Source organism: Mustela lutreola, chromosome 4 (assembly GCF_030435805.1).
Source record: "Mustela lutreola isolate mMusLut2 chromosome 4, mMusLut2.pri, whole genome shotgun sequence".
Taxonomy (NCBI): Eukaryota; Metazoa; Chordata; class Mammalia; order Carnivora; family Mustelidae; genus Mustela; species Mustela lutreola.
Window position 1 is genome coordinate 108419022 of NC_081293.1, and position 142175 is coordinate 108561196.

At 56.9% G+C, this 142175-nt stretch overlaps 2 protein-coding genes across 3 annotated transcripts; one reads left to right on the forward strand and one right to left on the reverse strand.

Annotated features, from left to right (window-relative positions):
• The first annotated feature begins 3056 nt into the window (after positions 1-3056).
• Positions 3057-5900, forward strand: CCDC201 (coiled-coil domain containing 201). Its single transcript, XM_059172527.1, has 2 exons — positions 3057-3650; positions 5673-5900. The coding sequence occupies exons 1-2, from the start codon at positions 3057-3059 to the stop codon at positions 5895-5897; spliced, it is 819 nt and encodes a 272-aa protein (XP_059028510.1). The 3' UTR covers positions 5898-5900.
• Positions 5901-9925: 4025 nt separating this feature from the next.
• Positions 9926-103450, reverse strand: ADCY1 (adenylate cyclase 1). Of its 2 annotated transcripts, none has more exons than XM_059170663.1 (20): positions 102767-103450; positions 86833-86982; positions 67095-67213; positions 63065-63176; positions 53735-53862; positions 49680-49838; positions 47499-47640; positions 46370-46525; positions 37054-37248; positions 36824-36921; positions 35969-36053; positions 34894-34983; positions 34164-34420; positions 33779-33905; positions 27021-27137; positions 26387-26533; positions 25779-25877; positions 20614-20728; positions 19306-19430; positions 9926-17115 (listed from the first exon to the last, which is right to left on the reverse strand). In XM_059170663.1, exons 1-20 carry the CDS (start codon positions 103433-103435, stop codon positions 16777-16779), a joined length of 3429 nt encoding a protein of 1142 aa, XP_059026646.1. In that variant the 5' UTR covers positions 103436-103450; the 3' UTR covers positions 9926-16776. The 2 variants fall into 2 exon arrangements, with proteins under 2 accessions (XP_059026646.1, XP_059026647.1); XM_059170664.1 differs by having other exon boundaries at positions 26387-26506; positions 102767-103365.
• Between the last annotated feature and the right edge of the window lie 38725 nt (positions 103451-142175).

The window sequence follows — 142175 nt, forward strand, 5'->3', positions numbered from 1 at the left end:
ACCCAACACCGAGAAGCAGCCTCGTTTCCTAGCTTATTTCTGTTTCTCTGTCCTTCTCTGTGGATTTTGCTCTTTGCCAACGCTGTGGTATCTGGAGCAAAGGTACTTAGAGCAGCAAACTGTCGACTTTTATTTTTTATCACACTGTATTTTTGTTTTTTGACTCATCTGATGTTTTTTTCCCATGAACTCAGCCTCTTCCCGTGTTAACCGCAGAGGCACTCCTGCGTTCACCCATCCCTCTGGGCTGTCTTTGCTGCGCTAATGCTCTGGATCTTTCCCGAAGCCCTTTGTCTCCGGGGCAGCCTCCCATAGGTGGTGAGGAGCCCATGAGCTTGCTGACCAAGGGCCGGACTGTTAATAAGCGAGCTGATTCTGTTTGCTGCTGCTGACAGGGTACTACAGGGGTTCAGCCTCTAACCAGCCAAGAAGATGTACATGCGGTGAGTTGGCGGTAATTCCGTGATAAGATGCTCGCCGTCGCTGGCCGTGAAAGGAATGTGCATTAAGCCCCCCACCACCCTTGCTCACATGTTAGAAAGCCAACGATCGAACACCTTGTGTGCCCGCGAGTCTGGGGACCGCGCAGCCACTCTGGGAAACGCTTTGGCCCTCTCTGATCTGACTCATTCTCTGGAGGGCATCCCAGCTTTTCAGGGTGGTTGGAGTTCACATTCATCAGTTTCTAAAGGTTTTGCGAAGGGAAACATTGTACCAAGAGCACCCAGAGAGCTACAGAGTAGCAGCTCTGGAACTGACCCCCCCACCCCCACTTCCAACCACATGCAGGGCTCTCTGCCTGACTTTCTAGCCCTGGAGGCCTGGAGACTCCCCTGCAGACAGTCCTGCTGGTCCGGATGTGAAGCCAGACCTGTTTTCGGTTTCACCTGGGCTGGCACTTCTCCCAGCTGCCTGGCGATGCTATACCCACCTTGGAAGAACGCTGGGAGAGCTCACTGGGGTCCAGCTGTGAATGCTCCAGCGCGCCCCGCTGAACACGGTTACAGGAACAATGCTCCCTTCCCACCAGACTGCACTGGCAGACCTCTTCTGCCTGGCTGACCTCCAAGCCCCTCTGGGGAATTTAAACCCCTAGCTCTGCTCTTGTGTTTCCGGTGCCACGCTCAGATAAGTGACTTGACGTGCTTTGTTCAGATTCAGGGACGTGGCCCATTGTCCGGGAGGTGACAAGCCACGCAAGCATGCGTATCAGGATTCCATTAATGAAATACGAACTTCTTTTGTACACAGGATGTACATTCCACATATTTTTTGTTTTTTGTTTTGTTTTGTTTTACAAATCACTAGCGTTAGCCTCCGAGAGGAGCTGGACTGCAGGAAGGCTAACATTGGACTGTCCAGTTTTCTAAGTTGACAGCAGCCCCATGGGAGAGCCCAAGCTCCCCACCCACAGAAACCGTGATCACCTATGTCTTTCTTACAACCCCCGGTGTGTCGTGATTTGTTACACAGCAAATGCTGGCTACGACGCTTCCCCACAGCCTTGTAGCATCCCTGATCAGGTTCACGTTTAAGGCAACAAATGTATCTGTTCTTGGTTCTAAGAGAAGTTTACCCCTTTATTACTTCACTATCATTAATATGCTTTTCATCTCTCCTTCCCCCCAAAACTCACTACCAGATACATCCCTTCAGGCACAAATGCACAGCAGGAGTTCAAGGAAAACACCTCACTAGTGCCCTCCGCCAACTGGTGGTACTGTTCTCGCCCTGAGCAGAAGCAGCTGCCTGCCAAGACTGTGAGCTTCCAGGAACATCCCAGTCCCTCTCCCTCTGTTGGAGAAAAAGTTCCAGTTCCTCCCATACCATGCAGGGCAATGGCTTTCATAATACTTTTGGGAAGCATTGCCCACAATGGACATCATCACCAGAAACTATCATTCCCGCTGGCAAACAGGGGCATGAGATGGTCCCATTGGAGTGGGATTCAGCAAAGCGTGGCTGTTCGTGGTGAACGAGGCTCAGGGAACATGGCAGGGCCTGTGGGTACATTTTTAGAATGATGGTTTCTTTTCCTGTTGCTAAATGCCCGGAAGTGGAATTATTGGGTCACATGAGATTCCAAGTTTTCATTTTTTTGAGGAGCTTCCATGCTGTTTTCCAGAGTGGCTGCACCAGTGTGCGTCCCCAGCAACCAGGCACGAGGGGTACCTTTCTCGGCCCCTTGTGGTGTTGATTTCAGCCATTCTGACAGATGTGAGGTGGTATCTCATGGTGGTCTGATTTGTACTCCCCTAGTGATGAGTGATGTGTAACATCTTCTCATGTGTCTGTTGGCCATCTGCATGTCTACTTTAGAGAAATATCTGTTCACGTCTTCTCCCCATGGAAGAACCCATTGGATCATTTGGGTTTTTGCAGAGTTGTATGAATTCCTTGCATGCTTTGGATATTATCCCCTTACTGGATCTGTACTTTGCGAATACTTTGCCCCATTCCATCGGTGGCGTTCAACATAAAATCAGCATTCTTTTGAACGTTACCTAGACTGGTAGGGGATTGGCTCAAAGCCAGCGTTGATTAACAGCATGAATTAATACCTCTTTAAGAGACTCACGAGGACTTCTTTCAAACAACAAGCTGCTAAGTCTGTCAGGTCGTTTTGACACAACAACTTTTCAAGGAGCACGTGGAGACCACGACCTTATAGCAAGCCTGGGGCTTGGGATCCAGGAGCTTACAATCAGGGGCTCGAGATCTGGGTGCTCGGGTGTCCACACCCCTGCCCAACTCGCCACGCCCTCTGGACAGGGAACAGCCGCGTCTGCCCACTGCTCTGCTCTTTCATGTTGAGGGTAAATGTCAAGATGATTTCACTGACAACATTTTACAGTTTTCTCCTCAAAAAAAAAAAAAAATGGCATTTTTACCTGGAAAGCACTTCTTTTTCATTTCCATCATTAAGACACCACATTTTGCCAATGCTTTCTTTTAAGACCGAAATATAGAACAGGTGACGTGGGTGGGAAGGCAGGCACAGTGGAAGCGCGCTCTGGGTGCTCCCAGCTCCCATGGGGGGCAGGACTGGAGGCCCTATGCCCAGGGCAGAGGCTGAGGAGGTGGCGGACGAGGAGGACGGGTTCTGGTGCCCATCCCAAGGCTCCTGCCCAGATCTTCTAGGGAGTGACATCTGTGTTCTGTCTCAGCAGGTTTCCGGGGTGAGCTCCTCCGAGGAAGACGAGGCCCCTTCTTCACCAAGGCGTCAGCAGTCCTTGAGAAAAGTCCTAAAGCACAGGACCCCGCAGGAAGCCTCCCCCAGCCCACGCAGGAGAACAGCAGGCCATGCCCCCTCCCACCCAAGAGAAGCCCCTGAGGCTGGGTCCCCACCGCCCACACCCCTCTCCTGGAAGCGCCTGGTCCCCCGAGCAGGGCTCAGCCCCACGGCTGCTCTCCAGACTCCGCGGCTTCCCAACATCTCAGCCTCTGGGGCGGCCGGTGGGCAGCCAGGGCCCAACCCAGAGCCCCCATCTCCTGAGGAAGATCCACCTGCACCAGCCACGGTCACCTGGCAGCAGCACCAGAGAGCAGAGTCCCACGGAGAAGGGAGCTGGCCTCAATCCTTGGGGTTGCCCGGGATCCCCAACATGGCTGGAAGGAGGAGACGGGACCTGAAGAAGCTGGAGGCTATGGTACAATGTCTCCAACCTGACCCTGACCCTTGACCCTGACTGTGTCCCTGACCCAGACCTGTCCCTGACCAGTCCTCTAACCCAACCCTGACCCTGTCTTTGACCCAATCTCGACCCCAACCTTGTCCCTGGCTATGTCCCTGACCAGTCCCTGACCTCGTCCGCATCTGGGGGCTCAGGGTCCCATGGAGGTGGCCGGTGACCCCTGAGAGGAAGGGCAGCTTCCCTTCCCTCACTGCTCAGGCCTTTCCGATGTCCTGGTCCTGCCCCACCTGCTCTGAGGGGTCATGTGACCCTGTGTGGAGCTCCTGTGCACCGCCACCCCCCCTCCCCATTCCCATCTGCTCTCCAAGCTCCTGTGAACCTTCCTGGCCTTCTCAGGGGTGTGTAGCTGGGCCCAGAAAGCTGTTGGTTCTTTCCTTTCAGGGCACACCCGGGCCTCCCTCCATGTTCCCCTGGCCCCCAGAGGCCCTTTCCTTCTTTGAGCTGTGTGTCCCGGCCCCTCAGCTCGTTCACCCTCTCCTGTGACACTCTGTAGTTCTAGAAAGTTCTGAGAAGGGTACTGCTAGGGGATTTCCATCTTGCCTCTCACGTGGGGTCCCAGCTGATCCCGGCTGTCCAGGTCTGCTCCCCTGAGGTGGAACGTGTGCGGTGGACCGCCTGGCCCGTGGGCTGGGCACCCGTGGGCCTGTTGGTTCCCTCCCTCTGTGGCCTCAGAGGCCCTGACTCGGCTCCACCCGCGGGGACTCCATGGAAGTCAGGTGTGGCACAGCCTGGACGGCTTCTTCCCGTCTCTTCTTTCTTCTCTCACCCCTCGTCTGCCCCTCGGAGGGACCCTGGGTTGCACTTTCCAAGGTCACTGCAGGGCACCTCGGCTCTGCTGCTGGCTCCCTTTGAGGCTTCTCAAGGCTCTCTGCTCAGTCTTACTCACACTTCTGGGGCGTTGCTGGCAGGCAGCTTTCCTGACGCCCCCTCCCAGCCTGTCCTCTGTGGCTGTGCCCGGTCAGAGCTTCAAGCTGGGCCTCGCCGAGCTGACCGGCACTCTGCCTGCGTTCCTGGCTGGGGTCTCAGTGCGGGGCCACCCCCAAGCCCCAGGTGCCTCCCTACTGCCGGGTCCCACGGGCTGATACTCCCACCTGCTGCCAGGAGAGGTGTGAGCGAGGCTGGAATATTCTGGAGCTGACGAAGGGAGGGGCCGGGGGTTCTCACCGTGTTTCAAAGACAGTCCCATAGGTGGGGCAACCCCTGCAGCCATGGGGTCCCTCACACAGGCCCTGGGCTTCCAGCCGTTGTGCCGGCTCTGGGCTCTGGAAGGGGTTCACGTGCTCGCTGGCGGCCCCTCCCCTGGCCCTGCTCTTCTGGCTTCCCCTTCCGCCACACCGCTGCAGGCAACACCAGCTTCTCCTAGCCCTCGTTCACCTCCCCCCACCGGGGTTTGCTTCTATTCTTTACATGTTCAGGCTATCGATGTGCAGGGGACCCGCCATGGAGCGGCTGAGGACCCCAGTCTTTCCACGGCCAACCCTGTCCTCTGTGATCCTGTCCCTGCACATGCCCCTTGTGGTCTGGCTCAGTCCCCCTGCCTCCCCCCAACCTCTGTTTCTGTGAGGCCAAGGCCTCGTCTTCATCGGAAGCAGGGCTCATCCTGCTCTGTGTCCCCAACCCCGGCCTGGGCCCTTCTCGTGCCGCAGCCTGGGAAGACGGTTGTCTACTCCGCCCCGCGGGCACGTTCCCAGCACGCCCCCAGCTGGCCTCCCCATCCCTGTCCCCAGCCGTCCTGCTGCCACTCTGCCTTGTCAGACTCAGTTCCCTGGGTCCTTAGCCACCTCTCCGGTGCCCACAGAGACGCAGCCCTCTGGGGCGTTGCCACTCTGTGGTGCAGTTGTGTGCCCAGCCCGCGGAGAGCCGAAGGGCAGGGGTGGGGAAGGGTGTGTAGCCTGGGGGGACCTCTGCTGTCCCCGGGCAGCTGTGGCAGGTGTTTCTGCAACATAGGCCTTCTCCGAGATGCCTTTCCTCCCCCAGGTGGAGCGCAAGAGGCAGTGGGAAATCCGCCTACTTCAGGACATCGAGGAGGCCACCCAGCACGAGCTCACCGTGGAGGATGACTGCCCCTCGGTGCTGGAACCAGGGGCTGAGGCCCTCTGGAGCACCCACCTCAGCCTCACCGACTTGTCTGGCCCTCCATCCGTACGGCCTTCTGCAAACCCCAGCCCTCCCCAGGACTTGCTCAGGTCCCCGCACAGTTAACGAGGCTTTGGGTGGCGCCACCAGAGCGTGGGGCACACAGGGAGCAAGAGCCAGCAGGCGACGTGGATGCCTACCCTAGGGGTGCCTGCCACCCCACCAGCTTCCCCCGACCGACCCAGGGAACAGGATGACATTTTGCATGTAGAGACCAGAGAGCGTGGTGACCCAGCCGCCCACACAGGGCTGGGCTGCACACCCAGCAGGCTCAGGATACCATTCCAGGGGAGTCAGACCTAGGACTCCAAGTGGGAGGCAGTTCTGGCAGCTTCCGGGCACTGGTTTCGGTGGGGGTGGGGTGTGGAATCCAGCGCCTGGTGCCTGTGCCACTGGGGCCCCACCGCAAAGCTGGACACGCTTCCACGCTGGGGCTGTGGTGGGTCACGGGGCAGCGGGGGGGCAGGCACTCCAGCTTGTGTAGAAAACACGCAGCAGCCTCCTGGTGCAGATGGGCAGCTCGGGCACTGCATGGACACCGCACGATTATTGGCACAGAGATCAATTTTTGTCTTACACATGTGTTCATCCCCCACTTTATTTAAAAATGTTTGGTGCTTTGTCTTTAGTCTTTTTTTTTTTTTCTTTCTGAAACGAAAAGAGAGTGTTTGTTCCCAGCCCTACCCTGGGCCATCTCCGGGACTGAGCCTCCAGGCTTGGCGGCAGTGGCCTCACCCTCAGACATGAAGATCAAGCTTCTAACTGAATCAGAAGGCAGCCTGGATGCAGAACACCCCAGACGCAGGGCACCCCAGAAGCAGGGCACCCTGAAAGGAATCACAGACAGGATGGACCCAGGAGGATGTGGTGGAAGCCCAGGATGGGCGAGCTCAAGAACCAGGCTCTCCCTGCATTTGTCTGGAGGCTTCCAGAAAGGAAGGAGGCCAGTCCTCACAGGGTTGGGGGCCAGGTGGGGGGGCAACGGGCTGCAGTCACGTGGTGAGTCACTTCAAACGCCGTTGCGTTTGCGGGAAGAGCAGGTTTACTGTCCAGTGGGCTTGCACAGTACTAAGCGTCCTGACCCGGTTCTTCCTTCATGATAACATTATTGGATTATGGAAATGATAAATTTACTAGTTTTTCAAATACCACAAAGCAGAAAGTGTGCCTGGAATTGTGCGCCGGGGGATACATCAGTGCAAACCCTTTGCACCTGTAGTACTGGAAGCAGGTTCACAGTTCTCCTGAGCATCTGCATCTGATGCAAAAGGACTCAGATGTGTCATCACGTGGCTTCTCTGTCTCGCTGACAGCACTTGACGAATTCAGATGCAGAATGAGACCAGGGAGGAGGAAGGCATGATAGAGGGACTTCAGGGAGGTTGTCTTTGAAAGCTCGGAAATTACAGGGGCTCAGAAGGAAATGGTTTGTTGGTAAGATACTTTCCTAGATGTTCATGTTGCATGTCAGCAGAACAGATTCTTACATTTTTGCACATTCTTACATTTGTGCAAAGGAACATGTGCAAATGGGGCATAGGCCCTCTAGCTGGTGTTTGAAATGCAATCCTGCAGGGCGTTTCACAAGTAAAACAGCATGGACCGTGAGCGTGTTCTGGCCATGCAAAGATGTGGCGGGGAAGCAGGCCAAGGAAGGAGTGAATCCACCACCTGAAGCCGGAACGTGGTGCATGGGGAGGGTGTCCTGTCCACGCCGACCACCTCTGACCTCCGTGTCCCCGGGACCCGGGCTGTGCATGGGCAGGAGGGCAGCCTCAGACCAGCACTCAGGATGTGGGCACTGCCGGCTCAGGCTGCACAGACGGGGACCTCATGGGGTCTCTGAGCAGGGGTCATCTTCAGGACCATGCCGGCACCGCAGCTAGCGACCCTGTAAAATGCCTCTCCTTGTGCGGTTTCTGTTTAACCTGAAATGAGAAGGGATCCCCTTCTAATCTAATCTCTATCTAAATGGTACATTTTCTTCCTAAAATAAGCTATTTACCCAGGGTGTCTGTATTTGATGTTCATGGCCCTTGTCACTGTGTCAGAGATCTGGTTTGAGGGGCTGCCGGCGTCCGGGGCTCAGGTGGCCTCACTGCAGACATCTAGTTTGTGCAACGTTTTTCACTTAAGTCTTAGCACTTGGTGTTTTAATTTTCTGCTACAAAACAAAGGCTGAAAACAACCTATGCTCACCTCCGCCTGGGCTCTCTGAGCGGACACCAAGCAGATGCTCACTCTGTGCATCTGGGCAAGAAAGAGGAACCTGGGGCGCCGTTCCTTTGTCGATCGCCGCCGGGCTACACAAGGGCCCTTGGCCCACCCATGTATGCGTGGCTGCCTCGGTGGGACCCCACCTGTCCATGTTGTGGATCCCCTGCTTGAGGGCTGGCTGGGCCCCAGCGTGCCCAGTCACCTCACCGAGTTTACAAGCAGGGTATGCTGCACCCCACTCACAGGGTTGGGGATGGCGGTGTGGGATCTTGGGATCCACTTGTGCAAGTCCACACGAGAGCCCCCTCGACACAGAGCACTTTGTACAAATGTCTACCAATTTTGTTAGCCTCCTACAAGTCATTTTGTGGGTTAAAAGGTATTGGTGCTGTGCAGTCCCCCAGCAAGGGGTGGAGGCCCATGAGCGGTGTCTGAGGGAGCTCTCAGATTTGCTAGTTTGATGATGGCTTTTAAAACATGTACCAAATCATAAAAACTAAATGAAACAGGTACCAACTGGGAAGGTGACACGGCTCCTCCATGTTCTCACTGTGCATTTGTCTCATGGATGGTTCTGTTGGACAAGTGTCCACCTGTTTCCTGAAGCCCTTTCTCGGAGGAGTCCATGCACGCCCGGCTTCTCCGGTGATGTTATGCTTTTTTCATAAGCATTTTTTAAATTCCTTTACTCTGGATTGCTTTTATTTGAACCTAAAGATACAGGTTTGTGATTATTTATGTGTCAGCTTGGCTGGGCTGCTGTGCCCAGTTTGGTCAAACACCAGTCTGGCTGTCAGGGTGAAGGTACAGTTTAGATGAAATCAATACTTCCAGCAGTGGACTTTGATTAAAAGCAGTTTGCCCTCCATACTGTGGGTGGGCCTCATCTAATCAGTTGAAGGCCTTAAGAAAAAACGCCTGAGGTCCTCCCAGGGGAGGAGGGGATTCTTCCTCCAGGTGGCCGTCAGACTTGGGATGCAACATCAGCTCCTCCCTGTGTCTCCAGCTGCCGCCCATCCTGAAGACTGGACTTGACAGCCCCGTGACTGGGGGAGCCATTCCTTGAAATTATGGTTGGTCTCTCTCAGACACACACCCCTCATGGCGGTGCATTCCCTGTGATGCATCTGCCAGACCTCTAAGGGAAGATGCCCAGTGAGTAGGGGCTGGAAATTTGCCCTGGGGCTCAGGGTGTCCTCAGAAGAGGCAGAGCCCGGCAGCTCTTCCACCCCACTCCCCGCCAGCCCTCCCCTGCTGATGGGGTCTTGGGCTCTACCAGATGTGCTGAGCCTGGGCCACATTATCATGTTCCCCAGAGTCTGGCCCAGTCCCTCCCCTCCCCACCACCTACAGGTCCCTGTGATCCCTGCACCAAACCTGCTTCTCTTGCCCCCTCTTGGGGGTAGGAGGGGGCTTCTCTGGATGGTGGCATTAGGTGCATCCTGGTGGAGGTTGGCCCGTGGCAAACCCTCCCTGACATTCTGGTCTGGTGCCTTGTGGCCTCTTCTCTGCTGGACCCCAAACTTCACCTGACCTTGGCCTGTGGAGCCCAGTTTTAGGAACCATCCTGGCTCGGCCTCCTGATGGCCTGCCCCCACCCATGCTATCCACCCTCGGTCTGCCTTCAACAACAGTCCCCGACCAGTTAGTCCGAGACCAGTCTGAGAACCCCAAGGAGTACGAATCATATTCCGCAGAGTCTCTGGCTGGGAGCAGAAGCCGAGCCCCCACACCCCCCCACCCGCGGTCACAGGAAGAGCAGAGCCCAGCCCAGAGGACAGCACCTACTCTGGAGGACACCACAGTCTCCCCTGAGGAAGGCACGTTTTCACACAGGCCACATGACCCTGTGGTTTGCAAGTAAAACAGCCACAGGGTTTAGTCAAGCAATTTTTTTCCTTTATTTTTGTTAAATAAGGTTCCAGAAAGTATAGTGCAAACACTCAGTAGAAAAGTCGCAATTAAGAAATGTACATTCACGTTAACATTTCAGTCCATTCACTGGTTTTTTAATAAAAATAGGACCCATTATTCAGTGACTTGTCTCGGTCGAACAATCTTGGAAAAGACTGGAAGGTACAGTGTGGGCTGGCGTAAAAATAGACCCGTATTGATTATACAAATCTATCGACAGAAGCTACCTGGTGACCGTGAGCTGCCGTCGTTCTGACCCCGTCCCAGGGTTCTGGGTCTACAGAACCATTCTCGAGCGAGCTCCGCAGGCGGCGAGCGTGTCCCCCTGCCCACCCCCCGCCCCTGCCTTCCACCGAGTGGCGCGGCCATCCTCCAGCTGGACAGGAAGGGTGCAGGGGCGAATACAGCCTTTCTCGGCGAGGCAAGAAAATCCGGGGTGGGCCATGGGTTGACCTTCGGTGAGAATCAAGCTACTTTAAGGTGTTTGTGATCGATATGTCACCTTCTTTGTGCAAGATGGTATGCAATTGTGCGGCTGGGGCGGGGGGCGGGGGCGGGGGCCTCTGGGCTGGGAGACGCTGTGTGGCCAGTGCAGACACCACCACACGGGTTGGAGCCCCAGGCTGCGTTGGGTCGCGGGGACGCTCTGCGGCCAGCCGGCAGATGGCCCAAGGCGGGCCCGTCCCTCTGCGCATGCTGCGTGTTTCCGAGTTCAAAGTGGGTCTCACACACGTGGGGATCTCAGGGCATGCAATTCAGGGTGCACATGCGTGCGAGCCCAGTTTGTACAGGGGGAAGGCAAGCCCGCGTGCCCCTCTGGGACAGGCACTTGGGAGTGCGGGTGCTCCCATGTGTGCAAGAGGTGGTGGCAGGCTTCCTCGGGATTCCCACAACTGGGGGCCAGTCCCCGGAGACGTGTGCTTCTGGGCCCACGGGGCTTGGGGGTGCTGCTGGTGGGAGGCAAGAAATAGTTCTGGCTGCTGGTGGGCCCGTAGCCCGCGCCGTGGGGAGCGCGAGCCCAGAGACGTGGCGCTCTGCGTGGTTGTTCCTGCACACACCCCCACACACGTTCAGGGAGCCCCAGAGTCGCCCAGCAATCTCGCGCGTTAGTCTAGGACAACCTCTCTGTTTAAACATCAGCTCTCAGGGCGGGATGCGAGCTGTTTGCACATCGAGCTTCTGAACCAACTCTGAGCTGCCCAGAGTTGAAGCAGTCGGGGCCGAGGAGCCCCGTTTCCTACTAGCTTCCGCGACCCCCGTCTTGCCTTCCACACATTCTCCAGGAAACCTGACCATGGCCATCCGACCCGCAGGAAGGGGCGCTGACCACCCACCTCGTGCCTGTGGCGTGAGACCTGGATAGCTCGACCACCAGGAGAGACAGAGCAGAGACGGCCAGCTTGACCCATGGCCTCCCAGGGCTCAGGTGCTTGCGGACCAGCACTTGGGGGCCACCTGGCTTCATGCACGTGGGTAGGCGTGTGTGGTTTGGGAGCTTCTGGGGCCCCCTTCCCCTGTTTGATGCCAGAGAGGCCGTGCAGAAAGACATGGGCAACCATCCTTCCTGCTGAAGGAGGGTCTGTGTGTTCTCAGACAGGATAGGCTGTGGGCATGACACAGATTTAGGATTTAGGATAGAAAGCGACACAAGGTGGGACTTCTCAGGCTAGCTCTGAGTGTCCTTGGGGGGTCCACCGCTGAGGACAGCGTTCTGAGCTCCCCAGGGCGCACCCGGGAGCAAGCAGTGGGGCCAACACTCCAAACCAGCCTGCCAGGGTCCCCACCACAGTGGGCACTTCAGTGCAGACCAGCCGAGGGGTTCCATCAAACCCAGTACGGTGTCAGCAAAGAGCCACTGAGTAGGATGGAAAACCAAGGGCTTCGGACAGGCTGGCATGGGTCTCGGTCCTGCGACTAGTGCTGTGTGACTTTGCTCAAGTCAATAACCTCTCTGAGCCCCAGATTCCTCACGACACCATGGGGGCCGTAAGCGACCAATGGGTGACAGGTGGAGAAGGTGCTCTGGGGCTACCAAGTAGATGTGGGTCTTGGTCATGGCGGTTCCCTTAGTTTGTGGCCACATGGAGAATTCCAGAAGAGAGAGATTTTCACTACACGCGCCAATGACTACTGGCCTCTCCTGCGGCTTTAGCACGGAACCTACACAATCCGGTGTAGGAAGGAATGCATGGATTTCATAAAGGGAGAAAGAGTTGTGTCTAGAACACCCTCCCCTGCCAGGTGTGGCATATACTCATGCATGCACACACCCACATGTGCACACACACACACACGTGTGCACGCATACACACATACATGCACTGTACAATCACACAAGCATGCAAGCACGCGTACACACATGTGCACATGCACACACATGCACGTGTACAATCACATGCTCGCAAACATGTGTGCACACGTTCACACGTGTGCACACATGCACACAGATGTGATCGCAGCATGGCTCCAGCAGAAGAGTTACTGTTTCTCTCCATGAGCAGATCTGACAGGGAGTAGATAGATGACAATTTTCAGGGAAATTTAAGAAATGCAAATGTATGAGTCATTACCATGAGGTTGTTTAGGGAGGTCTAGTCCCGAAACGTGGCCTCTGAAATCAGGCTTACTTCGCTGAACTGGACATGGAGGTGACCACGCGCCCCAGCATCCCAGGACCGGCTTCCAGTGTGCGCACACAGGAGCTGGTGTCTGGAGCCGGGGTGTCCCCGGGAGCGCCCTGAGGGTGTGGAGTCTGGCCCTGGGCACAGGGAGGAGCTAAGGGGCCCTGCCTCATGCTCCTGGCCACAGCAGGCCATCCCTCCCACTCTGGCACCCCTGCACACCCACCCCTGCACCCCTACATTCACAGTTGTGGGGCCCACACCGTCTCCGGGCACAGGGACTGCCTTTGGCTCCTCGCTACCCACCACCCAGAATCAGGGACTCTGTCTCACATCCCGGGCGGCTGCCTGTCAGTGCCAACCCCCCACCGCCTCAGTCCATCTGACAAAATTCACAGCTGGAGTTTCTTCCTCAAGCTGAGCCAAACAGCCTTCCTGACCATCTACCTCATTCCCACCCCGCCCTCCGGCGGGGGTGGGGAGGAGTCCTCAGGCCACCCCTAGCAACCCAATCCCTGAACCAGACTTCAACCCAGCCCAGTCTAAGACTCACAGGTGGAAATTAACTGTGAGAAGAGGTCGCATCCCCACCTGGTCTCCGCATCCCCTCGGAGAGTGCTGGGGCTCCAACTCCCCACCCGGCTTTCCAAGCACACTGCGGGGGGGGGGGGGGGGGGGGGGAGGGGTTGAGGACATGACGCTGGTGCAGGGGCGCAGCTGTGCCCTCCGGCTTCCAGCCGGCCACTCCCCAACCCTTAGTCATCCCCCAAACCAAACATTTTGAAACCAACTTCCTGTAAGGAGGTTGATTTGTTGCTTTTTAAGTTTTGTTGTTTTTAAAACTGAAGCCGCTACAAAAGCAGGTCATGTCGGTTTCCATGGGCGACTTTCTATGGACCCAACAGGCCCGTATGCTTCAGAATTACAAGTGTTGTCAGTGCTCTGTGACCCGCTGAGTCAGAGAGCTGCTTGGTGTGCAGCGGGGCGCCCCCAACCCCCGAGACCCGACTCCCACACTGCAGGGCGCCCCCCATCTCGGAGACCCGGCTCCCACGTGGCTGGGCGCCCCCCCACGCCCAATGTCCGGCTCCCACGCAGTGGCAGGTGCACACTTAGGGAGCCCCTGCCTCGTGGGCTGCGCATGCATGTCATGGGCGGAGACGGCCACACAGGGAGGGGCCCGTAGGACCCCAGACTTGGGGAATCCCGGGAACACATGCTGAAATGAAGCCAGGTCCACCTGTCGGGGCACACAAGCATGAGGCCCACAGGGCCCTTCCTTCTTCAGAAGCAGGACCAAGGAGGGGTTCATACTACTTCTGGGTGCTGATGGGACGGGAGCAGGCATTCGTATCATCTGGATCCCGTCGGGGCCCAGACCCAACACACAGAGCAGGCTCATCAGGCAGGACGGGTGTCCCAGCCCAGAGGCTCACTGCACCCAGTGCGCGCGGTGAGATGGGTTACAAGGGTCGCAGGTGTGCACAGACCTGCATTCGCCCCGAGGGTGACTTCACTGACAGGGCTGAGGCTGGCCCTCCGCTCCCTGTGCCTGGGACACCGACAACAAACTGCACAGAACCCGGGGCCTGAGCGGAGTCTGCAGGAGGGGCTGGGCGGCCACAGAGGTGTCGCCCCCCCGCCCCATGGTGTGGTTGAATGTGGGCAAACTTGTGTGCATGGCTTGTGCTGGAATCACCATTGGCTTTGGACTGGCCTTGTCTCCACAGGTTAGTTATTGCCTCTGGAGACAGGAAGTGTCTGGAAGCGCTGTGGCTCTGGGGTCTGACTAATGTGCAGCCTGGGAGGGCCTGGTATGGTGGTGGTGGGGGGTGCTCCACGCTGTAGCTTACACGCACCATGCAGCGGACCCCCCAGGCCCAGCGGTCTCTGGAAGCGCCTGGAAGTTTGGTGCTGCCTTCTGCACTACTGAGGTTGGGCATAAGTGGTGCACGAGGGACACGCGGGTCCCCCTATAGTGCTGAGGCGCCCCCAAGCAGGGGCGTGGTGCCTTAGGGACGTCACACATCTGGATAAAGAGTGCCATGCGCACAGGAGTTGGGGGGCTGTTCTCATTTTTGGTGGGAGTGAACAGGTGTCCCCTGAAACAGTGCACTATTTACAGAGTGTCTTAAATAATTTAGAGAGAACCCTACTTGAAAGGCTAACATTTGCCCATGAATACTGTACGAGATTAAAAATAAATAAGGCAAGATCATACAGTCTCATCACAAATAAAGAGGAAGACATCGTGCACCCGCCTCCGAGGGTCACTGCGGTGGCTCTCGCGCCCTCAGGAACGGTAGAGTCTGGACTGCTGATGACCGACGTGTCGCATGCTCCTGGGAGCTGGGCCTTGGCGCCGTGAGTGGTCTCACGGCCTCCCGCCACGGCCACGCACAAGGCAGGGCTCCAGAGCTCCTGGTCCTGTAGACCCCCGGTCTGGGACCAGCAGGGCTGGGGGCCACAGAGACTCTCGGTGGCGTCCACATGACCCCAGGTCACTTGGGTGGACAAGGAGTCCACGGCGTGTCTCTGCAGGGGCAGCCAGCTCCTCTCCCCAATGGCTGATGGCTGGATCCCTGCATCTTTAAACAGCAACCTCATCCTTGGGCCATCCTGACCACCCTGCCTCTGAGTCCACTTCGAGGAGGCAGGCGGCCCACCCAGAGAACTCAGGATCCTGCCCCTGGCCTAACCCCAACCTTCAGTTCTGTCTGTGAAGTCCCTTTGCCATGCAATCAAGCACGGGGTCAGGACCTCAGTGTGATCCACTGCCCCCCAGACTGCCCTGGTGGAAGCCTGGCATCCACCGGCAGGCAGGCTCCAGGTCCCTGGCCAGGTCCTCAGTCCCGCAGCCTGGCACAGACGGGCACACCACATGGGCCACATGCTCATGGGACTCCCAAGATGACTCGGGTTCCCCTGAAGGAATCATGCCATGTCTCTCTAAAGGCTGAGCGGGGACGGCTGGGCCACAGAGTCCTTCTCAGTAGTGATGGTAGCAATGGCCTTCGGTGGCCCCGCGCAGAGCTGGTTCTCAGGAGGGAGGCCGTCCACCCACCCATCTCCATCCTGAGTCCCGCATCGCTGGCTATCCACGCACGGCCCGGCAGCCGACCATGCTGCCCCACGGCCGGGCAGGGCTGAGACCTCATGAAGGACATCACGCCTCGCGGGTCCACCACAGGAACAGCCCGGGGACATGCACAGGGGCTCAGCCAGAGTAAGCCCAGCCCCTGCCCGCCGGTGCCAAACTGCCTTCCTCCTACGGTCGGAGCTGCCACCCAGCGCCCCTAGCAACACATCCCACGCGTCCTTGGTCTGCACCTGTGCGCGTGTGAGACCCCCAGGCCTCCCCAGAGTCCCCTGCAGTCCTCTCCCTGCAGGTGTCCCCCAAACTCACTCCGAAATCCCACGTCCAGGAAACAGCCTTCTCCGCAGGGGGCTTTCTCTGTGGCGAGGTATGGTTCGCTTGTTTCAAAATCCATGCAGGTTTGTGCTGTGAGGAGAGCGGGAGCCCCAGACACGGGCGCAGCAAGGGCCCAGCGGCCCCGATCTTGGTTCCTTCCCTGACGAGTGAGGCCAGGGTTTGTAGGGCCGAGGCCATCCGGGGGCTGCGGGACATCTCGGGACTCGCAGGCAGAGCAGGGATGATGCTGGTCGCAACACAGAGACGTGGCTCGGGGCCCCAAGAATTCCAGAAGACCCGCCTCTGGCCCTCGAGAAAGGGCTCCCGAAGGAAGCCAGCAGCCCCCCTCTGTGCTGCACGGCTTCTCCCCAAACCGCGCGCTGGAGGCCTGGCCCATCTGGGCCCAGGGGCCCAGACACACACGTGAGGCCTGGCTCCCAGCCCGGACTGCTGCAGGCCTTCTCAGGGCGTGCTCCCGCTCTGCCGGCCACAGCTCCACGGCTCCCGCTGAACCGAAGCCTGGGGTTGTGGCGGATGTTCCCAAGGTCCCGACGCTGGACGCTGAGCTGGCCAACCCCAGGCAGCCGCTCCTCGGCCACCGAGGAGAGGACCGAGGTGGGCAGCATCCAGGTGGGCAGGGCTCGCCCGGCCCGTCACTGCCCAGCTGCTTCAGGTCACGCCGGGACGGCACCCCTTCTGCAGCCCAACCTCTGGCTGCAGGCCCTGCTCTGTGGGCTGGGCTGGTCCCTGCTGGAGCCCCCAGCAGCCAGCGTGGGCTCCACTAAGCCTCCTTCCCAGCTGCTCCGGGGGGCGGGTGCTGGCCATGAGGGCCCGGCGGGAGCCCCGAGCCCTGCAGAGCCCCCAGCCCAGCTCTGACTGGGGGACCAGCCATGGGGGCCATTGGTGGCGGGCCTGTGCCCAGTCTGGTCTGGAGGCCAGGTCGCCCGTAAGCACACATTTTCCGCTCTGCGTTTAGGGACCTGGCCTGGGAGCCATTTCTATCGGTCCGGCCTTCCAGGAAGTACGTTAGCATCTCCCCCTTGCCCTTGACGCTGACCTTCCCACGGCACACGAAGCGGTAGGTGCCCTTTCGCAGCAGCCGGTGAACCTCCTCAGTCACCTGCAGCAGAGGAAAGCAGGTGAGTGTCCCCGGGGTCAGCAGGGGAGGATCCCGGGGGCAGGGCTGCCAGAGTGCTCCCTCTTCCACCCCTGGGACCTGTCCCCAACATCAGAGAGCGCCAGGGGACGCGAGAGGCCCAGCCGCCCACTAGGCCTGGGCAGGCTCTGGAAAGCAGCACTCTTGGCGGGGGGAGGGCCCAGGGTGCACAGAAGGCTGGACAGGACACAGAGACGTAGCACCTGAACGGAGTGTGAGCCCCAGGGCACCCCAGGCACACGCCAGAGGCCCGGACACGGAGGAGTGGGACAAGCAAAGCTGGATGGCTAACCGGCGTCCTGCGCACCCTTCAAGGAAAGGACCAGAGGCGGAGGAAGGACTCCCAAAAGGAGCAGTGGGGTGGGGGCGTGCTCTTTGTCAACGGAGGAGGAGGCACGTGCACGGGGCCACTGGCGGGAGTGGTGCCTTGGGCAGAGAGGGTGTAGGCAGCACCGGCGGCCCGACGGACAGACCGCATCCTCCCCGCACAGACAAGGGTCCCACCCTGGCGCACGCACCCGGGACACTGACACTGGGCCTGATGGAGGGGAGAGGCCCCGTCTGCACAGAGCTCCCCTATCGCAGGGCCTCTGGGGCACGGGGCGTTAAAGGGGCAGCTGAGTGCTCTGTGCCTCGGGGAGTCCAGACACAGACACGCAGGGTGGCAGCAGTGGGGGGCGTGGGAAGACCACCCCAGCACGCAGAGTGGCCACCTGGGGGGTCACAGGGCTTGTGGGATCCGCGGGACCCCGTGTGGCAGGTGCCTGGGTCAGAATGGGGGCTCGTGGGGCTGTGGTCATCCAAGGTACCCCCGGGGATCTGCCCTCGCTCTTAATCCACAGGGGACCCGCGAGCAGGCAGGGGGCGGGGCGATGGCAGGGGGTGCCCTGCGTGCAGCCGGGGACACAGACTGGAGAGGCACATCGCCTACAGCCAGGCAGCCGGGGGAGGCCAGGCCTTGAGCAGCAGCCACGTCACGGAGAATGGCCCTGGGGGCCCACCGGGGACAGGCCTGGTGCTGCACCCAGGAGGGGCTCACCACAGTGTGATCGTGGAAACTATGAACTTGCATGTGAGTGGCTGGAGAGTGGATGGGGCTTTGGCAAGTCCCCCCCAGGGGTGACCTGGCCCAGGGGTGACCTGGCCCAGGGAGGCCTGGTGTCCCAAGACGGGCTGTGGGACGGTGGTGTGACTTAGCACCTCCAAGCAGCACGCTCACGCATGGTGAACTTGGTAAAAACGTTGTGTGTGTTTCACAATAACACAAGAAACTCAAAGGAAGGACTACAGCTGGGGCCACTGTGAGCAGAGCCTCCTGACAGTTAAACTTTAACGAGACCCTAAGGGCCCACCAAGCACCCGACAGGGAGGCAGCGCCCTCCAGCGACCAGACGGGGCACTGAACACACGGCCCTGGGAGAGCGGGCCGGCGCCAGAGTACACCCGGGGTCCCGAGGAGGACCTCATCAGGGATCTGGCCCGAGGGAGAGGCCAGCACTGGACCCAGTGTCGCTCAGAGTGCCCAGCGGGAGCCCAGAGGCCAGCCGCTGCCACACTAGGAGACAGGCTCCTCCTCCTCTGAGGCCCCCCGGGGGTTGCTGTGCAGGCCCCGGCAGACCTGGGTTTGCATGGCTGGAAGGGGGATCCCGAGAGCCGCTCATACCTGTGCGTGCCTGGGAAGGGCAGACACCGTCCCAGAACCTTTCGGGGGGCGGAGGAGAGGGGGCTGCTGCAGAGTGTCAGAGCTGCCCACAGCCTCCCAGCCAGGCAGCCCCTCAGCACCCACCCTCGAAACCCAAGGAAGCCCCTCCGTGTAAGGCAGGTGGGCAGGTGGGCAGAGTCCTAAATGCTGGACGGGCTCGCTGGGACGCCAGCACTCACCGTGCCCCTGACTCAGCACGCGGCCACGAGGGAGCCGACCCCCAGGGCCACAAGACAAACCAAACCAAGACCACCCCGGGTCTCGGGTCCTGCCTTGCAGGGCACAGACACAACGCACTAGGCAGCTTCGGCTTTGTGTCCCTGCCCGGAAGAGGCAGGCGGGGGAGGGACACTGAGCTGCTCCCAGGCCACCACCTCCCTTCCCCGGCCTCTTGCACCTGCCTCACACCTGCAGGACGGCACCCACGCCCCAGGCAACTCTAGCGGACTGACCTGGATTCTGCCCTGGACACCGGTGCTGTCCATCCGACTGGCTACATTGACCGTGTTTCCCCAAATGTCATACTGTGGCCTTCGAGCCCCAATCACCCCGGCCACCACGGGGCCAACGTTGATGCCTGGAAGACAGCCACGGAGTGCCGTTAGCACTGGCAAGGCTTCGGGGGAAGGAGCTGCCTCTCTCAGGGCCATGGATTCCTGGGGTCACCTAGCCCAGGGCCCCTTCCCAAAGTAAGGACCCACCTCATTGGGACAAGGTAGTCCCCAGTCCCAATGTCTGCTTACACATGAGCCCCGGGGAGCGGAGAGAGTCCCATTTCCTGGACCAGCAACCCCGCTGCCAGGAGGCCTTTCAGACTGCAGAACAGCAGTGTGTCCCCCCGCAGTCCCCTTCCAGGAGGCATAGTGGCTCCTGACGGTTTCCTAGGCTGCCACCATGCAGGGCGTTCAGGGTGTGGGGCCCACCGCTGTTCGGTCTTCCAGGATCTCTGAAGTAGGGAGCAGAGGCCCCCGACTTGCTGGAAGAGCGCCAGTCACCCCTGCAGCCATCCCACAATGGGACTTCCTGGCTCTGCTGACACTACGTCACATGTCCCCTGTTCTGCATCCACACACAGACTTTTCCAAGTTAGGCACGGGTGCTAATGATGTTGGGGCCACTGGCCTCATCCGTGCCTCAGGCCCGGCAGTGGGATGGCCCTGGGGCTGAGCTGGGGACCCGACAGGGGCCTGAGCAGCTGCTCCCCCCACACCATCCCCCCACCGCGTGACTGCAGGGGCGTGGGCCAGACAGAGCCCACCTGCTGGGCGGAAGGGCCTGGGCTCGCACCCCACCAGGTCCCCGGGGGCAGGAGTGTCTGTTCCCAGCACATTGCTGCATGGATGGTGGAGCTCCGGTCTGAGGACAAAGCCGGAACGCGGCTCGCAGGCCAGGCAGGCACCCGGACGGGCACCAGGCCTCAGACAGAGCTGTGCTCGGAGCCTCAGAATGCCTCCGGCTCTGGTAGCCGCACTGCCACCCTCACGCCATCCTGGATCTTAGGTATTTCTCTGGACACTGGATGTCTGAATTCTAGAACCACCTCTGGGGGCATTTTCCTCCAGCCGCATGTGGACGCAGAGGTGTTTCGAGAGCTGGACGGTGCCCCTTGGGGTAGAGGGTCCCTATGTCCCCAGGCCTGCCCCGGGAGGCCCCACCCTCGCTCCTGGGGCCCTGACGTAGGTGGGGGTGGGCGTCCCCCAGCCCCGGGTCGGGTGGGCGCAGCATGCTGGCCTGAGTGGCGGCCGCCCGCAGCCACGTACCGACGCGGAGCACAAAGTCGTTGTAAGACTGGTAGTTGATCTCATCCAGGACGTCAAACATCTCGATGGCGAAGTCGGCCAGCGTGCTGAGTTGTGAGGAGATGCACTTCTTTGCCTGTGCGTGAGCAGACGGGAGTTACCATGTTTGGAGGAGTGAGGGCAAAGCTGACAGCTGGGAATGCTTGGGAGGGGCCCTGCCATCCCCGCAAGGGGTCAGGGACCAGATCACACAGGCACAATCATGTCCACCGCATGCAGGCTGGGTGCTGGCTTAGGGTCGGCCGCTCGACAGGCTGCACACCCCTGCAGGCAGGGGCAGGGGCTGCCACGGCCCAAGGTGCACAGGGAAGCAGGGCGGTCTCCCCTCACGCAGAGCCTGTGGCTCCCACTGCTTTGTGCTGCTACACGACCTCTCTCGTGCCAAATAATGACAACAGTCCATTGTCTTCCTTTGGTAAGAGTCCTGTCGGCCACCTCCCTCACATGGTTCCCCTCCCGGTCACCTCCTGCGTTAGGACCTTCCTTACCACCGAAGCACCCACAGTGACCCATGATGGTTACTAACTACAGGTCACACTGGGCTTGGAGGTATGTGTGTACATCCTGTGGGTTTCCACAAATGCATAATTTCGTGCACCCACAACTGTACCATAACACAGAGCAGCGTCACTGTCCCCCACCCCGTCCCCCATGCCCGTGTGTTCATCCCCCTCCTCCAGCCCCCTGGCAACTCCCGATCCTTCCACCATCTCCACAGTTGTGCCTCTTCCAGAACGTTCCATAACTGGGATCCTCTAGCATCAGCATTTCCGGATTGGCTTCTTGCCTCCGGAAAACGCATCCAAGTTTCCTCCACGTGTTGCCATCATGTGACGTGTTGTTCCTTTTCAGTGCTGAAGAGCATCTCCTTGTCTGGATGGACCGCGGTGCATTATCCCTTCACCCAATGAAGGACACTCGAGGCTTGCAAGCTTCGGCAGTCCCGAGTACAGCCGCGGTGAGCACCCAGGTCACATATTGTGTGGACACACACTGTCCGCTCCTTCGGGTAAATGCCAAAGATTGTGATTGCTGGATCGCAGGGTTAAGAGTATGCTTCGTTCTGTAAGAAACAGCCAGACTGTCTTCTAGACACACCATGCCCCTCTTCATCCCCACCAGCCATGGGGGCGTGTTCCTGTCACTCCGGGTCCTTGCCAGCACTGGGTGTCCCAGGGTTCTGGATGTTGGCCGTTCTGATCCATGTGTAGTGGGGCCTTGCTGTCTTGATTTACATTTCGTTGATGACACGCATCTCCCTACACTTACCTGTCCTGGGTGCCTTCTTCGGGAAGAGATCTGTTCAGATCTTTTGCCCACTCTTTAATCAGCTTGTTTGTTTTCTTACTGCTGAGTTTAAAAAGTTCTTGGTATCTATTTTGGGGCCCAAAGCAGGCCTTGAACTCACAGCCCTCAGATCAAAACCTGAGCGGAGATCAGGAGTCGGACAATTGACCGACTGAGCCACCCAGGTGCCCTGGGGGGTTCTTTGTATATTTTAGATCCAAGTCCTTTATCAGATAGTGGTTTGCAAAGATTTTCCCTCGGTCTGTGGGTTGTCTTTTCATTATAGTATCTCCCACATGGAATTTTAAATTCTTAATTTACATCCAGCAGAATGATGCTTTCTTCTGCGGATCATGCTTTCAGTGTTGTATCTAAAAACTCATCACCAAACCCAAGGTCACCTAGATCTTCTCTTACTCTCTCTTCTAGGTCTAACACGCCTGCCTTTTACACGGAGACCCAAGATCCATTATGAGTTAATTTAGCACATCTTGAGTTAATATCTGGCTACACAGACAGATGTGCCGGGGTCCCAGCACTGTGTGTTGCTGGCTACCTCTGCTCCATCTGCCCTCTTGTCGGGGATCTGTTGACTCTCCTGACGGGTCTGTCTGGCTCTATTCTGTTCCATCAATCTAGCTGTTTGTTCTCCCCCAGCATCACACTGTGTTGATCACGGCACCCTTTCTGGTTGACCTTGAAGTCAGGAGTGTCAGTCTTCCAACCCCGTTCTGTTCTACTGTACTGTGTTAACTTACTCTGGGGCTTTCACCTCTATGTAAACTCCAAAGCAGTTGGTCAACATCACAGAGCAATCTGTTGGACTTTGGAGTGGAACTGTGTAAATCCAATGCTCAGAGGAACATTACGTCTTCACTTACTTAGATCTTCTTTGATTTATTGCATCAAAGATTGTTTTCCTCCCAGAGATAGCATTGTAGCTACATGACCTAGTATTTAATGAGGGGGGGGGGGCTACAATCAATGGCACTGTGTTTTTAATTTCAAATTCTACCTGCTTATTGCTGGTGTGTAGGGAACTGACTTATCTGTTAATCTTTTTTTCTACTACCGCCTTAGGGTTACTTATCACAGACATTCTGTGGATTCTTTTTCATTTTCTACATAATCATGTCATCTGTGAAAAGTGTTTTATTTCTTCCTCCCCGGTCTACATACACTTATTTCCTCTTCTTGTCTTATTGCACTAGCTAAGACTTCCAATACCAAGGTCACATAGGTGTGATGACAAGGGGCATTCTTACCATGCTCCTGATCTGAGGGGGAAGCTTTGTTTCTCATCAGGTGTGTTGGAAAACTACCGGGCTTTTGTGGAAGTTCCTTGCCCAGTTGACAAGGTTCCTATTCGTAGAGTTTGCTCACAGTTGTTTTTTTAAAATCAGGAAGGGGTGCTGGATGTTGTCAAGTGACTGTTCTGCAGAAATTAAATGACATGGTCACCTGTGATGTCTCTTCTTTATTTGGTTGCTATAGTAAATTTCATGAACTTCGAAACGTTGCTCTAGCTTTGGTATCTTGACATCCAACTCCAACTTCCTTGTGCTCTATGGTTTTCATACAATGTTGGATTCAACCTGCTAATGTTTGTTGAGGACGCACACATCCCTACTCATGAGAAATACTGACCTGTGGTCTTCCTTCCTTGTAGTTTCTTTATCTGACTTTCTTATTATTGTAATACTGGACTCATAGAATGAGTTAGAAAGAAATGAGTTACAAAGTTCCACTTTCTGGAAGAGATTTTAGAGAACTGGTACAATTTCTTCCTTAAATGTTCAGTGAACCCATCTGGGTCTACTCCTCTTTTGGAAAGTTACTAATTATTGATTCAATTTCTTTAATAGACATGGGCCTGTTAAAATGTTTAATTTCCCCTTGTTGAGATTTTGCCTTTTAGGGAATTGGTCCATTTGATCAAAATTATGACACTAGTGGGCACAGAGTTGTTCATAACATACTTTTTCATGTTTCAGTTCAGTACACATGGCCCATCTTTCATTTCTGATATTAGTAATTGTGTTCTCTTCCTTTCTTGGTTAGCATGACCAGAGGTTATCAACTTTATTGATTTTTCAAAAGCCCACGTTTTAGTTTCATTGATTTTCTTTTTAAAAAATATTTTATTTATTTATTTGTTTGTTTGTATATTTTTAGCACGAGCAAGGGGAGGGGCAAGAGAGAGAGAGAGAGAATCTCAAGAAAAATCCACGCTGAGCAGGGAGCCCAACGCAGAGCTGGACCTCACAGCCCTGACGTAATGACCTGAGCCAAAATCAGGAGTTGGACGCTTCACCGATGGAGGCACCCAGGTGCCCCATCATTGATTTTCTTTAGTGCCTACCTGCTTTCAATTTCATTGATTTGTGCTCTTTTTTCCTCCCCATTCTTACCGGAGGTTTCTATTGTTCTTTCTCTAGTTTCCTACAGTGCGAGCACAGATAACTGGTTTTGGATTGCTCTTGTCTTCTAATATAGTACTTCGGTGACATAAATTTCTAAGGGCTGCTTTTGCTGCATCCCGCAGACCTCGATAAATTGCATTTTCCTTTTTATTTAGTTCAAAACATGTTTAAACCTCTCCTGAGATTCCTTCTTTGGCTCGTGTCATTTGGACAAGTGTTGCTTAGCCTCCAAATACTTAGGAATTTTCCAAGTTATCTCCCCACTGATTGACTTCTAGTTCAATTCCATTCTGGTCTGAGAACACACTTTGTAGGATTTCAATGGTTTTACATTTGTTAAGGTGTGTTCTGTGGCCCGGGATGTGCTCTGTCTTGGTGAATGTCCCACCTGAGTTCGGCAAGAATGTGTGTTCTGCTGTTGTCGCATGGAGTCGCCGGTAGGTGCGGATTTTATGCAGGTGCTTCGTGATGCTGTTCCCTTTAACCACCTTCGCGGTGCGCAGCCTGCTGGATCTGCCCGTGACTGGGATGGGTGCTGATGTCTGCAACTATGACAGCAGGTCCGTCTGTCACTCCTCATGTTTCCATCTGTGCTTTGCCTTGTGTATTTTGATGTGTTGTTATTAGGCGCGTACATGTTAAAGACCGTAACGTCCTCCTAGGGCACTGACTCCTTTACTATCTTGCAGTCTCCCTCTTTATCTGATCATTTTCCTTGATCTGAAGTTTGTTTTGTCTTAAGAGTGCCACCTAAATTTTGTTTTATGAGTGCTAGAATGCAACCTCCCTCTACATCCTATATTCTTAAGGTATCTGTGTCTTTATATTTATAGTGTGTTTCTTGTGGCAAACCTAGTTGGGTCTTGTGTTTTTGGCCACTCTGTCAGTCTCTTTTAATTGGCATATTTCCTTTAACATTTAAAGTGATCATTGATAGAGCTGAATTAGTATCTCCCATATTTATAATCGTTTTCCATTCATTGCATTTTTTTTTTTTTACATCTACAATTCTTTTCTTGCTTTTTTTTTTTTTTAATGGCAACCAGAGGGCTTTATTCACAATTCTGCTTTGGAAAAGGGGAACACTCCATGGTGCTGCACTGGCAGGGCTGGGGTGTGGCTGGTAGGGAGGGGGCAGGGCCAGTGAGGAAGAGGCAGCGCTGTTGAGGGAGGGTCAGTGGGGCAGGGCAGGGCCAGAGCAAGCCCCCTGAGACTGGCCTTGGGGCTGACTTTCCATACAACACAGTCTGGAGAGAGCTGGCCCCTGAATGGACAGCCCAGAGGCCACTGTCCTGACCCAATGCTAGGACAGACTGGCGCCCAGATCAGGGAACACGCACAAAGTCCCAGAGAAGTCTGGGGCAGAAGTCAGGGACTACCCAGTCCCTGAGCAGCAAAGCCCCCGACAGCACCCACCTTGGACCCTGTCGTGGGCACTAGCCCCACCGCAGCCATGTAGGTGCTCCCGATGGTCTTGATCTTCTCCAGGTCCTTGTAAAAGTCTTTGTCCATGAGCTTGGTATAAAACACAAAACTGTTAAACATTACGTAACAACCAAGAGAAGCCACTGTGGGTACAACCCCAGGGCAGACGGCGAGCCTGTTTTGGGAAGCAGCATGTCTCTTATGTTGTGGGCACTGGACAAGGCCTGGGCCGATCTGAGGGGCTCCAGCAAGGGCGTGGGAAAGAGGAGCCCAGGAGGGACCAAGCCGAGCACCCCGCCCTGCAGCAGTGGCCTGAGACTCAGCCTGAGGAGACGCCCTGGGGCAGGGAGCAGACCCCAGGCTCCTGCCCGCCCCTCCCCTCCATCTTGGAGGTGAGGCCACCATCCAAGCCCAGCCTTTACTAATTAGGGGACAGGAACCAGCACCCCCCCCCCACCGGAACTCAGTGCCTGCGGGTGGCAGAGGCCCCTCCTGCATGGTCAGGGCCGGTTTGGACCCCCCAGGGGATAGAACACATGCGCCTCCTCTCAGGTCCGTATGCGGGGGACATGCCACGCTGGGGGCCATGGCTCGGTCACCTCGTCAAAATCAGCGATGATCTCGTTCAGGAGGCGCAGGCACTCCACACCCATGTTGTTGCCGTCCAGCTCGATGTAGAAGTCGTCAAAGTTGGGGATGGAGGCAAACATGACGCCCACCTGCGAGTAGGACTGGTAGTACAGGTCCTGGGGGCAGAGGCGAGGTCAGCTGCGGCACCGGGCGGCAGGTGTAGGCAGGGGAAGGGGGCGGCGGGGGAGGACGCATGGGCTCTGAGCTGCCCCGGGAGCCCTGGTAGCTTCGGAGTAAAACCGGTCAGGCTGAGATACAAGCCTCTTTGTATCTGAGTTGGCGCGTGTGAGCCCTGCTCTGTGGGTGGTTGCAGTCTCCCTCCGCAGCAAGCTCGGACCCCTGGCTGCCCTGAACGCGGGTTCCTGAAGCCCATTCTCCCTCCATGCGGGGTGGCAGGTGCTCTGCTCTGTCCCGGGACCGAGAGAGCCTCCTGGTGCCTGGGCGGGTGGATGCAGGGGGTCTCACTCAGGCCTCAGGGCGGCCCGGGCTCAGAAGAGGCCAAGCTTGGCCATTCCAAGCAGAGACGTGATGGGAGGGTCCCCCCGGGTGGGCGCCCGGCCGCAGGCAGCCCCGCCGGCAGAGCAGGAGGCTGTGCCCGCTCACCATGTTCCGGGGGTTGGACATGAGGAAGTGCTGAGCGACGTGGGCCGGCAGGAGGTTGAAGAGGATCCGCTTGTTGTCCAGCTTCACCCTCTCCATGTCGTCCCTCTCCTCCTCCGCCTGCGGGCAGAGCCTCCGTTACCCACGCGGCTTCCTCCCCTTGCCAGTCACCCCCGTGACAGACTGCCCCAGACCAGGCGGACCCCGACCCCACCCCTTGAGCCGAGCGCTGCGTGGGCGTCTGAGAGCCTCGGCATTGCAGTCGGCAGAACCAGGAGTCCAGCCCGACTCCCCCCCCAGACGTCAGACGGGCCTCCCCAGCCCCTCATCCCCAGGGGACACCCGACAGCATGCGCTGCCCCCAGTCGGAAGCCTCTTAGTTCAGACCCTCAGACCCCACACCCCTGACATTTCCCCTTGGCGATTTTCTGTCTGCCGACCCCTACCCGCTCCTCAGAAACAAGCCCCTACTTGCCCGTGCCGCACCTGTGCTGATGGCTTTAAATGACATCTGTCCCACACCGGTCATGGGTGCAGCTTTCCTACAGTACTCGGCTCTTTGCAATCATCCAAACGAGACCCCAAGGGCGCCGGCCCATAGTCTACACAGGCTCATCTCCACATCCCGCCCCAGGCAGAGCCCCTGCATGGACATCCTGGGGGCCTAGAGGAGCCACAAATTTCTGGGCAAGTCCCCACCCCAATCAGTTGTGACTTTCAAAGGACAGTGGGGGGTTCACCCCTTTTCCAGGGTATACTCCCCACCGCCTTCTGGGACCCAGACCCCTGCAGCACCTGAGGCTCCCCCAGGCAGCCTCCAATGTGCCCCAGAACATTCACAGGCATCTGCCACTTGTGTCAGTCACTTGGGACGCCCAAAGCCAGGCAGCCAATCCCATTTCCTCTAGAATCTCCGTACTGCCAGCACCACTGACATCCTGGGCCCTTAGACAGGGAGACCTGCAGGGACCTGGGGTTGGGACAGATACAGCATCAACAGGACTCAGCTAAGCGCAAACTCCCCAGAGCAGGTGGTGCGGCCCAAGGGGGCTCTCCCAGGGTATGCTCCTGGGCAGCTGGAGGACCTCTGGACCACAGGGCCTTTGCACAGACTAGTGAAGCTGGCAGCAGTGACTCCCACCCTGCTGCAGCAACCACGTCAGCCCTCAGACACTAAAACCACCAGAAGGCCGTTGGTCACTCACCCGAGCTCCCAAACCTGACACCAGCCCAATCTGTGAAAAGAACAGTTTGGAGAACATTTCTGGGGCTGCCTCAGGCTTGGGGACACTGTCCTCTACAGTGACACAGGGATGGCTGTTGGGCTTGGAGGCAACCCTCCCCAGTTCTGATCCCGCTTCATGGCCACGTGACAGGCTCCAGCTTCCTCATCATAAAATGCAGGGAAAATGCTCCATTTCAGGATCACACTCTTACTTATCAAGGGTTAGGGAGCGTGTACTATTTACTAAGCCCAGAACTGTCCGTTACTGTTAACTCAGTGCAACGTCCACCAGTTAAAGCGAGAAGTGGCGACTCCCAGCGGCAGAGCTGCAGAAGCCAGGCACAAGGACAAGGGAGCCTGGAGCACAGGGGATGGTGTGGCCAGGATGAGGGGTGCGGCCAGCAGCCCTGGGCCTCCTCTGGGCGCTGTGCTGGGGAAGGCAACAGGACGGGCTCTGTCCCCCTCGCAGTGCGCCATTGGGCAGCAAGGGGCACGGGAGAGGGAGCCCAGAAGCTACAAGACTGGGTGGAGACGAGCAGGCCTCTGCAGGAGGGAGGCCGCGGCCGTGGGAGAGAGGGAGGTGCCGGAAGGAAGCCGGAACCTCTCCCAGGACACGTGCAGGTCATTACCTCTCAACACACGCACACCGACAGACGCAAGAGAAGCTTTCTGCAGGGTGAGATGAAGAGGAAGTCCGTATTTTTAAGGGAGAGGTTTTATTTGTTGACGGCACTAAAAATTTTGCTCTCCCCCAAATATCGTTAGTGCTAAGATTCCTTACAGAAAACAACGCAAGTGAAGGCGCTCGAACTTTGCAAAATAAAGAATCTTGGTTTATTGCTTTGTGATCAAAAGTTTTGGTTCTAAGTTCAGTGTCTTTCAAATGACCTAGAATTCACTGACATTTATTTCCAGCAGAAGAGCAAAAAATTACTGTTTTTTTTTTTTTTTTTTTTTTTTTTTTAAGATTTTATTTATTTATTTGACAGAGAGAGATCACAAGCAGGCAGAGAGGCAGGCAGAGAGAGAGGAGGAAGCAGGCTCCCTGCTGAGCAGAGAGCCCGATGCGGGGCTCGATCCCAGGACCCCGGGATCACGACCTGAGCCGAAGGCAGCGGCTTAACCCACTGAGCCACCCAGGCGCCCCAAAAAATTACTGTTTTTTAATGCATCTCCACATGCAAAAGTTTACGTGACGTGTGTTGGATAAGTGTCCATCTTCTAACAAATTAAGCAGAAAAAGTTGTTACTGTGTTTTTAACAAATATGAGAAAACCCACTGAAATTCTCTTTTTGTGAGATTTTCCTACTAACCCGGAAACCCTAAGTATGGGTGAAAAAGAGCTAGTGTGGGCGGCACGCACTGTCCCTGTCACTGCGTGAGAGATGCAAGCAACACGCTGTTTTCAAGCTGTCCCCTCCTCAGCACAGCTCGTTTCAAAAGGCATTTGCCTTCCGTGCACAGGCACAGTGGGAGGTTTCAACATGATTCTCTCAAAAACCAGCAGGATGGGCAGAAAGTCTGTGAGGGCCTGGGGGGCTGAGGAACACTCTCGGCCGGCCTGATACTTAAAAACCCACCACCCAATAGCGACAGAACGGAGCACGGAGCATAGAAGAATTCTCAGGACGTTTAAAGGATCCAAGGCTACAAGGCATAAGGTCTGATCACAATATAACTAAGTAGAAAGTCAAAAACAAGAAGATCGCTGGGAAACCTTTGAAAGATGAATGTATTTCTTCGTAACTTTTGGTCCAAAGAAGACCTTAAACGCACACACATGCACACGTACACACACAAAACCAGAAAGTCCTTGTATCAAAGAAAATGAAATGACATACAATGTCAAAATTGGTGGGATTAAAGCAGCTCTTGGAGGAAAATGGGTAACAAAACCCCGGAATCAGAGAAGATACGAATCATCTTAGGAAAGTAGAAGGTAAGAGCTGAGTAAACCCAGAGTCATCAGAAGAACATAAAGATGAGAGTGGACTCCACTGAAACGGGAAACTCAAAAATAACAGGAAAATCGATAAAACCAAATGCTAGCTCTTGAGAAGATCAGTAAAACGTATGAACTTCTGGTCACGCTGATCAAAAAAGAGTCTACACAATTCTACCTCAGCAGGAGAGAGGGGACGTCACCACAAATCCTATAGATGGCAAGCGGGTAAGGACAGAAGAGTAAAAACAATTTTGTGACAACAGAATGAACAACGTTCAGGGAACAATATAAATTTCCAACGATGCCTCGGAAAGAAATGGAAAACCTGATATCAGCCCTTTACCTTTAGAAATACTGATTTTGGTTAAAACCTTCCCACCCTGGACACATACAAACAAATCCAAGCCCCCAGGCTTCACGGCCCCAAACATCTGAGGAAAAAATGGTACCAACTCTACGGGCTCTTCCAGAAACCCAAAAAGGAAGCCACGTGTCCCCACTCGTGAGGCCTGCTTCACTCGGACCTCAAAGCCCTCTCTGCCCTCCAAGACTACAGAACAACACTCGTGATCTGGAATGCAAATAATCGTACTGAATTTTGGCCAAGTGAATCCAACCATACGTAGAACTGTTCTACAACACACGCAAGTCCCTCCTGGGCTGCCCTCCCTCTGAGCACCACCAATATGGTGCCAGGACCCATGGGAAACAGCCTCCTGAGTCAAGCATTTTCTGGTACAGACATCCGCTGCCCTATCACCATCAAAATTCCTGGGGAGTCCAAAGAAAACACGGTTCTGGAACAAAAGCACCATGACGGCCACACAGAGAGAGGCAAGCCCGAGCACGCAGGTTTTTGCAGACAGCCCAGGGTCAGTCATTCATTAACCCCTCGGCTCTGGCCTGGCCATTTCACAACAATGTGAGACTCCGTGATGTCTGCGAGACAGGCTTAGGTACCCAGAGGGTAGACAGGCGAAGTGTAGACATGGCCTTGTTTTGCTGGGTTCACGGGAAGGTGAGGTGGCATTTCCCATTATGCATCCTTGGAAAAACACGTCCATGGGTGGTTGCGTGTTGGCGACCGTTCCTGATGACACGGGGATGGTCTCTCTAGCACTGAAGTCTCTGGAAAGCTTGCTTGGAGGCGGGGGCCAGGTGTGGCACAGGGTGCTGGAGGACCCCAGGGGTCAAGGGCCGGGCTTACCGACATTTCAAGGGACGCCAATGCCCAGAAATGCGCTTGCAGGATCAGATGAGAGCACACGCTGCCTCAGCCTGGGTCCAGGAGGGCAGCCGCGGAGCAGGCGCCTGGTGAACGAGCTGGAGGCCAGACTCGCAGGCCCCTAGCCCGTCCCTTTCCCCGGCTCCTCCTGAGGCTGTTCTCCCTGCTCTGAGCAGCGAGTCACAACCCAGACCAGAAGCCGGAGGGGCCCGCGGACCGCGGGGTGGGCACCCTTTCATACCAGCCAGCCCGGCCACCCTGAACAGCCAGCCAGAGCCCGACAAGACCAGGTCCCTCGGCAGAGCCCACAAAAGGGGCCATTCTCTGTGACCCAGCGAGACTTTGGCCAATGGCCGCAGTCAGGCCTCCCTCCTGGGAGCCCATGTACGCAGCTGTCGGCGCTGGACAGCCCCTCAGGAGCGGGGTCTCTCCGGCACAAGGGGTGGGGAATGCCTGGAGCGGACACACACTGAGCACACGGGATGGAGAACCAAAACAGGCACCTCCGCCGGGACAGTAAGGAGATCGGGGTTGGGATGGCAGAAGTTGGGAGCGACCGCTGATGGGTACAGGTCCTTTCTGGGGCCGTCCCGTGTTTTAACGCTGCCTGCAGTGAGCCACCCCACCGTCATCGAAGTACACCGAAAACCGCCGAACCGCATACTTCCCAGGAAGGAGTAGTGTGGAGCAGGAATCCTACCCCGGGCGGCCATCACGTAATACAGAGTAATTAAGCCACATCCTCCCCCAGCACACGTGTGTCTATATGTAGACAGACGCAGATACACGTATGTCTGCAGAATAGACGTGTGCATACACACGTGCCTGTCTTCTCTCTCGTTTGCTCAGAGTAACAGAATCCTCGTTCAGGATCTTGGATAAGCATCCCGCCCTGAGGTCCTTGGCCGGGACCTGTCTTTGCCAGAAGTATTGGACCAGCCACTGCAGGCAAGGCATCCCTGGAGGTGAGCAAGGCAGGGTCCCACTCTGCCGCCCGCTCTGCCACCAGAGCCCACCTGCCCCGCACCAGGACCGCCGCCAACCCCATCCTCATGGAAAACTACAGTGACCGTACCCTACCCGGGATGAACAGTTTACGTGCCACCTGGCCTGGGCCACAGGGTGCCCAGACGGCCTGCGAACATCGTTTCTGGGGGTCTGCACAGGTCTCAGGAGGGGTCAGCATTTGCACTGCTGCCTGAATGAAGCAGATGGCCTTCCCCGGCGTGGGCGACCTCACCCCCAGTCCTCTGGGCTTCCCCGTTCTGTGTCGGGCCGCAGGTGTCCCAGTGCCCTGACCCCACCCATGAGGTCTCTGGCTGCACACGGGGCTCCCAGAGTGAGGAGGTTCCCAGCTGCCACAGACCCCATTTAGACCCCTGGTCATCCCGGCTCAGCTGTGTCCCAGCCGCCTGGGTGCGGGCCCCGTGCCTCCGTGCTCCACTCCCCACCTGCAGGCCCCACCCCTGTGAGAACAAACACAATTCCATGCCCCTGACACCGAAAAGCTGCTTCTGGATACATCAGAAGAAAACCTGGAGGGCTAACACTCCTGGGCCTCCATCCTGCGGCACGCCTCCTCCCCACACCAAGATGGGGGAGCTGAGCAGAAGCAATCTGCCCAGGGTCAAGAAGTTTGCATGTGGCACAGACGGAGTCTGAACTTGACCCCGAAAGCCGGATGGCCTCCCCATCTGAAGGCTGAGGACGCAGCAGGTGACGAGCGGGTCCCAGAGACACCAGCTCCGCATCCTAGGAAAGGCCCAGAAGTGCTCCGGGTGCTGGTCACTAGGCCGGTGGGCAGAGCGAGCCTCCGGTGGTCGTTACCTCCCTCCCCGGGGCCAGGGGCCCAGGGACAGCTCCCGCATCTGCACCTCTCAGCCCCCTGGAGGACTCTGGTGCGGGAATTTGCCAGCGCACTTGGAAATGACGGAGGTCCCCACCCTCCCCCACCCACAGACCCACTAAATCTGGGGTGCACGGTGCAGGCGTCAGTGTTTTCCGGAGTCTCCCATGACCCTGAGAAGACCCGCTGTCACAGGCAGCCCAGAGAAGGCAGGGCCACTGTGCACCGCAGCCCCACGGGCCCGAATGCCTCTGGGGATGGGCAGCTCACTGCTTGAAACACCACCACACTCGTGCGCCCGTGAGGCAGAGCCCATTAGACGGTCACCAGCTGCCCAGCCCTGCCTTACCCTGGCCCGTCCTCCTCCTGGGCCCCATCCCTGCCTCCTCCACCCACACAAGCTCTATCCCCGTCCTGAGGGGCCCCTCTGTCGCACAGCTCCCCACAGGGCAGAGAAGGCGCGTCTTGCCCGAGCCACCCACCCTCCCCCCTCCACGGGGCAGAGAGGGCGCGTCTTGCCTGTGCCGCCCACAGGTAATCCAGCCGCAGCTTGACGTCCACCTGCCGCGCGTGCAGGGCCAGCGTGCAGGAGAACAGCAGGATGGCCACGATCGGCTCGAAGCTGCGCCCAGACACCGCACCACCCCTGCAGGGCATGAGGAAGGGAAGCTCGTCAGCACTAAGAGCCCCAGACCTGGCCCTGTGCGGCCCGGGACACCACGCTCACCAGCACCTGCCATGGACCCAGGCCTGAGCCACTCTCGCCCGGAGACCGGGGCCCAGACAGACACATAGAGAAGCCGCAGAGCCCAGGTGCTTCCTGACCCACGGGCCGGAGCAGGCAGTGCCCCAGGGGGCGCAAACGACCCCACCCAGGCATGTCCCGCTGGGGGAGCGCACCTACCCCGAGGCCTGGGTGTACCCGCTGAGCTCCAGGACCAGGATGTAGGACGCCGTGAGCACAAACAGCAAGATCATCTTGGGCAGCGAGGACACCCGCAGGAAGACGGCCAGCGGGAGGGTGCCCACGAGGCCGCACAGCAGGGCGTGGGGGGCCGACTCGCAGGGCGCGGCGGGCAGCAGGGCGTTCCGGCCGCCGGGCGCCAGGACCACCAGGGACCTGTTGGGGCTGGAGCTCCAGGCCCAGGGCAGGCAGCCCACCTGGAGGGGACAGAGGGGCGGGGAGACACCTGCTCAGGACCAGCCCGCTACAGGCCCTCTCTCAGGACAGGCACCCCAGGTAACTCCCACCCCCCATGTGACCCACACCCCTACCCCCACACAGGGCCTCAAGAGGGCCTAGGACCTTCCCTCCTACTCTGCCTTCCAAGCTCCTCCCAGCAGGGTGGGCGGGGCCAGGGGCTGGAGACCCCTGCCGTCTTCCTCAGACCACCAGCCTCCTCTGGGTGTCCCGGCTCCTCCCCTATTGTTCCTGTAGCTCCCTGCTCCCCTGCACTCTCTCCCCACCTCCTTCCTGGCACTCCTGCCCCAGTCTGTCCTGCTTCTCTGCCCGAGAGAGAGCTTCTGTCATCTGCACGTGTTAAAGGAGCTCGGTGTCCCTTCACCAGGAGACAGCCGCCCCCTCGACCTCCACATCCCACTCCTCTCGCCCTGCTGCCTCCCGCAATGCTCACCACACAGCCTTGGGCCACGGAGTAGATTAGGACCACGATGAAAATACACAAGACGGTGCGGATCTGGATGGTCAGGCATCCTGGAAAACACTGAACCACACAACAGGTTACTGTAAAAACAGGCGTTTACGAACAGGCACGAGGCAGACGGTGCAGAGCGCCCTGCGAGTAGCCGGGACCCCGGTGCGGCTCCCCCCAACCCTAATCCTGGGCTGAGCTCCTGCTTCCCCCCCGAGGTCAACAAACTGCCCACATTAAAAAAAAACAAAAACAGGGCGCCTGGGTGGCTCAGGTCATGAGCTAAATCCTCTGCCTTCGGCTCAGGTCATGATCCCAGGGTCCTGGGATCGAGCCCCGCATCAGGCTCTCTGCTCTGCAGGGAGCCTGCTTCCTCCTCTCTCTCTGCCTGTCTCTCTGCCTACTTGTGATCTCTCTCTCTCTGTCAAATAAATAAAATCTTAAAAAAAAAAAAAAGAAACAAAAACAAAGCTCTTTAATTAAAAAGAACCCCACCTGCCATCACGTACCCCACGCTGTGACTCTGGCGCTGAAAGGAACAGAACCGGCCAATGTGACATTTTTGTCCTAGGAAATCCTTCCATCCAGAAGTAACCAGAAGTTACACGTATTTAGGTCTTCTTTTATCGGCTTCAAGTACATTCTAACATTTTTGTCATAAAGGCTTCGCAGTCATTTTTGTTACGAGAAATTTTATTTAACCCATTTAGGTACATTTTGCAATATTCAATGGGTGACTTCATGGGTAAAAGAGCCAAGTTCTTTTCAGAGTCACACTCGTGAAATGTGAAACAAAAACCCAAGTAAAGATGGCAGGGAGTCTGCACAGGGCGCTCATGAGACCCGCAGCCGGCCAGGGCACCCAGGGCACTGTCAGGCTACCCCCCAATCCCGTCCTCCCGCAGGATAGTGAGGACCCCGCTGTCCTCAGTCTGCAGGTGAGCAAACGCGGCCCCGCCAGCCAGCCTCCCTCATTCCACGGGGCTCACACAGTGAACCGGGTGACGCGCTGGGACAGGACTCATGCGCACAGAAACACACAAACGCACACACGCACCTGGACACGGGTGACGTGCAGGTACAGGACACAGGCCACCAGGAAGCAGATGCAGAACACCAGCAGCAGCAGGACAACCACGCTCCTAGGACAGAAGCCACAGGGTCACTGAGGGCAGGGCTGAGCATGGTGTGCCCAAGGAGAGCCTGTGATTCCAACCCCTGAGCTCTCTGCCAAGTCCGTTCCTGTCTCCACCCCAACTTCCCTCCACCTGGGTGCACCGTGAGGTCCTCCCTCCCAAAGGACGGGCACAGCCCTCTCTTTGGATGTCATCTGGGAGCAGCTTTTCTAGAAAAAGCTGGTCCCCACACAGGGCTTGAGGTGGCTGCTGTGTTCCCAGGGTCTGGGCACAGGGCAGCTTCCTGTGCTTTCTGGAAACTCTGGAAACACAAAAGGGAATGACTCCCCTAGGGATGTCTTGTCAAGAAAGTGGTTTGTCCGGAAGGAGAGTGGGTCTTCCCGCCGAAAACAAGCACTGCCAACCAAGCTCACTTTGACTTCGATAACCGAACGCCATTAAATTCCTACACTTTCCTCCTTTTCCAGAAACCACTTTTCCTCTTTTTTAAGTGTCCAAAATGGATGCACACCCAGAAACCCGTGTGCCTTTTCTCCCTCAACATCGGTCCTGGAGTCGAGGGTACACGTGGTACGGATGGAAACGCCGAGAACGGCGGGTGTCTTACGAGAGTTCGCCTGACAAGGGACAAGCCAGGAGCGAGCGCCCCCCACACACGGGTGGCGGGGCAGCTGGCCAGCGCCGTCCCTGTGAATGGGGACCACGGAGGAGCCGGCGGCAGACACAGAGGGGGCTCCCGGCCCAACTCCCCCCACCGCGGGGCCCGCCGCACTTACTGTGGGATGATGAGCAGGTAAACGAGGCCGAACACAGCAGCCAGGACGAGCGCGAGCACCACGGCACAGGTGAAGTAGTCGTCCTGCAGCTGGTGGTACTAGGAGACACCGCGCCCGGCCGTCAGCGACAGCCCGAGCCATGCGGGGGCCGCCCCAAGTCAGCAGGACAAGCACGGGGGCTGCAGCCAGGTCCCCCCCCCCCCCCCGCACGCACCGCGGCTGGCACCTACCTTGCGCTCGCGCTCCGCGTGCTTGTACTTCAGGGTGAAGAAGTCCAGGTCCGCCATCTCTAGCTCCATCTGGCGCGCCTCCAGGAGGCGGCCGATGTACCTGTTGACCCGCGTGCCCGGCGCGGTGTGCACGACGTTAGCAGAGAAGGACGAGCGGTTTCTGAGTTTCTCCGATGCGGTTCTCAACGCCCTCCGCTGCGGCCACGGAGGAAGGAAAGAACGTCACCCCACCTGCTGCGGAGAAAGCACCCTCTGGCCCGTGGGCTCGCCCGCTGCAGGCTGGGGGGCCGGGCTCAGGGCTCGGACGCGGTCCGGGCTCCCCCACCTGCTGGCGCTGAGATCCCAGGTCACCGAGCCTGTCCTCCCTGCCAGGACCCCCGCGTCTGCAAATGGGGACACACGATGGTCACGTGGCACCCCGCGTCCCGTGTGAGACGGGACCCAGCAGAGCCATGAAACAACGGGTTGGTCCTTCAAAAATGTCAATAAGATGGACAGATGTCTCGCAGGCGTGACAAAGAAGGAAAGAGTACGGCACTCACAAACGCGGGAATGACATCTGATTCCACTACAGGCCGCGCAGACGTCGGAAAGGCAAGCAGGAATCACTGTGAACAGTGACACGTGCTGATTTGACGACTCGGATCAATGAGCTACTTGAAACACACGACCACACCTCACCCGACACGGAAGAGTACACAGTTAGTCCTATAATTACTAAAGAAATTCAATTTCTAACCAGAAAACTCCTGAACACTCCATCTCCAAGCCCAGAGGGTTTCACTGGAGAATTCTACCAGAATTAACAGCAATTCTATACTATCTCTTCCGGAAAACAGAAGAGGTAACACCTTCCAATGTACTTTATAAATTCAGTGTGATCCTGATATCAACATCAGACAGAGACAGTACAAAAAAAGGAAGAGTACGGGCCATGTCTTTCAATATTGTCAGCAAAACGTCGGCAAACAGAATTCAGTAGTGTATAAATAGCAGCACACATCACGACATTTCTTAGAGACGCAAGTCTGCTTACACATCCGTACACCGAAGCCTACACCAGGATAACACCCTATTAACCACAGATAAAAAAAAAATCCCATGGTGTGTCAATTGATACAGAAAAAGCACTTGACAAAATCCAATACTCATTCTTGATAAACACGATCAGACAACTAGGGAGGGAGAGAAATCCCCCAACCAGATGGAGACCTACTTAGTCCCAACAGCTAACGCTGGTGAAAGATGGAACGCTTTCCCCCTGACTTTTAGTGGCACTAGAGACCCAGCCACGGCAATAGGGCAAGAAAAGGAAATAAAAGGCAAATACTAGAAAGAAAGAACCAAAACTGGCCCTGTTTGCAGATGACATGATGGTCTACATAGAAAATTCCAAGGGGAGGAAAAGTCCTAGGACAAATGAATTCCACAAGGTCATCGGATGCAAGATAAACATAAAAAGGCTATTTATTGGGGCGCTGGAGTGGCTCAGTCAGTTGGGTGTCTGACTTGGTTTTCACTCAGGTTGTGATCTCAGGGTCGCAGGATCGAGCCCCACATCAGACTCCACGCTCAGTGGGGTGACACCTTGAGGTTCTCTCCCTTCCTCTGCCCCTCCCCCGGTCCCACACATGCTCTCTCTCTCTCTCTCAAAATAGACAAGTAAATAAAGATATTTGTTAAACTAACAATCAGCACGTGACGACCAAAGTTAAAATCCAGAGCCATTTATAATCACAGGGGAAAATGAAGGACTAGATATGTTTCTAACAAAACACATACACAACTCTTATGCTGAAAACGTGATCAGTTTTCTCGTCATCTCCATCATTTTCGATCACATACTCTCATCAGTATCAGTGACACTGATGAAAGACATCAAAGATCTCAGTGCACGGAGGGACACGTGTGCTCATGGATTAGAAGACATTTTTCTTAAAATCACTCAACCCAATGTTAGACTTACTGCATAGCTCCTCTGATCAGGAGAGTTTGCTGCTGGCAGAGGAACAGAACACACGAGACAGCCCAGAAACAGTCTCACACAAGTACGGGCAATGATTCTGGACAAAAACGCAACAGCAGTTCAATGGTGGGAGGGGCAGTCTTTTCCACAAATGGCTTTGAACCAAATGGACGTCCACACGCAAAGAAGTAAATCTTGACCCAAACCTTGCACCTTATAGAAGATGAACTCAAAACGCACCATAGCTTTAACTATAAAACAGATAAGGATCAACTCTTAGAAGAAACATGACAATCTTCGGGGTCTGGGCTACGCAGAGAGCTCCTACAACACCAAACACAAACACCATTCACAAGGAAAAACATCGGTAAACTGGACATTCTCGCAATTTAAAATGTCTGTCCTGTGAAAGACAAACCGCAGGCTGGGTGGGGATACGTACAAACCACACCTGCGAAGGAACAATCGAGAGTTGATCAAGAACTCCCGGAATTCCACAGCACCAAGAAATCACTCGAATGAGAAAGCAAGCCAGACATTTTCCCAAAAACAGAAGAGAAAACTATGCGGACAGAAAATAAGGACTTGGAAACGACAGTCGGCCTCATTAACCACCAGGGACGCGCCAAGTAAAATCCTGAGGCGTCACTACACACCTATTGGGACAGCCAAAACGTTCTGGAATCAGTGCCGGTGCCTCGGGCTGGCGAGAAAAGCCGGATCTCTCACACGTGGCTGCCGGGAATGTGAAATGGCGCAATCACGCCGCCAACGGTTTGGCGGTTTCTTAAAAAAAATAAAAATAAAAATAAAACAAATAACGAAAACCCAGCGGCAGCACAGCCGGGCATCTCCCCAGCTAATACGCAGTTATGTGCGCATGAAACTCTGAACGTGAGCGGTTGCTGCTGCTTTATTTGCAACAGTCCAAGGGGGAAACAACCAAAAGGTCCTTCAACAGACCACGCCAGCGGCGGTCCCTCCCCACCGTGAACACATCCGGCCACGGCCAGGAGGCAGCTGCGGAGGCGGGAACGGCCTGGATGGACCCCCGGGCTTTGTGCTGAGTCTGAAGAAAGAGCCAAGGTCACAGGGTGTATACGACACTCTCAATTGTGAGACACGGGACGGAGAGCTTTGGGGAGGGCAGTGGTGTGACCCCAGCACAAGGGGGACTGTGGCCGTGAAGGAAATGCTCCGGATCTGGGGTGTGACCACCAAGATGACACAGGCCAGAACCACACACACCAGTCACCAGAGTCCATGCCGTCGTTTTGGTCCATGCGGACGCTGGGTGAGCTGTGACCCCGGGGGGTGGGGCCGCACCCCGCCACCTCCCATGACAGCGGGTCGGGTCCCGTGAGCACCCAGCATGCAGGGAAAGGCCGGTGGGCACCACGGCCCCTGGATCTCCAGGACGGTGCTAGTTATTCCGGGAGGAGCAGGTGTGGCCTCCAGGTCTGCAGAGGCCAACGCGGGCAGGGCTGATTTCTGGGGGGCTGCGCCGTTCTGGGCACTCAGGGGAGTCTGGGCAGCAAGACAGGAGGACCTGCCGCACCCTGACCTGTGGTCTCTTTGACGGGACAGGACGGCAGCTGTGGCCACCTCCTGGGGGTAGGATCACAGTCTCCCTCTTTTCCATATTTTTCTCAACATTCCACAATAAACATGTATTTCCTTAGAAAACGATTCAAAATCAAGGTTAAGAGAAAACTGTTGCTCGTTTTGCTGTGGAACTTGGCTGCCCGAGTCTTTCTGCACCTGCAAAAGGGAAGGCTGGCGGCTTCAGTGCAGACCTGAACGCTGGGCTCTGTGCACTGTGACTGAGCTGCTTAACCTCTCCGTGCTCCAACCTCCTGGTCTGACACGTGAGAACAAAGGGGGCCCCCGAGGGGCGCTCTCACAGGACCTGAGACATTCATGCCTCGGAGGAGGGGGAAACATGCTAGCCCAGACCGGGTCCTCGAGCTGGCCCTCCGTATTCTCAGTGGCGACAACAGGCGGGTTGAAGGCCCCGTCCACATGGAGACCCAGACAAGGCAGACACATCGAGAACTATAAGCTCCTCCTGGGAAGCCGGGAAGAAAGGCCAGGCTGCGGGGTGGGCTCCTGGGAGGCTGACAGCCACCACTGTCATAGGCAGGGCTTGTAGGGACATGGAGGAGCAGGCCTGGGCAGGCTAGGAAAGCTGGTTTGGCAGCTGAAATGTACTCACCTGCTCTCCCTCCTTTCTACCAGCTGAAACATGGATGCAATGACTGGAGCCCCAGCATCTGTTTTGGGCCATGAGGTGACAGCAGACAAGCCATAATAGTATCACAGAAAGTTCGAGTGCAAGATGATTGTGAAACCGCCACATTAGCCCCATATCGTCTGCTCTCCCCCTAAGAAAGCTAATCTCTCATTCAAGTCACCGTGACTGGGGTTTTCTTTGATGCCACAGAGCCCACTGCTCGCTAGCAGGACTTCTGAGCACACCCGTGTGTGTGTCCTTGGGGGCCAGTACCCATCTGCCCCTCCACTCCCAGTTGCGCCCCCACCATGGGATGTGGGTGCTAGGAGACATGGGTGGTGAGCTGGTGGACAGGAAGGACGGCACCTCCTGCAGCACCCAGTGATGGCCTCGTCTGAGTGGGGGTGGGCAGGAGGGCACTCCCTGGGGCTTGGCTTAGACACACTGCTCCCTGAGGCAGGAGAGCAGCAGAGACGAGCAAAAGCACCTCCCACCCACGACGCACAAGCTGGGGACGGCACACGGCGATGCACGGTGATGCACGGCCCTACCCAACACCAGGCCCTCTGGGGTGCAGTCAGCAGGCGGCTGCTCCCTCCCATCCTGTACCCCCATCTCCCTCCTTTCCTGCTCTCCCTGGTGTGGTCGCCCCTCATGCTGCAGAAATGCCCCAGGACTCCAAGCCCTGACCTGAAGGTATCACTTCACAGGTGACTTTCTAGAAATGACGGTCACCCTGGGAACAGGCGGGCTTCCCCACCCAGGACAGGGCACAGCAGGGGCGGAGCCAGGCCTGGGCACCCAAGGCCTTGGTGAAACAGCTGCAAAGTTCCCTCAGTGAGAGGAACAGAACCTCTTGTTGGAACGGGCTGGACACACAGGAGGGGAGGGGCACGGAGGGCACTGAGAGACCCCATGCCCATGCTCGAACAGTCCTTGCTAAGGCCTGAGAGGGAAGGATGCCACACTCGGCCTGGCTTTCTCAGCACCGTGCACGCTATCACCAGATGGCAGACCTGGCGTGAGACCCGACCACAGTCAGGGAATGCCTACTGTGCCAGGGGTGCCAGGTGGTGAGCGGCTAACAGCCACTGTGCCCTGGGCTGACCCATCCGGGACTGACCTGCCCAGGGCTGCTGGCGGCCACAGGGCTCACCGCGTCCACTCCAGCAACAACTGGAAGCCACACGAGAGGGACCCATGCATGACTATGTCGGCAGAGAGGAGAGCCGCCGCTTTCCTGAGCAGAGAGCAGATAAGCCCAGGCTGGGTGTACAGCTCAGGCTTCCTGACTGTGCGGCTCAGGCAGTAAGAGCAGCTACTCAGCGTCCTGGAGACGCCAGAGGATCCTGTGCCCCATCACTGTGCGAGTCAGGGAGAAAACCACCGGACGGGTCATCTCAGTAGCTACTGAATGCAGTTTCTGAAATGGCACATCCATTCATTTGCAGAAGTGCCAACACTTGCCCACGTGGGTGGTTGCTTCTGACCAAAAGCGTCACAGTGACAGTCTGCAAAGCCAGAAGGAAAAAGAGTGCCTCTCCCGCTGGAAACAGTACGAGGTGGAGAAGGAGCCAGTCACGCTTTGACCGTGCATCGAGAACACCCAAGAGCGGAGGAGGAAGTTAGCAGGATGAGTGTCAGATGAGCTGAATGTTCTCTCTGTTAAGTTCCCACCGAAATGGTAGAAACGATGTTTGCAAAGTTGCTGGCCGGGATGGAGACACAGACGCGGGAGCAGGTGTGCGGACCCGCAGCGCTGGGCAGGGCGCAGGGTGCGGTGTGGGCATGGACCGCACACCACTCTCACCAAGCCGGGACCCACAGACATGCGTGTCCCAAGGCGACCACAGACGTCCACGAGCTCCGTGAGAAAAACACTGTGAGTTATTCACACCACCCGGGAAATAAAAGATTCATAAATGACCTAAACGTCAATAGACATAGAATCAACACAGTCTATCCTCAGTTTGGAGACCCCCACAGTGATATAAACATCGTATTTTGGAGGAACATTTATTAATATGAGAAACGTTTGTGATGCCATACTGGCAGGTGACAAAACAAGTGACCAAACCACACGTAGGTCATGCCACCGACTTTCGTTAAATTCATACACGTGACACACAGTACGCAGCGGGACAGACCCACCTGGCGCTGTCCGGTCAGCACCCCCACCCTGACCACACACGAGGGCGCCCGCATGGAAGTCAGGCCTGGACGCAGAGGATCGGGACGCAGGGCCAGTGAGAGACCTTGTGCCGAAGGGGATGCAGGCTCTGGGGGCCATGAGGACAGTGTCTGCAGGCAGAAAGGCCTGTCCCTCAGGTCACTAGATAGTCACCTCCCCAGGTGCCCTCACTAGTGGGCTGGCCCTGCCTCTGCGCCTCTCTACCCTGTCCAGACCACCAGCCTTGTCACTGCCCTGTCCCAACCATTGGGGGGCCTCCCACAATGTAGACACTGCCATCCTGCACGGTGGGGCTTATTTTCAGTCGTCATGAGGAGATGACGATGAGGGGAAGCCGCAGGCCCCCAACCCACTACCTGCCTGTGCCTTTGTCTTGGCAGGGGAACCACCCGGGCCATGGAGGCCGGGAATGCTGGCTGGTGGGGAGGGACCAGAGATGGGGTGAAGCCTGGGGCTCAGAGACCCTCTCAGCTCGGGGAGCTGTGTATAGATGGGGAGCCCTGAAACCACAGGACGGTTGGGGGGCTCGGCCTTGGACGCTGGGGCACCAGGCATGGTGACAGGGACAATGGCAGGGGCGCACACCTGCACGGTGCATTAGGCACCCGGGAGAGCGTGAGGCAGCAGGTGTCTCCCAAAGAGGGAGGCTGCAGCACATGGAGATGAAGGAGCAGAGTCTCGAGGTGGGCGGAGCCTGACGTGGGAGGCCCCCCACACTCAGATTCGGGGTGTCAGGGGCTGGGCTAGGATCAGGATGCAGGGACAGGAGGAAACCGGCTCTGTGCTCTCAGGACGGGCAGGAGGGGGGCGAGGGATCCAGTAGCGACTGCAGACAACAGGGAGGGAAGGGCCACACACACATGTGCACGTACACATGCCCATACACTCAGGCACACATGTGCACGCACACGTTTGTGCATTCATACATGCACGCGCATACATGCATGCACCCATACACTCAGGCACACGTGCGTGCACGTACACACATGTAACACACTCATACACACACCTACATACATACACAGGTGTGTGTGCACACATGTGCACACTCGTGCACACATGCACAGCCTACACACGGGCACACGTGTGCACCACTCATACGTACATTCATGTGGACACTCGCACGCACAAACTCATGCATGCACACTCACGTGTGTGCATCACACTCGTGTGCACGCACTGGTGCATGCACGCACACTTGTACACACAGACATGTACACACATGCATTCACACTCATCACAAGGCACATGTGTGTGCATGCACATGTGCACTCGTGTGTGCGCACACCCATACGTGCAGGCACATGTGTATGTGTACACTCATACACGCACACACTCATGTGGACACTTCCATGCACACGCTCATGTGTCACACTCACATGTCCACATGTGCACACTCATGCGTGCACACGGAGTGCATGCACATGTGCACACTCATGCCTACATCAGTGCCCACATCAGCACACACTTGCATGGACATATTCACGCACACTCACACGTGCATGCATGTGCACAATTCATATACATGTGTGTACATGCACACTCGTGTGACACAGTGGTGCACGCGCATGTGTGTGTCCACGTGCCTACACCCAAATACACCCTCATACACGTGCACGCACACACACTTTCAAATGCACGTGAAGCTGGTAAGAAAGTCACTAGAGGACATCCAGATGTGGGAACCCAGGCTGGGCAGGACCTACTGCTGCTGTCTGAGACCCGGGGAGCTTAGAGAGCCCATCATCCCTCACGAGCCAGCTACAGCGACACGGGGCGAGAGCAGGGCAGGCAGTGAGGTCAAAGCTCTAAGACGGCCTGCCTCCAGTGGCCCCATCACAAACACCAGTGAGGGGAGCCCTTGCATGGGGGACACTCTTAGACCAGGGTCTGCACAAAGGGGACCCCCCAGGAACACATTTGCAAATGTCTGCCTGCCTGGGACTTCCAAAATCCACCGAGCACACTGGCCGAGGGGAAGGCCAGTCTTGATAGAACCCACGTCAGCGCAGCTCTTCAAGAACTTCCAGCAAAATTCTCGCAAATGTGCGCTCACAGTCAAAACCACAAAAACCTATGCGGCAAGAACCCCCAGGAGTGCCTGGCAGAATCTCGCTTCTTCCTGAACAACCCCAGAACTGCAGGGATAGAGTTCCCTGTCACCGCACAATATCCCGGACGGCAGGGAAAACAGGAGCAGGTGGATAGCAGAGCGTTCTTGGCAAACGGACATAGGTCACGGACGGAGCCACACTGGGCTGGGGGGCCCAGGACATGAGGACACAGAAGGGAAAGGGGTGGCACTCCAGGCTTATCCCAGGCTCCTGGGATGCAACACCTGCCTCAGATGACCAGGGCCTCTGCCCCTTGAGACACAAGACCAACATGGTTGAAGTGGACTCTGGGACCGCCACGGAGCAGCACTGCCCCCCAAACCCAGCAGAAGACCAGAACACCCAGAGACAGCGATGACCAACCCGAGAGGAAAGGGGGAAAATCCTGGCAGCCAGGCCACAAGGCTGGCACCCCCAGCGGAGGCCACCTTCCATGGACTGGACAGCTTTGAACACAAAGAGGGGCGAGCAGGTGCACAGCAGAAGACCCGGCGGTGGGGGCAGCCAGAGACAAGCCTGCCCAATGGCGCCCGGGCTCATGGGCCATCTCCAAGGCTCCAGACCTCACGGCAGAGCATCTGACCAGCATGGATAACCTCAGGGACAGCTGCTTGGGGTCCACGCACATGTTTACCCACAAACACATGGAAGTCCAAGTTGAAAAAAAAAAAAAAAAAAAAAGGCAAGACGATAGAAAGATTTTTCCAGGAACACACTAGCAGCCTGGCTTTGAACAGCATTTACACTTTGGAGAGCACAGCCAGGCGGCCCTGGGTGGGGAGGTCCCCACAGGGGCAGGAGGCCTCCCCTACCTTGTCATCGTCCTCGCAGGTCATGACGTTGGAGAAGGGGATCTCCGCCTTGAACATCTTCCGACAGTGCATGAGCTGCACCAGCAGGTAACACACGGTCTTGAACTTCATCCTCTTGGCGGGCTTGATGTCGGACAGGATCAGCCCTGGAAATATCTGTGCCGGCAGCCGGCACACAGACACCGGTCAGCAGACCCGCGCTGCGCCCTTGCCCCCGGGCCGGGAGCAGGAACCTGACGGGGACAGGGAGGTCACGGGGACCGTGTGCTCAAGGACAAACAGAGGTGGACAGAATCAGCAACACCCAGGGCCTCTGAAAACCAGAGTGAGGCCTCAGTCCTCCAGTGGAGCTGTGGGAAGGTTTGGGGCCAGGCCACGGGGGGACCCTGGAGCCTGGACATCACTGGCTGGGCCAGCAGCTGGCTGCGGACCACCACCCACTCACCTCCGGGTTCCCTGCCCCTCAGACCCACCTTCCACACCCACATGGGTGACTCCTGCTATCCTGGGGTCCAGCACCAACGCCTTACCCGGCCCTCCTCCACACCACCAACACCTGCCATACCCTCCTTCCCCTTCTTCCGGAGTGAGCTCACTGAGCCCAGCCTGTCCTGGCCCGGAGCCCGCCACAGCCACGGTCCCTAGGGCACAAGGGATAGCACAGCCCTGATCCATGGACACAGGACAGCAAAGCTTGAAGCTCTTCCTCCTATCCCACCTGCTTATGTCCTGAAGGAGTACTGGGGCCATCTGTGCCCTGAGACCCTCACCTATGCCCTGTACCCCCCAGTTGATCTCTGAGCCCCTCCCCTGTGCCCTCCATCACTACCCTGAACTCTGGAGGGACTAGCCCTCCCGAGCACGTCCAGGTCAGTTCCCTTATACAGAGCGACCTCGGGTGCCCCACACGATGGTCACAGGCCCCCTGTGTGCCCAGCACCCCCTGTGTGCCCAGTGCACCCCCATCCCTGTCCTGTTTTGCAGGAGCAGGGTAAAGGCCCAGGGAGATGAGGGGAGGCAGAGGATGCAGGATGGTTGAGTGCCTGAGCGGACCCCGGGCCCCGACTGGGGGTCCAGGAGCTCGCCCAGCCAAAGGCCCAGGCCCAGGCGAGCGGGTCCCGGAGCCCACCTTCCGCCGGTGTGACGGCACGATGAAGAAGGTCTCGATGTTGTGAGCCTTCAGGAAACTGTTCCTCTCGTGCCCGTGCCCCGGCTCCACCTCGTAGTCCCCGTTCAAGCAAGCCAGGGTCGTCTTCGTGATGTGGACCTTCCTGCAAAACAGCAGCACAGCCGTGCCTGGGGCCTGGGGCGGCGGCGGACATGAGGACCGGGAGGGGCCCTCCCCGGGTCGCTGGGCAGCATGGGTCACCTGGGAAGAAGAGGGGGAGGGAGCCCAGCAAGGGGGGAGTTGCGGGTGGGGGGGGGGCTCGGAGCCTGTACCGGGGCACAGTGGGCCCAGGGTCAGCAGGAGCAGGAGGCAGAAGGGAGGCAATGGGGGGAGGGGAACGGATACCATGCTGCCCCTCCCCCACACGGGGTGGGACAGCCCTCATGCTCACCCCAGTGTGTTTCCGGGTGATGGAAGGAGAAACCCTCAGCCCGCATCTCCTGAGCACAGCCACAAGCCCAGGAGCCACAGTGGCCCCCAGGACCCCGCAGCTCTGGCTCCTCCCAGACACCTGAGCACGGGGCCTCGGGGCCCAAAGCTACCGCCCACAGCGAGCAAAGCACCTGCGAGCCCAGAGTCCCCACACCACTGTGTCCCCTCCATTTCCTGCAGGAAAAACCGGGCACCCGAGCACAAGAGCCCCTGCCGCCTTGTGGCTCTGGGACAGCCTCCGGGCTCTGGGCTCTGGGACACGGTCACCGCCAGCCTGGCCCTGAACTGCAAAGGGACACCCAGCACCGAGGCTGTCTGCAAGGAGGTGCATAGGCGTCTGCCCCTGCACTCAGCGTCCTCCTCCCGCAACGGGCATGGGGGGCGCACCCCGCCGCAGAGTCACAGAACTGTCAGCGGCCAGCGTTCCAGGCTCGGGGACGGAGCAGGGGTCTCGGGTGTAAGCACACGGTGGGAGCGGACGCCACCAGGGGTTCCAGCCGAGGCACAGCCTGGCCAGCCCGGAGTCAGCCCCGGGAACACCCTCCCTGGACAGACGGGGAGGAGATGCCCGGCGTCCACTGCCTCTCAGTCCTGTGGGACTGGAGGCCCAGTTACGCGTGTGACAGTCCCAGCTGGCAGGGGGAAGGGGACGCCGGTCTGGAGCTGGGTGGGGGTGGGGGGGGGTGATGGTGATGCCCACCGTGGCTCCCCCGGGACCTCTGGAGCAGGCAGAGTTTGCTCAGGACCCAGGCCCACCGCTTTGTGGCAGCCTGGTCCGTTCATCCAGCACATGAGTTTGGGGAAATCATGGCAGTATGAGGCCACAAGGCGGGGTGTATGAGACCTTCCATTGCGCCCGAGCCTGGCCTTGGTCCCTCCAGGCAGACTGCTCAGGGACTCGAGCCTCAAGGAGGAGCCCAGAAACCTAGCCGCAGGGGTCCCAGCATGAAACTGGGATTGGGGAGTCACATGTGAATTCCATCCTTCCATCCATCTGTCCGTCCATCCACCCATCGGTCTGGCCACATTCTCTGGACGCCCAGTGGCAGACGGTGGGTGTTTGCAGAATGGACGGGTGGAGGATGACAGACGGCGTGTGGGAGGGACAGGTCTGTGGGTGGCTGTAAGTGTCCAGGGGTCAGGTGCCCAGAGACGGCCAGGCCCACAGAGGACAGTGGCACTACCTCTGAGCCCACCTTGAAAGGCGTGTCAGGACAGATGCTGCCTGTTTCAGCCGCGTCCCCCAGGGGCCGTCCAGGAGGGAGGAGGAAGGAAGCATCCCAGGGACACCCGGCCTCTGGGGCAGGCAGTGGGGGACGGAAGGGGCAGAGCCAGGGGCGTCCCCGCAGGCGCACACGTAACAGACGCACCACGCAGGCCGCTGCGGGGGCGAGCGCCGCTGATGCTCGGTGCTGAGCATCCCGGAGCCCTCCTGTGGCCCCATTCCACTCCCGGCCACCCGGGAGCACCTGGCCTTGGCTCTGGGGACCGTCTGAAGAAGGACAAGGACAGAGGAGCATGGCACGGACCATGTGGAAACGCACCCAGCCTTCCCGGGGGGAGCACAGGGCAGAGAGAAGCGACAGCACGGGGTGGTTCGACCACCGGGCCTCCTCTCTGTCCGCCGCCGGCTTCCCGTGGAGCCCAGAGATCATGGGGGCCCCCTGCAGGCACCTCCAGCCCAGAGTGCACCACCTCGCCCTGACTCACCCGGGCAGGCCGGCGGCCTCCATAACATTGGCCAGCGTCACATCATTGGACCACACGTCATACTGCCACTTGCGCAGGCCGAGGACCCCGCAGAGGACCCGGCCGGTGTGCAGCCCCACACGCATGTTCAGATCCACCTCCGTGGCCTCGGCCACCGACCTGCAACAGACACGTCATGGGGGTGGGGCTGGGCCCTCGTCCACACCCGTGAGCTCGGTGCAGGGAAGCCTGGAGAGGCGGGAGCACGGGACCACGATTCCCGGGCATGGCCCCAGGTGGGCAGGGCCGCTCCAGGCCAGGATCCCCAGCTCCCAGGCCCCCAGGCATCTCACGGTGTGTCCATGCCAACCCTTGTCCCTCCCCACCCAGAGCAACCCCCATGGGACATGAACTGGGACCTCCAATCTGCTCTGTAGCCCACTGACCCGGTCAGGAGCTCGTGCCTGCTCACTGGCCAGAGGCCGCTATGACGACTGCCAGCAGCAACCTGGGAACAGCCAGGGTCTGACCCCAAGCTCCAGACCTGACCCTCGAGTAGACTTTATGGGATGAGAAGTGTGTGGATGTCAAAATCAGGCGGCAGGCCCAGGTGGGGAGGTCACCCCCAAGCTGGGGAACACGGGACAGCGTGAGTCCCTGCAGCCTCCGGGGACACTGCCTGCTGCAGGCAGCTCTGTGCAAGCGGTCATGTGGGGTGACCAAGGGGTACCAGGCACACCTTCCCCAGCTCTAGGACTCGCCACCACAGTCAGAGGCACACAATGCACAAGTCAGAACAAAGGGGACATGCGGCAGCCGTGCCAAGGCCCTCCGATGCTGTCTTCCTGTGTTTTCCACTCTCCCCCAGCGGGCAGAAGTTATGTTATTACAGAACACACTACAGCATGTCGTTGAGGAAGCAGCGGGCTCTTGGTGGGCTCCAAGGGACAGGAGTGCAACAAGGCCTTGTGGGAGGGAGCGCTGAGCCGTGGGACGGCGGCCCGTCAACAGGGGGCCCCGTGGCAGGTGTGTCCAACGGGCCTCCCCTGTCCATGGCAAAGCCCAACCAGAAAGGGCCAGGAGGCTGAGCCGCAGCCTGGGACACGGGAGCCCCATGGAGAGAGGTCTATCACGAGGGGAAGAGACCAGGAAACATGAGACACACAGGGACGGCCCGCCAGACAAGCTGCCCTCTGTCCCCTCCCAGCATAAGATGCCCTGCGGCCCTGCCATGTGCAGAAGCCCAACCCCACCCCACCCAGGAGAGCAGGAAGCCTGGGAACTCAATGACAAATCTCCTTCCTATTTTAAGACCTGGCATTGATGTGCGTTCACCTGACTTATTCCTAATACGATGTGGCCCAGCAGAGATGCGGCCTCCAGGAAGCCCTCCCAGATCCTCACCTTCATCCCTAAGACCCCATTCCTGGTGAGGGTTCAACAGGGTCCGTCAGAGACTGCTCCTGGCCACACCCTGGCCACCAGGCAGGCTGGCGGCCCAAATGACCAGAGACTCGGGGGTGCCCCGGTCCCTTATAACATCTTAATTAGAAACTCTAAAAGAAGACAAGAGGCTTCAATGGTGAAATAAAGACCATGGGGTCTTCCGTCTGGAACACACAGACAGGACATGGACATGGGGCCTGGCGAGGAGGCCATCTAGAGACTTTGGCTCTCAGACCCTCAAATGGGCAAAGGCGGCCACTCTGCATGGGGAGCACACGTGAGCAGGGAGGCCCCTGATTTCTAGGGACGTCCCATCAGCCCAGCCAACCCCTGCCCTCTCCCAGTCTCTGTTCCCCTGTGTACAATCCAGGACAGGCTGAATGAGCACTGACGGGCTCCGATGGCCGCCCAGCTACCCTGGCACCTCCAGGACCAAGGCCACAGCCCACAAGCTGCTAACCCGCTCCGGCAGACCCAGGTGCAGAAACACCGGGAGACGGTCTGCGAGGAGCCTGGACAGCAGTGACCGGAGTGCTTCCCGTCGGGTCCAGGGTCCCTGGTGCACGTCGTCCAGAAGTCCGCGAGTTGGGGGTTTACAGCAACACTTACTCGGGGGTCTGACGGTAGACGTGTCCTCGACACCTACCAAACTTTGTGCATATGAAATGCATTTTCTCTCTATTTTAACTTCTCAGTCATGGGTCAACCTCTAGTGAGAGGTGCAGAAACAAACACAACAGGGTTAAAATTTTGGAATTTTTTTTTTTTTTTTAATTTGCGAAGGAAAGGAACACAGGAAAACGTGAGCAAGAAAACAGGAAATGGTGTTTCTGCTCATTTCACAGCATTTCCACCACGGCAGCCAGGAAGGGGCGAAGGGCACGGGGACCCAATCCTGCCACACGCACACCCTCACCTCTTCCAGAAGGTTCTGCCTCACGTCTGGATCCTGGTACCAGAAGACGCACAGTTACCTGGACACTCACGTCGCAGTAAACCGTGCGTCAGGGATGGTCTCATTGAGACACGTGTGCCATGAACAGAGGAGACGAGAGAGGGGCCTCCAGAGCCACGGAGACGGCCTCCCACCCTGGGCCACCCCTACTCTGGCCAGCTGCGTCGGGGTCTGCCAGTGGCCACAGCGGCCGCACCAGCTCAAGGGTGGGTCCTGGAGGACAGAGCCCATGCCATCTATGCCCCCTGATCCAGCACCGCAAACCAAGACACCCGGCCTTGCCCTGCACGCTGGCCTGATGTGCAAGTCTGACACTTTGCAGCTGGAGGGGCCCGTGCAGAGGAGCTGCCCACACCCTTCCCGGGGAGCCCTGGGCTTTCACTTCCACACCAGTTCCTGGTGTAGTCCTCAACACAGAAACTGAAACCTTCCCAACACCCGCCGGACCAGGAACACAGGCTGGACCCCTCTCCAGCCTCAGGAGTGGTCAGCACCCAGTCAGGGGGCGGGGCCTGAACGCACCTGCCCTCCAGAAGATCCATCCCCTCCCTGGTATCATCCTTGGCACCACCCCGTCCAGTGGCAGGAGACGCCCCCCCCTCGCAAGCCCGTCCTGAGCGCACACATGGGAGAACTGTCATGTTTGCACAGTGAGAAACCCTAATGGATGTGCAGCTGGTGAGCGGGTCACCCCGGGGCGGAACGAGCAGTGTCCCCCGATCCTGAGCTCCCCAGAATCACCACGGGGTCTGCATGAACTGGCCCCAACCACCCCCTGCTCTGGAGCCCCCGTCCACCCAGAGGACCCCTCAGCTGCAGCAGACCGCTGGCATCCCTGGGCTGTCTTCCTCCCCTGACCCCAGCACTGGGCGTCTGTCTCTCCACCACAGATCTGCCGCCACTGGCACAGGGACCCCCTCCTGGACGCTCATGGATGCCCCCACCCTGCCTTGCAGGGCCTGTCTGCGAGGTCAGCCCCACCACGCCTCCTGGTTTGCATTTCTCTCTCTGTTCTTCTGTGTTTCCCATACAACTGTGCGGCCACCACTTCCCGGTTCCGAGTGTGGACCCTTACACCGGTCCCCGTAAACCTCATGCCCCCGGACCACACCCACTGCTCCACACTGCTCAGAGGGGCCGCCAGCTCGGCCCCCCAGCCCCATGCCTTCCCTGTACGACAAAGGGTCCCTCACTCTTCATCCCACTCCGACAGGAAGGGGCTGGCTTGAAAGGTCCAGTCGGCCCGTGGTGCTCCCGGGAGATGCCCCTGCTCCCTTGGAGCGCCCTCGGCAGAGAGCCCCCACACACCCCTGCGTGCGAAGACGAGCACGAGCAGCCCCGTTCAGTGGGACTTGGCTGGACTGGAGCCGGACCTCCCCACTGACTCCCTGGGTGTCCTGTCTAGCTAAGTGGTGAAGCTGGTACCTTCCTGCACCCCTGATGCATCCCGGACCACGCCCCGGATGGCCATGGATGAGGACACGTCCCAGCAAACCACAGATGGGAGGTCTCGGGGCACCCAGCTTGGGCGGGAGCTCCCCCACCCCGCCTCACTGTGCAGCCCAGCTCTCTGCAGCCGGGGGACCACCGGCCCCTCGGGACAGACCGGCCAGCACAGCGCAGGCCCGCGGGGCCCATGGGGGCATGAGGGGGACGGGTCCTCGCACACACTCACGTGATGGTGTCGATCATGTCCAGCCCCATCTCCACGCAGCAGTGGGCATGGTCGGTCTTGGGCTGGGTGAGGCCCGACACACAGTAGTAGCAGTCCCCAAGGATCTTGATGCGGCGGCAGTGGTTCTCCTGGGGCCAAGAGAACAGAGCATACGTTAGTGACGCGCCTGGGGGCTGGCACACCGGAGCACAGGCCTGTTCCCACACAGGGTTCCACCCCACCTGGCCAAACCCGTGCCCCGTTCAAGGTTGGGAAGCTGCCCCAAGTCAGAGCCAGCAGCTTTCCCGGGGATGTTCTCTGCCCCGGGTGCCCAGCACAGCGCCCCTCCTGGCCTCCGGCTCCAACGGCCTCGTGACGGACACTGTGCGTCACGTCAGACCCCTCACACACACACACACCAGCCACCGTCGGGCAGGTGCACGCCCCCGAGTGTCCCTGAGGTGGAGGTCCAAGGGACATGTGGGCAGCTGTCACCAAAGAATCACCTGCCAGGGCCCTGAGCCCCAAGGGGACCGTCAGGGTCTGCACCCTGACCTCACCACCCACAGGGACACCCAGAACGTCCGCCACAGCATTTATCCAACACTAAGATTGTCGCGCCCACCTCAGTCCCAGGGGGAGGGGCTTCCGGCGCCTGCCGTGGGCCAGCCCATCGGTCTCGGCTGTGATATGGCTGTGACATGGCTGTGACTGCAGTTTCACATCTCAGACGCCCCCAGAAAGCTCGCATTCACATCCCTAAAATAATGGACAGCCTTACAAAACTCCTTCCCATGAGCGGGTCCTGTCTGTGGACGTCCACCACGACATACAGTGGAGACACTCTACGAAATGCACTAACGCACAGAAAAGTGACAGCAAATCCGCTGCCGTCCACACTCCAAATTTCATGAAAACACAGGACATTTCCAAAAACAAACAGGCATTGAGAAGCATGGCTTCTCTCCACGTTGCAAGGGTCCCGTGGCCTCGGACCCGTGGGCCTCTGCGAGGGGCTGGTCTCGCCAGCGCGTCCCAGGTGAGGAGAACCTCACAGGTCCCGAGATGTCCCGCACGCCCAGAACCCCACAGCTCCTGCTCTGAGAGCACGTCCCGGCGTCCCACAGGAAGGCCATGCCGGGGGCGACCTGTCCCATAGACGATGTTGGGGAGCCCAGAGGCAGAGGGCTGGCGGCAGACATCCCCACTGCAGAGCCGAGGCCTGGGCCCTGGGAGTCAGCCCCCTAGGCTTCTCTGGCCACGCTCCCCAAGCCTCCAGGCCAGCGGGCAACACTGGAGCTGGACACTGGAACCCCCTGTCCCCATCGTCCCTGTCCCCAGCCGTCAAAGCAGGCCAGCGACCGGGAGCTCCTCTCCCCCTCTCCCTGGCCCGCCGCCCAGGGCTCAGGCAGGACACCAGGAGCCGCTGCCAAGCCTCAGCCCATTCCTGGCTATCAAGATGTCCTCCTAGGGATCAGTCTGGGGTTCCAGGCGCCCGCCCACCGAAATGCCCACGGAGGGGTCGGCACTATTCTTGCTGACGATTTCGGGGGGGGCACCCATCGCCAGAGCTGGTACCTCAAGAGTGACATGTGCCCATCAGCCCCTGCATGGGGCGTCCCTGTGCCCCCTGCAGCCTCCTGCCCTTCTCTACGTGTCCTGTGTCGGGATGGGCAGGTGCGTGTGAGCTGCGTGAAGGAGGGGAGGTGCCCGCAGGGAGCCCCGAGCGTGAACGTTACTGCTCTGCACGGCTGATCCCCACATGAGGGCCGGGGGCAAAGCCACTTAGCAGGGGGCATCCGGGGCCACAGCCTCCTGATTGCAGCCTGTCAGCGGCAGACGTGACCTTGGTGACCATCCCCCAGCACAAAGCCTCGGCTCCTCCTGGCCGGCCGCTGCAGGGCTGGGAGAGGACGCGGCCCCCAGCAGATGGGGGCAGTAAGTGGCTAACGTTTCATCTTGTCCTTCTCTTGTCCGATGTCCTGGCTGTCGCTGACCAGCTTGAGAGACCAAAGAGGTGTTTTCATTGACCTTGGTGTGTTTTTGATTTAAAATCGTCCCCGTGGTTCCTGGAGCTGAGCCCAAACCTTTACGACGACAGCACAGCTGCTCCCGAGACCTCTGTCCTCCGCATCCAGACAGTCCCTCCACCCAGGCTGGGGGGCGGAGTAGCCAACGGAACCCAGACGGCTGTGGGGGATCCAGGTGGGAAGGCCTCATGCTGAGCCCGCCGGGTGGGGACTGCAGGCTCACCGAGGAGCTCTGACCGGCTGGGCCTGCCATGCAGGCAGCTCGGGGGCCTCAGAGGGCAGGGACCCTATGACGTAAGCAGTGGCGATCACTGGGAGGGGCACACGTCACCATTTACTTCCACTTCCGTTCCACTACGGCATCTGCTCTGTTCGTCTGCGTGGGCCCCTGGGTGAGATGGGGGCCTGCTGTCCCAGATCCTCCGCCCGCCAGGAGGGACTGTCCAGGAGCAGATGTCTGTCCTGCTGTGGGGCCGTCTCATAGCCCCAGATGGGCCCATCATGGGCACCTCCCGGCAGCAGGCGGTCACTTGTGCGCACCTGCTCCTGGTGCCTGGAGCCGAGAGAGCACCCGAAGGACAGCCCCGCGTGCAGCACGATGTCTGACCTCGCGGGCAGGGCGGTCCTCCCTCGCACCCCTGTCTCGGGTCTGCACTGAGGAACCGAGCAATAGTGCAAATAGTTTACACACTTTTAAAAATGACATTGAGGGGCGCCTGGGTGGCTCAGTGGGTTAAGCCTCTGCCTTCGGCTCAGGTCATGATCTCAGGGTCCTGGGATTGAGCCCTGCATTAGACTCTCTGCTCAGCGGGGAGCCTGCTTCCTCCTCTCTGTGTCTGCCTCTCTGCCTACTTGTGATTTGTCTGTCAAATAAATAATCTTTAAAAAAATAAAAAAATTGGGGCGCTTGGGTGGCTCAGTGGGTTAAAGCCTCTGCCTTTGGCTCAGGTCATGATCCCAGGGTCCTGGGATCGAGCCCCGCTTCAGGCTCTCTGCTCGGCAGGGAGCCTGCTTCCTCCTCTCTCTTTCTGCCTGCCTCTCTGCCTACCTGTGATCTCTGTCTGTCAAATAAATAAATAAAATCTTTTAAAAAAATTGAAGGAGTGAAGTTATTTGGTGAGTTGGAAACTCAGAATTTGCTGTTATTTTTCAAAAAAATATGCCCATCCCCGTGCCCTGAGAGGCCGAGTATCAGCAGGCCACCTACCCGCTCTGGGAGGAAGCCAGGCTCCCGGAGAAGCCGCGTCTGTGTGGCGCTGTCTCTAGACACGGGTGGGGGACAGTCTTGTCCAAGGGAGACCAGAGGCGCCAGGATGGGCGCCCACGGGTGGGAGTCGTGAGCGTGCGCAGCGGGAACGGACAGAAGGTGTCCACGCACACCCAGTCCACAGACCCCAGTAACACCCAGAATGGAGCACCAGGAGGAAGAAGCTCCCTGCTCACCCCTGGCAGGTTCTAGGGCACGGATCCCTCATCTGGAAAACGGACCCGTGCCGCAAGCCAAGCACGTACGGTTTGGGAGGATCACCCATCAGCGGACGTGAGAACATTCTTCTATTAAGAGAATCACGAGCTAACAAGAGCGGGAAAAATGACAGGAAACACGCACCCCAGTGAATAGCCAAGCAGCCCGCCTTCGGGGCACTTGCCCCAGCACCTAGGTGTGACGTGACAGGAAGCAGGTGGTGGTGGGGGTCACACACGTGGGAGCCACGGGAACCACGACACACGCTGCACCTGGCCGGGAGCTGGCGATGGACACGCCAGGGGAGGAATGGGGAAACCGCTGGAGCTTCTGGGAGGCTCCCCAACACACAGGGAAAACCCAGGCACCCGAGCCCCAGAGCTGGTGGCCTGCGGGCTCAGGGGAGGTGACAGGAGGGGGCCTCAAGGGTCCGATGTGCGTGTTCCCGTTTTCTGTCTATGTCCTGACGGGCATCAGGGGAACTTGCTAATTAGGTCCTGCTTGTTCGTACTCCACCAACCCCAGGGGTCCGGAGCCCACAGCCCCACATCCTCTCTGCACCCCCACACCCAGCCGCAAACCCGCTCTGTCCCCCAGGCCGGGTTGCCAGGACAGGGGCCACCCGGAGCCCAGGATCCACATCCCCTCATCGGCCTCACCTCTTCCTCCGTGGAAACCCCGAGCGATCCCTGCCATGGTCCCCCAGCCCCTCAGCCTCCCACACACCCTGCCGTGCCCGTCCTCTGGGACTGAGGGGCTGTGACACACAGCACCGGCTCTGTGCTGGTGGTCAGTGCCATCCACAAATTACACCCAGACAAGTACCCCGCCTGGAACAAGGTTGCTGAGGGAAGGATGCCTGACGTGACAAGCAGGTGACAGGGCCCAGAGGGAATCTGTCCACTGGGCGGGTGACAAGGCATCGCTGTGACCAGTCGTGCTCAAGAGAAGGGCGAGGGTCAAGGCTGTGGGCACAAGGTGAGGTGACATCTAGGACTCGGAGGAAAGGCGTGACCAAGCAAGACAGGACAGACGTCAGCCAGTGTCGACAAGAGGGAAGGGGTGTCCAGCAGAGGCTGCCACGCCCCCTGCCCACCACACAGGAGAGAAATTTCCATACACGAGTTCTGGAGCCCCTGAGGGCAGGGCCGGGTCTGACCTGCGCAGGCTGCTCCCATCATCTAGGCTAGACTGTTCACAGTAGGCGCACCGCAGTGAGCCCTGCCTCCTCCGTGTCACACGGGGGACCGACCGCGTTCCTCCCTTGCATGGCAGGCAAGGCCACCCGCCCAGGCCACCATGCCTCTCCCTGCATCTTCCCTGACCATGTGCTCAGGAGCATCACATGAGCTGGGCTCCCCACACCTTCCTAGGAGGAGCCATGCCACAGCTCTGAGCCGCCGTGGACGCAGAGAGGACGTCCCCTCCCTGAGGGACCCCTGAGGCACACCCCCAGGCTACATCTCTGCCCCCAGAAGCAGGCAGAGCAGGAAGGACCAGTGAGTGACCCTGGGGAGAAGGTCCCCAAGCCCCCTGCCAACACCCATGGTCCAGGCAATAACGGTCACACTCCAGGGCCCACGGAACCTTCTCCCAGAAAGGACATGCCAACGTGGTTCAAGCTGTCTGCTTGGGACTCCACCTTCAGGGGCACGCAAAGGACATGCTCCCTTGGTGGTCCCTGGGCCACCACAACCGCACGCGGCCCATGGGCGTGCAGCCAGCCCTCCAGCGGCAAAGGCAGTGTCTGCCCAAGGGAACAGCACCCAGAGCAGGACGCCCTGATTCCCGCTGCCGCTCCCACCTCCCAGGGACCTCGCAGGAGCACCGGGGCGGCCGCCAGCAGGCAGGGTGAGGGCGAGTTTCTGCGGACGACCTCCCAGAAACAAGTTCCTTGGAAATCCGGACACTACTGGTTTTTCGGGAAATGATGTGGATTTCCTGCTCATTAAGAAATAAGGAAAGCCTCATCCCAAGCGATGTAGGAAGCTCCGAACAGTAAACCTCGGGGTGCACGACTCTGCGGGAACCACAGTCCTTCTGGGACCGTCCCTCCAGCCTCCCCGACAGCACGCACCCATGTGTGCGCCCGCATTCTGGAAGCAGGGGTCGCGCCCCTCGGGCCATCCTGCACACGCGCTGACCCCTTCACATCCGCGCTGGGGTCAGCCCGAGCGGAGCGTGGACAACAGGCGCGCCGCGTCCTCCTCCCAGCTGGTCCGGGCTCTGACCGCGCTCGGCCCCACTCCGGCCTCCCTCCTGCGCTGCGCGTTCCAGCCGGAGCCCCTCGCTCCCCCGGCGGTCTGCCGCATGCAAGCCCGATGGCGCGTGCACAGCACGTCTGCGGAAAGAGCGCCACCCAGCCGTGACCCCCAGCCCGCGGGTGGGCACGCTCCAGGCACGCGGCACCGACAGCTCGGAGCGGCTCCCGGGACAAGAACGGTGGGGCAAGGAGGGACAGCGGGCCCCCGGGCCGTTCCGCCTCCCACGTTTCTTGGGCCAGAAAGCCAAGGCACGAGATGCGAGGGTCCCAGTGAGTCCGTGCAGCTGCCCTGCGGGTCCCGGCCTCTGGCTCAAGCCCAAGGGAAGCCCGAGGAGGAGAAAGGACGGGGCACAGGAGGGACGGATGTGAACACACTCCCCGGCGAGCTCCGCCCTCGGACTGGTTTGCACGGGAGCACTCGGAGGAACCGAGATAACTAACGCCGGCTCGAATGCGGGTCACCACAGTCAAGGGCAAGGCGCATCAGGAAAACCCGAGAGCTTCCTCCCAAGATGACGGAACCCGTACACCGATCGAGGTGGGACCCCAAACACCAGGAAGGAAGCCACGCGGAGGCACATCCAAATCAAATCGCTTAAAGCCACCGGTGAAGGGAAAATCTTGCAAATGGTCAGAGAAAAAAGACATCCTCCGCGTGTTTCATCCGGAGGACCAGAGCGCCGTCCTTGGCGAGAACCCAGGAAACGCCTGTCAGCCACGTTCTGCACCAGTGACAAGAAATTCCACATATGAGGACAAAAACGAAGAGTTTTCTCAGAAACACGGACACTGAGAGGACTCGTGGCCAGCCCGCATGCCCTGTTTCCAGCAGCAGAACCGCGTGGAGACGTGCCCACCAATCCCACGCGGCCGAGAGCGGTGGAATGAACCCCCACGACCTTGCCCTTGTGCCTCCTCACGTCAAAGGGGAATAAGCAAAAACGGTAACAATGCAGAACGGGGTTTATGACAAAACGCACAACGTGCACAACGTCACAAGGGCCAAGCAGGCAGACGTGTCCCATGAGCCTCGCAGACGGAGTCGAGGGCTCTGCCGCAGACCCCCGGGCAGTCCCCGTGGTTACGGCGCCAACACGTCGGCCACCACGGGCACAAGGGGCCACGTCACAGAACTCACAGACCAGCAGGAAAAGTAAAACAACGACAAGAAACAGAGATGAATCACGGTGGGCTGCACAGCCCGGCGAATGCAGACTGTCGGATTCCGGGTAGAAAAGGCAAACCCAGCCCTTTAAAAGGACACAAACCAATGGGCGGGGGTTGGGGGGGGCAGTGGAAAAAGATGAAAAAGACACGCTTCCTGACAATAATCAAAGGGAAGCTAGACCAGACATACTAACACAGGACAAAATTAGGTTCCAGGTAAAGAGGAACATTTCTTTTCAAGATCTCATTTATGTGAGAGCGAGCGTGAGTGTTAGCGCACAAGCGGGGGGCACCGGGAAGAACAGACTCCTCTGAGCCCAAAGCCTGATGTGGGGCTCGATCCCAGGGTCCTGAGACCGTGACCTGAGCCAAAGGCAGACGCTTCACCAACTGAGCTCCCGAAGGGTCCCAAGAGGGTCATTTCTTAAAAAAGAACTAATTAGGGGCACCTGGGTGACACAGTCGGTTGAGTGCCCGACGTTAGATTTGGCTCCGGCCGTGGTCTCAGGGTCCTGGGATCCAGCCCCTCATCCAGCTCAAGGCACAGCGGGGGTCTGTCATGATTCTGTCTCTCCCTCTGCCCCCTCCCAAAAAAAGACAGAGTTAGTCCATCAAGAGGACCTCAGAACCCTAAATGTTTAGGAATCGAACAGCAGAGCTTGAGAACACAGGCAGCAAAAGGGGCAGGATGGAAGGGGACGCAGACAGAGCAGAGCCCTCGCTCGGTACCTGAGGAAATGAGCAGCCGGGACGTGAGTAGAGACGCAGAGTGAGAACACCAGCCGAAGGACACGGGTGTGTCCTGGGGGCAGGGGCAGGTGCTCTTGTGAAGACCAGAGTGGGGTGGTGACAGTCGCCTGGGGCAGTGGGGGGTGAGAGGGGCAGCCGGGCGGGTGGCACTGCTCATCACCGAGTCACCAAGCAAACACGTCCCCACTGCGGCCAGGATGCGGACCTCTGGTCGCTGGGAAGACGGATAGGGACAGTTGGGGTAGGGCACAGCCTTCCACCAGCGGCAGGTGCTCCGACAGCTCAGTGGCCACAGAAGCCTCATCCGGAAGCTTCCTCAGGAGGGCAGGAGGCTGGTGCGGCCCAGGAAAGCTCAGAGCAGCAGCAAGAGAGCCCCGGGCCACCAGGTGCCCAGGCACTGGACGAAACACACGTTCAGTCCCACACACAGGAGGTGCTGAGCTCCCGCGTGCCAGCGAGCCACACACACCAAACGGGACGTGCTCACACTCCCCACGCCACATGGGACACGCTCACACTCCTCACTCCTCCATGTACTTCCCCAAACCGCAGGTGTCAGGTAGGGAGAGGGCGCCGGCGAACTTTCGTGTGGGCAGAGCCCCAGCAGCTCCCAGGGCACAAGCCCAGTGTCCCGACCCCTGAGCACAGGCCGCTGGGACTCCGGGGACAGGCAGCTCCACACCCTGTGGAACGACCTCATGGCTAGAAGCAGCGCCCGCCTGCGGTGCCGAGCTGCCTCCTACCTTCATCCTTGGAAAAGAGGAAGCAGCCTCCCACCAACGGGGTCCCATGGGGCACGGTGTGCCCCAGGAGGAAGGGTTCTAGCGCGACCCATCTGGACATCACAGCTGGACATCTCTGATTCCTGCCACCCCTCAAGGAAATGGCAGGGAGGAGTCAGGGCCAGCGTCCAGGTCTGGCCTGCCATTCGCCCCCTACACTGAGTGTTCTCCCGCCCGTGCTCAGTGCCAATGTGTGATGACATCGTCCACTCTTTCTAGCAAGCCCTTTAACAGTGATCTTTCCTGAGAAGAGTCCTGACTCTGAGCAGAGCTTCCCTCCCTTACAACCACCTGCTCAGGACCCCTCTACATCCACCTCCAGGGAGGCTGGCCGGGCCGGTGGGTGTGGCTCTATGTCCCTGGGTCCCCCCAAGTCCTTACAGAACAGGGAAGGGGTCAAGGTCCAAGGAACACAGGCAGGCAGCTGCCTCCATACCAAAGCCCAGGCCGGGCTGGTTAGCGAGGCCTGGGCTTGACCTCTGCGGGGCTGAATGTGACCGGTCCCAGAAAGGTCTCAGCACGCCAGCACTCTCCTGCCACATGCAGGGGGTTCTGTCATCGTCACACGTCACCAGCTGACCCCAGACATGACCTTCAAGGCAGGGCAGCCTGCGCAGGGCCTCACGACCAGCCAGCATCTCAGCTCGGACCCACCTAGAGGTACTTGGGGTACGTGAGGGCGAGCACTTTCTTTTGTGCAAAGGAATTTCAGGTGGCCGGGCGGGAGCTGTGGTACCCTGGAGCCCACCAGACACAGCCAGCTGGGCTCCCCCCGCCCCCCCCACAGCTCCAGCCCCCCCACACACACACACAGCTCCAGGGACCTGCACTTACGGGGGTGGTGCGTATGGGAGTGGTGCTTATGGGGGCTGCGCTTATGGGGGCTGTGCTTACCGTAGCCAGTTCGTCAAACTTGCCAAAGAGCTCGTTCAGGAGTTTCACCAGCTCCTGGGCCGTGCACTGCGACGCCAGGCCCGTGAAGCCCACGATGTCCGCGAAGAGGATGCTGCAAGGAAAAGGCACCAGGCTGCCTCCCCGACAAGCATGCGGGGGCCCAGAGCCGCGCAGAGGGCTGCCCTCACCATCCCCCAACATGAACCTGCTTACTCCTCAGGGCGGGCTGGAAGGGAAGTGTCCGGGTTCCCGTTATAGACATGGCTGGGGGAAGCAGGAATGCCCATGCGGCCACAGGGCTCTTGCTGACCTCCCAGGATACGGGCGGGGCACACTCCATGGCCACCAGACCTGCCCCCAGCCCAAGAAGGCCAGTGGCCAGCAGCCAGTGAGCGCAAGGCTGCCTGTAGGATGCGAGTGGGCCTTCTCGCCATTTCCCCTCCTGCCGGCTGACAGGCGACAGAGCCCCGGTATTGTCACAGCCCCGCAGTGGAGCCCCAGCTGGGGTGTGCGTCGGGACAGGGCCTTACCTTGCGGGATGGAAGCCTGGTGTGTGGGCATCTGATTCCTACAGAGTGGGGTGGTCGAAACAACAGCGCCCACCCCCTACCCCCCACCGCACAGGCTCCCTCTGCCTCACACAGCACAGCGGTGCCCTCACTGTGATTCTGCCTGGTACAAAATTCCGCCCTTGAACGTGCCACCCCAGCCCCTGCTTCCAGCCCTCCCTGTGAAAAATCACACATTGGTCTTGTGGGCAGTCACCTGCCTGTGACACGCCTTCTCTCCAGGTTTTCTCCTAGTGTCTGGCCCTTAGGGCTCGATTACAACATGTCTAATGGTGTCCTTGTTGTGTGTGCCCTAACCGAGCTTCTCCAATGTGTAGGTGAGAGCCTTCCATCAAATTTGAGATATTTTGAGCCATATTCTTTTTCAAATATTCTTTCTGCCCTCTTCCGCTCCCCTGGGACTCATCATGGGTGTGCTGTTGGACTGGCCAGTGTCCCTGGAGTCTCTGAGCCTCTGTTCTTGCTCCATCACCCTTTGTTCATTCTGTTCATCAGGTTCCACGATCGCAACTGCCTGTCTTCAAGTTCACCAATTCTTTCTTCAACCTGCTCACATCTGCTCAATGTGGAACCCCTCCCCGACCTCACAGTGACCTTCTCATTTTAAGTATTATATTTTTCAAAGTCAGAATTTCTGGAAGTCTTTCTCATGTTCTCCTTTGTTTGAACACAGTTTGTTCTTTGAATGTATGTAAAACAGGTGATTTAGGGGCCCCTGGGTGGCTCAGTCAATTAAACATCTGTCTTCAGCTCTGGTCATGATCTCAGGGTCCTGGAATGGAGCCCCATGTCTGGCTGTCTGCTCAGCGGGGAGTCAGCTTCTCGCTCTCCTTCTACGCCTCCCCAACTCGTGCTCTCTCTCTCTCTCTTTCAAATAAAAACTTTTTTTAAAATGGGGAATTAATTCTATCTAGAAGTCCAATGTGTGGGCTTCCTCTAGGACAGCTTCTATGGACTGCTTTTTTCATTCCTGCATGAGCCATACATTTGTGTTTTTTGCATATTGCACATGTTCTTATGGAAAACTGAATAGTATAAGGTGGCAAGTCTGAAATTGAGAACACCTCCCACCCTCAGGATTGGGGTTGTTCTTGTTGCTATTTATGTTGTTATCTGTTCAGTAACTTTTTGTTGCTGTTGTTCAGTGACTTTTCTAACAAATCCTCATGTGAGACCATTAAAATCTCTGGTTGGTTAGCCTAATGGTCCGTTAATGGCTAGACAGAAATTTCCTCACATGCCTGCAGCCAGTAAGTCTCTCAGTCCTTGATGATGGGCACGTAGCCAAGCAGATTCCAGCTCTGCCTGACTCTACTCTTCCTGGTTACACATGGCCTCAAGGTCAGCCTCAAGACCTCAAGGACAGCCCAGAGTCCTCGTGGTCCTTCCTGAGCAGGCACACAGCCCTACCGTTTGGCGTGATCTTCTGATTCCCAGAAACATTCACAGAGCCCTGACAGACATCTCATTCCCCAGTTTTAAGATTTTAGTGCCCTGCTGCTGGCCTCAGTTGCTATCACTGCCTGTGACAGCTATGATGTTAAAACAATTGTCACTGATTGTTTTTAACAAATGTCCCAGGGCAAAAGCTGTTCACACTGAGTGTTGAGTCAGGTCAAATAAAGACAAGCCTTGAGCAAGGTTTTCCAGGGAATTCCCAGACAGTCAAATAAGGACAGTTCTCTGAGAATTTGTCAAAGCCCTAACCCCATTCTGTCCCCTCAGGTGGCTGTCAGTGGGCAGGTTTTCACTGAGATTGCAGCCAGTGGTTTTCAAAGCCATCGCAGAGCTAAAAAGAGTGAACAGGGTAAGTGAGAACTCTACAAAGCTCACTGTTTTTGCCAAGATTTAGCTGTTTCTCTTAAATACCATTCCTGGATTCCTCAGGCTTTGGCTCATGTCCGGTGCTCTGACAACGCAGACTCTGACAGTCTTTGTCAGTACTGTCAAGGCTTCTATGGAGGAGAGGATTTACAGATGTCCTTACACCACTGCTCCTGAAGGCATCAGCCTTATTACTTGTGAGTGGAGTCCTGACTTGGGTCTTTAATCCTGATGGGGTGGGGAACCAGTGAGGGATTCTAACAAGGATGGTGAGGAGGACAGTGAGATGTTCACATCTGGGCTGGAGGAAGGCACCTCTCACCCTGTGTGAGTGTGGCCAGGGAAGCTAGGCTGGGGCTCGTGCCATCAAGGACGGGACCCAGTCTCGGCTTCTTCTCTTATCTCAGAGCTGTCACACGTGCACCTGTTGGGAAACGTGGCATCCCCCCCCCCAGGGCATGTGGGTGGAAGGAAATGGTGACTTTGCACAAGGGGGTTTGTTGTTGTAGGCCAGAAAAAAGGGAGAGAAAGGCACATGGGCACTGAGCTCCAGACTCACCCCCCCACCTGCCACCCCAGGAGGCTCTTGACGTCTTATGCCTTCCCTGCTGTGTGCAGATGCTCTATGCCCCTCCCTCAGGCCCTCCCTGGATTGTTCCGGTGGTCTTGTCTCAGCAGGGGGCTGGGTCACTGTGCCCTGTCCTTACCCACCATGGAGAGAAAGGGAATGAAGGGGAAGTCTAGGTGAATGTCAGCGCCTTTGGAGACTCAGTCCACAGCACTCAACACAACCAGGAGGGTTTTACTCTGTGGTGTCTGCAGGGCCGCGTGGCAGCCACCAGCGCCTGCCTGAGTGACACCTAAGTAAGGTGCCACACTTAGCTAGTGTAAGTGCTCTCCCGGGGAAGGCACGATGGAATGGAGCACAGTTATTTTTAGTTGGGTCTCGAAAGACAAGCACACAAACACCAGAGTGTGTCTGGGGCAAGGCCGTTTCCTCACCTGTAAAATGGGAACGATCCCTACCTCCCGGGGCCGCCGGGAGAGACAGAGCGTGGGCCAGAGGAGGTCTACCCCAGGCCCCGGCGCCGAGCAGAAGAACGCTCAGCTGTCACTCCAATGTGGGCCAAGTCCGCTCAAATTCCACCACCCAAACCAGCTCAGGGCCAGAGTGCCAACCCTCTCCACTCTCGAGCCCACGCAGGAAACAGGAAGTGAGGAGTAGGGGGGACAGAGCGGCTGTGACACTGTCAGCCAAGTGTTCTCCTGGCCCGCCCTCCGTGGGACCTGCTTCCCGGCCGGCAGGTGCTCACCTGGGCCTCCTGACCCACACCCAGCCCCTCTTCCCCTCAAACGGGGGACCCTCCACCCCTACCGGCCCACGGCTCCCACCTCTGCCATCACCCGCACCCCCACGCTTACCCCTCACCTCCTTCCCCCACCCCCCACCATCGCCTCCTGCCTCCGTCACCTTCTCTACCTCTCTCAGCAGCCCGTATCCATCACCTCTGCTTCCCTCAGTTCCCACCATCCCCATCAACGCCCGTCCCTGCAATCGCCTCCTCCTCCTCCTCCCCCCACACCTCCTTCAGTGGAGCTGCCCGAGGCCCACCACCGCCAGCCGGCGTCAGCCCTACCTCACATTGTCGTGCCGCTGGATGTAGATCTTGTGGAAAATCCTCTCGGGGGGCTTCAGGAAGTCCTCCTTCATCTCCATGGCAACATTCCGGGGCAGAAGACTCATAAGCAGCCGCTCCTGGACAGGAGAGACAGACCCGTGTGACACAGCGGAGGCCTCCCCACCAGTCCTCAATCACCCCAAGGTCGGCACCGGGATGCTGCCTGCATGAGGGCCCAGACACCTCCCACCATGCACCAGTGCGCGGTCTGGTCTTGCAGATCCCTGCCTGGCCCCCGAGCCCTGGCGGGTTGTGCCCAGGCCTGGCCTCTCATTCCCCGGTGACTCGCTCCCAGAGAACTGGGAAGGGGCCCGCATCTCCACCAGAGCGCCCAGGCCACCGTGGCAACCCTCCTCCATTGCCCCCCCCGACCCGTGTGCCCCAGCTGCCCCGTGCAGGGCTGACAGGCAGGAAACACAGGATGGCCCGGCCTCACTCGCCACCCCACTGCCCAACACGGCGCTGAGATGGACCTCAAGATGGGCTGCAAACACCCATTCCCCAGGACCGACAGGCTCCCATGATCTCACAGAGACAGACAGACAACACTGCGTTTCCCCCTGGTCTTGTCTTCCCGTTTCTTCGTTCTCTATGGGGGTCAGATTTTCTTCCCCTGCAGAGAGTGGAATAAACATCTAGGCTTTTCCAGAGGAGCACGGCTGCCCCAGAGACTCCATCATTCTTCTGAGGACCCGGTTTCCTCATGCAGACTCTGCCTCTCTTCCTCCCAGGGATCCTTGCCTGACCTCAACCCCACCGGCCCTTGACCAGCCGGCCACACCTGCATCAGAGGCCCCTCCCTCGGTCCCTCTCACGCCCCTTCCCACCCTGCTTCCAAAAGCAAAGGGAGAAAAACCAGCATTGCGATCCCCCGTAGAATTAGGGAGGACAGCCAGCTTAGAACAGCAAACACAGGCATTGACAGGGCAAGAGGAGCCCCTCCCTTCCTCCCTCACTTCATCCCTCCAGCCCAGCTCTGCTCTGGCCCCAGGCCCTCATCGGCAGCCAGTTCCGTTCCCAGAGGAACTCCAGCAGAGCCCTCAGGCACCTGGCATCCGCCAGCCCAGCGTACGCAGCCAGTGACCCTGCAGGACCACAGATCCATTCCGTGAGGCCACATCTCTGCCCGGAACAGCCACAATCCCCTGCGACGACCTCAGGAGGACGGTGGGAGCGGTGGCAGCGACAACAGTCACCCAGAGCCCAGCAGTCCTCTGGGAAATGGCCACGGAGGCCTGGGGCGGGGTGTGTGGGCTCCGGATTCCACAGAGCCCTTGATGGGCCTGCGACAACATACCCCACACACTTGAGAAGTTTCCACAGGGACCGTGTTTCCACATAAGCTGCCAAGGGGGAAAGTCGGGCCCAGCCCCGTGAGATGTGGCTGGAGCCGAGCATGGGTCGGGGAGGCCGGCCCTGGTCTCGGGCCCAGAGCCTGTGCCCGGAGTGAGGCCTGGCTGTACCCCGAGGTCCACCCACATGGCTGCCAAAGGGACAGACTCCGATGCAGAGGGACCTCACAATGGTGCAATGGCCTATGGCCACTCTGGACGTCAGGTCAGCTGTGGGGAGAGGCCTCAGGTCCTGGCCGAGCACATGGAGTCCAGACGTGGACATGTCCAGGCTGAGCGTGTGAGGACAGCCCTGGGGGTTAAAAAGCCTCTACAGAGTTTATGGGAGCTGGTGGGTGACTGGGGTCTGGCAAGTGGACGCCAAGCCCCCCCTTAGCCAGGAGGCCTGGGGGTGAAGACTGAGACAGTCTGCGGGTGGCTGGCCGTGCCCAGAGGCACGGCAGGGCTCACACGCGCTACCACGAGAGGCCCAGAGCAGCATTAGCAACGCGCACATACTTGGAAGCTTCTGGAAATGCTGTGAGGCACAGGCAGGGACACAGGTAGAGCTGGACCTTACAGAAGGTCGGCCACGAAGGGCCCAAAGAACACACAGCTTCACGCTCTTTCCTGGGAAGGACCCTGTGTCACGGGGCCCCACACCCCAGGTAGCCTACACCACCGAGCCATGTTTAGGGGCTCGGGGGGTGGCACCTACCCCCTGAGGGAGTGCCCTGCGTGGAGGGTCCCTGGGGAAAAGGACGGCAGCCTGGCCTCGCATCCCAGCTCTGCCTTTTTGGGTCAGTCCTGCGCTATCTGATTTCCAACCCATGAGACGAGGAGACAGGCAGGTGTTGTCTGAGAAGGGGTCACGGTACCGTGGGGCCCCACGCCCCATCGTGCCTGCCAAACCTCCAAGTCCCACTGTCCTGGGTTTGGCACTGAAATCCTTCATCAGCTCCTATAAAAATGGTGTATCAGATCTAACAAGGGAGGCCGCTTCCCCTGCGTCTATCACACACACACCCCATTCTCCTAACGCTCTGGAACCGCTCTCTCTCTCCGGGGATCCGGCTGAGGACACAGCTCTGGGACTTGGTCTGTGCACCACCCCAGCTGTCCTCACTCCACGATCTGGAGTTAGGACAGGGAAACAGAGACAGCTACAGACCAAGGGCTGCGCCAGGAGGGAAGGAGGGCCTGAAAAGGCAGACTGGGCCAAAGGGAGGGCAACATGCTAGGCAGTGGCGTCAGGGGCTAGGAGAGAGGCGAAGGCAGAGCTTGCCGCTGTCCTCAGATCCCTTCTCCACCTCTAGCACAATCGTCTACCCCTTCCTCTCATCTGGGGCTTGGTGACCTAAAATAAACACTTCATGGTCCAGGCTCCCCACATAGCTAGAGGTGGCCCATGAGATGGAGTCTGAAAGGTCATGTGAGAGCTACTGGAATGTTCCTTAAAGAGAGCCTGTTCTTCCTTTTCTCCCTCTGTTGCTGGGAATACAGTTACGATGTCTGGCTCTCTACCCACCATCTTGATTCACGAGGATGAGGGGACACACACTGACAATGGCAGACCAGTTAACAGATGGAGACTGGGTTGTCAGGGTCACACGGATCAGCTCTGCCACATCAACCATAAAGGGACTCCCGGGAACCTGTATATGAGGGAGAAAGAGCACGCTTGCCTGCATAAGCCTTTGTCATATGAAATTCCTAAGGGCAGGCTGTCCTTCTGGCCAGAGGCTCAGTATCAGCTCCGTGCACAAGATTAGGGACGGTACCTAAACCCAGCACACACAACCGGGAGTAAAGGCACGCCACGTTCCCATAGGGAGCAAAGCGCCATCTGGCAAGATCAAGCGCCCATCCCCGATTAAAAACAGCAAAACCTGGGACAGAGTCATTCTCTGACATCATAAAGACATTACCTGCAATCCACACCCAATCTCGAACTAGCCCTAAACCCCAGGCAGCAGTGAGCACTGCGAACACGGCATCAGGGGGCACAACACGGATGCCTTCTAATCGGCACAATAAAATACAAAGCCAGATATCCAAAGGGCAGGTTTATGAAAGTGGACCTACAAAGTATCTGTTGATCATACAAAGCACCCCAGCATCCTGTGAACCTGACGACACTGACCCTGACTATCAAAATGAAGCTTAAAATAAATGTACGGTTCCTTAAAAAAATTCGATATTTGAGTCACAGCTTGGAGGACTCTGCTTATGGGAGACGTTGTCTTCCTCCTCCCGCTACGTGTACTCAAGTCCAAGGTGTTACATGTGAAAGTCACAAGAAGACTCTGGAAGGCAGAGGGAAGGAGGCACAGATGTGGGGACAGAGGAGCAGCCCAGAGGTGAGACCATAGGCAATCTGTTTACCTTGTCTCCCAGATTGGGAGCTGGAGACAGGGCAGCCCAGAAATACCCAGAAACACCAGCAGGCACCAAGCTGGTGCCTCCCCTTAAACCCAGCTCTCTCTGGCCGAAAGGCCAGGAGAGGGGCAGCCTCCTGAGAGGAAAACTCTAGATAACTGTCCCACTCCAGACAAACCACTGAAACTCCTGCACATCACCACACTCCTCCACTGGGAGGAGGCAGCATGCACACCAGGGCACCAGCAGCCCGGCCTTTCTGGATAGTAGCACACACAGCCTGCTGCTCAAGTCAGGGGAGAACAAGGGCTCTTCTGCTCTTCCCTCCCAGGCAGGAGCCAGACCCCCCTCCAGCGTGGCAGTAAGGAGGAACCACCACGAGCCCCAGCAGAGGCCCGGTGTGGAGCACAGACTCTCCACCGCACCTGCAAGTGGTGTCCCCTTCCCCTGCCAAATGAAGGAGTCACAGAAAACCAGCCCAAAACAGAAGGTCCAGACAGGACCCAGAGTCTCACTCCTTATACCCCAAAAGTCCTGGTTCCTATTGAAAACCTCTCAGCATCTCAGAACCAGAATGGTCTCAGCAAATGAATAAAGATAATCAACAGGCAGCGACACCCGGACAAACACAATAATCAGAGTAATTAACAAGCCTTTAAAGCGACTATTCCAAGAGTAACTCGATGAGCAGCCACAAACACATTTGAAAAAGGGGGGGGGGGGGGACTCCAGCAAAGAGATAGAAGATACAAAAGAGAATCAAATGGAAATTTTAGAACCCAAAAAAATAATGAAATAAAAAGCTCGACAGGTGGCAGAAAAGAGAGGAAAGCCTAGGAGAAAGCCTGGGAGAAAAAATCCCAAAAACACAGTGACCCATGGGACTGTAATAGAAGATCCAACATTCATGTCAATGAAATCACCGAAGATAAGAAAGAAAATGGCTGTAAAAATATTCAGAGAAATAATGGATGAAAAGTCCACAAAGTTGACCAAAGACATAAACCTCCACACTTGGGAAACTGGGAAGACCCCAATAGAGACAAACCAAAGAAGTCCATACCAGGACACAACATAACCAAACATCAGAAAAATAAGACACCAGGGGCACGTGGGTAGCTCAGTGGGTTAAAGCCTCTGCCTCTACTCAGGTCATCATCTCAGGATCTTGGGATCGAGCCCTGCATCGCATCAGGCTCTCTGCTCAGCAGGGAGCCTACCTCCTCCTCTCTCTCTCTCTCTCTCTGTCTCTGCCTGCCTCTCTGCCTACTTGTGATCTCTGTCTGTCAAATAAATAAATCTTAAAAAAAAAAAAAAAAAAGAAAGAAAAAGAAAAAGAAGACAACAGAGTAGCCTTCATAGCAATGAGAGAGTAACAATGCCTCTCCCTCAGAGGAAAGGTAGTTTGAATTAAAGCAGATTTCTCATCAGAAATCATAGAAGCCATGAGAAAGTAGCATGTTTTTCCAGTACTGAGAGAAAAGAGCATATTTCTCCAGTGCTGAGAGAAAAGAACAGTCCACCCAGAGCCCTTCAGGAATGAAAGAAATCAAGACGAGCTCAGACAAGGGAAGCTATGAGGATTTGTCACCAGCACACCTGCCCAAAAGAATGGCTGAAGGAAGTCCTTCAAACAGAAAGAAAAGAAGAACAGGAAGCATCTCTGGGAATCAGGGAGGAAGAAATAACACGGTACGAGCAAAAATATGCATGATTACAATATATTTCTGTTCTCCTTTATGTGCTGGTTGAAGGAAGAATTATACCACCACCTGATGTGGCTCTAAATGTGTGCAGAAGAAAGACTTAAGATGGTTTCTCACAGATGAGGTTGAAGGACAGGAAGGTGGAGTTTCTGCACTTTACTCTAACTGGTAAGATGGCAACAACAGTAGAATGTGATGTTATGCGCATAGTGAAAAACCTCAAGCCTCACTGAGGAAGACACACGCTCAAGGACACGACGATAAATCAAAACTGAATTCTAAAAAAAATATTCAAGTAACTCACAGGAAAACAGGGAAAAGAAACAGAGAAGAAAACAGAAAACAAAACATAAAATGGAACACTTCTCCTCTAACATAATAATCTCGTGAAAAATAAATGTTCTAAACACACAGAAGACAGACACTGGCAGACCAGATTAAGAAAGCATGACCCAACTCTATAGGGTTGCCAGGAAACTCACACATAAAATAGTTGGGCTCAACGGAAAAGGATGGGAAAAAAATATCACGCAAACATTAATCAGAAGATAAAAGAAGAGTCTGTATTATTATCAGATAAACTAGACTTCAAGGGAAAATCCTGTAAGTCAGATAGGGACATTACACATGATAAAATACAGTCTACCCAAACACAGCAATCCTAAATATGCATGCACCAAACAGCATAGCTATGAAATACGTGAACCAAAACCTGATAGGACCAAAAGAAGAAAGAGACAAATCTGCAATGTTAGCTGAGGGCTTCTGAGAGAAATAAAGCGATATAAAAGCTGGACAGAGACCACCAATAATACAAAAGCACTCAGGAGGACCACCATACAACAGTATACAATCAACAGAAGTGCAGAATACACATCCTTTTCAAGCATCCCAGAACACACACCAGAACAAGCCATTTCCTGCCTGGATCACGACAAAAACTTTAGCCTATTTAGAAGAAATCAAATGATAGAGTATGGCCTTGGAAACTCATGGACTCCAACTAGAAACCAATAGCAGAAAACAAAAGAAAAAACCCAAATATTGAGAAATTAAACAAAATAATTCTAAGCAATCCAGGAGCCGAAAGGATATCCCAAAAGGAACTTTTAAAAATACACAGAACTGAATGAAAGTGAAAATACAACACACTAGTATCTGTAGCATGCAGCTCCGAATGGGAAATTTAGGAGACTATAGGCTTGCATTAAAAAAGAGAAAATTATCAAATAAATAATCTAAGTTTCCATCTAAAGAAAACAGGAATAGTAAACAAAAGAAGAAATCAGTGAAACTGAAAAGAGGAAAAAAAACCAAAATCAATGAAACAAAAATGTGATATTTTAAATATATCAATAAAATATACAAACCTCTAAAAAATAATAAAAAAATAAAAATAAAAATATATATACAAACCTCTAACAAAACCAGTGAGAGAGAAAGAGAGACAGATGCGACACAAATACACAAAATCAGGAAAAAATTCTATCACTACAGACCCTACAGACAGCAAAAGGTTAAAGGGAATAGTAGCAACTCTTCACACAAATCTGACAATTTCAAAGAAATGGACAAACTTCTCAAAAAGCATAACCCACTAAAACTCATCCAATAAGAAATAAATACTATAGGAGTGGGACAAGATGGCGGGGAAGTAGGAGGAGGCGCCTTTCCAACCTGTACCCTAAAGTGAGCTGATTACCTACCAAAGAACTCCGATCACCCATGAAATCAGCCTGAGATCAGAATTATACACGTTTGGATCTCTACAGCGGCAGAAGACGCCAGTGGGCAGGTAAAGCGGAGTGGGAACATCAGACTGATACTGGAAGTTAAACAAAAGGGGGAGGGAGCCACCAGAGGCGACTGGTTGGAAAAGTCACCGAGAGGGAGAGTGCCCTGCATCTGGGGACCAGCATTAACTTGGAGACTGGTTGAAAGCACTCCAAAAGAGCAAAGGATCGTGGTGGTGGGATGACTGTGGGAATCGGGGCGGCTAGGGACAGGGGCATAAGTCCCTGGTCCCAGGACAGCCTCCCCTGGCGCTGAGCCAGAGAGAGTGCAGCAGAGAAACCAGGTCTTGGTCCCTAAGCCACCAGCACGCCCAAGAACGCGTGGGGTCCGGATCCTGTGAGGGGATGGGAGCCATGCCAGATGGCAGAACGCCCGAGCCCTGCTATAGAGCCTGAGATGCACGCATCCCTCATCCTCCCCTGAGAGAGGTACAAAGGCCCAGCTGGCGCCCTTTGATACACGCCATTGTTTCAGAGCCTAAGACACGTGCACCAAACTCTCCCCCAAGAGAGGTGCGTGCAGCCTGGTGCTTTCGGACCTGCGCCCCGTTCTCAGAGCCTGAGACCCGTGCACGACCCACAGCCTCCCCTGAAAGAGGTGCGCACAAGCAGGGCGCTCTTAGACCCAGAAAGACCAGGCACTCCCAGCCCAGGACGGCAGAAAAATCTCAGTGTGCGATTGCTGCTTGGAACCTCTCTGGTGGTCTGGAGCTGCCCAGACAGCCACCACTGCCATGGCTTTGGGTACAAGCAAAAGATCCTGCATCCCCAGGGACTGTGACTCGGAACCTGCTCTGCCAGCGGCCAAGGGGGATCTTATTTGGGCTCTGCAGCCAGACTGAGGCTTCTCTCTGAGAGGGAGGTCAGGGTGCACTTTGTTTTCCTCTAAAACTACAAAAAACATCAAAAGCGGTCAAGGTGAGAGAGAAAAAAAAAAGAAGAAAGAAATACTATAAACAAAATATTTTAATAGCTCTGTAATCTATTAAGTAAACTGAATTCTTAATTTAAAAAATCTGTAGATCCAGATGGTTTTACTGAATATGATACATTACGCCAAGAGAACACAACCCAATTCATTATATAAAGTTAATATTATCTAACACTAAAATTGGATCAAAATAAAAAGAAAACTACAGACTAATATCCCTGAAGAATACGGATGAAAACACCCTTAACACAATATTAGTGTATCAGCAATACATAATAACACCTGACCCGGGTTTAATCAGGGGATACAATGCGAGTTCAATATAGAAATATCAATCAATGTTACACCATATCAAGAGGATAGAGAATAAAAAACACATATCTACACTTGTGAGCATAGCTAGCATAACTAGAAACTTGTCAAGTCACTATGTTCTACACCTGAAACTAATGTAACATTGTTGCACATTGTAGTTACACTGCAAGTATAACATATATTTAAATAAAAAGGTTTTTTTAATCACACAACAATTGATTCAGAAAAAGAACTTGACAAAATTTAACATCAATTCCTAATGAAATCCTCAGAAAAATAGAAAGAGGGGGTAACTTCTTCATCTTAATAAAGAGCACCCAGAAAAAAGCCTACAAATTATATCACACTTAATGTTGAAACACTAAACTTTTTTTTTTTTTTTTGAAACCAGGAGTAAGCCAAGGATGTCTGCTTTTCCCACCTTTATTCAACATAAAGCATTGGAAAGTACAGCCAGTGAAATAAGGTAAAAAAAGGAAATGAAAGGCACACATACTGGAAAGAAAGAAATAATACTCTAAATATTTGCAGATAATATGACGATCCATGTAAGAAATATGAAGGACTCTGCACAACCATGCCAAAACAAAACAATATCGAAAAACAAAAACAGAAACAAAAGCTCAGAAGGTTGCAGGATACAAGATCAACATACAAAAATCAGCTATATTTCTATACACTAAGAATGACCACATGGACACTGATACCAAAAATACAATTTATCATTGGCAATTACTCAAAAAATGGAATTGATAGGGGTAAATATATCAAAACACGTATAGAACTTGCATGCGGAGAACTACAAAACAATGGTTAAAGAACCTGAAGAAGATCCAAATAAATGGGGAGACATACTATGTCCATGGACTGGGAGACTCAACATGGTAAAGATGTCAATATTTCCCAAATTGATAGACAGGCTTATCACAAGTCCTATCAAAATCCCTGCAAAGATTTTAGTAGACAAAAGCCATATTTATTCTAAAACTTATACAGAAAAGCAAAGAAACAATAATAGCTGAAATCATTTTGAAACAGAACAACAAAGTGGGAGGAATCACTCTACCTGATTTTGAAATTATATTGCCAAAATTACCAAGACTGTGTGGAAGGAGAAACACACAGGGCAATGGGACAGAGCACAGGCCTTGGAAAGACTCACACAAAGGCACCTGATGGATTTTTGACAAAGGTACAAAAGCAATTCAGTGGAGGCAGACAGAACTATGATACAACCCAGCATTACCTGCAACAGCCCAGACGTGGAAACAACCTAAGTGTCCCTGGTTGGATGAAAACAAGTACGGGACATACCTACAATGGACTAGTATTCAGTTGTAAAAAAGAAGGCAATTCTGTCATTTGTGACAACATAGATGGACCTATGGAGTATTACACAAAACGGAGTAAGACAAAGAAAGACAAATACAGTAGAGTCTCCCTTATATGCAGAATCTTTAAAAACTGAACTCACAGATACAAAGAAGAGATTGGTGGTTCCCGGAGATTCAGAGGGTGGGAGGGAAAATGGACGTGGTGGGGATCAAAAGGTCTGAACTTCCAATTATAAAATAAGTCAGTTATGGAGATGTGATGTACAGCATGTGATTGTAGCTAACCATACTGAAAACCTGGAAGAGTCGATCTTAAATGGTCCCATCAGGGGGGCGGGGTATAACTATGTGAGCTGAAGGAGGCTAGCTCAGTTTATTGTGGTGATCACCTCCCAACACATACATATACCAAATCATCATGCAGCATGCTTTAAACCTCGATGATGTTTTATGTCCATCATATCTCAATAAAACTGGCAATGGAGGACATACAGCGTTTTCAACAGATGGCATTGGAGCACCTGGACACCCACAGACAAAAAAAAAAAAGAGCCTGGATGTAAACTTCACACATGATGCAAACATTAACTCAGAGTATATATTTCAACATAAACTATAAAACTTTTAGAAAACTCGTAAGAGAAATCTTTGGGATCTAGAGCCACAGAGTTTTAGACTTGACACCAAAAGCAGGATTAATAAGAGGGCAAACTGACAATTCCAACTTCATCAAAATCAAAACCATTTGCTCTGCAAAAGACCTCGTTAAGAGGATGAAAACACAAGCTACTGACCCGGAGGAAACGTTTGCAAACCACATACAGGCCAAAGAACTAGAATCTATAATACATAAAGAACCCTCTCTGCTCCATAATGAGTGCTACATGATAATGATTGTAGAAAGACAGATGATAGATATGATAGACAGATAGATAATAGGTAGACAAATAGGTAGGTCATAGACAGACAGACAGATGATACATCGATTGATCCAGTTAGAAAATGGGCAAAGGACATCAAAAGACATTTCTCCAAAGAAGACACAGAGACAGTAAATAACCCCATGAAAAGATGTTCAGTGCCACGGCCACCAGGGAAATGCAAATTCAAGTCGCTCTGATGCTTCGGTGCACACCTATCAGAAGTGTTACAACAGCCACTGGTGACACCAGCCTCCACTGGCGGGGGTGCAGAGAAACGGGATCCCTCGTGCTTTGGTGTTGGGAGTGAAGTCTCATCCAAACGTTTTGGAAAACAGCTTCACAATTTCTCAGTGAACTGAACACGCGACCACCACACGGCCCAGCAACTGTACTCCCAGACGTTCACACCGGAGCACTGAAGACTTGAATTCACACAAAAAACTGTGGGAAGGTTCACAGCAACTTTGCTCACGATCGCCACAAACTGGAAACCTCCAAGATGTCCTCCAGCAGGTGAGCAGTCAGGCCAACGGAGGGCCATCCACGCCACGGAACATGGCTGGCAAGCAAAGGGGGTGAACTGCGGACAGCAAGAACCTGACCGACCCTCGGCAGACTGTGGAAGACGCTAACCCTGAGAGTCTGCATGCAGCAGGACTCCACGCGGGTCCACTTCTGAGACAACACGTTTACAGACACGGACAACAGCTCCAAGCTGGCAGCGGGGAGGAGGCATGGGGGTCCACACGGCACGGGCATGCTCTGTGTCTTGGCTGCCCCTGCTCCGTCCCCTGCTGCTGGGGAAGCGAGATGGAGGGGACAAGGGATGCCTCTGTGTTGAGGCTCACAGCCCCACATGCACCTGTAATGAGCGCCAACTAGAAGGCTCCATCGAGGGAAAACGACGAATCCGAGTGTGGAGAAAACCCTCACACCTTGCTGGTGGGAACGGAAACGGTAAAGCCACGTGCGAAACGCTCGCCAGTCCCCAGGTGGCCCGCGACTCCACTCTGGGCCATCCACCGGAGGGAAACGAAAACTGCTGTCACCCGACACTCACACGGGCGTGTTCTCGGGAGCCCTGCCGGTGACAGGCACCGAGTAGGGACGACCGGACGTCCACGCAGCTCTGGCTCACAGGCTGCAATGTGGACACGTCCCCAGACCCCGTGCTCAGGGAGGGAAGCCACAGGCCAGAGGCCACACACGCACCACATGACCCTGTTCCTACAGAGAGCCCAGAACGAGAAAGTCCACGGAGACACAGCACGACCAGGGTGTGGCCCAGTCTGGGAGGGCAGCGGGGAGTCACTGCCACATGGCACGAGTCTCTTCCCAGACGACGAAAACATTCCACAGTTAGATCATTGTGAGGATGACCATAAATATGAGAAACTCAGGCAGTAGTTTTGGCCTTTAAACTGAATTTGACAGTGTGTAAACTATAGATCAATAAGGCTTATTTCTTCTTAATTTAAAAAATAAGTAGCAACTGCAGTTCTTGAGGGCTCCAGGAATTGACAGGCCCCCTGGAAAACCCATCCCAGATCCCCGACACGGGTCCTCACACAGGGGGCGATCAAACACGCCCATTTTCTTTGTTACAATGACAAACCGGGAATGGGCTTTGTAAACGGCCAGACAGTGTTCTGGAATCACGACTGGTCGGTGTCTGAAGAACAGGAGGGCCCAGGGAGGGGAAGCCCCTGTGCCCGGGACGTGAGGCTGAGCTCGTGTCGGGGTCTTGTCAGACAGGCGTCCTGGCTGGGGGCGGGAGGGGCGGGGGGAGTGTCAGGGGAGGTCTGGGGTGACCTTCAGAGGCGTCTCACCCCATCCCCATGCTCTCCAGCTGTGACAGCCTCGGAGCTCAAGGTTAGACCCCAGTGCGGGGCCAGGAACATGCTGAGACCACCAAGCGGTCTCAACAGGGCAGCCATTCTAGCCCCATCATGACCCCCTCCAAGCCAAAGGAACACAGAGCTGCAGCCACCACCTGCTGCCCTATGTCATATACAACATTGGTGACCCCCCCAATCTGGCTGCCTGAACACCCATTTCCCAGCCTCTACCTGGAAAACTCCTACACATCCTTCAGTGCCCCCAGCCAAATGATGCCCTGCTCCTTCTCCACACTATACATCCCATGGATGCCCCCACATCCTCCCCATGGCTCACCCTGTGGAGACTGGCAGGACCTGTGTCCCACGCACAGCTACATCAAGTCTTGCCAAGTGAAGGCTGGCATCAGCCTCCCAGCAGCCCAGTGTCTCCAGAGCCTGCCATGGGCCATGCATTCAGATGTGTGGAGCTGTGGATGACAGCCCACAGGGGAATCCCGTAACTGCTTCAGCTCTTGAACTTATGACCCCACAAGCCCAGATGTGGAGGCCTCCTCCATCGGCCCAGGCCTGCTTCTCCACCTCCAACTGCTCAGTTCTATTTCCCGTGGCACCCAGGAAAGAGGCCACGTAGGGAACCCCGAGGCCGGGGGCCCACTCAGCCCCGGGCACCAGGGGGCCTCTTGACCATGACCCAGCCAGGACGTAAGGCCAGCCTCTCCTCACCTTCCCACCATGCACGTGGCTTCTGCAGGTGCCATGGACTGAAGGGTGTCCCTTCAGCAGTCCTGGGTTGAAGTCCTAATCCCCAACGTGATTTGCAGAAGGGGCTTTCAGGAGGCAACTAAGGTTTAAAGAGGCCAAAGGGTGGGATCCTAGTCTGACAAGACTAGCGTCCTGAGAGGAAGAGAAAGCAACATGGGTCTCTGTGCCCGAGCCCTGAGAAAAGACCACGTGAGGGGCTTTTAGAACCCAGCGGGAGGCACCTGCCTCGTGTGCAGGCAGAAATGAAGTGTCCCAGGGGAAGGTGAGAGGACCCCCTGTTCCCGAGGGACCACCCACTGCAAGCACCCCGCATGCATGGTCGAAGGGACGCTGGGCAGGCCCTGCTCTCCAGAGCTGGCTCCGTGCGGGAGGAGGGATGGAGGGCATCCCGTGCCGGCTGTGCCCCACGGCACAAGTCAGAAGGGCCGGTGCCGGCCTGAGCCCGGGGTGCTGCGGGGGCGTAGGGCTGGGCGCTGTGGCCTCAGCTCTGCTTCCGTGGAGTCCGGGCAACTGTGGGGACAACAACATGGTCATTGCAGCCCCCACAGAGCTCCATACACGGCATCTCAGTGTGCCAAGAAGTCCAGACAAAACCCGCTCTCCGCTCAGCACCAGGAGGCAGCGCCCTGGGAGCAGGGGCCACTGCCCGTGTGTGCTTGTTGGCGACTCTGGAGGATTACCCTGCACACACGTCCCCAGGACAATGGGGGCGGGGAGGGCGTCCTCCCTGGATGCCCACATGGCTCGCGGGGGAACCCCCGACCCAGAGGTGACCGTGAGCACCAAGTCGGAGGTCATGGGCTTCCCAAACCCTTCGTCTGCTCCTCGGATCAGTTTCAGGAGTGGACGCCTTGTGGGAATTGGCGCCTCTCGTCTAAGTTCTCAAATATTCTGGTGCCGACGCCTCCTGAGTGTTTCCCTCGTATCGGTTTTTAGCCCGGCTCTGTCTGCAGCCACGTTGCCCATCCCCGAGACCTCTGGGTACCTGTTCTTTCTTCCCAATTGGTTGCTCTAAGGCTTTTCTGTTTCAAAGATGCAATGTTGGACATTTTTGTTCTGAAAGTGAAAGACCCCTGTGAAAAGACCCTGCAGGTCCTCTGGGAGGGTGTGACCTTGGGCATCCATAAGCCGAGCCTAGCATGGTTCAGGACATCGGGGCTGGGAACGGGGGACGTGGCTTGTCTGGGGACACTGGGCCTCTGCTGTGCCCGCGCTGCCACGGCTACTCTGTCACTCCAGAGTCAGAAACTCTGAGCCAGCCCCAGGTTGGCAAATGGAAGAAACTCCTTACAGACCAGACCACAGCACAGAAGCATCGGGGTGTGAACTCGGGCGGCAAGAACATTCTGGATCACACCCCCCCACCCCCGTGCTCGGCCACAACCCCATGCAGGGGCCATAGCGGCCCGTGTCCACACTGATTTGTGGGAGGGATGGTCTCCACACGCCAAGTCCCTCCCAGAGAAGTCAGCCTTGGGGTCAATGGCAACTCAGGGAGCTTCTCAATGTACGGCAGAGACACTTCTAGAAGTAGAGTAGGCGTCCGGTGCAGCAGACAACCCTGCCCACCCTCGCCCAGACCCTGCGGCTCTGCCGGCAAGGCAGGAACACTCACTCAAATCCTGCAAGCAAACCAGCTGTACTGTCCTCAAGATCTGTCTCCCAGACACAAGGCTGTTAGTTCTAAATGACAATGTGGGGGAAGGGGAGCGACTAGCAGCTCCTCCCAGGGGGCACCAAACACCCTACCTGCCCCAAAGCAGAACAGACCGACGTGGAGAACGTGTTGGCATCAGATCTGCAAATCATAGACGAGAGCCGTCCAGCCTGATTCCGGAGCAGAGCCGTGCGTCCCACGGTGTCCAGACCCGCCGCTGGGACAGACGGGTTCTAACGCCCGGGCTTTGCACCTCAGCGCAGGCCCTGCTCTCCCCTCCCTCCCCTCCTGCAAGCCCGTGGTCACCCAAGCCAGGTCAGTCCTGCAGACACAGCCCTGGGGAGGAGGGAGCACCTGGTCGCGCTCTGACGCGCTGCGTGTCCTGCTCCGGGAAGCCGCCCCGGCCTTGCTCAGTGCACACTCATAGCGCCCGCCCCTGCTCCATGTCCTCACCTCGGCCTGAACCCTCTTCCTTCCTGCGAGGACCCATCGGAGATCCCGCACGCGGCCATGTGCACACACCTCCCTGCCCCTTCCCTTGTCTCCCGGGTCCTCACAGCTGAGGCCACACGTGAAGGCCCCCCGTGACCACCATGCACCATGCACACTCCCGGCTCATGTCACCCAAAACCCCGTTCCTAGACGCCCCCCGCCCCAGCATCTGCTGCCGCCTGCAGAAGCCAGTGGGCTCAACTGCCCCCACACAGTGGTCATTCCAGAGCGGGACATCCCAGCCGGCACCCCCTCCCAGAACCAAAGCCTGCCCCCAGGACCCTGTCCCAGAATCAGGTACGTCCCCTCAGGACTCCTCCCCCAGAACTGGAGCATATCCTCTGAACCCTTCCTCAGAATTGGGGTGTAGCCCCAGCAACCCCTCCTGGAATCTGGGTGCATCAGCTAATATCCCCTCACACATCACCAGTGTGCCGCTTTCCGGCCCAGGGTCTAGAAAAGGCCCTAAAAGCGGCTATGAAATTGGGTTCTTCGCTAATTGAGTCACAATGTGAAAACATGCACTGACTCTGAGCAGGCTGTACGGTTGCATGTCCCTCACCTGTAGCCCACAGCCGCCACGGTCACCTCCTGCTGCCCTGGCCTGCTTGCTGGGCCGTCCCCAGGTGGAGTGAGGCACCAGGTGCCTGCAGGTACCTGAAGCCCCCAAGAGGGGCCAAGCCTGTCTGAGCCATCCCAGAGACTGGGCTTTGGGAGCTGAAATCAGCCGGGCCAGCCAGGAGCAGGGAGCGACCCTGAGGAGAGGGGACGGAGCTACCCAGGGAGCCACCACCGTGTGACAGACCCAAGCCCCAGGCTCCAACAGTTAAGGCATGCAGGTCACGGTCCTGACTCACCTAGTCTTGAGATGGCCAGGGACACACGGAAGGGACCCGTCAGCACTCACCCTCCTGTTCCCAAAACACCCAATGAAATCACCAAGAGAAATAACAGATAGGTCTGGAACTAGGAACAAGTGCATTTTTACACACAGCAAAGCGAGGCCACAGAAACAAAGCTGGGGACACGGGGATCCCTCCTGAAGAAGCCCAGCCTCTCCACAGTGAGCAGCTCGTTCGCAGCCACAGGGACAGCGAGAGCACGGACCAGGAGGGATGCAAACGCACTCGCCACGGAGAAGCACAAAAGCACATGGACAAGCAGCCGTCTGCGTGACCCAGGGGCCGGGAGGCACGGTCTTAGCAGTGTGGGGCGGGCATCACCAGTCCACACCCCAGAACCCGACCATGGGGCCTGCATCCGCTCCCCACCCCCGGACTGGCAGGCACCATTGGGGGTAATGCAGAGATAAAACAGAGCAGGCGTGATTTGGAAAATACCCCCCAGACCCAGGGGAAGAAGCGACATCCTATTTGCTCCCTCAGCAACATAACCGAGGGTATGCCCAGCCTCCATGAGCCACGATGCTCGTGCGGATAACGTTTCTAACACGTGGGGCTAAATGTCGCTGCCAAGAGCACAGTCACACGCACGCACACGCGGAAGACGGAGCAGCCGCCTCGAGCTACAGCTGAAGCACCGGTGGGTCCATCAGTGGAAAAGGCCGAAAATATCATTATCCAGATGCCAGCGTGACGACGACGTGGGAAAAGATGCTCAAAGACCAAACCTGGAGGACACGGAGCACTGCCCGGGCTGGCGGGACTGGTGGACGCTCACCGTGGAGCAGACTTCCTGCGTAAGAACCGCAGCCCAGAGCCCCGGCACGACCAGGGGCTCTGCTGGGCGGAGCTGCTCGGAGCCCACGTACAACAGCACACACAGAGCACGTGTGCTGGGCCCACACTGCCACCCCATGACGGCAGGAGCACGTGTGACCTCTGACTCCCGGGGCTGGGGCGCGTGCTGGGCAGAGGCTGGGAGTCCGTGCACACAGGTATGGTCCACACTGCAGCCATCGCCGGGGCATCAGACGTGGCCAAGCCCAAGTTCGGAGGCGCACGCAGCCCCAGGAGATGCCTTAGGGTCATAACCTTACGCAGTCAGGGGGACAGGCAGCCCACGTAAGAGAAGAGTTGAAAACAGACACACACCCAGCAAGGAAAGACACTAGAAAGGAAGCGCATAGGAGACAGAAGCCAGGAGGGACAGCAAAGGGAGATTCAGAAACACACGGGGGTGGCCCCAAATGGGGCTTCTTCCAGGACGTCGGGGAGGCGCTGAAGGGGGGATGACACCACCACAATCGAGCGTCTCAGAACTGGTAAAGAGTCTCTCTGTCGGTGGGAGTAACGTCGGCAGCAGAAATGCTCGGGGCACAGCCCCCGAGGACTCACAACCACACACACGTGTGTGCGTGCATGCACACGCACATGCTTAGACACACAGCAACACACGTGCATGCACACTTCCACTCTTATGCACAGTTATGTGCACACACCCACACACGCACATGTCCTCGTTTATATGCACACACGTCCACACACACCTGCACATGTGCATGTACACACGTGCACACTTATATCACATAATATACATGTGTATATGCCTTGCACATATTTACACACATGTGCACACATATGCACACCCACACACGCACACACACAGATCCCATGTCCACACACGTGCACACACACACGTGTACAGACACCTCGGCAACCAGAGTCTACACGAATGCAAACCCACACGTGTGGATCCAAACACACAGACACATATATCTGCAGCATGCCACACACACACACGTACAGGCACATGCAAATGCACACAGATCCGCATGTGTGCAACACAAGCACACGCATGAACATCACACGTGTGCACATACACGTACACACAAATATGTAACTCCCACAGTCAAGTCCATCCACTGATACACACATGCTCCGAAACACACACACACCGTGTGCTTCTCACCATCACACACCCTCGCTGTCAACACTAGGTATTGTTACGGTGTCTATAAATAAACACACGTGTGTGCGTTTAAACATGCAGCCCATACTCCACACCCGGCACCTGCAGCCCAGCGGGCTTGTGCATACCCAGCAAGCCCATCTGCCACCCCCACGGACACAAGGCTCGGCCACCGACACTCCGATAAAGCAGAACCGGGAAACCCCCTCCCCCAGTCACAGGCCTTGACTGGAGCTCCCAGACCATCCTTGGGGCCCAGGACAGCAGCGGACCAGGAGACACTGCTGACATGGACAAGTCCGGGGACACACGGCTGACAGTGGCTCTGGGTGGTGGGGGGTGGTCCCACTCATCCTTTCGACTGGGGGTGGTCCTGCTGCCCCAGCAAGGCTATGGTAGGAGCCGGGCAGGTGTGCCCCAGCTTAACGGCCCAGCTGCTGCTGCAGGGTTGCCACGACGACCACAAGCACAGAGATACCCTCAGGATCACTGCAGGCTTTGCCTCCCAGTGGGTCACTGTGGCCAGCAGGTCAGGGCTCGGCACACCTGCGCCAGGGCCAGCCAGGACCTGCCTCATCATCCCCACCTCCCAGCTCTGCAGAAGCTGATTCCACCAGAATCCCACCCTAACACCCGCCCCCACAAGCAGAACACCCCCCAAGCCCCTACTCTCAAACAGCTCTTCCCGCCCTGGAGCAACAACCCCCACAGCGAGCTCTGCGGTGCTCCCTGACCTCCTAGTCCTACAGCGTCACCTGAGCACATTTGTCTCACCCATGGGGAAACTGAGGCTGGGGGGGGCCTCACAGGATGGCAGACCCTCCATCTCCACATCTAGGGGCCCCCACTGCAGCTGCCCGGTCTCCTCAGACTCGCCGAGGGAGCCAGCCTGGGTCCAAAGCCCCAACCATCCTCACCCTGTGTTCTGTGCTCCCACGTTGTGCTCCCTGCCCCGCACTCCAAGCCCGCACTACCCCCTCCCTGCCTTGCACCCCAGGCCCACACTACTCCCTCCCTGCCCTGCACCCCAGGCCCGCACAACCCCCTCCCTGCCCTGCACCCCAGGCCCGCACTACCCCCTCCCTGCCCTGCACCCCAGGCCCGCACTACCCTCCACGCCCCCCACCCAGCCCCGTGCCCCCAGGTTCATGCTCCCCAGCCCGTGCCCCTCTCCCCACCCTGTGCTTCCCACCCCGTGCTCCCCACTCCCCTCCTCCCTGACCCGTGCTCCCTACTCCCTGCTTACCCCCCATGCACCTCCCCCCACCCCATGCCCCCCCCGCTCCCTCCCCCATCCCTCCGCCCCTCCCCACGCTCCCCATGCCCAGCGTCCCTGCAGCCCGCAGCCCCACCGCACTGACCTGCTTCTCGTTCTCGTCCTCCAGCCTGAGCCGGTCCTCGATGCAGTTCCGGGCCTGCAGGAAGGCTTTCCTTTGGGAGCGTTCGGCCAGGACTCGCACAAATACCCCGTACATGTTCACGCTGAGGAAGAGCAGGGCGTTGGCACCAAGCTGGAAGAGAACAAGAGCACCATGCACGTGGGGCGCTAGCTAGGCAGTGGCTCCCACACCCTCCGCCGAGCCTCCCGTGTGACGACCGTGCGGCCTAGGGTGGCGGGTGTGCCGGCGGGACCCACCGTGCACGGCCGCTTACTGCGGTCCCAGAGCAGAACAGCACATGAGGAGCGTCCCCCCAGCACCCCAGAGTGTGGCTGCATTTGGACATAAGGTCTTCCAAGGGGTCATTATGTTAAAACAAGGTCACTGGGGAGGCCCGTGTGACTGGTGTCCTCCTAACATGAAGGGACCACAACACAGCCGTGTACGCAGGAACGAGCCTGGGAGGACCCAGAGAGGACACTCTGGGATTCCACATGTCCAGCCTCCAGGCCTGCGAGGGACAGACGTCTGCCTGAGCTCAGGCCGCTGGGCTGGGCTGCACGTGACAGCCGCCCCAGGACAGCATCAGAGAAAACATGACGCCAGGAGAGATCCGATGCTCGCAAGTGGGGAAGTGTAGGGAAGCAGATCGGAAGCGAAAGAAAGGACCACATCACACGGGAGCATGAAGGGAGCCGTCGGGATAAGTGACCGTCCAGGGAACCCAGCGTCCGGAGCCCCCTGCTCGGCCCACATCCCCGGATGCCCGCTCCCTTCCAAGGATGAGAGTCAAGGAAGGGGCAGTGAGCAAGACCCGCCTGGGACACCGACCACAACCCAGACTCGGAGGCTCACACCTGCTGCACCAGGAAGACGGCCCAGCAGGATGTCGGCTTCCAGCAACCTTAACTCTCGGCCAGTGCGGACCACCCGGAAGCCCACGACGGCCACGCCGCAGGTCGTGGCAGACCCAGGGAGGATCAGACCTCACATCCCCACCCAGCGTCCTCTGGGGTCTGTCCCACCAGTCTCAGGCCATGGCACTGACCCAGGCTCCACACCCACTTCCCCAAGGGGCTGCCATGTGTATGAGCATCGCACAAGCCACTGCCCTCAGTCTCCATGAAGAGCACGGATTTCGACATTTGATGGGACGCACACACTTCCTGCAGGGTCCGGGTGTCCCTGCTGCTCTCCACCAGGCACTGTGACTTGCACACGATTATGTGGGACAAAACAAACACAGAAACAGGTGGGCAGCGGTCTCTGGCCAGAGGGACCTGCCCGGGACAAGCAGCAGGACAAGGGAGAGCAGACCACAAGGCCGCGTGGATGGAGAAACTGCAGCACCTGGTGAGGCCAGAGGCTGGAGCCGGGAGCAGGCGGGGGACACAGACTCAGGAGGCAGACTGGCACAGAGGACTGGGGATCGTGACAGCCTCGGTGACATGTCCCTTGGGAGGGACACAAAGGGTCGCGGCTGCAAACAGCAGAGCTGTTCAAAAAGGTAACAAGGACAAAAGAAAGCCAGGGGCACAAATCCCCAGGGCCTCACACAGAACTGTCCTCCCCCCAAACACAGAAGAGTCTGCCAGCACGCCAGGGACCCCAGGCTCACGTATGCCTGCTGAGCTCATGTCTCAAAGGAAGCAGGAACGTAACACCAGGACAGCGTCCGGCCCACACCGCACAGTTGGAAAACTGCTGCCCCTGTGATGCTCCAGGAGTTGCCCGAGTCCTATAACCACAGTGAGCCCATCTCCCCCATGTGACCAGCTCCCCTCCCTATGATCTGACCATCTCTGTGTGACCCAGCCATCCTCCTGTGTCCCTCTAAACCCGCTGTTCCACCCTCGTGAGAGCACTCCTCGCCTGAAGCAGGTGCCAGGCTGGGGGAAACTGCTTCTGCGGTGCCTGTACTAGCCCCTCAGTAGGCCCAGGGTGGTGGGGGCGGGGGGCTGGCATGGCCATCCCAGGGCCCATGCCGTGTCCCAGTGACCAGGGCAGTGTCCCCTCAGGCCATCAGCTCTGTCTGCGGATGGGTCATCGGTGCACACTGTTCACGAAGCCGCTTGTCGCAGGCGGCAGGACGCTGGAGCGCATGGAAGGATGGAGGGCAGCTCTGCAGAGTCAATATTTAAACACACGCTGCACGTGGTTAAGACGCCCGCAAGCACCATCACAGGCACTTTTCCAAACATCCAAACAGTCCTGCGTCACTGCACAGAGCACATGGCTCTTCCCGGTCGACACGTGATTGGTCTGGCTCTGCGTGCCCCCGCCCGGCCTCGAAGGAACCTTTGGAAGGCAAGGGAACCAGAGAGACACAGGACACCCTCTGGGACCCAGCACCAGCCTTCCTGAGACGCCCTCCGACCCGGCGCCCCCAGCCTCCACGCGGAGGGGTCAGCACCGTGGACAGTGCTGCACGGGGCCAGAGGCCAACAGCCCTGCCTCCCTGGCCAGCAAACACGGCTTTTCCAGAGACGAAGTCCTCAGCCCACCAGGAGTGCGAGTGCGGAAATGTGGTGTCTCCAGGGAGGTGGGGCAGAGATAGGACACAGGCCACCGGGCAGACCGTGGGGTCAAGGGAGAAGTGGCCAGGAGAGTGAGGGCAGACCAGGTCACTTCTCTACACACACTCACCCGTATCACTTCTTCCCTTTCCTCCCACCATGATGATCCACCCAGGGAAACTGAGGCCCAGTGGCTGGTCGCTGAGTGCCTGCTGCCCATCTGCCCTCCCCTTCCTCCCTCACTCACCCCTACCCCCGTGATCAGGCACAGCCACCGCCCAATGGGCCACAGAGAGGTTTCACCACTGGCCATGATGAGGGTAACAACACAGAGAACCGTGCCCAGAGTCACCTGCTGGCAGGTGTGGCCCGGACGTGGTGTCGGTTCACACTGGCAGCCAAACAGACTGTCACGGGCAAAACAGGCCAAGGGGGACCCAAGCTCGGCCTTTGGAGGTCCGCACCCTAAGACACCCCTCGTCTCTTGCCAGACTCCCTCCTCTCTGAGGAAACCTAGACCCCCTTGGGCCCCCACCTGTTCCAGCTGTTAACTCTGGGGGTCTCAGGGCTGCCAAGCCCAGCCCCTCCTCATTGCTCCCCAGCCACGTGAGGGCTACGACCCGCACTGCTCTCGACCCCACACCTGACTCAGGACACCAGGTCACACCCTGGGATGCTGCCCCCGGGAACACCAGGCCCCTCTTCGTCCTTTATGCACTGAGCTCCTGCCTTGGTAGCTCAGCACTCCTCTGGCAAGGAGTGTGGGAGGAGAGGAGGTCCCGGGAAGCACGGCCCAACCAACACCTCCGGAGTCCATGGCATGTAGCCACATGACCCCATGACTTCGGGCCAAGAACTGGTCCTTGCCACTCCCACCAGCATCCACTCCACAGACATACCAGCGCTTAAGTGGGGCCAGCCCCAGGCTGAAGAGGCCAGTGCACACACTGCAGCCCCACGTACCTGGCCCCCATGTTCCCGCCCCATACACCTGGCCTCCATGCACCTGTCCCACAGACTTGGCCTCCATGTACCCGTCCCACACACCTGGCCTCCATGCACCTGTCCCACACACCTGACTTCTAGCACCGTGGGCCCTAGCCCTCCTGTCCTCCTCATGTGCTCCTGGCCTGGTCTGCCTTGCTCAGAGCCTCTCCTTGGGCAGGGGCCCTCTTGCCACCATGCTGGTTCATGCCCAGACTCCAGGGGCTCAGCTCAGACGTGACCTTCTCAGAGCAGCAGACTCTGAGCCCTTGTGTATCACAGCGCTTCCCGGGAGCCAGCTCTGTACTCCTTCCTTTTGTTGTTTGCAACAGCTGTTACCAGCTTCCAACACACGAAGGTTCACTCACCTACCACCTTCCCAGCCCCCTTTCTGCCCCTTGAGAGGGTCTTGGCCTGTCGGGCCTGCCGACAGACCCCTAAGACTAGGATGGAACCTCTCGTGAACCTGGCACCCTGATGTTTGTTGAATGAATAACTAAGGGGACACGGGTAGTGAGGGGCCAGTCCCAGCCATGATGCTGATAAGGGGAGATCTGCACTGCTACCTGCTCCGGGCTATCTGGATGGGACCCTGCGAGACATTTTTCAGTCCCCACATCTGGGATCAGAAGGGTGGACAGTGACCCCAGCTTTCCCATGACCCTCAGAGGCACACAGAGGCAAGTCCTCGGTGTAGCCTGACATGGGAAGTGACATGCCTTCTTGAGCAGGCTGAGCCTGGGGGGAGCCACCAGTGGCATGGGGACATGGCATGCAGACACGTGCATGTGTGGACCAGATCTTACTGCCCTGGATCAGTAATCAGCACTGGGGGAGGGGGCAGGTCCTTATCCTTCCCAGGCCCTCCCTCTCGGCCCCCCTGCAGGCCTATACAACAGAAAAGACTCTCAATTTTGCCTGCACTCCCACCCTTCCTAGATGGGCTGTGAAGGACTCCCCAGGAAGAGCTCCACACACCCACGCATCCACCCACCCACCCGCCCATCCGTCCTCCTCCCACCCACCCACTCATCCACCTATCCATGCACCCACCTATCCACATCATCCTTCCTTCCATCCATCCATCTGTCCCATCCATGCAACCATCCATCCATACCATCCATCTAGACTTCCAACCACTCACCTAACCACCCATATATCCAAGTCATCCATCCATCCACCCACCTACCTATCCATCCATCCATCCATGCACCCATCATCCATCCATCCATCCATCCATTCTATCATCCATCCATGCATCCATCCATCTATCCATGCACCCATCATGCATCCATCCATCCATTCTATCATCCATCCATGCATCCTTCATCCATCCATCCATTCTATCATCCGTCCATGAATCCTTCATCCATCCATCCATTCTATCATCCGTCCATGCATCCATCATCCATCCATCCATTCTATCATCTGTCCATGCATCCATCTATCTATCCATCCATCCATCCATCCATTCTATCATCTGTCCATGCATCCATCTATCTATCCATCCATCCATCCATCCATTCTATCATCTGTCCATGCATCCATCTATTTATCCATCCATCCATTCATTCTACCCATCCATCCATGCACCCATCATCCATCCATCCATTCTATCATCCATCCATGCATCCATCCATCTATCCATGCATCCATTCTATCATCCATCCATGCATCCATCCATCCATTCTATCATCCATCCATGCATCCTTCATCCATCCATCCATTCTATCATCCGTCCATGCATCCATCTATCTATCCATCCATCCATCCATCCATTCTATCATCTGTCCATGCATCCATCTATTTATCCATCCATCCATTCATTCTACCCATCCATCCATGCACCCATCATCCATCCATCCATTCTATCATCCATCCATGCATCCATCCATCCATCCATGCACCCATCATCCATCCATCCATTCTATCATCCATCCATGCATCCATCCATCTATCCATGCATCCATTCTATCATCCATCCATGCATCCATCCATCCATTCTATCATCCATCCATGCATCCATCCATCCATCCATCCATTCTATCATCTGTCCATGCATCCATCTATTTATCCATCCATCCATTCATTCTACCCATCCATCCATGCACCCATCATCCATCCATCCATTCTATCATCCATCCATGCATCCATCCATCCATCCATGCACCCATCATCCATCCATCCATTCTATCATCCGTCCATGCATCCATCTATCTATCCATCCATCCATCCATTCTATCATCCATCCATCCATCCACCTATCCATCCATCCGTGCACCAATCTATCCATCCATGCATCCATCTACCCACCCCCCATCCACCCATGCACCCATCCATCCATCCATCGATATGTACATACACCCATTCAACCACCCACTCAAACACAACATGAGCTGGGCTTCAGGCCTCTGTGTGCCCCAGGCTGTTCAGGCCCACTTGCTCCGCAGGCATCACACTGACCCCTCTGGGAACTACCCAGGACATGTCTGAAGCAGTAATGGCTGTGGCTCATGGGCAAGCGGACTCTGGTCAGGGAACCAGCATCACTGTGAATGAACAAACCTCTAGAAACTGTCAACTAGGGTGCCTGCTTGTGGCAGGAAAAGCAGCCCACAGCATTTCAGCGTCTTTTGTCCTCCTCCCACCTGACTGCAGAGCACAGGGACCACGGGACTGGAAAGCGTGGTCTTCCGCTGCCTCAGCAGGAAGTCCTGCTCCCGTCAGCTCCACTGCATGCTGACTGAGAGGCATAGCCTTGGATCGTCAGCGGGGCACATGGGCTGCAGGGGCCACGTGCAGCAGGGATAGCTGCTCAGGGTCCCTCCTGTGTTGCCAGGAGGGGCAGGAATGAATCAAAGTAGACCCCTGCCTTGTGGACCTGGGCAGACTGCCAGAGAGACAGGCACTGCGGGGGAAAGGATGGGATCTGCTGGAGACAGGTGTGCATGGCCAAACAGGCTCATCAGCCCTCTGCCCCCAGGGGAGCAGCCCAGCCCCACCCCGCAGTGGGCACCTGGGTCCCTCAGATGGTCAAGAGAGCCGGTGCAGAGACGGGAAAAGCCGACGTGTGCCTGGGGCCCCAGTCATCGACCACCATGAACTCTCCCGACATCCACCGTGGCAGGCAGATCCCTTCCACGTGGACAATGACCATGTTGGAGGACATGAGCTCTGAGTAGAGCCCAAGAGAGATGAAAACTGAATAGGACTGGGTCTGGCACATGGAAATGATTCCACTCCCGCCATGACCCCAGAGCTAGACCCGGCCAAGAGGTTAAGGGCCACCACCTGAAGGCCGAGGTGGGAAAGCAGGAGACCACCTTGCCTTGTGTCTGGGGTTCCTGCCCCAAGCAGCCCGGCTGGGGCTTCCCGGGCACCTGCATTCAGGGATGGCACCAGAAGCCCAGCTTCAATCACCGCAGGACACAGCAGCCCACAGTGTGCCCCGCACCCACGATCTTTCCATGGCACTCCTAGCACTTGTGCTGCTTCATCACTCTCAGGGTGCGGGGCAGCGATCCGGGCAGGTGCACCCCCGACCCTGTCCTTCACACCCCCTCGGTCGGCCAGCAGAGCAGAGCTTCCGCCATCACTCAGGAGCACACGAAGCTGCCCTCCAGAGCCCTCACCCACCACCCCCGCACCAGAGCCGGGGTCAGATGCCAGCTCCTGGCCAAGTTCTCCGGCACGGCTGGGAGCCCCGGTCACGTGAGCACGTGGTGCACACAAGGAATTCTGAACACTGGCCTGCACTTCATCGTCTGGCATCCCACAAGGCCTCCCCGACCCCTCACCCCAGCCTCTCTGAGCTCACGCAGGAGCCATGTCTTCTCCAGCATCCTGGAGCTCTTGGAGTGCGGGGACGGGTGCCTTCCCCTCCGTGCCCCAAGATCCCGCCTAGTTAGCGCTCAAACCTCTCCCCTGAACTCACTCCAGTTTCAAGCTGCCATCCACCACTGCCCAGCACCGGGGGACAGCCTCTCCTGCAGGCAGCGCAGGCAGGCAGGTGCACTCACCCTCACTCGGGGCAGCTCGTCCCCAGGATAAAAAGGGGGGAGCTCCGCCCACACTGCAGAGCCCCCACCCCACACAGAGCGTCCCATTTATTAAATCAACACACGGCTCCCTGCCACACAAGGTCTCGCACGTCTGGTTGGTGGGGTCCCTCTCACCCCGCTGCGCGCGGAAGGGCATGGGGTCCTGCCTCCCTGTGCTCCCAGCCAGCTCTCCCACATCGCTCAGAGTGTGTTTCTAAGCTCACATCATTGCTTGGGAGTGTCTCTGTGGCCCAACTAATGAAAGTGTCCTGAGATTCGCATCCTCAGGAGGGGGGGAAGGACACGGACAAGTGTCCACACTGCCGCCCATCCCCAGGAAAGCGCTCTGTTAACCTTGCTACTCTACTGGGGCATGTGTTGGAAGTTTCCATAATAAAAACAAAACAAGGGGCACCTGGGTGGCTCAGTGAGTTAAAGCCTCTGCCTTTAGCTCAGGTCGTGATCCCAGGGTCCCAGGATCGAGCCCCACATCGGGCTCTCTGCTCAGCAACCTCTCCCACTGCCCTGCTTGTGTTCCCTCTCTCGCTGTCTCTCTCTGTCAAATAAATAAATAAAATCTTAAAAAAAAAAAAAAAAAGAAAGAAAGAAAGTAAGAAAAAAAAAAAACAAAAAACGATTCCAATGGGCTCTTGTGAGCTCCTGCCCTGGGTCCCACCCCTTGAAGAAGCTGAGGACCGTCTGGGCTGAGGCTGCCACACCCAGAGGCAGATTCCCTGGGGGCCACGGCGAGATCACAGTGGCATCTCCTCTGTGACCCCTGATGGCTTTACCAGCGCGGCTCCTGGTGTGAGGGCCTTCCAGCACCCCAGCCCCAGCTCACCGCCTGCTCAGGCATGGCCTGTCCATACCACGGGACTGCTGGGCCTCTGTGTCCCCAACCTCCTGGTCACAGCCCTGGGACGCTCCGACGTCCTCCTGTACCTTTGGACGCCCACTCGCTCTAGCCACAGAGGGGCTCTCCCTCCATGGCCCAGGTCTGAGGCTTGAACACACCGGACTTTGGAAATGAGCCCCGCCCATGGCCCCCCAGGGCACCGTCAGATCACGGGGGGAATGCACTGATGTCTGTTAAGTGGAGATCTGTGGCAACAAGAATCAGAGATGTTTTGAAGCCCTCAGGCCAAATGGATGATCCTGGAACGGGCTTCGCAGCTGGGCTCGGGTCTGCGAGCAAGGATTCCAGATCCCTCCACCTTCCGAAGGCACAGCGTTCACGGGAATGCTTCCCTCCCACGGGAAACCAGGCAAAGACCCCTGAAGAAGCACGCACTGAGCCCCGCAGAAGGCCATGGAGCGGGGTCGCCGTAGCCAGGGCTGCAGAACCTTCCAGAGCGGACTCCCTCACCCAGATGCCAGCACGGCACAAGGCCCCTGCCCCGAAGAGCGCACATTCGCATGGGCAGAGGCACCGGGAGGCCTGCACACGGGGAGCGCCTCCCGAGGACAGGTCAGCACCCAGCAGCAAAGGAGTGCCAGGAGTGCTGGGGTCCTCCCGTGGGCGTCCCGTCCTGCCGCACCTGGGTCCCCCACATCAGCGTCCAATCCGCCCACACCTGGGTCCCTCCGTGGGCGTCCTGTCCCCCCACCCAGGTCACTTCCCTGGGATTCCTCAGCAGTTTGTGAGGACCCCCTGGGCCTGTCGCAGCCGCATGGCTCACATGGTCACCATGGGCTGCTCCTACCTGGTGAGGCTCCTACCCCTCCCAGCCCCATCCTCCACCAAGGGGAGGCCCCCTAACTCCACACACACCTAGACTCCCAACGGCCCTGCTGCTGTCCCTGCTCCCAAGCTCTAGGCCCACAGACCACCACAAAGCTGAGCTGGGGCAAGGTGGGTCCTGGATGCGGCGGGAGAGTAAGCAGCCTCATACCCACATATCCAGACCCTGCGGGTCTCCGTGGGACTCAGGCCTCAGAACACTACCACACACGCCCATGTTCACATGTGTGTGAACACATGCATCTGCACACTAGGCTACACACACGTGCATGGAACTCATACACAGGCCACCAAGGTGGGTGGGCATTACACATGTGCTCGGTCATATCCGCGTGTGCACACACAGAGGCCCCATGCCGACTGCGCTGGGAAGCAGGAAGCCCCTCTCATCAGCTGGGTGCCTTCCTCCCAGGAGGTCTAGAGGCAGCCTGGACCCCAGCACCCCAAAGGTCAAAGCAGATCCTAACGCCCCCAGCCCAGAAGCAGAGGGTCCAGGGTCTAGGGAAAAGGAGTGGGTCCAAGGAAGACCCAGGCATGGCAATAAGGGACAGCGTGCCCCAGCCCTCACCCCGCCCCATGCATCGGGGGGCTGGGGGTCCCACGACGGGAGCCTCCGGGGCAGGGACCCAGACTGGCCAGAGGGCCTGGCCCTGTCAATCTCCCCATGTTCTAGGCCACTCGCCCAACCCCCCCACCCAAGGAAGCGCAGCCTCGCTCACTTCCTGGGTGGTCTCCGATGCCACCCAAGGTCACGGACAGGAGGGCCCCACGCACACACCATCACACAAGAACATGGTAATGCTAACACACAGGGCTGACATTTGGTGTGCACCAGCACAGCCTGTGGGTGTGCAAGCGGGTGTGTTTGTGTGTGAAAGTGGACGTGTGCATGAAGGCGTGAGGACATGTGCATGAAGCCTGTGTGCACAACTGTGTTTGTAGGTGCACATGGGAGTTCGCGTGTCTGTCCATGTGCACACGTGTGTACATGCGCCATACGAGGGCCCGCCCATGACCAGCACTACTGAGTGGGCCAGGAGACCCAGGGTCTGTCTTCGTCCAGACAGGATGCCCGCCGCCCACGTCCCAGCCGTCTCTTCCAACCTCCAAGACCAAACACCAAACACAGGCTCAGGGAGTCACAAAACTCGCGGGTCACCAAAGGCTTGAGCCAAGCACTGGCCCCATGCTCAAGGGACAGGACGGTGCCTGAAAAGGTACCTGCTCCCAAAAAGCCACGGAGCCCCCAGAAGAAACACGGGCATGGGGCAAGTACCCCACCCAAGGTCCCACAGTCAGGGGCTCCACCGACCCTCCACACGAGCCCACCACCCCACCAGAGTCAGGAGACTCAATGAGGACATTTCCGGGCTTGGAGACTGCAGAAACACAGCCCAGATTGTCCGTCCACCTGGGAGCTGACCCTGGCCCTCCCAACCTCAGAGAGGGCACAGGAAAAGGAGGGACATCACCCAAGAAGCCTCGGCTCCCAGGAAGGGCAGGTGGACAGCTCTCACAGCAGGAGGGACCGTGGCAAGCAGACACCTCCCTAAGGACACCGCTCCGGTCTGAGCCAGGCAGCAGCACCCATGCCCACTCATGGGACCCCTGCTCCCCACTGCATCCCAGGGCCCCCCCAAACAGAAACCTGAGCAGACCTATCTGCTGACAAGGCTTACAGGGCCCAGCGCCGTTTTCCAAAGAAACAGGAAACACTCCATGTGCCCCGCACCTGCCTTTTCTTGCACACCCACCTCCCTGGCTGATCCCCAGCCCTCCTCTGTCCAGGACCTTGGCTGGAGCACACCGGCCTCAGGAAGCCACCCGGAGTCCTCCGTCTGCCCTATCCCCTTCACACACCTCCGGAGGTCACTCAGACTCCCCCCGGCCCGGCACAGACTGCAGTCCCAGGTGCCCACCAGTGTCCCCCACAGACAGTAAATTCCTGGAGTGCAGGGGGTCTCGTTTCCATAGGGCGCCCAGCCCCTAGCCTGGGGCCTGGCCCCCAAGTGTGGATCACAGCATCCTCCAGAGAAGACACCCCCACCGGGTCCACCAGTGGGGCCGGACTCCAGCACACACACAGTCCATGGGTCTTGGGGGGCACGTGGGAGGCAGCAGACAACAGTCCCCAGGACACTCCCCGAGCAGGTGCCAGCCCTCGCCTGAAGCCGGGATGTGTCCCCGTGTCCAGATCCCATTTCCCATCAGCCCAATTCCTCTGCCCTGGCCTGACCCATTCCAAAGACTTCAAGTTTAGGGCCAGCTGCTCAGAGGGAGGCTAACCGGACTCTCCAGGGAAACAGACCAGGTTATGAGGAGGGGAACTACAGATGCAGGGGTGGGAATCGGGCGTACCAGCAGGGTGCCCACTGGACACAGACCTGGAGGCCTGGTGGGGACACCCACCACCACCTGCTGCTCAGAGAATAGGAGAGAGACAGGAAGCCCAAGGTGGAAAGAGCTGAGCCCTGCCCAGCGACCAGAGGCCTGGGGAAGGGGGGTCCAGACTAGGCCACCGAGGCGGTCTTTGGAGTCACTGCCAACCAAGGCAGAGAAACCCCCTCCTCGCCTTCAGGAGGTCCCACCTGTCTCCCTCCCCTTTCCAGCCTCCACCTAGCAGCACGGGGTCAGCAGAGGCAGGTGGATGCACCAGCAGGTGAGCAAACAAAGCCACAGGACCCAGCCAAGATAGGGGAGGACGGGGGCGGTTATCAGCGAGGAAGAGCGTCCAGCCTGGGTAAAGGGCCTGGCCGCCTGGTGGAGGGCAGGAAGGGCAGGAGGCCCCCGAGAGGGGGTCCAGCAGGCGCGGAGTCCAGCTGAAGGAGGGGTCCTGCTGGGTAAGGGTCCCGCCAGGAAGAAAGGGGAGCAGGGGCTCTGCCTGTGGGGGGAAGAGCCAGGGAGAAGGGGCCAGGGGGAAGTGCTGGGGCGACTTAGAGGAGCCAGGGGGCGGGGCAGGCGGGGCGGGGCGGGGCTTAGGTCTGGTTGGCGACTCTGAGGAGGAGGAGTCCCAGCGCAGGGAGTTGGCACTACCGAGGCGGGAAGCAGACAATCCACACCTGGGGGCACGCGCTGTGAGCGGCCTGGACGCCTGTGTACCTGGGCTCTGAGGGCGGTGACATCGCTCCACCTGCCAGCAGCGAGCTCTCCCTAGAGCTCAGACAACCTGGAGGGGCACAGGGACTCCCGCCAACACCCACTTGCCTGATGGTGCTTTCTGTTTTCCTGCCTGGGGCTTAGAAGAGGGGAGGGAGGAGTTGGAAATATATGCCTCTTCCATTGACAGGCAGTTATCTGACCACAGCAGTGGCCCCGGATGAGCCCAGGAAGATACAGCAATTTTGCCCCACCCTGGCCAAGAAGTGGGCATTTGGGGCCATGGTGGGGGGGGGGCGGGAGGCACCCCGAAGGAAGGAAGCTGGAGCAGGCGGATGTGCACACCCACAGCTGTGAGAGGCAGGGCCTCCTGGTGTCTCCTGAGCCCACTGCTCCTCTCCAGGCATACCCTGCTGCCCCCCTCCACCACTCCAAAGCCATGACCTTGGCATGCACAATTCTGTCTGCTACCACTGCCAGCAACCCAGCTCCGTCCCCGGTCCCCAAGCACAGTCACTCCCTCCTCAAGCCATACTCTTCAAGTCCCCCAGTGCCACCACTGGGGAGCAGGGGTCACACATGTGGCATCTCCCCCTTTCCTCCTCCTCACCGCCCCCATGACCCCCTACCCCACCCCAGGTCTCCAGCCCAGTCCAGCCTGGCTTGCCACCCCAATGTCCCTGAGCAGACTTCAAGGGTTCCCCAACATGATGCCTTCGGTTCTGACTTGTTGTTCAGTTAAATAAGAATGAGTTTCTGTGCTTTGCATGTACATACAACCGTGGGCAGGAGGGAACAGGCGGAAAGAAGGTCCCAGCCTGGTCAATATTTACGCCCTCCTGAGCGCTGGGCTGGGGGGGGGGGGGGTGAGACTGTCTCCCCAAACTCCTTGTGCCCTGGCTGACAGCAGCAGCACGGGCCGGGCGTGAGCCAGCAGGTCCCGCCACCTCCCGGGGAAGGGCAGCCGAGCAGCATCTAAATCCCAACCGTGCGGTCACCGACCTCCTGGGCGCTCTCAGCCTGCCGGCCTGGGCCAGCCTGGGTGCCACAGGGTCCCCAAAGCACGTGGCCTACCAGGGCGGGGCAGGATGGCTGTGGGAACCCCCCAGAGACTCCTTGTGGAGGGGCAGAGGCTCTGAGACACCCCGAACCCCCTGAGACCCCCCGGCCTCAGTGCCCAGAGCAGGAGCAGTTCTCTCCCTCCCACGGCACAGATACTCCGCCCAGAAGGTCCAGCAAAAGCAACCGCCCTGCACAGACTGCTCCGCTCATCCATTGCCCTGTCCTTATGGGCTTCCACCTCTCGTCCTGCCCCAAACCAGCTCCCGAGGAACATGGGGCTCTAGGCACATGGCTGCACTGCAGGGCAGCTGGAGGGTGTGGGGCAGCGGGCAGCAGAGGCCCCACTGGGTACATGAGCCTCCCACCTTCCCCACCGGCCTCCCGGACCATGGCAAACTCCGGCCCCAGGGCAGCACACAGGCCCCTCACCGTGTTTGTCGGCGCCCACCCCATCCGTCTGTCCACATCGCCACCACCAGCAGCAACGTGTGGATCTGAACAGGAACGTTCTGGAAGCCAAAGCAACTTGGAGGTGACAGGACACCGAATAAGGGCTTTTCCCACAGGCTTTCCACCTGCATGCCAGCTCTGCAGTAGGGAAACTGAGGCCCTGGGCGGGAAGGGTGTGTGTCGCCCAGGGAGCCAGCAGCAGCAAACGCCAGACGCCTGCTCCCTAAGAATCCAGGCTTACAGGACCGGCTCCCTGCCCCCCGGGGGTACAGGGGCTCATCTTATCCTGGAGGAGAGCTCCCTGGGTCCAAGACCTTTACAAACCCTTTCCTCTCCCTCAGTTCTCTAGAAGGGATGACCAGAAACTGTAAACAAAATTGTTTTGGAAAATTGTTTTGGAAATGTTTTGGAAAATTGTTTTGGAAAAAGACAATAGCACCGCCTTTCGTTGAACCAGCTGAACCCCTCATATGCCAGATCTCAGACCTCCCCTCCCCACCCGGAGCTGACCTGGCCGCGGGGCCACCCTTCTGGTCCTGGTGGGGAGGCGGTCCAGCTGGGGGGCCCCACACCATGGGGGCCAAACACATAACAGAAGGGAATGTTATGGGGGGAGGGTCCAACAGCACCTCCTAAGGACAGACGACAGGCAAGGCCACAAGCCAGGGGCCTGCTGGGAACCCCCCAGAACGGAGGCCCCCTCCCCTCCCTGGGTGCAGGGAGCCCTCTACCCTCCTCCCTTCTCTCCGCCTCACCTCTGTTTCTGGCGGCGCCCCTACTTTGTCCCTCTCTTCTCCCCACCTCCAGGCCCCTTCCCCCATTCCTTCCTCCTCCCCTCCCAGCCCCCAGCACATGCTGGCCTCTCTGGGCCCCAAAATACACTTCCAGTGTCTGCCCTGTGCATCCATGATCCCTCTGACCATGGGCATCCCTGACATCTCTGTCTGAGAGCACCTCCCTGGGTCCTCGTGGGGGGGCCCTCAGTCCCCCCAGGCCACAGTCGGATTCCCCGCACCCCCTTCTTCTTCCCAGAGCTTGTTCCATGCAGCCTCCCCTCCTCACCCCATCTCCCCCATCTCCCCCACCTCCTCCATCTGCCACATTCTCTCCCTGGATGGGCTTGCCCACCACCTCGGATTTCCCCCATCCTCCTGCCAAAATGCTGCCAAAGGAGGAAACAAAACCCTCCTTCTGGGCCCTCCAAGCCCCACTGGGTGGGTGGGTTTCACTGCTGGGTCAGGCTAGGAGAGCCCCACACAGCAAGGACAACTGCCTCCAGTCTCCTGGGTCTCCGTCTGGGGAGGAGCCCGTGGGAGCCGGCAACGTCCTTGTCCCCAGCTACCGTCTCGCTGGCCCTCCTGGAAGGCAGTGGCAAAGTTCCGATGCTCCCAGCCTTGGTCAGACCCCGGCAGGGCGGCGGTGGCAAGGACTGGAGGAGCCCTGTTCGACCTTGGCAAACCTGTCTTTCTAGACCAGAAACGGGTCCACAACGGGCGCCAGGGAGGCTGGAGGAGACCCAAGTCCCAGTCCCCTCCCAACCTCCCCAGGGTGCCGCAGGCTGGGAGAGAGACTCTGCCAGCCCCGCACGAGGTCCAGGCACACTGGAGAGGAGCCCAGAGCCCTGCACAGCCAGCAGGAACCCTGCCCGCCAGGGGCCCATCCCGCACCCACTTCCCGTCCCTCTTCTGGGATGTGTGCAGCCAAAGAGCGCCGGCCAGGGCTCTGGCCGGGCTTGGCCGCTCACCAGCTGCCTGACCTTGGGCCAATCCTTGCCCTCTCCACGCTCCCCTCTCCACAGCCCACACCCAGGAGAGCTTTGTGGATGGCCACTAGGAAAAGAGCCCGGCCCTAGCAGCCCCCACCGCGTCCTCGGCTCGCCGAGTGACCTTGAACGCCCCCCACACTCGCGGCCTCAGTTTCCCCACCCGCCCAATCCGTAGACTCACGCCCGGCTCCCCCGGTGTTCCCGGTCCCTCTCGGGCAGATGTGTATCCCAGACCCGACGGAGGGCGCGCAGCGGCACTTACCGTCCTCCAGAGACGCGGGCGCTTGGCGGGCACCAAGGTAGCCGTGACCAGCAAGTGTGAGGCGGCCACCACGAGCCCGAAGCCGACGGCCAGCAGGCTGCGCACGGGCAGCAGGGCATAGGACACGAAGGTGACCAAAAGGAGCTGCCAGACGCCGTGGTCGGCGGCTGCCGTCCCCGAAGCCGCGCCGGCGTGGGTGCCCGCGGGCCCGCCGAGCGCGAAGGGGCAGCAGAGCAGCGCGAAGGTGAGGCTGAACAGCAGCGCCAATTGGCCGACCTGCTGCAGCTGCGGCGCCTGCAGCGAGCGCACGTTGGTGACCACGAGCAGCGCCAGGAAGAGCACGCAGTGAGCGGGGTGCGAGCCCCTGGCCAGGCCGGCCGCGGGCCCCGGCGCGCCCAGCAGCTCCGCCAGCGCCAGAGCGCCCGCCAGCCCGCTGAGCACGGCCAGCGCCTTCAGCGTGGCCGCCTGCTCCAGCCGCAGCGTGTAGCCGCGGAACAGCGCCTCCAGCTCGGGGCACGCGAACTCCTCACCGCACGGCCGCAGCCCGCGCCGGCCGCCCGGCCCCGCCGCCCGCTCGGCGCCCCCGGGCTCGCCCGCGCCGCCGCCTCCGCCTCCGCCTCCGCCTCCGCCGCCGCCGCCTCCGCCTCGGCCGCGCGGCGCCCCCGCCATCTCAGCGCCATGCGGCGGCGGCCGGGGCGCCGGGGCGGGCGGGCGCGGGCGGGAGGCGCGGGGCGCGGCGGGCAGACTCGGGGCGCCGGCTGCCCCGCGCGCGCGCCCCGAGCGCGTCCCCTCCCGCCGCCGCGCCTGCGCAGTGCGCCTCCCGCCCGCCCGGCCGCGGTCCTCCGGCGGCCCAGCTGCGCCCGCCCCGCCGAGCGCCGAGCCGCGGGGCGGCGTGACCCCGGCGCCCGCCGCGCCCCGGGCCTCAGTTTCCCCGCCGGCGCAGGGTGCGGCCCGCGGGGCCGTCTCTCGGGGCGTGGGAAACGCACGAATCCTGCGATATGCCCTGGGATGAGGCGGGGGGGCTCCATCCTGCCGAGAGGGTGACACCCCTCGACTCTAGAGGAGCTCGCGGTGGGACCCCGGGGCCTGCAGCTCGACCTCCCACCCCCGGCGCCGCCGCAAGGGACCCAGGCGCCCTGCTCCTGCTAACCCCGCGAGCGAACACGGGGATGCATGGCGTGGGGCCGCGCCTCCCGGCGGTACAGACACAGAGTTAGGCCAGAGCCCTGGCTGGGGGCGCAGCTCTGGGTGCAGGGATCGGGTGGGAAGCACAGGGAGAAGGGACACTGCAGTTTGCCCTGTTGGGGGCGGGGAGACTGGAAACCCAAGTGAGAGAGGGCTGTATGCTTCTGGCAGGGGACAACTATAGGTGCGGTGGTGTCCACGCATGTCTGGGCCCCACCCAGCGCCTCCTATCCCGCGGCTTGTGCTCGGGAAGGGGCTTTGCACCTCACTTAAACCGCATTGCCTTCTTTGGCGCTAACAGGGGCCCCCGGGGGCGGGCACCTGTCCCCCGGACACACTAGGAGAGGTGAACGGCTGGCCCCAGGAGGCTTACGGAGAGATAAGGACTCTGGGCAAAAGCGCTGACCCCTCCAGGAGCCCACGCGGCTTCTTGTCTACCCCTCCATACACATGGAGCTGGACCTGGGGGTCCCACAAAATCACAGACAGCAGAGACCAGGAGCCTAGCCCCTCTGCAGGAGGTCCTTTCCAGGTGACCTCCAGACACCAGGATTTATTTGGTGTGGCAGGCGTGGATCTGTTTTTCAGACACTGTGGGGATTTCAAGTAGACTCCTAGGTGAGAGCCATTGGCCGTGTGCTGTTATATGGGCTCAAGGTCTAGAAGGTGGGGAACTGGGTATTAGGCCACAAGAAGTGGCTGTTTTTGTACAAGACACAACGTGTCACCCATCAGAAGTGGCACCTCATGGTCACCCTGGCCAGGAGCTCTCACTGTTCCATCCCCAACAGCTCACATCAGTGCGCTCTTGGTGGCCACCTGGTCCCCCCCCTCCTGGACAGGCCTCTCCATGCAGGGCACCTCCTCTGTGAAGCCTTCCTGACTTCCCGACCACCAGTTCCCAGTGCCCCCAGGACCTGGCGCTCTGTCTGGTCACCTGGTAACTTGTCCCCATCCCCTCTTAGAACTGGCAGCCCCTTGGGCCGAGGGGGAACTGGAAGTTACCTGCCCCACCTCTGTTTTGACTGACATCCCCGAGATCCCATCTCCCTCACCTTGTCCCCCACCTGTCCCCAGTGGTAGCAAGTCTGCATGATCCTTCAAGCATCAAGGATCATGTGTAAACTCTCTTGTTAAATAGGTATTTTTATGTCCTAGTGCTACTAGAGAAGGAAAGCTGAGTACTGTCCAAAAATTGGGCAAGCCACCTGGGAACGAAGGGATGAAGAAGTATCCTGGGGTCAAGGTCACAAGGCGACAGCACCCTCCCAGCCCACTAGCACATTCACGGGGAGGGATCAGCACCCACCTCTCTCACCGAGACGGGAGGTGCCAGACCTCCGTGGGAGCTTCCCACTGCACTGCTGTGGGGCAGAGTGGTGGGCTGCTGTCCCCTTCACCTTCTCTGCCCCCGTCTGCTGGGTTGAAAGGACAAGGCCACTAGCAGGCAGGTTGCATCCACGGATGATGGACAAGTCGGCTGAGAAACCGTGCACACGCCCCCTGCTCTCATGAGTGTCATCGGTTAAACCATGTCCCCCCATATGCTACACCTGACCCCCCGTACCTCGGAATGTGACCGTCTGTGGGACTAAGGTCACTGCGGACATTGTTAAGCTGAGCACCCTAGACTAGAGTGGGTCCTGATGCAGTATAACCAGTGTCCTTATACAAAGGGAACCTTAGGAGGAGAGCAAGCCTGAAGACACATCAGCCCGTAAGCCACGGAGTTACAGGAAGGCGGGAGACTCCTCCCCCAGCGCCCCCCTGCCCAGGGATCTCAGCCCTGCAACCCCGAGATCCTAGCCTTCCGGCCTCCACAGCTGTGAGAAAGTATGTGTGTTGTCCATGCTGGGGCTCTGGCACCTCGGGAGGCGGCCCTGGCCAGCTAGCGCTCTGGCCTAGGGTCCACCCTGAAGAACGTTGATTGTTACCGAGCGTCAATATTGACCAGGTGCAAAGGGGCCACGCGGAGCGCAGACCCAGATGGGAAATTCTGCCCTTCCTGAAAGCAGCCCCTCCGCGTGGGAGGTGAGCAGAGGGAGGGGAGCATCATGGTCACTGTGTGTCCTGCTGGCCCAGGAGGACACCACCAAGAATCGCAGGCACCTCGTCTGAGACAGGAGTGCAGGCCTCAAGCGGTAACAGCGCCAGGCCTCCCTCGGACTTTTTGGACTTTTTGTGGATTGCAAATCTCTGTCTCTTTGCATTCGAGGCTCCCAGCTGCTGAAGCCTTGTCCTTCCAAGAACCTGAAGCGCTCTGGACCAGGGGTGTGGCGCGGTGTGGCAGGGGCCCAGCATGGAGCACAGTCCAGCATCGCGCAGTGTCCCGGCTAAGAGCGCAGACGCGTGCCACCCCTCCCGGCTGTGTGACTTGGGGCAGGCTACTCACCCTCTCTGGGCCTCGTCTCCTCCACAAACAGGGGCTGTCACGGCTCCCAGCCCACAAGGTTACCGTGGACACAAGGACAACCGCTGCTGTGCATGTTCTGCGCACACAGGACCAGGTGAGCGTCATGCTAACCCCGAGAGCTGGGTGAGTCGGACCCTCCGGACACAGCAGTCCCCAACAGCTGGAGAAGTCGCCGTAATCCAGGTTCCGCCTGGGGACACTCACCGAGCTCCTGGGACTCCTGCCAGAGACACAGCTTCCAGACGAGTGTCCCTCGCAGGCTCCCACTTTGTGTTTGGGATGGAATTTCCCCTGTGGGTCTGTTGGAAACCCTGTGGAAATGCAAGCTGTCTCCAGGAATCAAAGGGCGGGAGGAGAACCCCTGTGGGGGCTCAGCCTCCTCCTCTCCCCTGGTGGCTGGATGGCAGAATGCAGCATTTGCCCCACAAACGCCTCTCTTGGATACATTCTGCTGGGCTGGTTGTTGGGGCGGGGGATGTGCAGTGTAGACAGTGGTGGAAATGGCCCCAGGGGTCTGTTCAGGATTCCTCCTGCGAGAACAGGACAGGACACCAGCTCAGCTCCCTTAACCCAAAAGTTGGAGGCCATGTCTGCTTACCTTGCTGGAGGCTGGGATGGCTGACTGAGGGCCACACTGGGCAGTAAGTGGTCACACCCTCCCCCTACAGCAGGATGCTGACCAGTCTGGCTGAGGCCACTGGGGCGCATGGCCCAGGTGGCCAAAACAGAGGGTGAGTGTCAAACCAGGGGCTGGAGCTGCATGGGCGGGTGATGATCCCTGAGCCACACAGCCGAAGTAGCAGGACAGGGCCCACACATCTGTTCCTTCACACCTTGCTGACCTTGGCTTCACGACCAGCTCTGCCACCTTCCTGCGCCCAGACCCAGGCTCAGGGGTCCCCAGAGACTTGGCATCCTTGCCTCAGTGCCAGGGTCTCAGGCCAGCCCAGAGCAATAAGCACCAGATAACACCGGAATGCATACCTGGTCTGCAGGGAGACCTGGCTGGCAGGAGGAGGTTTGCATGATGGGCACCAGGATTCAGCCGCAAAGGAGCAGGACCCCTGGGCAGTGGGAGAGGCCAGCCTCCAGGCTGGGGCCAGCACAGGAATCCCACCGATAAATATGTGTTCAAAACCGTGCCCAGTGCTCCCACAGAAAGGGAGCACAGAGGGGCACAGAGGGGCACCCAAGCCCCCAGAAAGGTGTGCTTTTGGAGGCAGTGGGCAGAAATGGAACCCTGAGCTTTGGAGACCCAGACACAGAGCCGTGGGTCCTGAGCTCTTCTCCCTGGAGCCCGGGGTCCTGCGAGGTCTGTGTCCTCCTCCCTCCCCCGCCCCTTCCGCCCCACCCCCTCCCTTTGAGTGGCCTCAAAGGAGCAGATGCTGGCCGAGGCCTGGTAGGAGAGACCAAGGAGCCCGGGGGCGAGGCTGTGGTGGTCAGCAGGGGCAGGCGGAAAGTTCTTGGTGACCCCAAGGACGGTGGCCACTCGCCATGGGCTCTGTGGAGGGGTCTGATGATCCCCAGAGGAAGGCCAGCATGACCATGACGGCTCTCAGGTGGCCACGCCCCTCATCCGAGCCCACCTGCTGCACTCGGGGGTTTCTAAGGAAGAGTCTTCCTCCAGGTGTAACCATACCTCCCTCAAGAGGCCGAACGTAGCGTATCCCCAGAGAGTCCTCTAAACCACGACCGATTTCTACTAAATCCAAAAGATATTGCATTCCAGGCAGGCGTTTTCCGAGAAGGAGGGGACCCTCTGCCGGATGAGGGATGTGCAGGGACATGTGCCCTCATCAGGCAGTGGCTCTGTCCTTGCCGGGCTCCGGGGCCCAGATCAGTTTTCGCTTGTCCCTGGTCACCCTGAGCATGACAAAGGACTCCGCAAAGGCTGCCGGTATTTGCCATGTGTGCCTTGACATCTGAGTACGGCTTCGAGGGACAGCGAGCCTTGGCTGCTGGGGCAGGAGTGCTGGAAGATGCCGGGCAGGTGCAGTCAGGGAGTTGGCCTGGCCCTGAGCATCATCCAAGAGCACCTGCGGGCTGGTGTAGAACCGCGCGTCCCCGCTGCTCTCTCAGGAAGGACGCTGTGTGGTCCTACTAGCGCCCAGTGGGCAGGGGGCCTGGACCGGAAAGCCTGCTCTGTTCCTGGACCAAAGCCTGGAAAAGACAGGGCAGTCAGGGAGGACGAGGGCCTCCCACCCTGGAGACAGGGTGGCGTGCCCCTGAACGGAGCAGGGTCCCCTGGCTGAATGAGGACAAGGGCAGGATTCTCTATGAATTCCATTTAGTGTGGGTCAACGTGGTCCCTGGGGACGTTCCAGGTGCTTGCGGTTCAGGAAACAATGCCGTAGTGCTCACTCTCCTGGGGGACGGTGCCAGGCGGGGACAAAAGGCCAGGGAACCGGGAAGCCTTGGCCTTGTCCAAAGCCTCCCGACTGCGCTATTTATAGTGGCACGAGACCAGGCGCGAGCCTTAAGTGGATTTGTGTCCCTGGTCCTGGGGGGGTCAGGGCTGAAGGTGGGGAGGCCGGAGGCAGGCGGGCAGGTTCCTCAGCAGACACTGAGAATGAGGCCTGCTCGGGGAGCCCAGAGCAGAGTCGGCTCTGACAGCTGCGGCCAAAAGGCAGGGAAGCTTCAGCCGGAGGATTTGCGCTAAAAATAGCATCGCTGGCTTGTGGGTAGAGAATTTGACCCAATTAGAGATTACCAGTTTCAGGAATTACTGGAAAAGAAATCTCATTAAATAAGTTAAATATAGGAGCCAGAGGCTGAGAAGGCCATCTGGGATTCGCAGGAAAACCAAAACCGACGCAGGGGTGCGGTGCGCTCTGCGGCTCCGGCGCCGGGAGGGTGCTCGGCACCAACACCGACAGCGGCGGGCGGGCGCGCAGGACCGGGGCGGGGGCGGGGGCGGGGCCGAGACGCCAACCCTTCCCCCCGGGGCGGGCGGGTCAGCCGCTGCCCATTCCTCACCACCCCCGCACCGCTGCCTGGGACCCTCCATCGCCCCGGGCAAGGGCGCGTCCTGGACGCAAGGAGCCTCCTCCTGCTCCTGCATGGTGCAGGCAGTCCTCCATCCACGCCCGTGGTTTCTTGCTAGGACGGGGAACCGCCCTCCCTCCCGCCACCCAGTCGCCTGCTCGATTTCCCTAAAACGTAGAGGAAGGGAGGGTCTTATCCATTCCTTGCTCTAAAAAGAAATAGGCTTCCTTCTGCCTCAGAGCTTTCCCGAGCCTGTTTCCGCAGCAGAGGCGTCCTCGGGAGAACTTTCAGGAAAGCTGCTGTGTCCCACCCACTCGGGAGATGCCCTGGGCAAGACCCCACTGACTTTGGTTTCACACAGCCTGGCAGTGACTTGACCAGGACACCTGCTGGCACTGGTTAGCATGAGGGCGCTCTAGGCAAGTCTGGGCAGGCCAGCACCCCTGCGCTGCACCACCCCCCATCCTACACCTCCACCCAGCACCCCTGCCCAGCACACTTGCCCAGTTCCCTTGCCCTGCACCCCTGCCTGCTGCCCCCAGACCTCCTGGTGATTTTTTAACTGTTCTGGACATCCTTGCGTGGCCAGGGATCAAACCTCCCCTGTCTCCCAGAGTTCTGCCCTTTGCAGCAGCCAGAGGGCTGGAAACCAGAGCCGCCGGGCTCATTCACCCTTGTCTGTGACAGGTACTGGCCCAAGTTGTGTTTCATGTTGCAGCCGAAGGGACACAGCACAGGGAAGTGCACCCCGTGCCCTGGCTCATTCCAGATCAGCTCTGTCCACGTGCCTGAGAAGACAGCCCAGCTGCTCCAGCCTCCTGCTCGGGGTCAACACCTGAATGGGAAAGTGCCCTCTGCACATGCACTTGGGGTCTTGGCCAAGAGCCTTCCGGCCCTGCGAGGGCTACAAGCTCACCCTGGGGCAGTTGCTGTACCAGAGCCCCAGCCCAAGACCCTGCATCCACCCTGAGGTAAAAGGGTGTTGCAGAAATGTCCATCTTTGCAGTGTGGGTGAGTGGGATCCCCCAGAACTCATGTCTGCCTGGAGCCCCAGAACATAATTACTTGAAATAAGGTCTTTGTAGGTAAAAGTAGTTAAGGGTCTGAGATGCCGGCATCTTGCATTCAGGGCAGGCCCCAAGTCGTGGGACAGGGGCCCTTGGAGGAGGAGCAGAGGATGCAGAGGGAAGCAGCACTGAGGGGAGGAGACAGAGGCTGCAGCTACCCTTCCACAAGCCTGGGGCCACCAGCAGCTCCCATGAGGCCAGGGTGGGGAGGGACCGGGACCTCTGGCCGCCAGGTGGTGGGAAAGGGGACTTGCATTGTTGAACAGTCACACTTCCACAGCAGCCCAGGACACTGGTAAGGTCTCCAGGGACAATTCCTTGGCTTCATCCATGTCCCTCCCTTGTGAGCTCCTGAGCACAGAGACCGTTTCTTACCCACATTATACAGGTCCCACTCCTGGGGCCCCAGGGCTCACCTCCAAGCACCGGGACCAGGCAGATGTTCACAGATTAAGGTGCATCGAGTCTCACAAAATCGAGGGTCCAGCGTTTCGAAGATGCAGGGCCACTGAGTCAGGGCGGGTTACTGAATCACCTGTGTCCTTGGAGACCCGCCCTCGTCAACGTGCTGCAGACCCGGGAATGGAGGGCAAGGCTCCCCGGTCGGCAACAGCGTGTGAAGCCATGTGCCTCTGGTGAGAGAGCACGTGGGTGTTTTCCCTCCTTCTCTACGAGTACTTGTTTACAAAAGCACTACGACAAATTTTTATAATCAGAAAAATGTAGTTTAATACGAGGAGGTCCAGTCGAAGTCTAGAACATTGCAGGTTTGTCGTGAGACCGGTGAAAAAAATCAACGTGCAGGGAGAGACCCTGCCTCTGGCAAAGTGTAGGCAAACACACGTAGGACTGTAAGAATATTTCTTTTGAAGTCAAGACGAGCTACAAACAGAGAGGAAAGCAGGCCCGTGCTGGCGTTCCCGGGTACGCATTATAGAGCGCTGCTCCCAGCGAGTGGGGGGGTCTGGTCGATGCACCTTTCATCGGGTGAGAGGTTGTCAGATGAGACGCAGGTGAGCCTTCCTTCTCCCCCCCCGACGGTCATGTGATCTCCCACCAGCTTTGCTCCTCGTGCCTCCGCGAGCGGGAATAACCACTTCGCCACCAGGCTCAAACTGAAGTCCCCAAGGAGGGACTTAGGATGATGCCAAGAAGTCATCATGGACGGGGATCGAAGCCCCAAGGAGGCTCCACTGTCCCCGGGGTGGGGGGTCACATCAGGATGCGGGCACAGGTGTGCGTCACATCTCCCTAACACGGCTCTGGGGGCAGCAAGGGTAACAGCATGCCGTCCCCGGCCCCTGGCATGGGCACCTGCGCCGGAAGTGTGCCCTGCCCCCCGGCACACCTTGATCTGGGTAGCAGTTCCCAGGGCAGGGGTATGGTTCACACGGCAAAAGCCCACAGAGCTCAGTGTCTGGCCTGGTACAATGCATGGGTTTGGTTCTGCCGTGGACCGTTCCAGAGCAAGCCCTCCCCCTGCGCAGAGGAGCGCTCTGCGCCCCCCTTACCTCTGGCCTCGACAGGATCATCTGAAAATAGATGTCCCTGCTGATCCCTCCCCGCTGTGAAGACGGGCACCCGACTGCTGTGGCTGGCCCTGAGAGCCGTCCTCCATGTCCCCAGCTTCCCTCCTGCGGCTGGGAGAGAAGGGACATCCAGCCAGGACTCCCAGGGGTGGGGGGCTTCCCTCCATGCGGGTGCTGGAGCCAGCCCTGGCCACGCCCTTCAGGAAATTCTGTGTGAGGGGAAATAAAGCCCTTCTTTTGTACAGGAAGGCTTGGGGATTGTTCTGGAATAACAGGCACCAGGATCAGTTGTGACACAGAGGCCCCGCTGGGTCCTCGCTGTTCACAGTCCACGGGAGATCCCAAGGGCACCGTGAGGGGTGGCTATGGGGACAGCTGGCCTCCGACGACACCAGGCCCTCAGTAAGTGCCCGCCGGCCTGCCCTTCCTCATGGAAGATGACAGGGTAAAGGCGTGCCCCGATCCCGGGCCGTGGATACCACGTGCTCAGGACGTGGCGCCTACAGCTTTCCCTGAATGGCTTCCATCAGGGAAGACCTCCCTCTGCTTTTCTGCATGTTTGACACTGGCAGTCGGGAAGGGACACGGGAGGGAGGCTCCTGGGGGGCTGGCTTCTCGGGCGGCCCGGGTCCTCAGAGGGACCCAAGCGAGCCTGTGTCCTCATGAATGACGGAAGGAAGCCCATGACTGAGTCCGACGCAGCAGGAGACACAAGCGTGGACTCTGGGCCTGAGGACCTGAGACTCTGTGAGGATCGCACACGGAGCGCGAGCCGGCTGCGCGTCGTTTTACAGGACGTTTTACAGGACATGGAGGTGTTGCCACAAAGTGACAGAGTTCACAAGCGGCCAAGCTCTTGAATCTTAGGGGGACCGGACACAAGCATAGGCCACGGACGGCGGACAGAGGTGGACCAGGAGCGGACCTGTCAGGATGACGTCGAGAAGCCCCACAGAGACGACCTTCCATAGGACAAGCCCCACAGAGGCTGGACACGCCCACACACGGGGACTGCCGCTTCGACTCCCCAGGGAGATCCAGGTCCGGGTGGGCTCAGCTCAGACCCCCACCAAGAAGGCAGAGGCTGATCCTCGCCGGCCCGCACACCGCAGCACTCGACCAGGGTGCCGGCAGATGTGGGGTCTGCTGAGGACCCCTTCCAGGCTACCATCCCCTCCCTGGGGGCAGTAGGGGACACGGGCTCTCAGTGGCTCCTCCTGCCAGGACACTGACCCACCGAGGGGGCCCCATCTCCTGACTCCAGCTCGCTGCAGATGTTTGGGGCAGGGATACGAGCATTCGGTCCACACGATAAAATCCCCCTAAACTTACCCACAGAAAGGGGGTAGGAATCTGAGTTAGGAGTTGACAGAACTGCCAGAAGAAATGGAGAAGCAGATCGTCAGGGCGGGTAATGTAATGCTCTTGTTTCCACTCGAAGCGATGACGCGGACGGGCAGTCTGCAAAGATGGAGGAGAGCTGAACAGCACCGTGAACCCGCTGGTTTTGATGAGGGAGCAGGAGGCTGGCTGAGAACGGAGCAGGGGCTGGCACCTTGCACCCCCTCTTCACCTGCTCCCCTCCATATGTGTAGCATTCCTCAGGCACCCCTAATCGTCATAAAATGATAAATAGTTAACTTGCAGGGATCGCAATCCTGCAGGACAGGAATCTCCCTTGCTCTACAGATGTCCTAGAGACCTAAACAGGGAAGTTACCTTATCAATAGCACAAATTTCCAGAGGCAAATAACTCTTGGTTCCTGAAGCCCTAATGTCCCCCTCCCACCATAAACTGGAGGAGACTGAGGTAGAAGGGAATGTAAATGATAGCAGGATCATAACACCCCACCAAGAATCTCCCAACAATCTTGATGTTAATGCCTGACCTAAAGACGACATTGATCAGGCCATAAGGGCAAAGACTTCCCCCCCGGCACCTTGTAGGCCCTCCCTAGCATGTAAGAACTCTGTTGAAACCTCCCATCCCCTCACCACCTCCCCACAACCGCGGGGTATATAACATGCCCACCTTCACAACCCGGGGCAGCCGCTCTTCCTGCCCACGGATCCTGTCCCCGTGCTTTAATAAACCACCATTTTGCACCAACGACGTCTTAAGAATTCTTTCTTTAGTCGTCGGCTCTGAACCTCCTCACCCCACCGAACCTGACTTAGGTTCTGGGACTTCATCAGTTTGATCCCTTACAGGTGCTTCTGGGCACACACGCAGTGTCAGCAAAAGTCCAACACAGAAGAAACCTCAACAATCCCATACCGGTCATCCGGCCCCAGGAAAATGAGAACAGACGTAAATAGAAGAATGTTGTTAAAATCCCCGTATGTCTGAGTATCTCACGACTCAAAACGAAATAACAGAAACAACTAAAATACTTAAAATAACAATAAATACAGGGGCACCTGGGTGGCTCAGTCGTTAAGCGTCTGCCTTCGGCTCAGGTCATGATCCCAGGGTCCTGGAATCGAGCCCCACATCAGGCTCTCTGCTCAGTGGGGAGCCTGCTTCTCCCTCTCCATCTGCCCCTTCTTGTGTTCCCTCTCTCACTGTCACTCTGTCTCTCAAATAAATTAAAAATCTTTTAAAACAATAATAATAAATACATAAATAATAAAAACTACTGCCTACCGACCCCTCATAGGTACAGTGGGTACGGCATTTAATGGAAAGCTGAGTTTGAAAATAAAAAGCTGAGAACCACACTTGAGAGTCTGGATACAGAACGAAAGCATAGGGTGCCTGGGGCTCAGGTGGTCAAGTGTCTGATCTCAGTTCAGCTCAGGTCTTGATCCTCGGGTCACGAGATCGAGCCCTGCGTCAGGCTCTATGCTCAATGTGGAGTCGGCTTTGGATTCTTTCTCTCCCTACCCCCCCCCAAGATAAATAAATCTTTTTTTTTAAATAAAGAACTATAGAACAAATTCAATATCACACGAGGACGCGGTTAGTAAAAAATAAAGTCTAAAATGAATTAGAAAACAAGTATTCGATCTTGAGACCTCAACAAAGCCAAGTGGGTTCTCTGAAAAGACCGCTAAACACCGGGAGTCCTCTGCAGAGACACACGGCCTTCAAGGGGGGCGTCGGGAATGTAAAAAAGGCCTTACTCAGAGAAACCACAGCTCAGAGAAAATGAAGACGTCACTAGGAGTAAATCTGTGCCAATAGATTCGAAAGCACACCAAACCAGTCCTGGAAAGATGTGACCTACAGACGTCTCCCCAGGAAACAGAAGCTTCGGTCGCGTTAGAGCCACTGGGAGGGCTGGGTCGGTAGCTTGGGGGACAGGAGGCCACGGACATGGCGGTGAGCACCCCCCCCACCACCACCGACTCACACAGGCTTCCAGACCACAAGGAGGACACGCCAGTTTCTTCTGTGGGCTCTTCTGCCTGCCAGTGTGAGCAAAATCTGCAAATATCATTCTCCAAATAAACAGATTAATAAGGGGAAAACCATATGATCATCTTCATTAAAACAGTAAAAGCCTTGGATAAAACTCATCCCACATTCATGATCAACCTAATTAAACACAAATGGGAGGAAACGTCCTAACCCGGTAATGTGTGCCTAGCAAAAATGTTCAGAAACCGTTTTTCCTTAGGATAAAATCTTAGAAACACTTTCTTTGAAAATCAGGAATGCTGGGCCCCTGGGTGGCTCAGATGGTTGGCTGTCTGCCTTAGGCTCAGATCGTGATCCCAGGGTTCTGGGATCGAGTCCTGCCTCGGACACCCCGCTCAGCGGGGAGCCTGTTTCTCCCTCTGCCTCTCTCCCTCTCTCTTTCTCTTTCTCTCTCTCTCTAATGAAAAAATGGAGAGAATCTTGGGGGCAGGGAGAAGATAAAGAAAATCAGGAATGCGGTCTCATAGCTTATATTCAGGATTTACTGGAGGTTCTTGCAAAGGGTAATGAATATAAAAACAATTCTGAAAAACAAAGAGAGCACAGGAAAATTGTAAGGGACCAGGCTGTCCTTCTCTGAATGGTACATGATACTCCACAAAGAAATTGTGGTAATTTCTAGACCTAAATTATTGGAAGTGATCAGCCTGTAACAATATAACTTGGTAAATGATCAACCTAAAAATGTAACAGTATATTTACTCATCTCTGAAACAGAGAGACGGAAGTTTCCAAATGATCCCATTTACAATAGAAGCAAAAATCAAAAAGGAAGAAGTCTAACAAAAGAGGTATGAGTCACGTGAGGAAACATTACGAAACTTTAGGGGAATTTCTGAGAACCCAAAGAATGGAAAGAGAGATTCTACATGCGTGGCTGAGAAAACCCAACACCCAGTGTCCATTCTCCCCAAATTAGCCTATAAACCTATCGCAGTGGCATCGAAAGCCCCAAAGGGTTTTTTTTTTTTTTGACGTATTGTTTTAATAGGAATCTGTCATTGTAATTTATAACATAAATGAATGCACAACTTATTCTAAATATTTTCTAGTAGTGTTTGTTCCAAATAGAGATCATCTAGTATTACAAAGAATTTTTTTTAAGAGTTTTTAAAAATAAATCGGCGAGCTGGTTCTAAACTTGTGTGAGGGCAGAGCACGGCGGGGAGCTAGGATGCTGTGGCTGAAGAAGGGGCAATGGGCATGGGACAGAACAGGGCGACCTAGAAACAGACCCATGTGACTATGGAGGCTGGTTATGCGACAAAGGCAGGTGACGGACCCCTAGGAAAATGGCAGATATTCAGTAACTAACACATTCTGTATCAATAACTCAGATATTCAATAGCTAGGACATGAAAAATAGGTTCTGGGACTTTCTACGGCACCCTAAATCTCAGTCTCCTTAGAACAAAAATGAACACGAGACGCAATGCTTAGCCCTTTTTAAAGAACTGATGAGGGCACCTAGGGGCTCAATCGGTGAAGCCTCTGCTTTTGGCTCAGGTCATGGTCCCAGAGTCCTGGGATCGAGCCGCACATCGGGCTCTCTGCTCAGCAGGGAGCCTGCTCCCCCCTCTCACTCTGCCTCTCTTGCTGTCTCTCTCTGTCTCAAATAAATAATAAAATCTTAAAAAAAAAAAAAAAAAAAAAAAGAAAGAACATCGACGAGAGGCATTTTGACTTTGGGGCCGGAAAGGATGGTTTCAGCAAGAACCCAGCAAGATGCTGGCTGGCTGAGTGAATTTGATGACATTACAATGCAAAGTTTCTGCTCATCAGGCCACGAGACGGGGAGAGGCATGCACCACCTACACATCTCAGACCGAGTTCTCACCAACTTACCCACAGGACTCTGGACCCTTGGGAAGACCAACGATCCATACTCTAAAAATGGGGAGCAGATGGGCAACAAAATATTCAAAGGGCGAAGAACTGTAATTGGCAAATAAATGTAAAGGAAAAGATGCTCCAGCTCCTTAGTCCTAAGGGAGATGCCCATGGAGGTCGCGGCGAAAAGCCCGCCTCCACAGGAGGGAAAAATCTGAGCGCTGAGGAGCGGTACCCAAGCAGGAGGGTCCGCCGAGCCACGCCTCTCGGGGAAATGATCTGATGTCATCTTGCCAATGTCCGTGTCCACGTGCCAGGTTGCCTGGAACTCACTCTCTGGGGTCTTGCACCAAAAGCCAGGTGCAGAAGATGCCATGACAGAACCCTGGAAACGACCCCAACACCCAGTCCCAGGAAAGGTAGCTCAGGACCCAGCCGCCCACTACAAAGCAGCAGGGAAATCATGGGGCACCTTGGGGGCTCAGTCTGTGAAGCGTCTGCCTTCGGCTCAGGTTCTGATGCCAGGGTCCTGGGATCGAGCCCCATATCGGGCTCCCTGCTCCGTGAGAAACAGACAAAACAAATCTATTTTACAAGTTTTGGGGGTGGGGGGACCAAGGGACAGCCAAGTTCAAGCTATCCCTCATTCACAGATGACCTGCTCAGTCCTTTATCTGAGGTCATACAGAGAGCCTTCAAATATATGTGTGCACACGTGTGTGTGCGTGTGCGTGCACGTTGCCGAATGATGCAAGCGGGAATTTCACCCCCACTCCCGTGCTGTAAGACTGTGGCTGGGAAACCCGGCCTGTACCGCGCGTGGGTTGCCCCCTGGAGGGCTGCCCCCCTGCCAGCCCACTTTCTGGTTTAGCAGGTCTGGGATGGGGCTCGAGGCAGCGCTTTTTTTTTTTTTTTTAATATTTTATTTATTTATTTAACAGAGAAAGATCACAAGCAGATGGAGAGGCAGGCAGAGAGGGAGATAGAGGGAAGCAGGCTTCCCGCTGAGCAGAGAGCCCGATGCGGGACCCGATCCCAGGACCCTGAGATCATGACCTGAGCCGAAGGCAGCGGCTTAATCCACTGAGCCACCCAGGCGCCCGAGGCAGCGCTTTTTAACCAATTTCCCAGAGCCGCCTGCAAATGTGTCTTTCTGCCCGAGGACACCGGACTTCTCTCCTTCCTCAACCAGCCTATGAAATGAAAGGATGGGACTGTGCACCATTGGGAAACTATTTTCCATCCTTAAAATATGCATTTGCTGTAGTCTGGACAGGAGCAGACATTAAGCATTGTGCGTGCCGGGGCACCTGGGGTGTTCAGTGGGTTAAAGCCTCTGCCTTCAGCTCAGGTCATGATCTCAGGGTCCTGGGATTGAGCCCCACATCAGGCGCTCTGCTCCACAGGGAGCCTGCTTCCTCCTCTCTCTCTGTCTGCCTCTCTACCTACTTGCAATCTCTGTCTGTCAAATAAGTAAATAAAATCTTTTTTAAAAAAATTTTTTAAAAAGCATTGCACCTGCCAGGCACGGTGTGTTGTACATTTAACTGCACAGTGACAGAAGCCTCGTGGTCTTGCAGGGTCGCGCACTTCCTGTCCACTGACCCGCACACAGCGTGGCCGCCAGGGCACAGTGGACCCAGCTGACCCCACGGCACCGTGGGGAGGGAGCCGGAGCAAGGATCTCCGTGTTGCCCGAACCCACTTCCTCACCTGGAGGGCTTCTGGAAGAGGCGCAGGAGGAGAAGCATTGCCTCCCAGTTTCTAGGTCAGACCTTTCTACAACAGGAACAGGAGGATCCCGGTGTGTGCATGGCCAGGCAGCTTTTAACGGCCCAACGGTTCTCGTGAACTCATGCTCAGTGGGGAAGTAAAGGTCAGACGTGTGCGTGCGGGGCAACTCTGGGCGTGCAGCTACATTCCCTGTGCGGAGAATACAGCTCCCGGCACACGGGCGCGCATGCGCACACACACACACACACTGTCACGCTTTCTACGGTGAATGTAGAACGGTGGCTGGATTCCGAGCCCCACCTCCTGCCGTCCTCCCCATGAACCCCGAGTGAGGACAGGAGAGGACACTGAGGTGCGGGGGAGGGGGTTGCCCTCAGTCCCACAGCAGCAGTCAAGGACCCCTCCTGATTTAGGGCACTGGGAAGAAGGCAGCACAGAGGGAGAACCCAGTACGTGCACAGGGAGAGACCCGGGCTCCCAGCGAGTGTCGGCGGCAACGCGCGCAACATGCACACCCGCATTATGACGGGTTCATGTGTGCACACCTGCAGGGACACCCCAGCCCAGGTGCATCTCTGGCATGCACACACACAGGCACAGGGATACACACATCCTCAAGCACGTGCGACTGTACACACACACACGAACACGCACAGGCATGTGCACACTCACTCGCGCACACGTGCACTCACAGGTGCAGAGACACGCGTGTTCACACAGGCACCCATACACACCCAAGGATGCCCCTTAATGCACGCACACCCAAGCACAAATGCACATGCACACGCGTGCACACACACGATCCAGAAGCCATACCCCGCTCTTGAACCCTCATTCCCCAGAGCACCCCCCTCCCGCCACACGGCCCCTTAATAATCCAGTCCTTGCTGGGACTCGGATGATTGCCGCGGTTCTGTCCCAGCCCCCACCTGGAGTTGGGTGTTCCAGCGGTCACCTCTCTGTGGCTCAGCCCCCCACCCAGTTGTGAAGGGAGCCCGTCCCTGGGGCTGCCTGGGCTCTCCTGGCCCCATGCCCACTGCCTCCCCGTGATACTGTCTGTCCTGTGTCCAGACAGGTGTCTGTCTGCCTTTGCACCTGTGAGGAACTGTGCGGTCTCCCCCTCCATGAAGGGCAGGTTCCCTCTGCCTGATGCCGTCCTGCACCTGCCTGGGCACCTGCCCCTCCCCAAAACCCCGAGGCCCCTGGGACGGCCAATTCAGGGGGTGGCAGATGACAGGAGTCTCCATGTCTGGGCAGACGGGAACAGGGATCCACTCTCCCACACAGACGTGGCCATGTGGCCAAGGTGAGTCACGTCTGTGAGCTTGGGAACTCAGCTTCCCCCACCGAGCCCCCCGGGCATAAGGGTGGCCATACAGGTGTCCTCCAGAAACGGGCGGTCCCACGCCCCTCCCTCCTGCGGCTGCTTTGGCTCCCACCATGGCCCCCAAGGCCAGAGTTAATGGCACATCTTAAAAGATTCATTTTCCAGATTCTAAAATAGAAAACTAGCTCACACAGCAGAAGATGTAAAAAAGAAAAAATACAGGGAACTATGAGAACGAATCAACGATGTGTATCTCCTTTTCCTTTTCTGGGGAAACAGAATCTCTCCATCTCTGTCCTACCTTTGAAATCTGCTTCACCTCATGTGAGGCTGTCTCCTTGCGTCCTTTGTTGATGTTTCCACGTTGTTTAAAAAAACGGATGTCAACAGTCCTTTATGGATACTGAGGACAAGGACTCTTTGTGGTCAACGTGGTAAATAATCTCTGGCTAGTTTTCTTTTCATTTTACGTTGCGTTTCCTCTTTTGAGATATGCTTCACCTACCATAAAATTCACATTTTTAAATATTTATTTATTTATTTATTTGAGAGAGAGAAAGAGAGACGGCGAGTGCAAGTGGGGAGGCGCAGAGGCAGCGGGAGAATGTCGAGCAGACCCCCAGCTGAGCGCGAGCCCGACGTGGGACTGGATCCCAGGACCCCGAATCATGACCTGAGATGAAACCAAGAGTTGACACTCAAACAACTGAGCCAGCCTCGCCCCTCCCCCTCTCATGTGTTAGGAAGTTGTTCGCAGGCTGGAGCAGCGTCCATGTCCCCGAGAGCAAGAACTGTGTTGACCACCCCTCTGGGCTCCTCGAGGGGACGACATATGAGGTCACGGTAAAGGGTTCCACTGTGTTCACCCCGCTGTTGTCCTAGCTGGGGCTCCGGGCTGTGTCCCACACACCACAGAGACTGAGGAAGGGCAGTGACAGGGGCCTCGGGGGTGACCCGCCAACTTCTACACCACGCAGCCCCGCGGGCTCTCACCCCAAGATGCACCAGGGAATCCCGTAGAAGCTTGGGCATCGGGAATTGTCACTTAGAGCCAGCGGTCCGGGAGCGCCAGAGCTGGTGCCAGTCTGAACCTCTTGGTTATGACCCAGACCAGAGTTGCAGTTCCGACCTTCCGGCTCCAACGCCCCGACTGGTCTGTCATCCAGACCCTCTGCTCCTCTCCCTCGGCTGCCAAACGCAGGAATAGTGACGCCTGCCTGACCGAGGCGGGACCTTATGCAGAAGTTACATTGTTCCCACCACAAAGGGAAAAACCACAAGGGGCACAGTATGTGGCCCCACACAAGTCGGCTCCGGAACTGTCCCTGGAGGCTACAACCAAGAGGGCTGCTGTCCCTAGAGCGGACCCCAAACAGCTTCTGCAGTCCTGTCGAGGTTCCCCGAAGAACCCAGAAGGCAGCACCCTGAGAGCCGGCCAGCGTCCTCCTGCACTTGGCCCAGCAGCCCCCGCAGCCCCCTTCCAGGGCCGGAGCCGCAGGGGTGGAGAGGGTCCCCCGCACCTGTAACAGCCCTGCTCCCTGGGACCCTTGACAATGAGCGAAGCCAGCCCTGCCTCGGCGGGTGAGCATCCGGCACCTCCTCTGCTGGGAGGGTCCCCTTCACCTGTCCCCACTCAGGGTGACCTGATGACCAAGCCCTCGCCCCCCAGCATGGCCTCTCCACCTTCCCTGAACCAGACACAGGGCCCAGTGTCATGTTCGGGTTCCAGTCCGGGCCCGGCCGCTTTCCAGGCTGTGATGGAGTGCGTATTTGCTGTCCTGGACAGTCCAAAGCTTATCTACTTGCCTCAAAGTCTTGGGGCTGGGGCTGTGCTGGGGGAATGGCTCAGCGTCGAAAGAGGGGGGGGCATCCTTATGGGGAACCACTGCAGGCGAGGATGTGACGGTTGGGAGCCTGAGGACACGACAGTGGGTGTTGGCTTTGAAGAGCGAGTGGAGCGCGCTCTGTCCGGTTCCCCCACGCAGCCAGATCTCCCTGATAACAGTCAGACGAGCACTCGCCCAGAGACAAGGACATAAACCAGCTTCCCTCATGGGCATAGTTGCAAAATCCACGACAAACCAGAAGCAAACACAAGTCACCAAGCGCGGTGAGTGTTTTTTCTGTTCTTAAAGGTGCACACCCTGACCGAATGGGGCTCAGTTCGGCTTCCGGAGGCGGCTCGTACTCTAAGGAGCAGCCGAGGTAACCACCACGTTAATGAGCGAGGGAAGAAACACCACAGGGTCACGTCAGCCAACGCAGAAAAAGGCACCTGACACCTTCAAAATTCAGAAACAAGTCTCGGGCGCCTGGGTGGCTCAGTGGGTTAAGCCTCTGCCTTCGGCTCAGGTCATGATCTCAGGGTCCTGGGATCGAGCCCCGCATCGGGCTCTCTGCTTTGCGGGGAACCTGCTTCTACCTCTCTCTCTGCCTGCCTCTCTGCCTACTTGTGATCACTCTCTCTGTCAAATAAATAAATAAAATCGTTAAAAAAAAAAAAAACTCTCAAGAAACTCAAAACTGGAAAAAAAAAAAAACTCAAAAAACCAGGAATAGCAGGAAAAGTTCTCCACTTGATAACCAGGACTTACAAAAACTTAAACTGTAGTTCACAGGGGAACCAGGAGCGCTTTCCCCTGAGCTGAAAACAAGCCGGAGACCCGAGTACTCCCACTCACTCTCTATGATGCATGGCTGCTCCGGGGCCGTATGGTGAGAAAGGAAGGAGACAGCACAGACATCGAACGCAGGGACGAGGGTGTCCTTCTCTGCAGATGACAAGACTACGCGGAAAACCCAAGGAATCTATGGGAAGAATTCCTAGAACCAGGGACTGGGTTCAGTAAGGTCACGGGATGCAAGACCAGCATGGAAAATCACTAAGGGGACATCTGGGTGGCTCATTCGGTTAAGCGTCCTACTGGACCTCAGCTCAGGTCATGGCCCCGGGCTCGTGGGATAGAGCCCCACGTCGGGCTCCAGGCTCCGCTCTGGTACTCCTCCTACTTCTCTCGCTGTGCACACTCCCACTCTCTCTCAAATAAATAAGTAAAATCTTTGAAGAAGTCAGTACACTTTAAGAAAAGCATGTGTGTTTATGTTGGGGTTTTTTTGAAGTTGGAAACCTCATCTTGGCTTATTTTATGAACTTTTGAGTGGCCAGAGTAGACTGTACCTGAGGGCAGCTCATTCTCACACGGTCATGGGTCCTGGCCCCGTTCTGCATCAGGACCGTGGTGTCAGGACAGAGCAATGACTTTCTTCTCTCTGCCCTCCCGGAGTGTCCTCTGCTCCAGACTGCGTCTCTGGGCTCACCGAGAGCTGTGGATCTCCGACGTGGTTCCCAGGCCAGCAGCATCAGCATCTTCGGGGAACTTACCAGAAACACCGTGTCGGAACCCGCTGATTCAGACATGTGGAGCTGGGCCCAGCCACACGCCATCCAGGCGGCTCTGTGATGTCTGGGGCCTCTGATCCAGGCTCTCTGCTTCTCACATGATGCAGGGCCGGGCAGGACCCGTCAGCCCAGAGCAAACACGTCCCTCTGCAAGCTCGCTGCCCGGCTGTGTGGCTTCTCCTTGCCTCTCCTCACTCTGCCCCGCAGAGAAACCAGATTTCAGTCTGTCAGGCGTCCCTCTGTGTCCGACAGCAGCCAGCTGGGGGTCAGGAAGAAAAGGGGCCAGCCCTGAGACGGTTCCTGGAGAAGAAGGCCAGGCTGGCCCACTGACATTCACTGCACATCCTGGGAAGATGTTTGCAAATGGGCCTCGAGGATCCTATGGCTTTCGAGTGCAATGCTTTGTCCTCATTAGACACGATGGAATCAATTTTCCTCACTGGCTCTCTGTGATGCCTCGTTTATTTTGAAAGGAGCAAGACCATTATTCAGTTTTGGGGGCTTGGTGTGAAGGGCAGATTAAATCATGGGGTGGACATGGTGGTGGCGGCGTGTCCTTCCTGAGGCTCCCGGAAACCGCCGTCCTCTCCAGTCCTTACAGATCACTTTAAATTATCTTGAAAAGAAAAACACCGTTCTAACAACCACAAATGGCTTATATTGTAGCTCTCGACCTTTTAAGAGATGTTATATTTCATAAAAATTAAATTGTGCCGAACTCAGAAAGTCTGGAGACCGAGCGGGCGCCCTACCCCCCCCTTAAGCCGTTCCCTCCGGCATCTGCTCCAATATTTTGCCAATAAGCCCTTCCAATCCAGATATAGATCTGATGCTCGCAGCACTTTCTGGAGCAATTAAGTGTGTGGTTTTTCACGTCACCACCCGGTACCATCACCCGCTTCCCGCGGGGCTCCTGCTCCGGGACCACCTGCCCGCGTGGGGTCTGATTCCGGCCACGACCTGCCTCGGAGCTGCAAAGCCGCACACAGAGGAAGTAGAGGCGGGCTTCCTTCCCACGTGGAGCTGAGCAGGGGACCCCCCCCCAGCTTGCCTCAGCTAATGAGGGGGGATCTCGCCTCACTCCCTGGCCCCCCATTCAAAATCTACCTGCCTCCCCTCAAGATGCCCTGGAAGACAACCTGCAAGGCGGGGGTTTCATATCCGGCAATGCTCGGCTTCAGTCCTCACAGCAACCCCCTCCCAAGACACTATCATGGCCAGGCCCGGAGTGGACTCTGGGGCGGGGATTTGTGTACACAGAGAGGGGAGCAGGGGAGCTTAGCCTGCAGGTGTCTCAGCTGGGGAGGGACGCAGCTGGGGGCCACCCACTGGGGCCGGGGGACAGGCCTCGCCCCCGGTACGGCAGCCAGCACAGCTCCCCTGCTGTTCTGGGTGGGACGTGGGAGCCGCACCCAGCCGTCTGCTCCCATTCCCCCCTTCACCAGCACCTCCCGTTTCCTGGCCGTGGCCTCGTGGACTCTTCCCAGACGTGGCTTCACCACACCAGGCTGGCCTTGCTGACCCGCCCTCCCGGGGCCCGTGGTCCTCTGCTCACCCTTCTGCTCCTGCAGGAGTTAGGCTAGGAGACAGAAAGACAGATGAGGAAAAGAGCAGGCAGGTCCCTCGGAGGGAAGAGAGGGACGCTCGCGACAACCGGATCGTAAAGACAAGAACCTACCTCATAGCCCCTTGTTCAGTGTGGAGGCAAACGGCAGGGGAGCCCAAGGACACCGGCGGAAGGAAAGACGTCCGCACATCCGTGGACCAGCATTGCCCCACATTCACGTCCCCCTCGAACCTCAGAACGGGGCCCTATCCCAAAACAGGCGTACTTGCTTCAGGACCTGGAGACAAGCCCATTCTGCACTTAGGAAGGTCCCCAGTCCAGACGGGCGTCCTTATGAGGAGGACACGGGGACACCTGGATCTGTGGCCCCCCAGACAGTGACGGGGGCCACTGTTGGGGCCACTGTTGAGGCCATTTGTTGCTTCCAAATCTGTGTTCCTTGGTCCTCACAGCCCCAGGAAGGAGAACTGTTCCTGTCCCACCATGGACTCAAAATCAGTCGTTCCCAGGTCTGGATTTGACCTAACATCCTGCCAAGCACAGCTCAGCCCCCACGGTCACATTGCAGGCAGATAGGGGGCCTACAGGAGACGGAGACCAGCACTTAGATCAGCAGCTGGCCCATAGCAAGGACCGAGGCTCCTCTGGTGCTCAGGGCTCAGCTGGTGCCAGACACACCCCCCTGAAGCAGGGGTCAGCCATGCTGAGCCCCGTGAGCACCAGATTTGGGCTCGCACAGGGTCCTGGTGGTCATTCATGCAGTTAACCCTAACCCTCAGGAGATGGGGTGGGAGGTGGTCCGGGTTAGAAGAGGTCATGAGAGTGGGGCCCCCGTGATGGGCCACAAAAAGGCCCTCGCCAGGCAGCTGACCAGCCAGCAGCTGGTCTGGGATGTCCAGCCTCCAGAGCCACAAGAAAGCCCAGTCCGTGGCTGCCCCAGCTGATGATGGCCCACCACGGCCCCTGGCGGCAGAGGCCCCGTGCCAGAACCCAGCAGCCTGGCACTCTGTTGTCCCCCAGGCTGCCCTGAAGGAGTCCCACAGCTGGGGGACAGCACAGCTCCACTGCCCCCGGTCTAGAGGCTGGACGCCCCTGATATAGGCGTGGCAGGGCCGGTCCCCCTGAGTCCCCTCCTGGTCTTACAGATGGCCATCTCCTCGCCGGGCCTCACAGGGTCGTCCCTCCATGTGTGTCTGTGTCCTGGTCCCTCTTCTTATGGGACCGCAGCCAGAGAGCAGCAGAGCCCGTCCTGGTGGCCTCCTTCTCCTTGATCACCTCTAGGTGAGAATCCCGTGTCCAGATACAGGCCCGGCCAAGATCCTGGGGTCGGCGCCTCACCACGTGGACTGGGGGTGCACGGTCCAGCCCGTACCACTGAGGCAGGCTGCTATCGCCTCATGTATGGGCGCGGAGCAGATGGCGTGCCTCTCTCATGCTGGGGAAACTTCTCCCACATCGAGGCCATCGAACGCGTTCGGTTTCCTCCGATGCTGAATTAAACCAGTGGCCGCCCAAGAGCCCTGTGTGTGGAGGAAAGGGGGGTCGGGGGAGGGAATCAAGTAGTGTGGGATTCGCTTACACCTCGCCTCTCTCTCCAGCCTGTAAAGTAAGTGAAGGCCGCCCTGGTCTCTGTCCCCGGGTGGGGGCGCCATGAGCTTCAGGCACCCCGGGAATTTCCTTTGTCATGGGAATGAGGTGCCCCACGGATGGCACTGCTGGCGGGAAGGGCCGGACCCTGGCCAGCAGGCACCAAGGACAACGCTCTGAGCCTCAGACCACCCACACGGAAGAGGCTGGGAGCTCGGGGCTCGGTGAGGACACACATGCCCCCAACAGCGGCTCCCATTCGCGGGACCCTCCCCGACCTCACTGTGTGGGCTCACCACCCTCCTGCTGCCCCTCCGTGGCCTTCGTGGCAAAGCTGTGATCACAAGTATGGTGCCTTCCAAGTTCTGGGAGTTGTTTCAGCAAATCACCAAGCCTGGACAGGGGTTGTGGGAGCCCTGAATTCATAGCCGGCGGTCCCCCATTGCTGGCTGCCGTCAGGCCTGGGGTCTCACCCCTAACCTGTGGGGCCTGTGCCAACTCAGGAAGGTCATGTCAGGTCGCACCAGAAATGTGGGACCCCCGCTGCGGCCAGAGAATCCTGTCTGCCAGGCATCCGCTTCCCCTGGCGGAGGGAGGGGGGCCACCCTGAAGGAGCTGCCAGCCCCCTCAGACAGTGGGGCCGGTTCTGACTGCAGGAGCATCATGATCAGAGAGACCCCAGTGGGCCTTTGCCACATTCATTCACTTTAGAAAACAAAACTAAAATAGTCACTAAAAATAGATCTCTCCGGGACCCAAGAGGCAGAACGGGGTTCCCGGGGAGCCAGTTAAAACTCTGCTGGGCTCAACCCAATTTGATGAAAAGTGCTATATTCCTCCTGCGAGCAGGGGGCTCTGTGAGGCTGTGGGATGGAGAAGGGGCCCGACCCCTTGGAGGCCTCTCCTTGGGGAGACCCCAAGAGACGGGTCGCTTCAGCCCCTCTATCCTGAGGGTGGGGGTCTTCCCGGAGGAGGTGGGTCTGCCAGGCGAAGGGGCGCCTCCCTATCCCCCCCAACAAAAGAAGGGGCCAAGCACTGTCAGCAGGATGCTCCCTCTCCCTCCCAGCCTGGCCTCTTGCAGACAACCTGACTTACATATACTATCCACTTCACTTAAATACGGCCCATGTCCAGCAGGCCCCTCTGGACCAACGAGGGTGGACCAGCCTCACACTGATGTAAGGATGCAGAGGGAGGCACGGGACCCCCTGGGTTAACCCCTGAAAACACGTGCCCAAGGAGCTATCACTTGTCCTCCCACGCCTCGCCCCACCTTGAGCACACCATGCCTGCACTCCATGGCCACCTTTCCCAGCAGATGTTCCTGAAAACGTAAAAGGGGATGGAGTCTCTTCCCTGCTGGCAAGTCTCTGGTGGTGGGTGGATGGGAGGCTTTCCCTCCATCGCTGCAGGACTGGGCCCCACGTCCACCTGGAGCCTCCTCCTTTCCCTGCCCGGTGGGGGGACAGGAGCCTAAGGCAATCGGAACTCCTGGGTTTTGCACACTATATTTAATGTGCATGACAGCCCAACAGAAGGGTGGTAGGCGCTTCATTTTGGGAGGGTTTGGTCCCTGGCAAAGGCTCGTGGTCCCCGCCGCCCACACAGCTCATGGCTCAGGGACACTGAAGCTTCTCCCAGCACAGAAAACCTGCTCTCAGAGGCAGTAAGGAAAATGCTTTATTTTTGAAGAATCAGTAACAGGAATGTGATGTGCACCCCAGGAGCCTGCTAGGGAGCTCCCCCAGGAGCTCCCACGAGGAGCTGGAAAGAAAGCCCATCCCTGAGAGGTCTGCAGACGTCCCCTGTTCCACGTGCATTCTCAAGACACACAGAACCGTGCTCCGGTGGGGGCCCTGCGCTGGCTGGTCTTAGAAGGAGAAGAGTAAAGGCGTCCTGCTGTCCTGACCGGACGGAGACAGCAACACGGAGATCGCACGGCGCCCACAGGGGTCAGCCTCCCGCGGACACTGCGGGGGTGGGGGTGCGGTATCTCTTGGGTGCTTCCATCCCACAGAGGTTGCTCCAGGTCCTTGAGAAGGACACCCCTGGTTTGTGATGTTGGCAAGAAGCTGATCGTGCTTGCGAACGGATTTCCACGCATTTCCAAGGGCAGAGAATGAACTTACAGTCGCAAGTTTTGTGAAGTAGAAGCTCTGGGGATTGGGAGGCGGGCGTCTCTCCCTGGTTTTTACAGGGAGGATGAATTCTCTTCTAAAGAATTCAGTTAGTTCTTGGTTGCGGTGCCCACGAGACAGCGTCCTCCAGGGTGGGGATGACAGTCCCTGCCCCCGGGGCTCCCTGGGCTGCGGCCCTCCTCCCTTTGCTTCCGCTGGTTTGCAGGAACGGACAGCAGTCCGGCAGTGCACGGGCTTCGGGCCAGCATTGAGCACCACCTGCATCCTTCCCCCCACTTCTACGCGATGCTTGAACTGGCTTGAAAGATTCAAAGAAGCTCTCATTTGTCCGTTGAGAAACCCTAAAGCAGGGGACCCGTTTATCAGACGGCTGTTTACTGTGTGTACTTCCCTCTTACAGGACCAAAGAATTCAAACAGAAGAAGAACCCGGGAAAAAACAATTTCTTCCCTTCAAGATTCTTCTACAGAGTCACGGTGTTCCCCACAAACAAGTCGGGGATGGTTCCACGGGCCACAGAGCCCGAACGTGGCCGTGACCAGAAGCTCTGCTAGTGTCTACACCTAGAGCTTTCTGTCCATCGCCGTGTTCAGAGCCCTCCAGACCCTGCGAATGACGATGATTATCTCACCCTGCAGGGACCCACAATCAGCTTTCCTCCATCTGACTTCAGATCTTTCTAATGATACGTGAGTTTAACATTCTCATGTTAAAAATGTAACTTTTCCTCTGTGATTTCTCCCATTGCTTTGGTGCTGAGGAAACCGTCTTCCATGATGATATAATTTTATGCTTTCTGCTAGTTTTTAAAATCATACTTTTCCATGTACTTCTTTAGTCTAAATTTAGCGGAATCTAATTTTGGTGATAGAAGGTGCGGATCCAGGATGCTCCCTCTCAAGGCTGCTATACCCACTTGTTCTGAGAACGCTCATTAACGGGTCCTTCCTTGGAAACTCGATCTCGGAGTCTCCGACCGGGCCTGTTTCCTGGGTCTTCCTCTGCTCGGTGAGCCTACCCCTCTGCTGACGCCTTCTCCTGTAAATTTCATCTGGTGGCACCGTCTTCCAGGACGGGAGCTCCTGATCCTTATTCATTTCAGAAGCTTTGATAGCCCCGCACATCTGTCTTCCCTGGGTCTTCAGGCTCTTTTCTCGAGAGCTTCATTCATTCCCAAATCCTTTAAAGACATTGAAAGACTTGGCTTTGCATTAAAGACACAGATTAGTTTGGAGCAAGCCATCACAACAGCAATATTCTACCTGCTTGTCAGGGAACCCACCCCGGGCTCTGTCTCCTCCGATGTGCTCCGGGAGGCATCCAGGGCCAGGACAGCTCTCATTAATCTTGTTATTTCGTGCCTTGTGTGGTTTTATTCCTAGTCCCCACCGGATGCCTTTCCTCACCGCGCCCTGACAGGTGTTCCTGGGGAAGCCAAGACTTCTCATTTTCAGATTTGCCGCGAAGCTGTTCTTTCCGCCCCGCCCATCCACGGTCTGATGGTTTTGCAGGAACTGTGGCGTGCACCTGCCACACGGCGTCCTCGGCAGCAGCGAGGGCAGCAGACGGAGCGGCAGAGTACCCTGGGCACGGACGGTCCAGAGGAGTCCTGGTGGCCCAGCCACGAACACAGCAGCCCCGAGGGGTGTGCCGTCTGGGAAAGGAGACCCCAAGTCCGGCTCTGTGACCTCAGCCACTACAGGCCCGGGAAGGTCCTCCTTCCACCCTGGGACACCGAGCCGTCCATCGTGTCTGACAAGACCAGGGATCTGAAGCACGGCCCACCTCGTTGTTAAATTTCACGTTTATCTCACAGTAGTGAGGGGAAGTGTCATGGCCCACTCATGCCAGAGAACCCCAACTTGGGGTGTGGATACAAGACACGGCCCTTATGCCGTGGCTACATCCCACCCCTGTTCTGTCTTTCTCAGGACACCCGGATTGTCCCATAGTCCGTTCTCTCAACCCACAACAGGTAGAGCAATTAGAGCTTCCAGGAGGAAGGCTGTGGTACGGCCCAAGCCCCAAGCCAGAAACATGTCATGGCCTCCCACGAGAGCCAACTTCAGACCAGCCCACGCACTCTGAGCTGCCCCCGCGCCCCCAGGACCCACATCTGGAAGCAAGCAGGTCGCTGCTGCTGGAGGCTCCTGCCCTGGCCGTCCTCGCTGGCCCTATCCTGGGGCCAGTCCCAAACCGGGGGCTGCTCTGGACCCCGGTCCCAGGCAGCGTGTGATGACCCACGCGGTCTTTACCGTTCTTGCTGTGCTATTGTCCGTAATGAGCATGTGTATTAGAGCCCCAGACTCCAGAATGCCAGTGCAAGTACCGTGACAAGACTGTCGAGCAGCGGACACTTACTAAGCAGGAAAAAAGTCCTTTGAAGCCCCTCTGTTCAGGACACAGTGGCCCATCCCGTGTGGAAACGGTGATGAGCCAGACGTAACCCGCTGTCGGCCGGCATCTAAGTCAAGACGTGTACGAGCTCCTCCACCGGTAACAACTAAAGTCAGAAAGTAACTTTGGAGTTTTTTCTTAACAGAAAGTCACATGAAGACCAAATGTCCACAGCAGACGTTGAACTGTCTTCTGCCACGTGACGCCGTTGGTCTTCCGGCCCCGGTGACCGCCCGGCCCGGCCGCCACTGCCCTAGTGTCTTCCAAATCCCACCTCGAGGCAGATTCTCAGGCACCAAGACAAAAGCTCCAGCGATGGCGAAAGCATGACGCTCCATGGGCCGTCACAGAGAGCACTGCCAGTCACCCCGACTCGCCGTTCACACCAGCCACGGACACAAGCATGATGAGGAAACAGCTCCCCTTTGCTCCTACAAGACTTTTCTCCCGAAAACACTTTGCTTAAAAGGCTGTTGTGAGTAAACTCTTTCCCAGAGGGGACCCGAGTCATCACCGTGAGTTTTTGCAGATTATTTCATTGAGTTAGGAGTGAATGGGGAAAATTGACCTGCTTTCAGTGAAGATAATACCAATAGAAGTTTGGTGGGAATTTGTATAAAGGTGCGAAAGACAGGTGTCTGCGCATGGACGGCTGCTGGAGGGACCTGGCGGCCCTGCCTCCTGGATTCCGTGGGATCCTGCTCAGAGGGCATCTGTGGGGATTCCCGCTAACATCAAAGTCATCGTCATGCCATGGTGCTCTTCTGGCCAAGCGATGAAGGGACCTTGGTGACCTTTGTAGGCATTTCGTGTTCCCATCTCACGTTCAAAAATGGCGGGTTCTCTGGGTGCCGTCGAAAACACTCTCCCTTTATTTGAGGCCCCGAAATCATGTTGATTTTATAAATAATTTACTGAGTGAGGCCTACTTATTTCTAGCTCCGTTTTCAATATCCCATTGGCAACAGGATTATGCAAATTGACAGAAACACCAAGAGCGCTACTGAAACGCTCCCCGCTTAAAGGAACGCGCTGAATACATTAGAGAAATAATGGAAGAAATATTTATTCCTCTAAGTGTCAAGGCTGTTCTTTGAAGAAACAACATTAATTATGAGCAGAAAAGGAAATTCTGATTTGAAATGGATCATTATTGAATTTGAATCCATTTGAAATGGATCTCACCCTTTTGATGATTCTTTCCTTGTGCGTAAATGTCACTAAACACCCCTCCCGCCCAGGACGCTTGGAGCATGGGTGCAGGGCTGAGGGGAAGGAGGTAAAAATGACTGTAGGGCTCACTCTCTGTGCGTTTCCACGAGCAGCACGTTAAGAAGTCATTGAGGGGTACCTGGGTGGCTCGGTGGTTAAGCATCTGCCTTCGGTTCAGGTCGTGGTCTCAGGGTCCTGGGATTGAGCCCCGCATCGGTCTGCCTGCTCAGCGGAAGTCTGCTTCTCTCTCTGCCCCTCCCCCGCCATCAATGTGCTCTCTCACTCGTGTTCGCTTTCTCAGATAAATAAGTAAAATCTTAAAAAATAATAAAAAACAAATATTATGGAACAGGAGATGCACTATAATCCTGAAAAATGGGGAAGGGAGTTACTCTGTAGAAGGGGGGGGGGGGAGTGTGCAGCCGCAGGATCCCAATCCTGGGGCAACCCCTGCCCGCATGAGGCCAGGACGTGTGCAGTAGACCAGCTCCTGGTGCTGATGCTGAGCATGTTTTCTCATCAATGCAAGGTCAACGGGCACAGGAAGGAAGCCGGGAGCTTGTTGCCCTGCTGCAGATGCACGACCCCGGACGTGGAAGGCGTGATATAGCTGAAAGGAGTTCCACAGCCTCAAAGCACTGACAAGGAGAGCGCGTCCTGGTGGAGGTGTAATTGAGAAGGAACGAAACAGATGTTTGCAATTCATGTCAGATAAGCCACAAATAGTTTGAGGCTAGGTACATCCCTGGCAGTGTTCTTTGATCTCAGGGGCACAGGCACCCGGCTAGACACTTAGGCAGAGCTCCCTCCACCCCCAAGCAACAGGACGGGCAGAGCACCCCGGCCTCGGAATCAGGCCTGGAAGGACTTTCGTCTTTCTCTAGTTTCTGATTTTCCTTTTTTATCGTGGTAAGAGCCCTCCACGTGCCTCTCAACCGACGTAGTGCTGCCCGTGGACACGGCCGTGTGTAGGAGAGCCCAGCAGCTTGTTCGCCTCACTCAGCCCTACTCTCTGTGTCTATGGTTTGAACACAGGGGCCTCGCAGAGTGGAACCGTGTGGGACCTGTCCTTTGGTGACAGCTTATCTTCTGAGTGCCACACCCTCCGGGTCCAGGAACCCCTTCCTTCTGCGGATACAATCCACCGTGCACAGAGCATATTTCCTAGTGTGGGGGTGGGGAGCCGAGCTTCCCATCCTTACAGACACACCTGGCCCGCGGTGACCATGGCTCTGATGCTCCGTGTAGACATGGCCGCTATTAGGTAAAATCTTTATGGTCTTTTACTTTTTCCCAGATTTTACTCAAAAAAGTGGTCATGTCTTTTCTGAGATCTGCACATTCTCCATAAGCCCTGGCTTCACTAAAGCCCTAGGATGTGTGCAGGAGTGCCGGAACCTTCCGGAACTTCCTTCCTGGTTCCTGATTGTCGGGGGCCCCGGGGTGATGACTGCCCAGAGCTTGTGCTCCCTGATTCTACTTCTCGGCTGACCCCGTATGCCCTAGAGGCAGGATGCCCCTGATACGGACACAAAATAGTAGCTAAATCTTTCCTTAAGCAGGACCTGTTGACAAACGTCATAAATTATTCTTGAGGTCTCCAATTTAGGAAAAATGAATAAAAGATTTGACAGTCAGACTGTTCCCTGAGATGTATGTGCAGAGCTTTTCCCTTCTCTATTTTTTCCTTCAGAATATTTCAGAAGGGTTTTGAAAATTATATATATATAATATGACATATATATATAATTTTTTCCAAAACAATTAAAAAGTCAAATGGTTCACTGCCTTTTTCTAAACTACCCCCCTCCCTGAAGAGCACTGAGAGGCGAACAGAAGTCAGCCATGCATTCCTGCCTGGAAGGTGACATGATAGCTGGAGCCAAAGCTTCCCCCCTGAGGCTATGAGGAGCAGGCCTGACGCTCACTATGACAAGCTAACGTGTGCATGCTCTCGCTCGCCGCCTGCTGAAGCGAGGGGGCATATTTTGGCACATCATGGGAAATGAGGAACCTCCAGGTTGGAATAAATGGTGGGCCCTGGGCTGAACCTGGGCCAAAAATGCTACCATAACAGCCTTGAACATAGATCACGTCTAATTGGAATAAACGCAGCCTTGAGATTTGCTCCCCAAAAGTGTGTGACGTGACCACCCCAAGTGAGGAATAAGGATGCAGAAGTAAGCTTCGCAGGGCTCCCACCGAGCCCTGGTGGAGAAGACCAGGAGACAGCAAGAAAAATGACTGGTTGACTCAGACACGTGCCATCTGTAAAAAAATCCATGAGTCCATAATAACCCTCCGAGAGGGAGAAGAGAACAAAAGCGGCCCTAATTTGTCTGTGTTGGAAACAAGAGTTATACCCACTCCTTCCTCTGGAAGCCACAGCTCAGCCGGAACAATGAAGCACCTCCCCACCTGCCCAGCAGAGAAAAAATCCTGCCCTTCAGAATGCAGCCAGACCATAACCACAGGCGGCTGCCGAGAAGCTCACCCTTCCCATCCCCTGGTGAGCACCTGACGCAGGCAAGGCTCAGCCAGGGGCACTGAGGCAGGGGATGCCCGGGGGGAGCAGTGGGAGGGCAGCGTATGGAGCGGTGTGGGTTGTGTGCGCCTGTGCGGGGAGCAGTGCAGGGTGTGGGTATACACATGTCAGTGTAGTGCAGTATGGGTGTGTACACGTGCACGTGTGTGCATGTGTGGGTGTGGTTGTGGGGGTATACATGTGTGTGCGTGTGTGGGGGTGTGTGCGTGGGTGTACAAGTGTGTATGTGGTTGTGGAGTATGCATGTGTGTGCATGTGGCTGAGGGTATGCACATGTGTGTGCATGTGTATGTATGTAGTTATGGGTGTGGGTGCGTGTGTGCATGCGGGTGTGTGGTTGTGGGTGTGTGCATGGGTGTGCAAGTGTTTATGTGGTTGTGGGATATGTGCATGTGTGTATGTGGTTGTGGGGTGTGCATATGCGTGTGCATGTGGGTGTGGGTGTGTGCATGGGTGTGCACGTGTGTATGTGGTTGTGGGGTGTGTGCATGCATGTATGTGTGTGCATGTGTGTGTGCAGTGTGGGTGTGGGTGCATGTGGTTATGGGTGTGTGAGGGTGTGCACGTTATTAAGTGGTTGTGGGGTATGTGCATGTATGTATGTGGGTGTGGGTGTGCACGTGTGTCTGTGGTTGTAAGGTGTATGTGGGGGGTGTGCAAGTGTGAGTGTATGTGTGAGGGGTGTCTTCCCTGTTGCTTGTGAAGTTTTAATTTCACTGATTTTCTGTTCTTGCCTTTTCCACCTCCTTCCGTCTGCTCACTCTCCATTTATTTTGTCTGTCGTAGGTTCTTGAGTTTGGTTCTCGTAGCCCAGATTATTCACTTAAGGCTTCTCTTCTGTATGAAAAATGTCGTAGGAAGCAATGTTCGTGCTGCTCCCAGCAAATTTTCATAATTTTCATTTTCATTTGGTTTGAAATATTCTGCAGTTTCTCTGGAGTCTTCTTTGACTTATGGATTGTTTAGACGTGTGTTCCTAACTCTACATATATTTGGGGATTTTCCATCCATCGTCCTGCTATTCACGCCAAGTTTAAGTCCCCTGTCATCTGAGCACATCCTCTGTACGATTTCTATTCTCTTAAATCAGCTGAGGCGTGTTGTATGGCCCAGAACGTGGTCTGCGGCCTGGAATGCACGGCAAGTTCTGCTGCTGCGGGGAGAGCTCCACAGGTGTCCATCAGACCCAGGTGACCACTACTGTTCTGCGGGTCATCTGCACTGAATGCACCTTGCTCTGCCTGGTGCATCACCTACTGACAAAGGGAATTGAGTCTCCAACTGCAGGTGTAGGTGTGTGTGCCTCTCCACGCAGTTCTATTGCCTTCTGTGTTTTGGCATACTTTTCACAGGTGCATATGTGTTTAGTGCTAATCTGGCTCCTGGGAGAATCAGCCCTTTTATTGTTATGGTGCTTTTCATCCCTGAACCTCCTTCATGTTCTGAAGTCAATATTGCCTGAAATTAATACAGTTCCTCCAGCTTTTTTTTTTTATTAGTCTCTGATTAGCAGCATGGCAGTTCTTTCTCCATGCCTTTCTTTAAATCTACCTAAATATCTACATTTAATATGGGTTTCTTAAAGACAACATACAGCTGGGTTCTGGCAATTCGCTCTGTGAGTCTGTCTTTAAATTATCTCAGTCAAAGTGATTAGTGACATGGTTGCACGGATGTCTACTATCTTTGTGGCAGTCTTCTTTTCATATTATTTGTTTATTTGCTCTTTTTCCCCCTCTTTTGGTGGTTTCTGTGGTTTTGATTGAGCATTTATATGACTGGGTATTATATTTTCTCAGCACATATACTTTTTAGAATTTTATTTTATTTATTTATTTATTATTTGACAGAGAGAGAGATCACAAGTAGGCAGAGAAGCAGGCAGAGAGAGAGGAAGGGAAGCAGGCTCCCTGCAGAGCAGAGAGCCTGACACAGGGCTTGATCCCAGGACCCTGGGATCATGACCTGAGCTGAAGGCAGAGGCCTTAACCCACTGAGCCACCCAGGTGCCCCACTTTTTAGAATTTTAGTTGCTGCCTTAGAAATTACACTGTATAGTTTTAACTAATCCTAGCTCACCTTCAAAGTGATACCTACCACTCCATATGCACAGAGGTGCTGCCTGTCCCCAAATTGTCCCTTTGCCTTGCTATCATTTCCTTCACTTAGTCACTCTACACTTCATTCCTATTCATTTGGAAAACAATTGTGCTTCAGATAAACTAAGGGCAAGACCAATAAAAGCTGTGTCCCTCCTTCAGGCGCACCCTGTCCAGCAGCCGTCCCGTCACCACGAGGGGATGTCTGATCTACGTCACTTCCCTTCTACCTGGAACATCCCTCCTAACAGAACATTCTGCTGTGACATGGCTGCTGGCAATGAGTTCCCTCAGCTGTGTCTTAGAAATTACTTACTTCTCCTTCCTGCTATGGAATTCTTTGTTCTTGATATTCCAGGTCCACACACATCACACATCTGACGCTGCCCAGCAGTTCTGCCTCTTCCTTTTTTCATCTTTTTCTCTGTGTTTCAGCTCAGTGATCTCTCCTTGATGTATCTGTCAGGGTTCTCCAGAGAAGGTGAACTAACAGGATGTTGGCAGCAAGAGAGAGATTTTAAGGAACTGGCTCATGTGATAGTGGGGCCACCAGAGTGTGCAGAGCGGGTCAGCGAGCTGGAACCTCAGGCAGGACTTCTTCTGTGGGAACCTCAGTCTGTACTCTGAGCACCTTCACCTGACCAGACAAGGCCCACCCACACTGCAGATGGTTAGTTGCTTTACTCGAGGTCAGAGCGCATGATGTATGTGTTAACCACCTCTAAAACATACCTTCATAGCAACATTCGTTTGACAAAAAGACTGGGCCTCATAGCCTAGCCCACTGACATGAAGGTACCCCTCACCATGTGACACTTGTACACATCTCCTTAATATCCAACTTAGACTACTTGGACACTTAGCCCTTGAGTAGGGGGTCAAGGCTGGATGTTATCATCAGTCAGAGCTTCATGGGGCTGGAATGAATGTATACCTGGAGTAGAAAACAGGGATGGTAGCAGAGGGCAAGAAGTTGGGGCCAATGGAGACCAACTCCTGGGTGACCCACCGAGATTAAAGTCACCCCTCTTAGCAGGGAAAGGCCGAGGACAATTCCCAAGCAAGAAAGTGACCTGGGGCACCTGGGTGGCTCAGTGGGTTGAGCCTCTGCCTTCGGCTCGGGTCATGATCTCAGGGTCCTGGGATCGAGTCCCGCATCAGGCTCTCTGCTCAGCGGGGAGCCTGCTTCCCTCTCTCTCTCTCTGCCTGCCTCTCTGCCTACTTGTGATCTCTCTCTCTGTCAAATAAATAAATAAATAAATAAATAAATGTGACCTAAGGTATTTTAAGAGCATAATCAGTCGTGTGCTCACAAAAGCTTAACAATCACCTCTTGGGAAAAAACACAGCAATAAAGGAATGCGCGTCGTGTGCCCTTACAGAGTCTGTCCACCACAGAGAGGTAATCGACGCAGAAATAACCCTGAGAAGACAGTAAGACGTAACAAAATCACTAGAAGTAATGAAGTCTGAGTGTCTGTTGACTTTGCTATTTTTTCCAGCTTGATTGAGGTGTGTTTGACAAAATTGTCATGTATGTAAAGTGTGCACTGTGACAATTTAATAGACGCACATATGGAAATAATTAATTAACACATCCCCTCTCATAGTTACCTTTTCTTTTCTTTCCAAGCAAACGTCTCAGATGGAGTCTGTTCGCCATTTCCAGTATGTGGCGAGTGCAGCTGGCCATGGCCGCTGGCTGCAGGGTCGCTCCCTACGATTACCTTGTGACTGGGTCAGTTTCCTTGGCCCGCACCCTCCTAACGTCCCCATGCCCATCCAACCACAATTACACTCTGCTTCTGTGAGCTCCGCCATCGTACTTAGAGTTCACCTGAGTGACACCACGCAGGGTTTACCCTTCTCTGTCTGACTTCTTGCACTCAGGGCAACACCCCCAGGTTCATCCACGAAGGTGCGAATGGCACTAGTTCCTTCTTCTTATGGACAAACACATCCCATCATACGTGTATCTTCTACCACATTTACTCTGCAGATCACATTTCCTTACCTAGCCCTCCGTCCACGGACACTTGGGCTGTTTCCCTAACTTGGCAATTGTGGAGGACGCTACAACAAACACGGGGGGGGGGGGGGGGCATTACACACAAAATCAATTCAAAATGGATTAAAGACTTGACTGTGAAACCTGAAACCAAAAAACTCCTAGAAGAACATATCAGGAAAAATTCCTTGCCATCGGTCTTGGCCATGATTTCTTGGCTCCGACACCAAAAGCAAAGGCAGCAAAAGCAAAAATAAACAAGTGGGACAACATCACATGGAAAAGCTGCTGCACAGCGGAGGGAACAGAGCATAAAGGCAGCCTGCGGAAGGGAGAGAATATTTGCAAACTGTACAACTAATAAGGGGACAATATCCAGAATATATAAGGAAATTATATAATTCAATAGCAAACAAACAAACCAAAAAACCCACTTAAAAATGGGCAAAGTACCTAAAAAGACATTTCTTCCAAAGAAGACATCCAGACAGCCAACAGACTCATGAAAAGACGCTCAACATCGCTCATCGTCAGGGAAATGCCAATCAAAACGTATAGTCCAACATCTCCTCATACCTGTCAGAACGGCTAGTCTCTAAGAAGTCACAAGACTCGTGCTGGCAAAAATGTGGAGAAAGGGGACGCCTCGTGCACTGTTGGTGGGAATGCACGCTGGTGCAGCCACCGTGGCAAACGGTATGGAGGGTCCTCCAAAAGTTGGCAATGGAACAATCACATGACCCAGCGATCCCGCTCTCGTCCTGTGAGGTACAGAGCACTGAGCACTGCTTTGCTAGGAGAAATCAGGATTTCCTGTTTGCAGGTTGAGTAGACAGACCCTTCTAAACCAAGTTTTAGATGCATAAGAAAAGTCTTCCCTTCCCACCAATTAACATTGGAAAGGAAGTCAAGCCATTCATTCCAGAGGAGTTTGCTCAATGATTTCCAAGTTTTGGCCCTTGAGACAAGTGCCAACCTCCTGAAGGAAGGGGAGCCATAGGAACTCCTTGTGGCGAGACCCAGCATCATCCCCAGCCCTACTTCTGCGTGCTGGAGAGGGGCAGGGATGTGGGTAGGAAGGACAGACAGAGGACACAGAGGCTGGTGCAAACACCTCTCTCCTGACACAGGAAACCCAAAAGCTCTCCGAGCCCAACATCCCATTTTCCAGATGGGAACACCAGGTCTGATGCTGGAGGGGACTCCCCCGAGGTCACACAGCAAGATGACGGGGAGTCGAGGCCAGAATTCCTTCCTGAGCGTGGTCATGTTCTGAGGCTCACTGTGGCCAAGGCAGTAAGAGTTCCCCACGGTGCAAAGAGACCAGGCGTGCGAGGCTTTGGGGAGCCGGAGGGGTGAGTGGGGTGCACGGGAGGGCCTGCTCCGTGTAAGCGTGTGGACCAATACTTCGGGTCACCTCCCACCTCAAGCTGGCTTTAAGTCCTGAGCCCTCTCCAGACCGTCCAGTTATAAAATTTCATGGGTCAATGGCATCGTCCTCCGTGGTCACCAGCTTGCTGCTCTTTTAGGGGAGACTGGGGAAATCTGGTTCAAAGGGCACCACTGCCACCATGACGATTTATCATTGGGAAATAGTGATGCCAAGCATTACGGGGGGCGGGGGGACCTTGTTCCCAGATGCCACAGGCCTGGCTCCTGGACCATGAGCTGACTCCAGCTGCAGCCCTTGCCCTGGTGACCACTAGCTCTTGGCGAGGGACTCGGATCTTCTATGTCCCTTACATCACTCCTTTAGGGACTCTTTCAAAATATCTGTAGACTTGTAGGGTGTACACATAGCACACAAGTCCCTGTGGGCTGGACTGTGTCCCCTCCCAAACCCCAGGACCTCAGAACAGCTCTGTACTTGGAGAAGGGTCTTAAAGAGGTGATTGAGATGAAGCGTGGTCCCTACGGTGGGCTTTACTCCAGTGTGACTGGGGTCCTCATCAGAAGAGGACATAAGGACGTAGACACACATGCAGGGTCGACCCTGTGAGGACCCGGGGAGGAGACGGCCATCTGCACGCCCTGGAGAGGCCTGGGGAGGGACCAGCCCTGCCTCAGGTGGATCAGGGATGTCCAGCCTCCAGAGCGTGCGGAGTGACTGTGTGTTGTTTAAGCCGCGCATGCGTGGGGCTTTGTCGTGGACACCCAAGCTGACAGGGGCAGAGGTCACCTCGTTGGAGCCGCCTGGGAACTCGGGGAGGGGGTGGGACAAACCCGCTTGACAGGACGGCGACACGGGGTAGACTCCTAGGGCAGACAGCAGACCATCACAGCGTGGTGACCTCTGCGTATTTTTGGCCGTTTGGCTTCCTGGGCGTGACTGTGCGGGCTCAAAGGGAGCCGGTGAAGGACTCAGAACAGCTTTCAAACCTCAATTTGGAGCACAAATAGCTGATTTATGTAATTAGGCCATATGCACTCACACGGAATGCTGTCAAGTGGCTTTTTCTTAAGCCAGATTGGTACCACCGGGTTCTGACAAATGTAAAAACAAGTTCTCAAGTCACAGGTAATTACAGGGAGCACATGACGTTGTCCCTTGGCAACCCAGACTCCCCGGGTCCACTGGCTTCCCTCCTACTCTGCAGAGGAGGCGGCGGTGGTGTGGGGGGGCTCTCAAAATGGTGTGCGGGAGACGTCTGGGTTAAGTTCAAGGGGAGCCGTGAAGGGCGGATCCCAGGTGAGGCACAAATAAGGCGGGAACTGATCAAGACGCAGTTTTCGCTGTGGCTTTCCTCTCCTTCACATTCCCGAGGCGCCCTGTGAGCAGATATAATAGCGGTGAGCAACTTCTTATCTACAAAGAGCTCGGATCAGTCAAAAAAACACGAAGCCCAGATTATTGTCAAGGATGCAGAGAGTCATGTCCCAAGAGAAGACAAGTGACTAGGACAACTCAGAGGAAAATCCAGCCAAGAAATGAAAATTAAGACCCCGACAAGACGCCTTCTTG

Excerpts from the sequence above, each read along its gene's own strand:
- ADCY1 (XM_059170663.1), bottom strand. The coding sequence starts at position 103,435 with ATGGCGGGGGCGCCGCGCGGCCGAGGCGGAGGCGGCGGCGGCGGAGGC. Across the intron at positions 86,983-102,766 it reads GCCCGCGTCTCTGGAGGACG|CTTGGTGCCAACGCCCTGCT; the intron begins GTAAGTGCCGCT and ends GTTCTCTTCCAG. Across the intron at positions 67,214-86,832 it reads AGGACGAGAACGAGAAGCAG|GAGCGGCTGCTTATGAGTCT; the intron begins GTCAGTGCGGTG and ends TCTCCTGTCCAG.
- CCDC201 (XM_059172527.1), top strand. The coding sequence starts at position 3,057 with ATGCCCAGGGCAGAGGCTGAGGAGGTGGCGGACGAGGAGGACGGGTTC. Across the intron at positions 3,651-5,672 it reads TGAAGAAGCTGGAGGCTATG|GTGGAGCGCAAGAGGCAGTG; the intron begins GTACAATGTCTC and ends TTCCTCCCCCAG.